Source organism: Panicum hallii, chromosome 9 (genome assembly GCF_002211085.1).
Source record: "Panicum hallii strain FIL2 chromosome 9, PHallii_v3.1, whole genome shotgun sequence".
Taxonomy (NCBI): domain Eukaryota; kingdom Viridiplantae; phylum Streptophyta; class Magnoliopsida; order Poales; family Poaceae; genus Panicum; species Panicum hallii.
In genome coordinates this window covers 11641694-11778567 of record NC_038050.1, presented here as the reverse complement: position 1 = coordinate 11778567, position 136874 = coordinate 11641694, and the positions used below count along the sequence as shown (strand labels likewise).

The following is a 136874-nucleotide window of genomic DNA, read 5'->3' as shown; positions in this document are numbered from 1 at the left end:
CAATCTTCAGAGATTCAAGGAAAAGCAAATTCGTAAATATACTTTTCAAGCAATGGAAGAATCACAACTTGTGTCGAGTAGTAGAGGTCAAAGTTGTAGCAACATTTTCCATCGGCTGCTTTCCAGAGATGTTTTTCCAGGCAATGGGATTATTTATAAGTTTAGTCCATTAGGGCTGCTTGACACAGATCAAAGAGCTTATCCATACATTCTGGACTGGTATTACATGTGTCGCTCTGAACACTTAGGCAGAGATGCGGAATCATCTAACCACCCCGATGAACCAGGGGAGGATATATGGCCACCTCTGAGCAAGCCATTAACTGAGATTGAAGAGGAGGAAACCTGGGATTCTAATGTATATGAAAGAGCTCTAAGCCACTTGGAGGCATCAACATCAAGCGCGTTCTTTCAGCGTGCCACCTTCAAGCACCAGGGCAGGGAACAAAATTCTAGACACTACACTTGGTGGGCCCAGGCCTCTGCACGCCAAACGTATCCACAAGACAGTTCTGCTGAGCCTCTTCACGACAGCTTTATTGAGCCTCCAGACTTTGCAAATCACTACACATCTGGCCATGGTTCCAGCCAGCACAGCGATGGGGCACTGAACATGGCACATCCTACTGGTCCAGAAGACAGTTTCCATGAGCCTCCGAACTTTGGAAATCATTATGGGTCTGGCTATCATTCAAGCTATCACAGCAGCGACGCGTCGGAGGGAACCAAAGAGCTAGATCAAAGAGATTACAGAACTAACAGTAGTTGGACAAGCCCCCAGGCCCTGTCCAAGACAAGGTACATGGATGATGACTCCGACCTAGAGCAGGGCCTGACCCATTTTGTTGATGTCCCACAGAACGATGATGGAAGCAAAAAAGAGGAAGCATCAGGCCATGACGTAGCCGGTATTTGTGGCTCTATGCCAGTCAGCCTCAATGTACGGATTATACCTCGAGGCAGTGACCCGATTTAGTTCGAAGAAAAACACGCAAAAATAATATATGTTAGGGTTGGATCAGTGATCTTAAATTACCTTAGAAACAAAGGATGTAGTATAAGTTAGTTTTGTGTGAGCCGGCAAGGCCAACAAATTCTTTTGTACAGATGAACTACATACCTAATATAGTCATGACCGCCCCTTTGGATGGAGAGGGTAAACATTCTTTTTGATAGAAAACCGAAGTGTTTCAATGGTTCAATCAGGTAATTTACTGCACATGGTACTGAAGATCCATGAATCTGGAGAACACTATATGGCATGCATGCTCTGTTCCTGAAACAAGCGATGATCAAGAGTCACTTTTCAAAAATTGAATCTTTATCTAGTGACACCCTCGGGAGGAGGATGTTTCATACAATAGTATCCTCGGAAGGAATATATGGCATATAAATAATACAAACCCTAAAATCCAACGCTTTTCGACATGACCTGCCATGTGCATGAGCATATATGTGCATGTTACTGCTGCTGCTGCAAGTTTGTTTTTGTATTCTTTCATTCGACGTGGTGGTGGAGCAAAGAGGCCCAGAGTTCAAAAAAAAAAAGCAAATAGGCCATGTGACTCGGCCCATATTTGATGCGCTGCCAGTTGAGGTCCCTGGGCCCACCGAGTCCACTCGGTAGTTAGTGGTGCCTCCTTCCTTTTCCCTTCCCCGCATTCACTTCGATACGACGGCGCCGGCGCCGCCCGGCCGCCGGCGATCGTCCCTTTCTCCCCCATTTCTGCATTCCCATCTTCCCTTCGTACGAATAGTTGCGCCCGCACCCTATCCTTCAGATGGCCGGTGCAGGCGACGCTGCCAAGGAATACGTCGCCGGATCCGTCGCCGGAATCGCCCAGGTCGTAGTAGGCCACCCGTTCGACACCGTCAAGGTGTATTTCTTTCTCTCATCTCATCGTTTCCGTTATTGCCTTCGTATGCGTCGTTCTTCGCAATTTTTGTCTTGCTCTTTGTCAGCCTGTCTCTTTCTTGCGATGCTATGCCCCTACAATAGCTGTTTGATGAAATGCTTGCAAGGTTTCATTCATCAGATAAGTATCCAACCGCGGCGTTACTGATTTTTTTTTCCTCCGATGGAGTAAGTTTGTTCTTCCAAAGTAGAGATTCTACATCAATTACTGCATCCGAATAGTTATCCTTTGCAATCTACTGAATACATTACTGCAAGATTCTGATCACGGTATATTACAGCAACTTTGCTGATATACTCTGACGCCAACTTCCACCCTGTAACGTCATCATTAAGCTCTTCTACATCCACCCATGTTTGCTGGTTAGCAAGTAGCAACAACGTGCTATTGGAATGGGGATAGCACGAGTTGCTTGCGGCTCACTTTTTGGCAGCTTTTCCACTGTTGTTTCTTCCATGAGGTGTCATGGCTTGTGGGAGGGGTGGGTTGCGATGACTTTATATATGGCCATCAAGGTTCTCCATAGTGCTGCATTCGCCCTTTATCAATTGTTTGATTAAGCTAACTTCAACTTACACAATCTGCATAATGTGCATGTTATGGTTTGTCAGTACTCAGTAGAACATCGTAGCAAATGTCTGCCGCTCATTAGGGCCCATGCAGATCATGCACAGAAGAGCAGTAGGAGCTAGGAGCACCTGCAATACTAGGGCCAGTCGACTATGCTTAGGGACTGTTTAGGTTTTTGGTTAGTAAGGCAATATCTTTACATCATAATGTTATCTCTAGGAGATTGTAAGCAGTGCTACGTTTAGATAGGAACTTAGATTGATATGTTAGGTATCATGCTTCTATGAACAGTGGTGCCTACCCACTTAAATGGTGCCAGAATATTGAATCTTTGTCTCTCAAAATTTCTATTTATTCTGGTCAATGGTCTCTGTCTGGCCTTATTTAGATGGTATTTACCCTTGATTAGGGATTTGCCACAAAACAAGGCACCAGCACCACTTCCCATAAAAAGCCCTATTTGACCTTGATGCTCCACATTTCGAGGCGTTTGTGGCATTGTGCTATGAGTTCATAAACACAAGTCTGTAGTACATTGGGAAAGTCAGCTGGCTGTGATACTGTGTGAGGTGATACTAACAAATTTAACATCTGATGATGGATTTTGTTTGTTAAGTCTGTGGCTGTTGAACAATTCCTTGTTATACTAGTGTAAAACAATGCACAAATAGCCTGTACAAACTACCAGCCAAAGCTCTTCAATCTGGATGAAATATACGATTATCATTAATATAAATTTGGTTCATGTCAATTCAAGATTTTCTTGTTAATCTGGTCCATGCCAGTTAAGATTTCTTTGTTCACTGATAGGTCAAACTTCAAGCTCACAATACTACAGCTTATGGAAAGGTGTACAAGAATGCGTTCCACTGCACTAGTAGAATACTGCTTGAGGAAGGAGTAAGCCCCCTTCTTCTTTAATATTGCTTGGTCTTGTGTCATCATCCTTCTACTTAAAGACAAGGGATCAAGTTTGCTGTGGCTGTTTTTCCTTGGAGTTCATGTTAGTCCCAGTATTAGAACCTGCAGTTGTTAAATTTAGGATTGATATACATTATCATAACATTCTGAAAGGACAGAATTTTATAAGGTTTATTCATCCACTAACTGTAGTTCTTTGCTGGCTATTTTCTGTTGCAGATTAGAGGGTTGTACAAAGGTGCATCATCTTCATTTATTGGTATAGCAGTTGAAAGCTCTCTTTTCTTCGGCACATATTCCCAAGCCAAACAATTATTACAGGTATTTAAATGATCTTTCCAACTAAAAGAATTAAGCATATAACTGTGAGCAAGCAGGAAGATTGCAAATCTTGAGTCAAGCCCTAGCATTAGTTTTAGTAAGCTTTCTTAAATTGTTTCTTTCAGGGAAACTATGAGGATGGTAGGCCACATCTACAGGTAATCATTCCTTCTGCTGCATGTAGTGGGGCCCTGATTAGCTGCATCCTCACTCCGACTGAGCTGACCAAGGTCAGTGATGCATCTAAATTCCATCTTTTCCCTAATTGATTAAGGACTTAGGATGGTTCAGGTGGCATTTAATGATGTGATGTCAAGACCTTCTTCAGTGCAGAATGCAAGTTCAAGGGAAGGATGTAATGCATGGTGCTAGGTACTCCAGCCCTCTAGATTGTGCTGTGAAAACATTGGAAAGTGAAGGGGTGAGATCAACTCGCCTCCTGCTTCTATTCGGTACCTTAAATGTTGCCAGACTAATTGTCTGTTGTTGTGTTGCAGCTTAGGGGTTTGTTCCGTGGTGGTCTGACAACATTGTTCAGAGAGGCAATTGGCAATGCTGTCTTTTTTTGCAGTTATGAGTACAGCCGATACTGGATGCACAAATATTTTGATTCTCCTCGGTTTTCCAGTAGCAGTCATTTTGTTCTGGCAAAAGATATTGGGATAGGGGTCATGAGTGGTGGCATTAGTGGAATGGCAGTAAGTATTTTGCAATTGTTTAAATTCTTTGTAATGCACCTTTTTACACCCTCATTGTGACGAGTATTTCTTATCTGTAGTTCTGGACAGCTACCCTACCTCTGGATGTTGCAAAAACTATCATACAGACCGATCCGGACCCTCATTTGAGCCGAAACCCCTTTCGAATTTTAAGCATGGTAGTGCTCTTATTATGCCTCACAATGTTGCGCTTTAATTAGCTAGTGTCTTGTCCTGATGGTGGCAGGCACAATCCACATGATTGAAATGTAACAGGTTTGTAAGAGAGCTGGGATGGGTGTCTGTTATGCTGGCCTTGGACCAACACTAGCAAGAGCTTTCCCTGCCAACGCAGCGGCAATTGTTGCCTGGGAGTACAGTGCTAAGATTCTTGGTATAAAGCGAGTATAGTATTAAGGTACTATTATATGAACATGAAATGCTTATCTCGAGATTTAACCTTCTTTCAGTTGCTTTGCTCTGTTTTGTTTCATTGTCTGTATTTGGTAGAAGATGTCATCTGCTGGGCCTTTGTCTCTGCCAGTAGACTAATAATATATATTCTGGGTTTTTCTTGCTATTCCAGGTACTCTGCACTTGTCCCGGAATTGGACTGGGAAATACACTGAATGCAACATTTCTTTTGGTTCATGGCGTGGATGTTTTTTCCCCACCACGATGAAAAAGAGGAAGGCTATATTAAGAACTCTGTAAACTTGGTGGCATCTCTACCGATTCTATCTTTGAGTTTCCATAAAAAAAAGCTGGAAATGTTGGTCCATGTAAATGAGGCAGGTTAAGGTTACCGCTGAGCTGTACCATGATAACAAACCTACTTGAGTTGGTATGGACTCGATTGTCACCAGAAAGTGGAAACGAGGATGGCAAGGTGCCTACGTGCTAAGGCTACTGTTTTCCTGTTCTGCATGAGCTATGTTTGTGGATTTAAGGAGAGAAGCTGATTCTACCATATTTTGTAAAAGCTATGGCTGTTTAGCATCATAATGTTTTTTTAATTATTTTACTGGATTTGATGTGTGGATCAAGCGTGTATTGTTTGTAATTCCATTAGTTTCTAAGTGTCTGGTATATCAGAAACTACACTGCGAAATCGCGGTATTTAATAAGTTGCGGAGGATGCAAAAGCAAAATACCTGAATCTGACTTGCAAGCGAAGTATTAGGTTAACCCCCTTCTTGGTGGGATTGTGAAATACCCCCTTGTCTGTGATTTCTCAACTTCACAGCTAATAAATGAAATCTAGGGGAAAAGGTACAAGATGTTAGCTTTGCACATTTGCATATCTCAATCTTTTTAAGCTGAAGTACAGGGAAACTGAATTAGAGAAGATGGTCAGTTGGCTCTAGCAGGTAGCGTATCCAGAGCATAGTTACCATTTGGAAGTCAATTAGTCAGCTCCGGCATTTGAGTGCACATCAGTTCACCTGCTAGATAGAGGAGCAGCGGACATGCAGGCATTCAGCTGATCATCGAGAAGTTTCCTGTTTTCAGCTTCAATTTACCTTTCTTTCTTTTTTTGAGGTCAGCTTCAATTTACCTAGAAACAACCATATGCGGCATTTGAATTGTTTTACTGTTGCTACGTTACGGCACGGTAGCAGCTGGAAAAATATACCTTTTCTGGCACGAGCGAGCAACACTCTACCGACGAAACGAAGCAAACCAGACGCCACGGCAATGTATACACACACACACGCTGCTCCAAACGACGATCGACTAGGCGATTGCCTCCTTGCCAAATGGCCGTGCGGTTTCATCCGTTGCCGGTTACCAGTTCTAAAATACTCGGGTGCGTGCACCGCGAAACCAGCCAACCTCCCCGCTAAAACTCGCTTGTCCCCAGCATCCAAACGCATCGTGAATGTGAAATCCAACTGCATCCATCGCTCCCCGCCCCCCCCCCCCCCCCCCCCCAATTTTCGCTCAACCAGGTGCAGCACGTACCTACGCCACCGGCGATCACGTTCCGATGGACTCGAACGCCGCCGCCACCATTCTTCCCACCCACGCCGCCGACGACAAGCTCCACCGCCGGCGCCGGCGCCGCCGCTGCTGCTGCGTCTGCCTCCTCGTGTCCCTGGGCGCGGCCGCGCTCCTGGGCGTCACGCTGCTGGTCCTCTTCCTCACGGTGCTCCGCGTGCGCGACCCCACCACGCGGCTCGTCTCGTCGCGGGTCATCGGCTTCGCGCCGGGCCCCGACCTCCAGTTCAACCTCACCATGCTGCTCACCGTGGACGTGCACAACCCCAACCGGGCGTCCTTCTCGTACGAGTCCGGGAGCGCCGACCTCTGGTACCGGGGCGTCCGGGTGGGCGTCGCCGGCATCGACCCCGGGCGCATCCCCAGCAGGGGCGACGGCACCATGGAGCTGGAGATGACGGTGCTCTCCAGCAGCTTCGGCGCCGAGCTGGCGCAGCTGGTCCGGGACATGGAGGCCGGCGCGGTGCCGCTGGACGCCAGCGCAAGGGTGCCCGGGAAGGTCGGGCTCTTGGGCGGGGTGCTCAAGCTGCGTGCCGTCGCCTACTCCGACTGCCACGTCATCTTCGGCGTCCCGGAGATGAAGGTCCGGAGCCAGGTGTGCCGCGACCACACCAAGCTCTGATCGGATCCGCCGGCCGGCTGCTTGGCTTGCCGTGTCTTCGACTGGCGGCGCGAGCCATGCACATAACACTTGTATGTTTTTTTTTTTCATTTTTGCGGGTCGTGGAAAAGGCGCAAGTACTGTCACTGCTAAAGAAACATATAAACCGCCTTCGTTTATAGATGAATACGGTGGTTTACAATTTGAGTGGTCAAATTTTCCTTTTGGATATTGTTCGATAATCTCCTTCCCAAACCTTGCTCGGTTAATCCTAAATTGGTGGGGATTGGAGGGGACGGAGGCTTTGTTTGGATAAACATATTTCCTCCCAATCCATGTGGATTGGAGTGGAAAATAAAATAAAATTCCACCTCAATCCCTCCCAACACGTATCAATTGGAGGGATTAGTGTGCATTCAAATAAAACATGGAGTCAAATCCCCAGCTAACACCTACGGATATAATCCCCTCCAATTCTTTTCACTCCCTAGTTTGCTAAGCAAGCCCGTAGTGGTAAAACACAATCAAGATGAGTCATAGAGGATACAACCTGCAATCCTAGGAAAAGCATGTTGATGGTAACTAAGGGGGTGTGCGTGTGATGGTATGCGCATATGTACAACATTTTGAGAGAAAAAATATATGGATGGCAAGGTTACGACGTTATTTAGGTGTATTTAAATAAAGCAGGCATGGAAAATGAAACAAAACGTGTATTGAAATCCTAATGGACCTATATTGTGTTGTTTGGGATCAGGATGGAATACTCTTTTAAAGTAGACGCGAGACCTAATTGATCAATTTTTGTATCTACATTTGTATCCGAAATGGTATCAAATTCATTCGAGCATATAAAAAATCAACGATTTGATTACTCTATTCGAATATGGCTCCACCGTTCCTTTTGATCGGTTCTCACGCATAGCCTTTAGTGGTTGATTAATTTTGGTGTGCATGCACCTTAGTACAATTACTCCCTTCATCCCAAAACAAGTATTGTTTTAGAAAATTTCAGACACATTACCCATCCTAAAAAATAACCTTGTTACCCCTAATTACTTCTAGCAATCGTAATTAAAAACCGTGTTATTTATTTAGTTTTCTAAATTCTTAATAAATATGTAAGCATTGGAGCTAGAAAAATAGCATCTACTAAGTATTTAGTTGGCTCTATGCAATAGTTTCTTAGTTTTGTATTGCTTTAATTAGATGGATCTTATTACAAGCTAAAACAACAATCTTTGTGGGATAAAATTTAAAAGCTAAAATAAAACTTATTACGAAATAGGAGGAGTACCTACGTAAGTACATATTGTACTAGTATACGACTGCGCCACCGGTTTGTTCGCCCGGTTGCCTGCCGCCACGTCGGACTGCCGCACCTCGACTGCCGGTCCGTACGTCGTCTTTCCCCTATTCTTGGCCATGGAGCAAAGACTCGAACTGCGGCAAAGATGACGGACGGGTTGCACAGGCCGATGGCGCAGCCGACGTCGGCGGCCGTGGACAACGGGTTCACCGGTGAGACGATGGCGCTGAGGGTCCACCGCCAGGCTAGTTGGCTCGTGCTCGGTATGCAAGCAAGATCCTACACCGAAATGTGTGTATGCTTAAGAATTCCGGTCCGTAACCATACCAAAAGGGCAGCAGGCCAGCAGCTACCAAAGCTTAGCGGATCCGAATTTCCGGCTCTTTCTGCACAAGTACAACCAAAGAACATGCACTCAAAGTACTCAACGAATGACTAGCAGAAGGGAACGTCAAAACTAGCAGCAGCTTAGTCAGCATCAACGTTTCGACGCATTGCAAATGAAGTGATCTGAACACCACATGCAAGTTTCAAACGACAAATTATGACATGCACTGAAGTTACAAATATTCACATGTTACACAGGATTACAAACGAATAATGTACATGGGCATACATTTCCGTGCCTAGCAGGCAGCAGTACTCATCTAGCAACTAGGCTACAGCTATAGCCAAAAACAGAACACCTAGCAATAGACCCAGCATTAGATGCCACCTTCACAACAGCGCCTCCCATGGTGGCTACAATTGGCCTATGCGATCCTGTTGGCAAATGGCAAAGACAAATTCACATCAACAGGCATCACAAATTTGAGAATCAACAGTGCGCATGCAAATAACCGATGACTGAATGCAGGTGCATTAAAACTTAAAAATTCCGAATTCAGACATTTCACACAGGTTTACCTGAAGCATTTGCATGAGTTTTGGGTTCTGCTCCAAAAGTTGGCAGAGCTTCTCTCGATCGCTAAGAAGACTCTGCGAAAAGTAAAAGTTACAACTTTCAGTCACCTTGAAATTAATTTCTCACCAAATGTAGCTTCGCAAAAAAAAACATACCTGAATGGCTTCTGGGGATGAAAAGAACTGGTTTAAGTTGATCCCTGAGTCTTGCTGCTGTTGGGAGAAACTATCACCTTGCACATTCTGGTTCTGAAGTTGTGATTGTTCCCCAGCTTGCCTCAGAGCTTGCACAGATTCCTGCTGGCTCTGATGATACAATTGTAGCTGAGGAATGGGTAGCTGGTTAGGAAACTGCAATGGAACTTGCGGCAAGATAGCACTCTGTGGATATGATAGAGGCTGATCTTGCTGTGGCAGTTGCATAGTGCCAAGTTGTTGGAGTGTCTGAGAAGGATGTGGCTGCTGAGGTGGTGGTGGGGGTGGAGGTGGCCGTGGTTGTACTGAGGAGACAGAAGGCTGAGAATTAGAAATATTTTGTGGAAGAGCAGATGAGAGTTGAACTTGTGGAAGAGGCGTGCCAAAAAATGAAGTAGGCATAGAAGGCCTACCCATCAGAAATTGTGATGCAAATGAAGGCAACATATTCGATGCAAGCATGCTGCCAGATGCAGAGTTCATGCCTAAATTTGAATCACTTATAATAGAAGCAGTTGGTGAAGGCTGGACAACACTGCCTTGGTTATACAGTGTTGCAGGAGAGCTAGAGCTCATCGTAACATGTTGAGTAGCCACAGCTGAATAAGGTTGAGGTGGCATCGGTCGAGCAGATAGACCAGAGCTGAAGGTCTCCAAAGGGATCCTATTTACTGGAAATGTGTTCCATAAAAGCTTGGCGTCTGCATTGGGTAAATCATTCGATGATGAACCACCAGCACCCGTAAGCATATATTGAGTTTGACCCTACAAAAGAAAGTTCACATCTTAGAAACTATGTAACAGATAAAAAATAAATAAGCAGCAGCATAACTAAAGATTTCTTATCTTCAATTACCTGAAGGCCTGTGAAAGCACTAGGCATACTAGTGTCAAACGATTGTGTAGGATAACCAGAAGCATTAGGTGTTTGTCGATCTCTAGAACTATAGGAAGATGACTGCCTATTAACTAAATCGGAATTTTGTGAGGGCATGGATGAAATTGGAGGCGGCATGGGTGGCAGAGGTGGATGGTTATTGGAATGTCTATGCTCGTGCCCATGGGATCCGCTTGACAGAGAAGTGTCAGAAAACTTCTGTGGACTTCTTTTCTCATATCTACTGCGGGATGATTGTTGACGAGCTGCTTGTGCAGACGATCTCCCAGATACACTAATAGGAGAAACATGATCACGGAAAGAATTCTTCTCTGGGCTAGGAACTGAATATTTTCGTTCCGAAGGATCATTAGCTTCTGAAAGCATTGCTGTCTGAGAAGAAATGTCAATACCAGGACTTTCATCATCCTTTAGGCGTGATGTGGCCCTCTGAGAAAAGGGAATTCTTTCATTCTCCTGATTTTCTGTCTCCTCAACAATGGGACCTGGAGAATTTTCCCCAATTATGACAGGTGGTGATTGGAGACTATCATCTGGTTGAGGGAAAGGAAGTTTATCATCTGAACCAGATTCCTCATCAAAGACAATTTCAATTTCCTGATCATCATCAAGATCAGCCTTGGGCTGATGTGGGTTCTCTGGCTTAGCACGGAGATTGTCATCTAAACTTGTCTGACTTTTTACTTGAGGTGCATCTCCAGTTGAGGCAGGCACAGGATTTTGACGTTCCCTCTGCCTTGCCATAAATTCATCAACATGAATGGATGGAGGCCTTCCACTAAGCGTTCCACGTGGAGTAGAGTTCACAATATTTGATGCGCTACTTGCACCGTCTATGTTTCTCTCTCTTGCAACATAGTCATCTACATGCATTGATGGTGGTCTGCTTGTGTTTGGTTTCCGCTGACGGAAAGTGTCTCTGCGTGTATGCCCTGAAGAAGCATTGTTTGTATTTAAACTTCGCGAGAACTGTCCAGTTGGTTCAGGTACTTGATTGTCCCTTGCACGCCTACTTCCATTCTCTCCCAATGTCAATTTCCTCCTGGCAGATTGGCCAGGCATTAGCTGTCTATCAGAAGAATCAGGCAACTCCCAAACCAGTCTCTTTGCAAATTCACCCTCTTGGCAGTCAACAGGCTCTTCTGAATCAACAATAACCTTCCAAGCATTGGAAAAGAGGAAAGGAGATTCATCATTTACTGGCACATCGACTAGAGATGGCATTAGATGAGCTGTCATCACAACAGAGCGAGCAATTTTGGACGGTGAGTCTGTGCCTTCTTCAAGAACCATCTGAACTGAATCTGTTGATAGCCCAGAATTCTCAAGAATTGAGCGTAGTAATTTGATCGAATTCAGTACCTGAGAAGTAACATCAATATTAGAAATAGGATGGCAAAGCAAAATACTCAACATAACAACATAGTAATATACCTGGGGTAAAAGGGACTTTCCAACAGAAGTCTTCGAATTTTCAAGGCCCTGGCATATCTTCTCTTCGAATGTCTTCAAGAATGATGCAATCTCATTCAGACTCTCACCAGATGATTCCAAGGAATCACTAGGATCAGAAGGGAGCCCAAATAGATACCTCAATATTAACAGACCCTCAAGACTAAAAACAACAGAACGATTATCAGCTAGTGCATCTATAGTTCCAGATATGGTAATGCATCGACATCATAATGTACAGATATAAATAAAACTAATCAACAGCCAGTAAGATTTGCTTTGGTATGAACCCTGACTATGTGTGTGTGTGTGTGTGGGAGGGGGGGGGGGGTTGGGGGGGATTCAACTAGCTAAACAAATAGCAAAATTTGAATTAGCATGGAGAATTAGCTAAATGTCCAATCATGTTTGAAGTAACATTGGAATCAACAAGGAAGTTGTTTAAAGATCTTAAATATGTATCACTGTATAGCAATTACATCTTCAGCCCACAAACCATAGGCAATTGAAACTAAAATAGGTGCTACTTCTTCCCTATCCTGTGCACAAATCAAAGGCAATTGAATGGATCTCTGAGAACCTTTCCAGTGAACATTGCAAATGCTGAAGCAAATAAAATCAAAGCAGAAAAAACTAAAACGAACATCATGCATCTTTCCACTAGCAGGACTCACAATGGATTCAGGACTGAGGGCATGACGATGGACCAGAAACAGTAACAAAACTAAGAAAATGAGTTTTACCTTTTGTGAGCTGGATAACTTCTACCAGCAGTGGGTAGAGAATTCACAAGAAATAAATGGAAGAATAAGAACTCAATAAAATGGAATGGAGAAGGTGAAAAAGAAACAGATCCAAAATGCCACGGGTATATCATACATGCACAACATGGCAGTGTGATACCCGGCAGATCATGATCCTAAGTGAACGGTCCTCTTACCCATATGTATTGATAATAGGACCATCCACAGTGGATTGTTAGTGTCTGGAGATCACGCTTATCTCCCCATACATGCATGGCCCAGTGCCACGGCACAAGGTCAACACCACATCCACACTTCTTTAGAAAGTATATGTTGACAACCATAACAGATAGCAAAAAGGCAAGTGCTTAAAAAATTGGCACATACATTGAGCATTGACTGCAAATAGTGCCTCTACACATTACTTATGCAGAGCAGATGCTATTGAAACATTCAAAAGCAAGAAAAGGGAGCAACGCTTACTTTTCACCATACTGGCTGAGGGCGATAGCACCAAGTGTCAAGGAATAAATTGTTTCTACCAAATAATCTGTTGGTTGATCAGAACCAATATTTTTTATGAGCTTCTTCCAGCACTTGAACAATGAGGAAAAGCAACTCCAATTATCCACAGTTGACGAGTTACGGTTAGCATCATTCTCATCTTTTTCAATAACATCTTGGTTGGAAGTATGGATTTGTGATAATATCAAAGTAACTGCACTTCTAAAGGTATAAGAAGAAGCCAATTCCTTGAATGCCAGGGAACATGCTAACATTTCCCGTCCAACAGGTAAAATCTGGGATATTATATCATTACATGATAAATATTATAATCATACACAGAAATATATAGAAATAAATATGAACAGAGATTTAAGAGTGATATCAAAAAATTTCAATAAATATACAACTCAATAATGGTTTATCAAATTTTGAGTGCCATATTATACAATTTATTTAAAAATTAGCATCTATGAAAACCAATGATGAAAACATTGGGAAACATGTCAGGTGGAAACAAGCTAACAAGTTTCAAATATACTAAAAAACATCTCTGCTATAGGGAAGAGCAAGTTCTACATCCACATAACACTTAAGAACAAACATAATCCCATCTGCAAGATACCCACAAAAAGAAAGACGAATCCCAAGTGTAGTAGTGCAAAGCTATTATTGTTCCATGTTTATATTGTCACACCTATTATTTATGTTTTTCCCTCATCTAGCCTAGCGCTGAGTTTTCTTTAGATTTTTTTCTTAACTTCAACATATATAATAGCAAACATGTGCAATTTCCAATTGTTAGCTTTTCCCCACCTATTATTTTCCCACAGGATTAAGGACAGCATGCTATAAAGTAAATAATTAAATAAGATATTATTAAGAGCGTTTCAATACGCATCAAAACCCATGTTACAAGAATAGACTAAGAATAAACAAATCAAAAGAAATGTACCTGGCAGAACGTCAAGAGGTGATGCATGATAGAAGAGCACTCGTGAACAGATTCCTCACTCAGGGGCCTATGTGAATGGAAAATCATTAATTTTAGTACATAAATAGATAAATGATTCTAGATAAATAATGGCGTAGTTGTGTGTTTACTCTTCAGCAATAGCCTTCTCGTTATTAGATGGGTCAATACTAAAGATATATGCAAGAGATTTAAATAAAGGAATCCTCCATTTGAGCATTAGATCATTCGTGGAGCTGGAGGACGCTCTCCCAAAAGTCATATCATCCAAAAAACATACACTGCTACAATTCTGTAATAACTTCCTAAGAATCCTTGCGACTCCCATCTTCCAAAGCAATGCCTGGATTAAGAGAAATGAGAATATGAGATAGGATGAAAGAGAAACAGCTTCCAAGAATCATATATGGCAGAGAACCTCTCACCTTGCCATTGGGATGCTCAGCTAATTTCACAATAAACTGAAGCAACTGATGCACCTGGAATGCATAAAGAACCTTCAGGTTTTGCCAATGCTGAATGCTGACATAATAAATGATAACAGGACTGAATTTGAGGAACCAAAAAAAGGCTTCAACCAACTATGATGCCAAGAAAGTAACTCAGCATTATGTGCTCCCTTGTTATACAGGTATGCAAATAGAACTGTTCTGAAGTTTGGTTCTTGACTTATTAGCAAAGACAATTCTAGGCACAACTAGAAATGTCCTATACGGTATAAAATCAGGAACTTCTCGAACAATGCAGACAGGAGGTTCCTGCAAGAATCTTGCAAGTTTTCAGGACACCACAGCATCACCAGTTTGTGTGTGGCAAGCATCAAGGTCTATTGGAGGCTAATCCAGTGGAACTGATTGTTAAACTTCCAAAAAAAAGGAAGGAAAAAAAAGAGAAACCAGAACAAGGCTTTGGATTTGACCCCTGTTCCAGGAACCAATTTCAGATGGAGCTCAGAAGATTCCAATCTCTCTTGTGGACGATACCTTTAAGTGTGCTGTATATAACAGAAACTGCTTCAACTTGCTAAAACAGACGGGGACAACAAAATCGGACCCAAAAAAATAACTGCCTTTTAAGAAGCTGGTCAGACAAGGGATTGCATTTCTCATGAGGTAAGTACTAATTTAACCCCAAGAGTTTGAACAGTAATGCATTTATAATCACCAAATTAAAGTGAGAGCATACATATTATGCAAGTATAATCGATGCACATTCCCATACCTTAAATATATCTCTCTCTGACAGGGAAGTTGCATCAACTTTATCATCTAACCATATAAATATCGGGCGAAGAAGAACCACTGCACACACAATCTTTTCTGAGGCAACACGAACAATGAAAATACGAAGCATGTCTTGTATCACCATCAAGGCCTATAAGATATAACAGTATATGTAAGAAGTGATCAAGAGAAAGGTAGTTAGCTTTGGAGTGATAACCAAAAGAAATAAAGCCAGTACGTACCGAAGTAGCAAAGTTATCAATGATATGAGCAAATCTATCAAGTTGTGGCGTCAGCCTCACAAGTAATATGTCTACATGTTCAGGATGCAGGTACCAGTTCACCTCTTTCTCCACCTGAGGCCCTAGAACTGTACTAGTACTCAAAGATCTAATAGCACTCAGTGAAGGAAGTTCATCTTTCCATAGCCATATGCCTTCATCTGGGAACAGATCACCCTTACAGTGCACAAAAGGTATTAGAACAGGAGAAAAAACTCTAAACATGACATCAATACTATTTGAGATATAAAACAGGACTTATAAAGTCATCTTAATGGCCATTTTCCCATTTGGTTTGAGGACATGTGACACATATTGGTTGAAGTTTACAGGGGATGACGTGGTGAAGGAGCAAACCAATTCATCCATAAACAAGTAGCTTTGGATCCTAGTTAGGATTCAGAGGTCCATTTGTTGTCCCATCCTCAAAGCATATACATTATACGAGTCCCAGAGGTACATAAGTAGCCAAAATGCTTACCAGAAGACAAAGCAGACTAAAAGCAGCCTTTGGACCTAATGGTACGGACGCATTAGTAGCCTCAACATTTTCAAGAAGGAAATGAAACAGACCAGGTGCCCAATTATACAACGGCCAGCAAGCAAGTGCTGATGTAATAAGATGGCAAACAACACCAAAACCAACAGCAAAAGTAGGAGACATGAAGGACAAATCTGCAGCACATGCTGCTAGTCTTGGGCTGCATGAACAAAGTTGCAGACATGTGTTAGAAAAAGGGGGTGATTGAGAGGGGAGTGTAGGGGGTATAAAATATATGTGGTATGCAACAACCTAACTTCTCGATGTAACTGCAGAAGAGAATTAAGAAGTTTTTTGTTGCGATATTGTTCTTTTGTTTCCTGCAAAGAAGAAATAACCCAAGCCCATAAGAATTAGAAGCTTTGACACAATTGATGTGCTCATAAACAGAGGACATATGCACATTGACCATGTCACAAAGAATAGGAAGTGCAGCTTACACGTAATATATGAAGTAGATTTATCAACAAGACAAGTGAGGGAATCATGAGGTCAACAATAGCTTGCTCATGAGTTCGATCTAGAAGTAATTCCGTAGTAGAACTTAGTTCAGCCCCTTCATCAACAAGGTAATCTGAAGGAAGAATAATTGTGAAGTTTTAGCACATGAAGATTCGTGAATAAAAGAATCTAAATTTATACCAATATCACAAATTCCATCTCACAACAGAAAAATATAAAGCATAAGGTGCTCACCATAACTATTTGATAAGCGCTCAAGCATAGACTTGCAGTTCATCAGGACTATGTATATAACAGTAAGGGCACCTTCTTCAAAAAGGGACGATGCCACGGCCTTCACAGGCAGCAAAAAGGTTGGCATGTCAAACTATTAAGTCATGAACAAACAGGTGTTCCATAAGCATTAATCTCTTACCTTATCATCCGAAATAAATGCCAAGATGCGGAAAGCTGTTGTTAATTGGACCACAGAAGTGCTGCACAGGGCAACTCCATCGAAATACTTGTCCGCAACAAGTTTACCAAGAAGATTATCAATGACCTGACCATCTGAGCTACTATTTGAATCTGCAACTACATTTTCGACATCCATTGAGTCTGACACAAGCACATTTCCAGAAGAAAGATGAGCATCTCCACCAGATGCGAGAATTGCAGAATAACGAAGAAGCCCACATGCACCATTTCTCTGATAAACAACACCAGCATCTATCCATTCAAGCAACCTTGTTGGTGCATCTTTCCTATTTGAACCTGGAGAAGATGAATGCAGAGCCTTGTGCAGATCAACAGCAAATCCAATCCATGACTTAAGTGATGAAGAAGTTGAGTCGGCAACCAAAACTTCAAGAATTTCTGCAGCTGAATGGAAGATTGCGAGACCCAAAGGCGATCCTCCTAAGATCAGACAGAAAGGCATGTAAGCTCACGAATACTTTACAAAATCTAAGAAATGGAAGGACTCAGAAGAACATAATGATCATATCAACCATTCTTAGCCATGACTGAATCAAGATCCTTGTATGAAGAGAGAGATCTCAATAGAACTGATATTGCCTGCAACAGGAATATTGACATCACTAAAAATTCAAATAATTTTCATAAGAGAATAGTAGAGGTAAACAAACATGTACCTCGGGAAAGTACCCAAGAGCTAACAATGCTTGCCGACCAGAATCAGACCTGCATCACAATGTAAACCTATGTGGTCATATGGTGTCATGGAAAGACCTTTTTTTTTTATCTTATGGTGTCATGGAAAGATCTACAAAAGAAGATACTCGAAACAAGAACCTATCCCTTTCTACAAGCGCAACCTTTCGTGCTGAGAATTTAACTAGGTATCTTCAATTTCAGATATAGGTATTATAGCTAAGATATATAAGTTACAGGCATTTGACTAGACCACTGAGAGGACATCATTGAATGACTGGACAAAGATCCAGATAATATTAGTGTTGTCTCTATTATTGATTACTAAGATAGAACAGATAATTTTGCCTGAAGAAAAAACATTTTAAGATCAGGGTACTGGACTTAAAAAATTGGAAAATAATCTCAATTTGCTGCTTCTCATCATTCTTTTACACAACTATTCATACGCACAGTAAATCTATCAATCAAACACTTTCATCAATACTGACCTTGAAATAGCACAAAGTTCCCAAAGAACCCACAAAAGTTCATCAGAATTCGGAGGAACTGAAAGTATCCTATTTGCAGCACTTCCCTACAGAGAGCAATTCGATTATCATTAGAAGCAAGAAAGTATATAGCTCAAACGTGATCAGTTATTTGCATGTAAATTATGTTCCTGTAGCAACAGAAGTTTGACATAATATAACTACAAGTAGATGTAACGGCATTCATAGTGTGGATGAAATGATACATAGTATGATGGACTGAATGATTTCACAAAAACATGTGAAAACACAACACAGTGCACAGGTACTGATGTCTAGGCCCAGGGCCTCATCAACACTAAGGCATGATGGTGGTAGGAGTGGGCAGATACCATGCACAAGAGTGGGTGCACAGGGAAGGATAGGGACATGTGAAGGTGACTATTAGAAATAGCTTATTTTGTACCCTTATTTCACAATGACATGAGGCATCCTATTTAGAAGAGTTCACTAATAACAAGACCATTAGAATACATACTCTTTAAACTGAACTGTTTAATATTATCTGTTTTCTTTGGAAAGTAATTTCATGGCAGCAAAAATGTCAAGTTGCCAGTCCTGACCTGTAGGGCATGCCCCACATGACACCTTTTCTAATTTGCAATCCATATAGTCAGTCTATTCAGTGTGTCAAGTATGCAGGTGAAAAAGCTCATAATAAAACATTACAAATTGAATAAGTGTGATGCAACTGCACAAACCACTTTAAGATGTAATTCCGTGATTATCCCAACTTCTTGTGGACGGCAGAAGAACCCTTTTGATAAAAGAACAAAAGCCTGTCTAAGAGTTATGCATTCTGCTTTATTCACATTTTCCACATCTTGAAGAGAAAGAACAATAACCTCAGTCGCTTCAGGTTGACTGAGCAAGAACGACAACCCTGGGAACAGAAAAGAGTAAGTTGTCATAATTTCAGGAAAATCAAGACTAAGATTATTCCAGTTCAAGAAACGTAAAATTGCGACCGAACCTGAACGAGAAAACAGGAGGGAGAGGATAATAGATTCAATCGATGATGCTATGCCCATCAAAATTTCGGCAGCAGGCCCACTTGCTAAATGCAATATAGGCGATGACAATAAGGCTGCTGACAGAGGGAAAAAACTTCTTTCCTGCTTAGTACAGAACGTATCTCAAGTCATAAATTTAGCTGTAAAGCTTCTGTGCAGACTGATAATCAACAGGTTGCAGAATGCATTGCCATTTTCATTTAAGCAGCTAAGTTAAATTATTGGGGAAATTGTCTACATGACACTACATAAATATCAACCTGTTGGTGAAAAAAAATTGTCCTACAGATTAAAAAAATGAGTGTCGAATAGACAAAAAAGGATTGTCCTACAGATCAAAAAATGTCCTACAGACAAAACCACAGAAATGAAGTGTGCCCTAAACAAATTTCCCTAAAATATTGCTCATCTTGTGATTTTACGTAGTTAAGAATGATAATCAACAGATGGCAGAAAAAAAAATTCTCATATTAAGATCAATTTGTATCCAATTGCCCGGTTCGGCCACGACAGATATAATGTATTCCCCCAAATCATATCCTACCTGACAAGCTTCCTATCTTAAATTCAATTTGACAAGACAGCTGGCAAAAGTTTACCTATTTTAAAGATAAAGAGTGATATAACTATCAGCTCCATCATAAATATTAAAATCAGAATGTAATTATAGAGGATGGGTCAAAGCCCATTCTTTTGAAAAATGAAATCCTAGTAAGGACCAATATAGGCCAACAAAAAACCCAAATAAGATACAATGAGTACAGCGGTATATAGTTCAGCACTAGTAAAAATGTAACAACAAAATAGAATAGTGCATACACAAGAGAGCTGCATATGATTGGCTTCAGAAAGAATAAATCTGGGTAAAACACCAAACCAGAGAAATAACAAAGTGCACCACAAACGGAAAAGAAAAATAACCACGACGAGTACTTCCATCACTCAAGCTGTGTATGAAATGTTGAGAGCTAGTAATAGAGGTTAGAGGATTGAGCTAGTAAGGTTTGGACTCTAATTCCTATAACAGACATGAAATGTTGAGAGCACACAGTGTTCATAGCCCATCAAAACAGCAGTAAGATGAGGGAGAACACCCTTATCCTTGGTCCTCAGCCCTATATTCAACTTAAAAACTGTCTAATGTAGGATAATGGATGAATTGAAAGACTGACATAAAACCATAGAAGATAATGCAAATTCATCACAAGCATTAACCCAACTTCGATCAAGATTACCAGAGAAAATAGGTACATAATGTGTAGAAAAACAACAATCCATGTTCAGAGTATTACCTGGATAAGAGATAACAAGTATGGATCAGTATCATACTGCAAAAAACTGTACTTAGAAGAAGTTATAAGATCAATTGTCGCTTTGTATGAAAGTAAGCCTTCCAAATGTTCAGACTTAAATATTCTTCTAGCAGTAGCCACTGGTGAGGGATCTTCGATAGGGCCACAGAAAATTATCAATTTCTGCATCAGCATTTGTCAACATAAAGTCATGGCTTAACCCACATCACTTTTAAGGAGAATGACAATGAGTATACAACTGCAATAAGTATTTGCCTGTAAAATGACAAACTGAATCTTACCGACATTTCAGTAAGTTCAACAATAGCAGAAATAAGAAATGGAACTCCATCTGTGGAAAGTTTATCAGCCGGAAGATCGGAAATCACTTTGACCACTGCAGACTGCCAAACAACCAAAAGCTTCTTATCATCTACATATAATACACTAAAATTGAATGTAAAGGTCAGTTGGTTGGGGGATTCGGGCGTAGGAATTCTTCGAACCTCGTATTTAGATAGTATCTCATAAAAACGCAAGCGTTGTAGAACATATGTTGCTAGAGAGGCGATATCATGCCTTTCCTTTTCCAGTAGAAGCTTCAACAAAGAGCAATACCCATCGCTGCTGCCACCAGGTATACTGTTGTGATCAGTTCGCGGCCACCATCCCAGGAAAGCTTCACATCCAAAAGCATGCCGAGTAGCATGCTCAACAATACCTAGGAGAAGCAATGTGGTAGCTGCAGATTTTGGTGTCTTCCAACATAGAAGATTAATGATTTGCCCCATCCCACCACTACTAACAAAATTAAAGCAACTCTCCTTTGAGGAGCATAGTAGGAGAACCAAACTCAAAGACAGGACCAACCATTTGTTCTGAAATTAAATTAGCATGAGGATAAATAAATGTTGAAAACACATTTAACGGATATGTAGAAAATCAAGGTAAACATGATATAAACTACCTGAGAAGGGCATTGCAGATCAAGTAAAGAAAAATTCTTGTAATATGGGAAACATTGGTTAAACAGCTCAACTAGAATCTTGGTCGTAGGCAATTCCTCATCTACTCCAAATGCAAAGCCATTATCATTGCTATCAGCAGCAGCATGGACATTTTTCCAAATTTCAGAGAGCTCATTGCAAGCTTCAGTAAGAATTTTGTTAATTTCCTGAGAATCAGAATCACTCTTGGTGAAGGCATTTGCCAAGTCTTGATTCCAAGTATGTAGGATATGGTTTGTACTAGCAGTCACATATTTGGAAATAGCTGAGATAACTGCACTTCTTAGGTTAGGAATAAGATTTTCCACAGCAGAAATTTGGTACATTTTCAGAGTCAAATGTAAAACTTTCTTCGCTTCAAATGATAGGTCAACATCGGTGGCTTGAAAACTCAATGGTTTCAATGAAGATAGTGATTCTTCAAATGACAATTTGGATGAATATAGTGCGGGTGGGAGGTCCTCAAGCTTTCCCTCTGATGGAGAGCTAACAATGTTTGCAAGAGAATGGTCCAAACCCAGTTCTATGTTGAATTGACCAAGATCTTCAGCGGTATTACCATAGATTACAAGAGTGAGGCTGCGATAAGTTCCACGCAGCACTAAATGGTTTGTCACAATAGCCTGCAAGATAAGGAAAACAAAGAAATTTATAAGCAGCTAAAGAAGAATCATGCCCCACATTATCAGGAAAGGAAATAACAGCACAAGCAGATGTGACAGATACTACCAAGCAAATGGCTGCCACACGATTTACATGACCAGCAGGAAATTTAAAACAGACAGTCTAAATTGTGTAAAGAACACCAGATATGTTTGGCTTATTTTTTATGTCCATTAACTTGTAAACTGTCACCGCAGATAACAAAACTTGTTTGTGACTGGAGGGCTCAATAAGCTAGAGAAGTTAAAGAACCAGGGACCCATAACTTAGTTTGGTCAAGTTGTTATTATCCATGATTACCAAGTAGAAAGCATCGAACTGTTGCTGAGTTAGACTGCTTGGATATTCATTTTTTTTAAAAAAAAACAGCGTATGTCAAAGAGTTTAAATAGCAACCATCAAATTTTCTTTATAAGGATCAGATCAGGATCCTGAAATCTGGTTTTTTAAACACAAAATGAGCTTCACCACATGTTTTTCACGAAAGAACATAAAAAATCAAAAGAACTAGTTCGTACAAAACAATGATTTGTATTAATAGGATCTCAAGTGGCAACTTAAAACCATTTAAACACACTCATTAAACAGTTTCTAAAGAATCTTTAAAATCCTTCATCTAAATAAACACCCATTCAGGGACATAATTTTGCAGCTTTCAGTTCAAGGACTCAAATGTCACACTCAGGAAAGCTCAGGGTCTTACAGTCACTTAGTGCAATTTACAAATCTCAAATAAACGACTATTACTTCACCCCTGCCCACTGTCCTATCCATCACAGACAAATAATTATCATTAAATCTAGAAATTGCAGTTGAAATTTACTTCTGATCATCAAACCACAAAGATTCATATGATATTAGTCTGATGAATAAAACATTGAACAGATAATCCAATCCTCAGCTGACAATGCTCAATGGCATACATGCATGCATGTGCAAATCAATCCACAAAAGTTCATGTAAGGTGAACCGCAGTAGAACCCACTAGCACCACCTAATGTCCTTCAAGCAGTATCGATAGAGTAGACTTCCGCTATGGTAAACTATTGATTCAGAATAGCATTAGGAACCATTGAACCAAAATGTAAGAAATTTCACTAACTTAATATGAAACATTGCTATGCTCTTAGGCCCAAAGTGAGGTATGAAGAAAACTCGTGGTAGTGTAGCGATGGTTGCGGTCAAGAGTAGAACGGCGTCATAACCTAAAGTGTGGTATACAGAATTGCTGCTTCTCTATAAGTGATTAATTAGTTTCTTAGCATAAGCTCAGTTACATTGTATCTTATCTTAACTGGCCACAATATTATTCCCATTAGTTGAAATTCAAAAAGACTAAATTAGGTTGCTTCAGTTCAGAGGTCTCTATCAATCATCTAAATTGTCTTGGAATACATAAATATAGAAATGTTCTTTAGGCTCAGATTTTTCTTCAACCTGGCCCCAGACTCTTGTCGGGCTGAATGGGAGAAGAGCTCCTGACCAGTCAACCAAGGGCACGTGTCCTACCCTACCATAACACCTTGGATCCTTACCCAGCCAAGGACTACGACAATCCTTAGACCTTACTAAGTTGAACCCTTAAACATTTTGTAGAGCAGAACAAATGCAGTAACAAGATATTGAAAGAAACAACAAAGAAATAACAAGCTCCAGTTGGGAGAACATGACAAAATAGAAACTAAGAATAATATATCATACCTCAACTTCTAGCACATTGGATGAAGAATGTGAATATAAGAAAGGCTGGCAAAGACGCCTAAACCGAGACTCCCCATCGCAGTGAACAAACACTTCTAAAGCAAATGAAGGTGGTGATGTAGCACTGGATATAATAACATTAACAGTAGTCAGGGAACCTGGCTCATCATCAACATAGGCAAAAGGCAGTGTGTATAAATTGTGTATGCATACTCCTTGCACAGGTGAACAATCAGTCAGTTATACTTGAAATTTCACACTGAAGAAAACTGGAATCTCACTCTTAATGACACTCTTAAGAAACAGAAGCATCAATCGCTAACAGCAAGCCATATCAGCAGAACAATCAAATCTTAAAAGAAAAAAAGAAGTGTATAAAGGAGATCGGCTCAGGCTTAATGAACTGAACAAGTAAGCAGATGCTGTAATTTACCATAACTACATCTAGAAACAACAAAATGAGAAGTTTGTATGGGGATAAGGTTAAGCTGTCCTTGGCATATAAAGTACCATCACATACTAAGTGTTCCTTAGGCTTATTCATATACCACCAAAATGACTACTATCAAGGATTATCATCGATACACATATTACTATAGGTTACCCTGCGAAATAAAAAAAAACTAACTGAAAACCTTTGCAAACTCTTTGAAAATCACATGAATTATTTTTAAAAAATCCTGAAAATTGTCAGCTAAGAAGCATGGACCATATACATGGAAAATCTCAAAAACATAATCTCATTTGCAAGATACAAAAAAGACAAATTGCTAGTGTGAAAGGAAAAGTCATAACATACATTTGGAACCGTTACATTTCAATATTTCCATATCTCATTTGTTCAATCCTAAACTAGGCAATCATTTGAGAACATTGTAACTTCTAAATTGGATCTTAAATAGTTTTCAAAATTCTGTGCTTTCCATAGAACCTATCCCCTGTTAATGTTAGTGCTAGGACTGTAGTTTTAACTATCTACCATTGTTACTATCAGAAGGCTTCAGAACTGTAAGACATTGTATAAAAGAACTTGTATTCGATTCAAGTGTAATGCAGCCATTGTTGCTGTCAGAAGGTTTCAGAACTGTAATAGATATATTTACTCATATAACTAAAAGCACTTGACAAATAGTTTACTGATTTTCATATATTTTCAGAACTGTATCATAGAACTGTCAGAAGGTTTCCATATATTTTCAGAACTGTATGATCTAACGAAAGAAAATCATTCCAACACTTGTATCTTTTTCAACTTTTACTCATATAACTAAAAGCACTTGACAAATAATTTACTGATTTTGTTGTAATCTTATCTTACAGTACAGAAGCAAACGGAACGCTATTATCGAACACCTAGATAGTTGGGAAAGAGTGATATTAAAGCTTCAAGGATAAAAATGGACACACAAAGGCATGTCAGTCCAACTTGTAAGTTGTAACTAACATATTATTTACAATGTGTAGAGTCATCCTCGAGCAAATGCAGTCACCAATACATAAAACTGTTCACACTTAACACATAAAGATTATCAGATGTTACAAAGTAATCCTTGATTTTGATAAACTACAACAGAAAAATAAATTAAACAGGGCACTCCTCTGCAGGACACATTCTATCACAAGTAACCTTTACATTGGAGATATATTTTTGTGCTGATTATAAGAAGGTAATAAATACAAGAATGCCGTAAGCACAAACACCAATATTCAAAAGAAATGCCTCTTACCCGACAAGGGAAATGTTTGACGTAGAAGGAGCTGCATTCTGCTCAAGAAACTCACAAGCAGTGATCACAACAGGTTCAGAAAACAGCACCTGCATGAAGTAACATTGTAAAGTGCACTCAGGATAAGAAATAAATACGAAGTTAAAAGAGTATCCCCCCCCCCCCCCATCTGAAGATTTGTTAGTTGCAATCCTTGACACCTCAATGTTCGATTCTTGACGCAGAGGAAAATGTCTCAAGGTGGGCACTTTTGGGTATTTGAATACCAACTGCCACTCCTTCATATCCTATCATTGCATTCCTAGCTTAGTAGAAAATGTCCCAAGGAAAGGTCCTAATAAGATGCAGACGATTGTATCAAACAGGGACAAGAAATAGTTGCTCCAGTGTTCAGGTTCTCATTTGTATTGAATCCACTTAAAGAATGGTCCGGTATGTCTAACTATGTTTCAATTAGGTGATACCAGCAACTTCACTGAGCTGCACACGCAAATGTGAAGCCATGGTGGTGCAGAGCTAATGTCATGACTCCTGAACTTCTGGAACCAAATAGGTTGGTTCTCCCCAGGGAATAACTACTAGCTGTATTCTGTGAGACCTAAACTTATCTAGCATGATTAGGTCAGAAAATCTCATGGGACCGCTTCACATAGTGAATAGAATTTGTCTATACAATTGCTGCATTGAACCAAATCTCTCCAATTACCTCTTACCCTCAGCCTCGCCCCCACTATATGCACGTGGTGCGCTAATGCACCAATGAAACCTAGCAGTCTGCAAACTAACAGAGCGCCTGCTCACCCAGCGGTAGCTTGGTCGCAGATTCCAGAGCAGATTAAACAAAAAGGGGAAGAAACGGGGTTGGGAACCGTACCTCGTCGACGTACTCATCCAGCTGGGAGTGGAGGATCGTCTGCGCGAACAGCACGACCGGCTCCGGTCGGCCCATCGCCGCGAATCAATTAATCCCGGATGCCCCGACTTGGAGTCGCCGTTAGCCACGCCTGCGCGGGCCAAAGCAGGGCAGAGGGCCTAAAACCCTAGCTCCCGCCGGAGCGTGAGAGGGGAGGAGAGGGGACGCAAGCGTCCGCGGGTGGAGTCCGCAGCGTAGCGAGCCCGCGCGGGGTACAGGCTCCGGTTAGCCCTCCTCAGTGACGAAGTCGGCCGCGGCGGCGGCCAGGAGGAGGGTTTGGTTCAGGGGCCAAGGAGCGTGGCAATGAAGGGGACGGTCCTTTTCCTTAGCTTCACCCTTTCTTTTCTCTGTTTTTCCCTCGTCGAGAGACGGTAACTTGTCGGTCGGCCTTTTTTCCTTCGCAAACAAAAACCCTCCGTGTCACTCTCCGTTACTCTACTCCTCCATTGTTTAGCTAGAGTGCGTATGCGGTTCAAAAAAGAAAGCTAGAGTGCGTATGAAAATCCGATGTTCTTCTGAATGGATATATAAAAAAAACTTTAACACTTTAATTATGTTAATTTATTTATCCTCACAATTTCTCTAACTACCTCTCTCGTTCATCATGCAATATGAACACAATATCGAAGATCGCATTACCCTTCATATATTTTATTGCTATCTTCGTCCATCTCTTCGACCACCTATAGTTTCAATAGCACCCTGCACGTTTATAAAAACGGCAATGGCTACAATAATCCTTCAGTGTCAGTGTTTTACCGGCTGCCCATCGAGAGATATATCCGAGGTGGTAAGTTTAGGTTGGGAGACACCAAGATCAGGAACTCGAAGGTGCAAGGAACACAAGGTTTAGATAGGTTCGGACCGCGATGTGCGTACTACCTACGTTCTGTATAGTGGTTTGTATTGCTTCGGGTGTTGATGTTATCTTTTGAGGAGGTCTTTGCCCCCCTGTATATCCGGAAGGATAAGATTACATGAATTCTAGTCCAATACTAGCTAAGGAATCGTACTCAAATACAACTCGAGTAGTTTCCTTCTGTACCGACTAGTCCTACTCTCATACAAGTAGAAAACAACACAGATAAGAGATAGGACAAGCCCTGTCTCCTAATTCTGTTTAAACTACGTTATGTACACAGTTCCATAGTTCCGGGTCCGACACACATATGCTTTAAATTTTTCTTAAAATATATCACCATCAAATAGAACACATAAATCAATATATGGCTCATTGAATTATCATCAAAGCGTTGATAAATAATCAAAGAAGCAAAACCTACATTATGTGAGAAGAAAGGAATATGTCGGTACATATATATAGGGGTACCTCCCGCTAGGGTGTTCAGGCCTTCGGCTTCCCATAATCCATACTCCTCCTCGCCTCTGGGCCACGTGGCATACGGCCTCCGGGCCTGACAGCTGGGACCGCGGTCTCCGGACCCTCCCCCGAGCTCCATGAGGTCCGGGGTCTCTGCACACCCAGGTGGGCGGGAGAGCTCGCGGGTAGCCCCTGCGGACCCGGCCTCCCCTGGGAGGTCCGGGGCCGCCACGTGTGATGACCGGACCATCACAGGCCAGCCCACTCCGACCGGCCTCGGGGGCCCCGGGCCCCCTTCCTCGGGAAGGGGTCCGGTGCCGCCATGTGTTGCCCAGCGGGAGGAGCGGGGCTGGCCCTGCCGCGTGCCTGCGGCCCGAGGCCCCCTTGCGGGTCGCCTCCCCACCTACCAGCATTTAATGCGGTAGCTGAGTCGGGCGCGCCAAAGTCAAAAGGTGCGGCCTGCCACTGACACACGGGGCAGGTAAGCTGACACCACGGTAAGCCCGCCTGTTCTGAAGGCGGCGCGTCATATCACCGTGCACAGTGCGCGGACTGTGTGCAGTCCCGTCACGGTGCTGCGCGCGTGATGATGGTCTGTATAATAGGCGTGCTAAGACTTGCGCTGTAACAGTGAGCATGTCACGAGCCAGCGCCGGCTCGCCCCGTGACAGGAGGTTCCATCCCAACAGTGACCGCACGGCTTCACAGTTGGGCAACGCTGCCACCGGACACTGTGCAAGACAAGGCTGTACACGGCCATATCCTGGCTGTGGATACGCACATCAACTTCTCGATCGAGAGGACTACGGAGAGGAGCTCGAGGAGAAGACCTCCTTATCTCTCGTAGAACGGCCCCTGTTGGCCGGGCCCACCTGTCGGGGTCCCGCACAGTGTAAGCACTCCCCTTGAACTATAAAAGGGAGAGTGCACTCGTTAGAAGACAGGGCTCAGCAATCAGAAACACACAAGCTTATGCTGCTTTCCATTCAGGCTCACGCAGCCAATACAACACCAAAGTGGACGTAGGGTATTACGCTCCGGCGGCCCGAACCACTCTAAATTTTCGTGTCCTTCCTGCGTTCATCTGTCCACCGATCGAGCGCTCCTAAGTCTCCTCCAAACCCATCCTTAACTAGAATTAGGCGGGTGCTTTCCGCCACCCGGCTGGAGAATTCCTCCGACAGAATAATTCGAAGATATTTAAATGTTTAAGGGGAAAGATAAGGACGGCTGTACTATGCTCATGTAATCATAAGTTCGATACCAATTAAAATTCTACATGAATAATGGTATGAATCTATATAACTTTATACATCATGTAAAAATACAACAGATTCTATTTATTCTTTTAGCAGACTTGTCTATAGCTGCCATATTTAATATTAAGAATTTATTGTAAAAGTACTTCTCGGTGATAGGTGTGAACGTAGAATTTTAACTACTCCGTATTAGATAATAGTCAATAGACCCGCAACATTATCGAATGGTTTAGATTTTTCTAATTAAAAAAAGTTCATGGAATCAGGTCACAAGTAACTCAACACGAAAGTTAATATGGTATGGCGTTACTTTTTCCAGAAGCGGACCAAATATATAATTTTGAGACGAAAAATCAAACCACGATATTTTTTTTAGGGAAGTCTGGTTCTTTAGGCAGGAGCAGCGTGTTGCGTGAGCAATAAAACGGTCCACGTGGAAAGAGCCAGTGAGCCACAGAGCTGTGACTCTACGACTACGAGGGAGAGGGAAGGACGGAGGACCGAAGAACGGGATAGGGGAGGACGGAGTACCGAAGAACTCGAAGGCTCGGCGAGCTCCGACGCCGTGGAGTGGAGGGCAAACCACAGGAGCTGGACTCGGCGCCCAGGAGCGACAGGATCGGCGTAGGATGTGGTGCGCGTCGTGCCTGGCGTCCGCCTGCGCGGGCTGCGCCTGCAACCTCTGCACGTCGGCGGCGTCGGCCGTGACCCGCCGCTCCGCGCGCATCGCCTACTGCGGCCTCTTCGCCGCCTCCCTCATCCTCTCCTTCCTGCTCCGCCAGTTCGCCGCGCCTCTCCTCCAGCACATCCCGTGTACGTGCCCCCCCGTCGCTACTCACTCCCAGCAAACCCCTCCCATCCTTCAGCCCTGATTCCTCTTCCCTTCAAGGCTCTGGCTGTTTTTTCCCCCTGATTGCTAGGGTAGATCGATCTGTTTGGAGTTCCTAGCTGCAATTTTTGTGGTACCACTAGGTAATTGCGATGTAGCGTGCAAGATTGACCTTTCTCTCTGTGTAGTTGGGAGCTAGTTGGGAAATTCGCCCCCGGATGCGTGCTAGTTAGTCCCTCTCTGGCTTATCCATTTTCTGTCTCTCCAACTCTACATACACGATGTCAATTTTAAGCTTGATTTAGGTGAATCCAGGCGCCCTTAACATGAATTTCCCCTGTCTGGGAAGTCGGATAATTTTATTCGCTTTGTGTGTAAATATTTGCTCTCTTGGATATTTAGAATTGGCTACATTTCTCCACATCCCTCGAGGCTCAAGAGGATATTAATGTATTATAGTGTCCATTTGGTAAACAAGATAAAAGACAGGTATGCAGAATAACATGAATCATGAAAAACTGAATAAGATAGAGGCTTTCTTTGAATTCTACTGGTGTTGTCACTCGCAGCAGTAGGTTGAGCCCATGTGTGCTGCCTAGGACATGCCTTTCATTGTGCCTGTGCATATTTTCTGGTATACTGGTAGCTGATACAGAGCATATTTGATGTGTGAAACTGCCAATTTTTAGTGAGCTATTATTTCAAACAGTACTCGTCTTTGTTTTGGACTTCTGATCCACTAAAATCTTTGAGATTATGATAAATCAAATGGACCATTGATTGATTTCATGACATATAGTAAGTCAGGAATTTACTGCACTGCAGGGATAAATGCATTTGACCAGACACCACCAGACGAATGGTTTCAAATGAATGCTGTTCTTCGTGTAAGCCTGGGGAACTTCTTGTTTTTTGCAATATTTGCCATCATGATGATTGGTATAAAAGACCAGAATGATCGGCGAGATGCATGGCACCATGGTGGCTGGATTGCAAAGATTGCTGTCTGGGCTGTTCTAATTGTTCTTATGTTCTGTGTTCCGAACATTGTAATTACCATTTACGGTAAGCTTGTTTCGCCAATCATTCATATTACACTGTCTTCAGAAATAACAATGTAAGATGACCATAGAGCACTCAGAAAAATTCAAGTGCACTGCAAGTGTGAATATCGTAACATGTTTGAGATACAAGTTGCACATGACAGTGTGTGCAGATCTTTAACATTATCTCTTGATAAATCTACTGTTTGTCGTATTTAGGCTTGAAAACATTGTATAATCATATATTACATTTGAGGGTTTGCTCTTCAGTTTCTTTTCCCTCTTTTGTTGATCTTATCTCCCAAGTTAGAGAACTTCAGATGGCTGCAGCTAATTTATATGTTGCACTAGATATGCCTCTAATTTCCATTGTTTGTTGAGTTTCACTAATTTTGAAATCGGTAATTGCAGAGGTACTGTCAAAGTTTGGATCTGGTTTGTTTCTTCTAGTACAGGTTGTGATGCTTTTAGATTTCACAAATAATTGGAATGACTCATGGGTTGAGAAAGATGAGCAGAAGTGGTAAGTGCGCTAAACACAAGATAGTGATGCTTGAACCCAGTTTACCATGTGATATTGATTATGGCATCTTATTTGATATTTCAGGGAAATAGCTTTACTGGTAGTGACTGTGGTTTGCTATCTCTCTACATTTGCCTTCTCTGGTGTGCTTTTCATGTGGTTTAATCCCTCCGGTCATGACTGTGGTCTCAACGTGTTCTTTATTGTCATGACTCTTATTCTTGCCTTTGCATTTGCAATAGTTGCTTTGCACCCCCAGGTAACATACCACCTCAAATTTCAAACTACTTCAAGTTATTAACAAATAGTCTGTTATGGCGGCGGTTAGGGTTGAGGGGAGAGAGAGGGGCTGGCCGGGGGCCTTGCCCACGGCCGGGCAAGAGGGAAGGGTTTTCCTTCTAGTTCTTGCTTGATTAGATTGATACATCTCCTCTCCATATATAGAGAGGTTTACTTGATTCCCAAGCAAAGCTTACTTGACCCCTAAGCAAGCGACCCTTATCTCTAATTAACCCTAACACTAACGGGCTATACCGCCAGCTCAGGCCCAATAGACCCATGACGTACTCTAACAAGTCTCTTGGGTGTTTTTTTGGGGGGCATTTGTGTTCTTGTCCCTGCTTTGAAGTGCAATTGCGGTTTTGCCCTCATTTTTTCAATTGTGTGATTTTGCCCTTTATTTTTCATAAGTCAATGCAATTTTAACCCTAGTCAATGGTCAAAACAGGGGCAAATACGCAAAAACCAAGGGCAAAATCGCAATGACTTGTGAAAAATAAAGGGCAAAATCACACAGTTGAAAAAATGAGGGCAAAATCACAATTGCACTTCAAAGCAGAGGCAAGAACACCAAAAAACCTTTTTTTTTCATCTTGAACTTTCCCTATGGATATGCAAAACAAATATAGCAAGAATATTTATGTGTGATTTTGAGATAACCATTGGTAGATCCTGGTTCCTTTGAGTATTTGAGCAAGGAAATCTGAATACATTTGATTGTCTTCATGATCCAAATTTCTAATGTAACAGTTTATACAGTTCTCTGCTATTACCTGATAAAATTTGCTGTTAGGTGTGATGGAATACTGATTCATTTTCCAGGTCAGTGGAAGCATTATGCCTGCTTCTGTCATTTCTGTCTACTGTGCATACCTGTGTTACACTAGTCTCTCAAGTGAACCAGATGACTACGCATGCAATGGACTTCACAGGCATTCTAAGCAGGTTTCAATGAGCGCTCTTATACTCGGGATGCTCACTACCGTGCTATCTGTTGTATACTCTGCTGTCCGTGCTGGATCTTCCACTACATTCCTCTCACCACCATCGTCTCCTAGATCTGGTAAGAATATGCCAATTACACTCCTGTGCAGCCTCATTCTTGGTTAACTACCATGGTAATTAAAAACGCATGCAGGAGCCAAAAATCCTTTACTCGGCGATGAGGAGACAGGCAAAGGCGATGACAAAGAAAGCGAACCGCGCCCTGTGAGCTACTCCTACACCTTCTTCCACCTCATCTTCGCCCTTGCAAGCATGTACTCAGCCATGCTTTTGACTGGCTGGACAAGCGCGGCATCGGAGAAGTCAGAGCTAATGGATGTTGGATGGACAACCGTCTGGGTGCGCATCTGCACGGAGTGGGTCACCGCCGCGTTGTACATTTGGACCCTCATCGCCCCGCTGCTCTTCCCGGACCGTGATTTCTCCTAGGCACCTGTGACCATGGCCATGAGCTGATCCGTATTTGTGAATTGGCTGTGATTGTGAATATAATAAGCAGAATTTGGGAATAGAACGAGTAGCATCTGATGTTATCTGGCATGCAAGCGGCAGCGTTTCGTACCTGTGTGTGGCCATATACAAAGCTTATATCTATGCCAAAATAGTTGGTTTGTGGATATTGAGTCATATATAGTTGTATGCCTAGTTGTGGCAATTCCTAGTGGTTAAGTGATTAACAATGGGGTAGCTTCTGGTGTATGTACGCCTGCTGCTTGTTTTGTGTTTACTGAGCTATGCATGGATGCTTTGTCATTTTGGGATGAATAGAAACTACCGTGGCAGTCCTTGCTCCAACCGGCAGCCCTGCTGCACCGCCGCCTCCTGTAGGCCAGCCCGGCTGCCCAGTTTGGGGTCGACGGTGCCATCTGCTCACCTGCGAGGCTGCGACCTCCCATTACGACTGCATGGTCGCTCATTCCAGCATATTGATGAGGAAAAAAAAGACAAGACACTTTCCAGTTTCCAGACATTACTTAAAAACAAATATGTCCATTGCTGTACACAAGTAAAAGCCTACAAGCATCTCCAGAAAAAACTATAAAAGACTACGCTATCCACATGATTCTATAGTACAGCTCGGTAACATTGCAAGCCACCTGCATGGTAAAATTTGCTATGGCTCAGGCAACAGAACCATGATGGGTTAGATTTCACCTGACTGAAAAGCGCCAGTGAAACCGAACAAAGTTTTCCTGATCCCAACTTGAACCATCAAGAAGGCCAAAACTAGTCAGCATCAAGAGCTGCTGCTGAAATCAGCTATTAATCAGTGCTACAATTTGACTCCCATCACCTATCATAACCGCTGGAACTAGCTACACAAGCTAACTATGTCATAGCTCTGCAGTAGATTCGGAGGTCTGCACCATCAGTTCTGATTGTGCTCACACTTCCTATTCCTTTTCCTCTTGTACTGCTGCAGCACTTCGGACCGCTGGACAGGTGAGGCAGCTAGCAACCACTTGCTAAATTCAAGGTCATCCATGCCCATGAAAGATGCAACACGGCTAAACTCTTTCCTTTTCTGCTCCAACGAATCATGTTTCACCACCTTTCTGTTCTCCAGAGAAGAAGATTTCACCTTAACAGTGTGCTTTGTTTCATGCTTACTTTGCAGCTCCTCTGAGGAGCTCTGAACAGTCTCCTCTGTTCCGTCCTCGTCTCCACCCTTTGTTCCCATGTTCACAACGTCCTCATTGCGGTGGGCATAAACTATCCCTGTTAAACAGGCCAAATTTGTTACTTCCGAAATACAAAATGGATAAGTGACAGGAGGGAGGGAAGATAGATTACAGCAGTCAGCCTATCAAGCAACTCTCAGTTACGTGAATTTTTAAAATCAACCAGAAACTTAATGTTCTGAAAATCATGAGCATGGTACATGATGTTCTAGATATCTACGGTGTACACAGGCAGTAGATGATCCACCAGGAAGTAGAAGGATGAAAATATTTTTTTGTAGGTTTTCACTTTTCAGCAAGAAAACGACAACTGATCGGCTTCAGGCTACAGAAGAATAGCCTAATAGTACAAAGACACCATCACCGGTATTCAAATGGTAAGCGTTTTATATTTTAGCATAGGAAATGCAAACTACCTGAATGTATGAAGGACTGTGACCGAACAAGCTCAAAATCTTCTAAGAGTAGAAAACGAGAGATTGAACAGCAGATGGTACACCAACCTAATATTGGTTACAGATAAACACCTTAAAGGAACAAAATGGTACACTATTTCAAAATCTTTAGAGAGTAAATGTTTAGATCGCATCTAAAATAAATGACTAGTTTTTCATATCAGCCTTTGTAGCTAACAGCAGGAGTAATGGCTACTCCCTCCGTTCTAAATTATAAGTCATTTTGGCTTTTCTAGATACATAGCATTTGCTATGCACCTACATATACGCTATGCCTAGATACATAGGAAAAATTATGTATCTAGAAAAGCCAAAACGATCTCTAATTTGAAACGGAGGGAGTATACCTTAGTCATTTGGTCCATAAATCTTTTATGCAGTATATTATACGGTAAAAATAAAGTAATATTAATCGGAGAAAGAGCATACCAAAATCAACCAATTTCTGATTGTCAGCATCTGTTGTTGCCGTGGAAGACTTTCTGTTCTCTTGTGAACCAAATAAATCAGTATCGACTATTTCTCTTATTCCTGTTGCTTCAGTTGCACTACCATTGCCATGTTCTCCATGCATCTCGATAATCTCACTAGTAAAAAGCTTATCTGACAAGTCATGGAACAGATTGCAGATTCCAAAGAGCTCACCTTGAAATTTCTTGTTATCCTATATCAGAATTATCCAAATTAGATATCCAAAAAAAGATACCAAGTATACAGTGAGTAATCTGTTATTCTTACAACTGCCAAAAGTCCAATTTGAAAGTAAACTATTGTGCACTCGTGAATACACCTAGTCTGTCATGCCTATGACAGCTAATACAGCTCAAACTGGAATTCTTAAGGAAAATATATGCTGATGTGTTTAAAAAAACACGCATAGGAAGATTGATGGGTTGTGACATGTTTTGAGTTTGCTCAAATGCCATATAACTACAATTATTTGTAATGCTATTCTATGGAGTACACAATGTCACTTCTTTGTAAAAATACATCCAGGTAATCTGCATCAACAATGAATTTTAAAGTTTTAACATCCTGCATTAGGTCTTGGACCTAAAAATGAGAAACTGTGTAACAGTAACAGGACTTTCAGTAAATTTGAAACATTGCTCAATTTATTAAGTTCTTTATCAAATGTCTCAATAGTACCGATCTCTGAAGATAAGAAAACAATGAAGGTAACACACAACTCTAGACTCTTTGTTTGGAAAGCATGGAAAATGCTAATGGAACTGAAACCAAATGAGTTAGGTAACTTGGGCAGGGTTTAGAGTTTAGGGTAACTTGGGCAAACACAGATGTAGCAGAAAACAAAAGGTGACAAGCTTCACGCGCTGTAAAATGGAATAAAATTCTAATTCATGATTACACCAACCCAAGAGAACAGAGCAAATAAACCCCATCATCATCTTTTGTTCGTAACCAGCTCAAAATTGTACCAGCACAATGCTTCATGTAAAACACTTCATGTTCTCCATTCAATCTTATAAAATACTTCAATGGTGAGTATTACCTGCACACCTTCAAAGTAACGTTTCTCTATTTTTCCTGAGACTGCAATGTTGGAAAGCTGCTGTTTATATATTTGTCGAGAATAAACAAGCTCTTCAAGTGAACCAGCACCAAGTAGGCGGAATACTGTAACATGACGTCTCTGTCCATACCGAAATGATCTGTCTTGTGCTTGCAAGTCTTGGGCAGGGTTCCAACTTGGATCAAATATCACCACACGGTTAGCACTGACAAGGTTTACACCTAAATTACCTGCCCGAGTAGATATAAGGAAAACCTGTATAAAAGAATTTACCACTTAATTGGACAATCCACTTCCAAAATTTGTTAGATAGAAGAACCAAAATTCACCTGTTTGCTAGGGCTTCTGTTGAACTCATCCACTAGCGACTGGCGTGCATTCATGGGAGTTGTTCCATCAAAGCGTGAAAAGCAATAACCCTTTCTTATGAGAAACTTCTCTAGTATGTCAAGCATCCTGTACGCAGATAGAAAGAAATGAAATCCATTAACTAAAAATGCAATGATGCTACAAGTAGGACATGTCTAATACAGCCCCTCCCCCTTCTCTCTTCCTCTTCTGCATGCGAAAACAAGTGGCACATCTAAAGCTTGTGTATTTAGAAGATAGTAGCAACAGTAATCAAGTTACTCCCACATTCACGAATAATTTTCACCATTGACTTAATGACTTCAGCTACGCATATTTTGATCACTACTAATTTTTAAATATCTTTTAGGTAACATGAAAAATGGTGGTCACAAGGTAGAAAAGTTTTACATCCAATCACACCCTAACATCATTGTTGAACGTACAAATCTAAACTACAGCTCTAATTGAGATAGTTTTGGCATAGATAGTCATAGAGAACCTAAATAAATAAGATTCTTATGCTCTAACCAAAGCACTCCTACTGTGGCAAATGAAGTGACACATTTTTATTGCAAAATTCAACACTAATAGGAAAGTATGGAAAAGTCCTTTACAACAGTGAAAGAAAGATATTTTTATGCATTATATCATTTTAACGATCGAGTATGGCTCAAATGTAAGAGATCTTCTGAAATATGTTTCTCCTACTTTATGTGGATCTGAAAAACAAGATTAAGTCAAAAGTCAAACAGAGATGAATTTTTCGAATGATGGAACATGACCCATGTACTAGATCAATTGGCAATATGTCTTTTTACTCCTAATTTGAGGAAGTAAGCAACATTTACTTGTGGCATAGAAGTAATAACTCAAGCATTTGGCAAATCAATGACTAAATATTGAAATATCTGAAAAATGATGGGAATAAGGTGTATGGCAATATAGCTTTGGCATTGTACCAGCTAAATAGTTAGCACATAAATGAACAACAACCTGACAGAATAACTGAAAAGAAGAATCTTGTCACCCTGCTGAGTCCACAATGACAGAAGCCTTTCTAGTGCACGCATCTTTCCGCAATGTTCTGAATCACTGAGACCCATGAAATTTTCACTTTTGGTGCTGCCACCAACTAAGTCAATATCTGTACCGAAGACAGTTGCCGCAAGCTCAGCATCTTTCTTCTGCTTTTCAACCTCATCCTTTGGATTAGGCTTTATCAGCTCCAGGTGATTGCTAATCTACAGTGCAGGAAGAGATATTAGAATTTTTTTTAAAAAATGTCAAAATTAATAAATAGGTTTTGTTCTTGTTGCTGCCGTCTCATAGGACATAACCTGCTGAAGCTTGACGAGGCAAGGAAGAACAAGACAGAAGGGGCATATAGAACAACCATCCGGGCTGTCTCTGTGGAGATAAGACCATATAATACCATTTGGCTCAGTTTTCTTGCAGCATTCAACCTGAGGCAAAGGACTTCCACAGCTACAGTGGAGATCCTTATTAATAAGGATCTGTATGTCAGGTTGTTGCAGCATTCTCCTGTAAACACGCTTTTGAACGTCACTCATTTTGCAGAAAACAATATTATCCTCCTTCCCAAGCATAAGATGCCCAATTGTCTCCTCCTTTGTCCTTCTCAACAAGAATTTCTTGAGAACGGAAACAAGGTGTTTCTTGCGCGCATCAGCAACTTGAACAAATCTCTCAGGAGCGCTTAGCCTCTGACCCTGTTTTAGAGGCTCATCATAGTAGGCTCGAAAGTGTTCTCGATCCCCTAGGCAGCCAGGCACAACCCAGTCAAACAGATTAAATAATTCCATGATTTTATTCTGCATTATGGTCCCTGTGAGACTAAACCGCTTTGGAGTTGTTATTCCCAAGCACGCTGTATATAACTTGGATTTTTCATTCTTTAGCCGGTGTGCCTCATCAACTACCACAAGCTCCCATGGGATACCACATAAAATCTTGTCATGAATTCTGAAAGTGTCAAAACTGGTAATTAGTACCTCCAGTCCTTGAGTTTCAACTTTTTCAAGAACCAACTCACGATTTGGACCATGATAGACAGCAACAGAGAATTCTGCCCACTCAGAAAATTCATTTTCCCAGTTCCGAATCACTGAAGTAGGGCAGAGGACGAGTACAGGACCAGTCTTCTTTCCTTTGTCTGTCGATTGCTCATGACCATTACCTTTGCCAATAACAGATGATAAAAAAGCAATAGTTTGAATGGTCTTTCCCAAACCCCTAAATCATAAGAGGAATAATGTTAAAAGAATGAACAAGAAGTGCAGTTATAGGAATAATGATTGTCACTACATCAACACTGTACATATATGCAGATCATAGCCATTTAATAAGCCGAGCTGCATTTCTACTTAGAATATTTTTTTTGAAGAATTATGCAACAGAACCAACAAACTACATTGAGAAGACTAGTTGCTTCGCTGAAATTTGGATCCCCACCATCTAATGTGGTTGAATAAGTGCTTATGTAAAAGAACACTCCTGGTCGATCTTCAGGGTTATTTAAGAACGAAAAGAGGATCATCTTTCTACTAAAAAAGGAGAACTTATGCAATTCCGAAGCCTCACATGTCATCTCCAAGCACACCACCATGATTGTTTCTATACAAATTGTATAAGAATCTCACACCGTCCCTCTGATGCGCAAGTAGCCTACAATTTATTGATGGGGGCACCTACAACAAGACAAAACAGAAGTACAGAAAGTAAATGTGATGAATAATGACAACAATCAGGGGCTCGGATAGAGAAAAAACACAAAAAACAGGGCTTTTTGGTTTAAATTTTATCAGAGACTAATCCTACAGTGGACAAAGAATCAAAGATGTAAAACCATTCACAGATAAATCCAAGAGAAACAAACCAGGTATAATGTTTTGCAAACAATATATTTAAGAACATAGTTTTCAATGCAATAAAAGCACAACGTGCACATGAGCAAATCGCATTTATGTTGCATGTTTGTAGCTAGTACTTTTGTATGGAGTATTGCACACGGTGCTATTGAACACCCTTGTTTTGCCAATGCCTTGGTCATCCCTGAGTTTTTCCCATGAGCAAATTTTTTAGCGGTTCGGGGCTAGCACAATGCAAAACCAAAGCTAGTCCAGAAAAATGGATTTTGCAAGTATTCACGATGTTTCTTGAAGCCAGGACAAAACTTATCAGCAAAAACAGACCTCAGCCTTAAAGAGGTAAACTAAAGGAGTATACGGAAGAAACAATAGCAGTGCAGAAGAACCATATAAATCAAAAGGAGACTACTATTTTTCAATCAAAGACAGCTTGTTAGCCCCTTCAATACAGAGTAAGCTTCTCTGTAATTAGTATTGATCAGAGGCCTTGAGATCTGGTTAATTGTAAACGTTAAATGATGAAAAATACAAGCAGCCCATCATCCACTTAATATAATCCTCGTGATAATAGCACCATGGAACAAGTAAACATTAAAGTATATACAAAAATGCATGCAAGTAGCTCATCATCAATTATTTTTCTTCTTGTCCATATATGTTATTTCTGCCAGAACTGTCTCTATTGCAATGTACATTCATTTGCCAATTTCTATTTGAATGAGATAAACCGAAGGGAATCACAGAAAGAATAATACCGTAGGAAATTCTTTTGTGACGTTTTCTCAGCTCTCTCTCTATCCCACGAAGCAGGGTTGCAACAACAACAACAACAACAACTTAGCCTTTTGTCCCAAACAACTTGGGGTAGGCTAGAGATGAAACCCACGAAAAACAAGAATAAGAAACATAAAGAGGGCACAAGCCAAAGGAAGCAGGGTTGCAACATTGTTAAAAAACATAAATTTTGTCCTCGCAACAAGGACCTAATGCCCATTTACACTATTGAAACTGGACTACTTCGCGTGTAATTCCTGCTTTCCAAACAGGCCCAACGAATCTATTGCCACCAAAGAGAGGCAAGCGCTACTGCGCTAGTACGGTACCTGGACGACAGGGCGCTCTCCGGGCGGCGAGAGCACAAGCGGCTCGTATGGTCCGCGGGACTCGAGGGCGGCCGCTGGTGGCGGAGGTGGGCGGGGGCGGCTAATGGGGCGAGTTCTTCTCTCGTCGTCCTCCGACGACGACGGCGGCGGTTCGTCGTCCTCCCGCGGTTTATCGATCAGGGGCCTGGGAGCGGGTGGAAGCTGTGCGATCCTGGACGAAAAGGAGGATGAGGCTGCGGTGGCCTCGAGGCGGAGGAGCTGCTGCGAAAGGGAGGTCTTCGGGGGCCTGCGCGGAAGGAGAGCGGGAGGAGGCGGCGAGCGGGGCTGGGATTGTGGTTGGGAGGAGGACGAGGAGCAGGCGTGGAGAGTCTCCTTGAGGCGGTGGAGCGACATGGGCGGAGGCAGTGGTTCTCCGGCGGGTTTCTGCGGTGGAAGGCCACCGGAGCGGAGGCGGCAATTGGGGAAGGGAGTTGGCCGCCGCCGCCTCCAAACGGTCAAACGGAGATAGGGTTATTGGAGGAAAGATTTTGAAATAATAGTTAGGTCGCAAGAGTTTTTCTAAAATTTACCTTCTAAATTATTATTTAGAAAATCATTCAAGTAAAAATTATTTTCTATTTTTTCAACATTTAACAGTTTTTCTATATCTTATGCGTAGTGTAGCAATTAATTTTCATTCTCCATCCTTGACCGAAGAGAAATCCGAAACAGAGGAGTTTTATATTTAGATATCCAATTGAAAAAACTGTTGCAGAGTAATTTCTGTTGCAGAGTAATTTTTAGTTAAAATCTCTATTCCTAATATAAAGAATCTTTTATAGATGCTCAATTTGTTAATAAAGCCAGCCGAGCCCGGATTGGAACAAAATGAGACTTTTACTCAAAACGAGGAAGGAAAGGACTTCTTTGATTTATGTACCACGTCGACGTTGGAAATATCATGCATCATGCCATCATTGTAAACGTTGGACAACTGGATGCTCTAAAAGATAATATGGCTAGGTAAATACTATCTGGATGGCGAATGTCGTTACGACGTTACACGTGGAACTTGAAGACGAGGGACTTGCCGGATATGACTAATATGAAATTTGATATAATTGGTTTTTAAGTGAATTTATGTTTATTATGATGCACTAAACAAAACTTACGGTAAACTTAAAACAATGCTATTGTTACCGGGGAGAATCTTTTAGAAAAAAATATTTGCAGCTAGTATTATGAATCAAAGATCAAGGGGCTGTCTAGATTCCAGATGCTTATTATATTATAATAATAAGTTCTGTCACATTGAATATTTCGATACCAATTAGAAACACTAAATATAAACTATTTATAAAACTAACTACATAAGCTAAGCTTAGAGCTTATTCACGAGACGAATCTATCAAACTTACTTAACCATGATTAGCATATATTTACTGTAGTATCATATGATTTATTTATGAACTAATTAGGCTTAATAGATTCGTCTCGAAAAACATGCAGAGGTTATGGAATTTTTTTATCAATAATCTATATTTAATATTTCTAATTAATAAATCAGTAACCAAACGGGGCCTAGGTACGGGTAACGAGAGTGAAAGATTAGTCGTTGCTTGCTTTGCTATACCCATATATATATGTCTAATTTTTTTTAGAAAAAAAGGAATGTGTGGTGTGGTTTGCTAGCGATAGTCCGATCGTGCATGTGGAAAACTGAAAATTATCAAATTTAAGCACAAATAAACCTAAGATGGGCCATAGAACCTGAAGATGGAAAAGTCGTTTACAAAAAGTTGCGTCACGTTATTTTTCGAGACAAAAAAAGTTGTGTCTCATAACATTGCTTTTTTCGCCAAAAGTTTAATTAAATTGTTGTGTCTCATTCTAATCGACGGGCTAGACTGTAGAGATCGTTGACGAGGAATCAAGGATCCCCGACGGCCGGTGGCGCTTGGCCGGCACGGGGACAAAGCACCAGCTCGTTTGGGCACCCCCAATCAGTTCCGGACACGAGGCGTACGCCGGATCCGAGACCGGGCGCGACCCGAGCTCGTAACCAACCCAACCTGACTTCCGCCACGCAGAGCGCCAGGAGCCGAAGAAAAGGCAACCCCAGTGAGGCCCCCGTGCCAACCATCCCCGCCCCCAGCGCACGCAGCAACGCCCGCAGGCGCAGGCCCCCGCACGCGAGCCCGCCCGCCCGCCCGGCCTCTCCACCTCGCCGCCGCTCCACGCGACCCCGCTCGCGCTCGCCGCCGCTCCAATGCCCGCCCAGAAGCGCCCGCCCGCACCCTCCCTCTCCGCGGCCCCTGGCGCCGGCTCGCCCCCTCCCGTGCCCTCTCCGCCGCCGCCTGCGGCCGAGCCCGCGGAGAAGAAGCCCAAGCTGGAGGAGAACGGCGCCGAGGCCAACGGAAACGTCAACGGTGAGCGCCCCGCCCTCCCTCCCTCCCTCCCGCCCGCCCGCCCTCCCTCTCCCCGCTCGCCGACGGCGTCCTTCCTCATCGATCTCGGCGCGCTGATGCTGGGTTTCCCTCTCGTCCCCGTGTTGTTGTTTTGGCTGTGCTCGCAGATTCCGGCGCGAAGGCGGCGGCGGCGGCGGCAGCGTCGGAGTCGGAGTCAGAGTCGGAGGACGCGGACGCCGTGAACCAGGAGTACGTGCTCGCCCGCCCGCCAGCCCGCCCGCCCACCACCCTCGTTGCTTGCCTTTTGCCGTTTTCCTTTCACTGCGGCCCGTCGTCGTCGTTTCCTTCCTGATGCGTGCTCCAGATGCGGCGCGGCGAAGCGGCGACTCGCGCCCGCGTTCGCCTCGTTGTCGCTGGCCCGTTCCCCTGCTCTCGAGCGCGAGCCCGCCGCTCTTTCTTTGCCTGGTCGACCATGGCTGGCCGCGGAGTTTCTGGTGCCTGGCTGGCCGAGGGGGAGGCACCGAACTCATAGTTTTCTGCCTGTGAGACTCGACGTCCTCACTCAGTGATTTCTGTTGGTGGCAACACAAACGCGCAGCAGTTGCAAGCGCCTAGCTGCAGTCATAATCTGATCGAAAGAGCCAGGCTAGGCTACCTGAGGGGCTACGAAGCAGTTGTTCTTCGTGAGCAGTGCTAGAGCTCTCAATCCGGCAGCCCAATGTGGGCTGGGACGGTACATTGTTAATCTTCCCATTATTGATATTTCTACAGTACAGAAATGAAGTGACTTAATTGGTGATTAGATATTGATTATGTTATTTTTCTTAAAAAAGGGGGATCTGGCCCACACTCTGTAGTGCCTTGCTTTTGTGGCAACAGTGAAGCCTGGAGTACCTCGAATACAGCACGATATATTTATCGCTTAATTGATGCTAGATGCAATAACTGAACTGCATCAGCTACTAATTTAATGAACTTGGAACCTAATCACAATGGGTAGCTTGAAGCTTTTGCCATAGTGATAGAAACCAGCACCCCTAATTTCCATAATTGCTTAGAGCTTTGAACTCACCACTCTTTACCAGTGTGGAATGGCACTGACATCATAGTTTTGATCTACCAATGAGATTTCTGAAACATTTGCGCTGTGGTACTAATTAGTACTATACTATTAGGAACTTGGTAGCCTGACCATGCCTAATTATAAAAAGTGGTAAATCTGAGCTCACTGGTGCTCCTTACAAGTGTGTAGTGACACCGACCAGTATATCACCAATTTGAAACATTTAAGTACTACAGGACAAACCTAGCATAAATCTAGCATATCTTTTTAATCGTCATGATGCATATATGCATGATACATGTGCTAGAACAACAACATGCTCTTACTGCCTGCCATTAGCCTGTTAATATTATACCTCTTGTCTTTTTTGCTAAGGCTTTCCAGTCAGACATAAGTCCTTTTTTTTCTATAGACCTTTTATTCATGTGAATGTCAATGGAACAAGAAAGTAGAACACAACATATGCGTTTATAGCTTTAGTGTTCTAATTATGGTTTAGTTATATGCCAAGCTTGCTTTTAAGTGCTTACTGTTGTAATTTAGTTGCTGATATGCATACTGCTGTGAAGTTGGTCATATGCATATAGGGTAGGTTGACATCTAATAACATCTGTTAATAAGATTATATAACTGGTATGTTCATTAGTCTGGCAAAAGCTAGCGATGGGGTAGGAAAATGTTTAGCCTTTTATTTTGCACTGATATACACATTGCTATGTTAGACTATTGCAGTAGATTTATCTTGTTCTTGCCTTATTTTCATATCACACAGCCAGATTCTGAGGATAAAAACAAATGAAACCATTTCTGATTGGTAGGTTTGTTACATTATTGTTCATCCTTGTGTGGGTTGGTCGTTGACTCGTTTTGCAGCCAGGAAAGGATAATCCCTAGTTGCACTGCATATGCCTGTTTTTTCTTGTCAGCAATATCATAGTGCAAGTTTTTGACTTACGCATGGGTGTTGAGATTGACCAATGTTGTTTGCCTCAGGACTTCAGCTGGTAAATGCTATGATATGTTTGTCTAATGCTTCTCACAATTTCTAGCAACGTTGCTAACTATTTGTTTGTACAGCTGTTTATATTTACTTTTACACCCACGAACGTAATGATAGGAACATGTTTCACGCTCTCAGTTATGAATATAATATGTCAGGATACATTCTTAGTCCTGAACATACAGCTCATTTGTCCGATCTGCCTATTTTGCAAATTGCAACATTAGCACCAGATCCTTGTGTATTTTGCTTGGTATGTACGAGAGTAATCTAGTGTGTACCTTAAGCTTTGCTGCTTTATATAATTTTATTACAGGATATCATTTATTTTCTCTTGATATCCCACCCTTTTTTTTGAAGAAATATTTCCCACCCATTTAGAGAGTTGACATCGTGCCCTGACACCCTGCAGGTTTATTCCAGTGAAATTGGCGGACATACGCAAAGAAGTGCAGTGTCCCATATGCTTAGGTAATTACAAGCATGCAGACAAACTTGTAACCTTTTGTATCACACAAAGCGGCCATTTCATATGGCTAGAATTTTAAGATTGTACAATGTAAAATTTGCAATATTGATATTTCAGTATTTTGAAATCCACCTGCACTTTCAGTTGGAGAGAATTCCTTGTGTTGTAAAGTATAAGAATTCTCTTAATGGACATGCCATATGTTAGGAGCTAGAGCTGAAACATGCTGCTATTTTAGTCATGCTTAATTAAAACTAACATTCATCTTCATTCCTACAATAATGAATGATCTGAGTGAAGAGCTTTAGGTCGCCTTTTTGATTTTTCTTGCTTTCTTAGCCCATGTCTATGTTTTTAAAAGAAATATGCTGCTTTTATATATGAGTTATTGAGATATCCTGTTTTGTCAATTGCATTTGTATTGCCATCCACACATGTTGGCCTGAACATTAGATTTAATTTACTGGTTGTGGAACCTTCTGTGCTGCTAGGCATTATCCGGAAGACTAGAACAGTTATGGAGTGTCTGCACCGGTTCTGCAGGGAATGCATTGACAAATCCATGCGACTTGGGTAAGATATGATACATTATGTATGATTGTTGTTGCATTGTTTTGGCTTTTGAGCCAGACTGACCACTGTTGTCTGTTGTTCTGTATTGATCTATGTTATATCCAATGCATGACTGCATGTTTGTTTGCATGTACATCACATATGTTGTCAGCCCATGCTTAGTAGCACAATATTGTTATTAATTTTTCCCTCTGCTATATAGGAATAACGAGTGCCCAGCATGCCGCACACATTGTGCAAGTCGGCGTTCTTTGAGAGATGATCCCAACTATGATGCCCTGATTGCAGCTCTGTACCCAGATATTGACAAATATGAAGAAGAGGTATTGAAATACTTGTTATTTGCTTATTCATATTAGAGATTGATCCTAGTATTTATGCATTGTCCCATGTGTAGGAACTAGCCTTCAACGAAGAGGAGAATGATCGCAATAAACAGGTTCTCTTTTCCATCTAATTTTCTTATACAGATTTATATCCATGGTCACGTGAATTTGTTATGGTGTTTCACATAAATTATTCCCCATAAATTTTGGTCTGCAGTCTGTGAACCCACGTACTACAGATATGTTGTGATGAGATTGACTTGCTACTTCTCATAAGATACTTCTGCCCCATGTGGGCCTTCTACATTAGCATTTTCTGGTGGGTATTAGGAAAAATCCCAGTGAAATACAAGTTCAATGCTAAGGATAGTAAGCTAGTGGCAGATAACTTCAGAAAAAAAAAGCGGACAAAATTAAAATAGAACAACTTTCCAACTTCATGGTAGTATTTGGAACTGTACATCATGTGCTCCGTTCCAATGAATAGAAACTCAAGTACACCAGTAGTGGGGTAATGGAATCACAAATGCATACTGCTGTGACCACAAAGTGCATATAAAAAAATATTAAGAAGCCTCGGTTCTTCAAGAACTGAGGAACCTTATTTTGATGCAAATTCTGTCAAGAGCAACTGCATCATGTATTGAAGTCTGACATCTATAAATATCTGAACAAACAGAATACATATTGCGTACAGTTTATTTCCAAGTTAACATTAGCTAACAATTGATTGATTAATGTACATGTGAAGATTCAAGCATCCATTGCCGAGGCTTTTCGGAAACAATCAGAAGTTATTGGGCGGAAGTCTACTGCCAAAGCTACTGCTGCCGCATTTGTAAGAAGATCACGCCGCAACATTCGGGCCAATGGGCATAGTACCTATTTTCGTGGTAGAGGAAGAGCCAGTTCCGATGATGTTGCACTGGCCTGTTCTGATGATGAAGAGGATGGAAACGGTCAAAACTTGGGTAAAGAGGAGTCCTCTGCTGAGGAGAGTTCCCCAGAGAAAAAGCAGAAACGACCGCCGAAATGGCCAACACCACGTTCTTCACCTGCCCGAGCAGCATGCAGTGAAGAGGCTGCTTCTGATGATAAGGACGATGTAGGAATCTCTAGAGAAAATTTTAGCACATCTCCGCTGCGAGCATGGGGAAAGAATGGTACTCGCAGTCAGACTCGATACAGTAGCTTTAGTGGTTCAAATGGCAGGGTGGTCAAGGGTGGGCGCATGATCAAGTTGGTTGAGTGTCTGCGAAATTCTGATGACAATGATAGCGAGGTGAACATAAAACATGCTCTTGATATATATTCTTACCCATCTGAGCATCTCATTAGTTACTGATTTATTTGACAGCGTGACATACATCTTTGTTTGCTTCCACTGGATGGACAAACTACACCAAATCTAGAGAAGCCATATCTGTGTTGTGGCCCAACTCTCTCCATCAAACAGCTTTGTCAGGTCAGTCCTTAATGAAGCGTATTGTCAGTGATCCATTATCAGAACTATTCCAAAACTTACAAATAGCTGTTTATGCTTACATGTAGTTTGTCGCCAGTCAGACATCTCACAAGGATGAAGAAGTTGAGATCTACGCACGGAAGCCTTCCTACAACGACCTTGTCAGCACTAACACATCCGGTTTTGATAAGGCAAGGCTTGTAGGGGAGGAGCGCCTTTCAGACTTGCGATCCTCATTCACATTTCCCAATGGGGTTCTGGTGAGATCAGACGCTCAACTATCTTATTAACCTTTTTTTCATGAGGGACAATTATCTCATCAACCTTGATGTACATATATATCATGTTTGAGCTTTTGTATTTCGTTTTGCTAATTGTTTTACTCTTTGAACATTGTGATTCAGGAGCTGGTCTATGCCATCAAAGTCGCAAACTAGGCATTGAATAAAGTGGGCCAGTTGGTTCAAATTGAAGGATTTTGTTTATAGATATCAGGATATGACCCTTTTGGTGACTCAGGGCTTTTGTATACGATTAAGGACTCAAAAAACCTTGTGAGGATAGTTGGGGTATAATTACCTTGTGAGATGTGAGATAAATGTGTGCAGGTTGTTGTCAATTAGTAGTTTTCAGATGAGTCAGGTTCACTTACATAGTTGATTTGTTTCAACTTGTGGGGTTAATATTATTTTGTGCAGACGGCAGCCCGTCCGTGCTGCGAACGGCTCCCTGAGATGTAACAGAAATTAGTTTTTGCGCTCCTTGTATGACACATGGTCAAGTTGTGTTGTATTTATAACCTCGAACTCCTTGTTACTCCCTCCGATCATTTTAGCTTTTTATTAGTCCCTCGGGTCGTTTTAGCTTTTTCTAGATGTATAGTTTCTTCCGATGTATCCAAACATATTGTATGTCTAATACATAGCTTTTGCTATGTATCTATAAAAAGTCAAAATGACATATAATTTGGACGGAGAGAGTACCAGACTATCACTGTACAATGTGTTCTGTGTTGATGTGTGACAGTGTGAGGTGGAAATGTCTCTCCTTAACGTTAATGGACCCAATTCATGGCTGACGCAGAGGACACTGGTTGGCTGGAGGGAGTGTTAACAAGCGTAACACTTATTACAAAAAAGGCGTAACACTAAGATGGTAACCAACAGTCTCAGATGTAATAAACATACTACCATGGTGAATCTCCCCAGCAACCATGTATCCAACGACTAAACTTTCCAAGTACAATGAGACCATAATTATCCATCGACATTTGCGAGAACATATGAAAATACTGAATAAACACCTGACGAAGTTCAGGGCACCACCTAGAAACAAATGAAATAACCTGTAATGCAAGCCTGGTGGTGAGCTGAACACCACTGTGCTGCGTTCACTGCAGCTGATCAAAGACAAAACTACTGCTGCTCATGGCGTAACCACTGGCTGATCTCATCAACGTTTATTCCAACAGGGTATAATCCTTCATCCACCAGGAGAACAGAAAATCCAGGTTGTTGACAAATGACAATGTTAACTCATCATTCTCCCTTGTCGGTGGGGGGCATAGACCTCCAGATCCCAGCTACAATGCTGCCGTAGACCGAGTGGCAGATGCTCGAAACAGCACATGGAACTGCCGTGAGGGGATTGCCGAAATGCTTGGTTGCAAGGACTACGCCCAGCACAGAGTTCTGAATTGATAGGAAATTCAGTGAGAGATATGTAAATAACACGGATGTGGTAGGAAATTGGAACGGCATAACGTTGGTGACATATATATCCTTGGTTAGGTGCTTGGTTAGCCAGGCAAGAGATGAAGAGTTGCTTCTATAGAATGAAATAAAAACTTTCAAATCATCTGTATGCAAAATAAGATAATGATATGATACTTCTACATCAATTACCTGCATCCCAACCTCTATAGAGATTGTTCTTGCCGAAGAGATATCAATGCCAAGTATTCTGGAAAGAACATAGCCAAAGAAAAAGCCACATGCATGCAAGCAACCAACAGATAAAACTACTTGCACCCCAGATGATAGGATAGCTGAAGCATTCTGTGCAATAGCATTGCCACAGAGAACGGCTACTGTTGCTACAGCAATGAAGGGCATCAAGGGGGACACTAATTGAACCAAACCATTGCAGTACTGATTAAGTAGAGCACCCAACAGGACAGGTGCGAGGACAACCTGTATAATACGTATCAACATAAATCAGGGGTCAAAGAAAATGTAAAACAGATGAGATTTAAAATTTACAGTACCTGAGATGTGGACACAAACAGTCCCATTGGATCTACTGCAACATATTGTCCAGCAAGTTTGGATGTCAGAAGAGGAGTCATGAACTGCATCAGGGAGCAGGATGTGAAGAAAAGGAAAAGATTAGCAGCCAAGTCGAAGGATACAGATGTGAGAGTGGCACATTACAGCTGCAGCGAAAGTGCTTGTTGCCGTCATCAGCACCGAAAGAGCAACATTTGCCCTGCAATATGGACATTAATTTATCTAAGTTTTACTTTCCATTGATTACTGAAGATAAAATAAATTCCCTGGAAATGCTTCTCCTGAATTTTGACTATTTGCTTCCTAGTTGGTTATGTACACTAAATAAATCGAGATATTCACCATATTGACATTCATTATTCACTTGAAATATATCGTTCTGCCAACATTTCTGAATCACTGGGTATTACACATATAGTATAATTCCAATCAGATAGATTGGATACTATGGCTAACCTATATCATAAGGCACTGGATGTACCACTCAATTAGACCTTGCAGGTTCATAATGCACCTTTATGGGCGACGAGCAATCTTAAAGTTGATATTTACATGATTTGAACATATCAAAGATAGTCTTGTTGCCCAACCACAGATATACAGCATCTGGCCACCATTCGACTTTATCATCATTATTCTAAACAAAAAACAGTCAGTAACTATAAAGCCATAATAATTTATTTTAAACTGGTCAGAACTGTCAATAATGTTCTAATGGCTAGACTATGATACCATGATCGAGATGAGATAGTAAAGCACAAGGAAATGCTTTAACTTGTTCTGGTTCTAGCTGATTTTGGCCACTTATTAGCAGAACAAGCTGGTTAACTATGTTCAAAAGATGCCTCTGTGAATCCAATAAAATAGAACTTGAGTCATGTTCAAATAATTCGAAAGACGAACTTTCATCTCCATTAGGTGTTAGCAGTTAACAATGGGCCAGGTAAGAGAAAGACTGGCTCCAGAAAAACTGGAGATCACAAAGATTGTTAAGAGTGCTAACTGAAGATGTTGAACTAGCAACAGTTTTTCCAAGATACTTGACTCCGAATATACTAGAAAGAGGGATATAAATACAGATGTAACTAGAGTAACTAGAAAACATATTGGAATGTGAGCTCAAATGGGTAAAGGATTCACTAAACCCAAACCAGGCATCAGAGATTCAGAGGTCACTAAGATTCCAGATCCTGAAACCCTCAAAGATTCTTTTTGTCTTCTACTCAAGTCCATGTCCATGTATCCCTTTACTGCCTGTGAATTTGTTTATTCCTATCCTCAGTTGAAACAAAATTTCTACAATATTTCATATATCTGAACATATTTAAATGAACAAGCTCGGAAATCAGAATGAATGTCACCAACCAGATGACTAGTGTTTTAAGTTGTAAAAAAACTCATGATGGCATGTATTATCGACATGACAATTTATTTATTTTTTCATTACCTTGCTAAATAGGTCACAATGTTACTTGCTGTACCTGCAGATATAATTATCTTCTCAGTTTAAGAGCTGGTATCAAATCTATAGACAGAAAAAAGGAGTGCAGCACACACACACCTCCAGGGCAACATGACACTAAAATCAGTCCAGCAGCATAATGGGCAGGCAATTTCAACAGCTTGCTCACCAAAAATCCTGACAGTGGCATCACCTGTACATAAATCACTTACTCTGGATTTTTGTTGCACATGGAGTGGCAAAACATATAATACAGAAAAAAAAATCCTTGTGATCACCAATTATAAGGACTAATGAATAGAAGATGCACCAGCTTTTACAAGGCGAGATTTATAATGTCATTGTAACTTGTAAGGAGAACAATCTACTCATAGACAACATAGATGAAAACAGGATTGTTTTATTATTGTTATGGTTCTTAATCCACTTAAAACCACAATAACCCACTAAATAAAGTGGGGTACTGACCGTGTATTGCAATATAAATCCAGCAGCTAACTCCCTTGGCATCAATAGTGCGGTTTTGAGGTCATCCAGAGTCAATGTCATTCCCATCCCTGCAGATACAGATTAAATCATGTATTAATTATCCAATCATAAATACCATGGCCAGCAAATGAAACCAAGGGTAAATAACATGTTCAGACACATGAAAATCAACACAGTTCACCGTTCAGTATCTACATGTACAAGTGACAAAAAAAGTGAGGAGAAGGTCCAGCTAATCATAGCAGCACCAATTCAATCCATGGACTGAAGGAATGAATGAGCCGTTCCAGAATTCAGGATTTGCTGCCTCCACAGTAATTTCACAGTAAAAGATCAGCTTATGGAAAGCCAGGGCCCGTTCCAAAGTGAGAATATGAATCGCGAGAAGCCTGATCGTGCCAGTGTACTCAGGATTGTACAGTTGTCCGTGTTTTTCATTTCGGTGCTATAGTTTCCTTGTATCAGGTTACAAATTTATTTCAGTGATCACACCGCCTAAGCACTGCGGCATGTGGAACGCAGTGTCCCAGAACGCCAGCTAGTCCCATCAGTAGCAGCTGTTTACAGCGTCAAATAGAGAACATCAACAGCGACAGCAACTCCACATGGGAGCTAGAGTTTGAATCCACTTCAGCAAGTGACACGAGACAGCAACATGGGGGTGGGCAGGGACAGGAAACGTACTACTAGCAGGGGGAAGGGAAGGGAACTAGGGACGGACCGAGCATCGTGAAGGAGATGCCAAGCATCTGCGCGGTGGGGCCGACCCAGAGGAAGGCCGGCGGCCGCCACAGCGCGATCGCGCAGGCCGACGCCACCCACACCGGGAACCCCAGCGACAGCGCCTCCCCGAGGCGCACCAGCGCGCCCCGCGCGCCGCCGTCGCCTCCTGGACCCTGGGAGGGCGCCGCATCGGCATCGGCATCGGCATTGGCGGCGGCCGCGCGGCACCCGGTCCTCGGCGGGATGCCGCGGAGTGGGGCGGCGGGGCGAAGGCGGAGGCAGGCGAGGGGCGGAGGGGCGGAGGGGGAATCGAGGCGGCTGCGGGCAGTAAGGAGGCAGCGGCGGGGGAGGGTTACCGCGGCGGCGGGAGCCGGCGGCGCGGGGCGGAGGAGAGGCATGCCGCAGGAGTGGCAGGACGGAAGGAGGGAGGAGTAACTGACCGTCCGTTGACTTTTTCTTTGACTGGGTAGAGTGAGAACTGAGAAGTGTGTGCCCAGAGATTAGGGCCCAGCCTTCTTTTTTTTTTGACAATTTTTTGTCAAAAAATTTGAGATCAGGGGCCAACTAATTTCCCAAACAACTCCGTGGTCCGTGGAGTACTTAGAATAATAAAATGTGGCAAAAACTGTTTTACTTCATATCATATTCATATCACTCCAGAATTTTTTTTGAAAATAATGTCACTCCAGAATCTCCTGTTGCTCTTTTGCTTCTTCCACCAACGGGTTCTGGCGCTCACCCTCACCGTACCTTCCTATCCAGCTTGTGCATGACCGCATCTACGGTGCAACGCCGACCGTTGATGGATTTCTCATGAGTGGAAGATAGATGCTGCTGTATGCGTCCGTTTCTGTAGATGGTTGTAAACTGGAATGGCAGATTAGCGGAGAGCCCCGGAAGCCGGTTTGGCGTCTCGCCGCGACACGACGGGAGCTTTGGGCATCTCGCCGCAGCGCCGCCGTGCTGGCGGTGGCAGAGCCCCGGCGCCCGGTGGCGCCGGCGACACGTACTCCCGCGGAACGATTCAGAGCTCATCTAGCAAGGTCTGATCGCTGGGCTTCGTGGACCAATACTCGAGCGCCATTCGCCTCGTCCTGTACCGTCACCCAACAGTTGATCTGCAGCCGCGCGAGCCGGATCAGAACGAGTCCCCTCGCACCAGTTGCAAGCTTGCAACTAGTGCTCGCGTTGGCCTCTTCCTCGCCCGGAGAAATCTGTCCCGGTCCCCGGCTGCTGTCACGAGTCACGGTCACCAAGCCCGGCACGGCAGCCTCCCTCCCTGGCGACGACGTGGCGACCTTTTTAATTTACCGAACGGATCGATGGGCTGACGTGGCGGCCTTCGCTGGAGGCCAAGCCGGGGCCGGCTCCACCACCAGAGCACCCTTAAATTATCTAGCCTAGATTTTAAAATCTTTACCACGTTAAGACTATCTCCAACCGTCGTTCTATGTATCCTTCTCTATATCCTTCATTTACATCCTTCTCTAAATCCTTCATTTACAGAATTCTCTACAAGATTCTCTCCTCTATATCTCATTTCTCTCCAACAACATTCCTATATTAGAAACATACTTTGTTCCAAATTTTTTACGTATATATTTATCATACCTCAAATACTATGGATATATTTTATTTTTATTTAATTCAGTGTTTAAAACGTAAAGAAAAAATAGAGAAGAGGAGAGAAAATCTCCATATATAGAGAAAACCTGTAGCGTTCTCTATTTTAGAGGACCATTTAAAGAACGCTGCTGGAGCAATAGAGAACGGAATCTTCTCTATGGAAGAAGCAGTACAATTCACACGTCCCATTGCACTGAAGCAAATATTTACAGATGGAGAAAACTCAGAAAAGCTAGTACACACCAAGCGGGTTCCAGCCACTGGCCCGCTGGTCGCTACCGCTTGGTAGCGGCCAAGCTGAGTTAGCGTAACTGGCCACTGCTACTAGTATAAGCATTACTCACTCCATAGCATAGGAAGAAAACAAACGGTAAATCAAAGTCTTTTAGCCTCGGACAGCAACGTGTAGTACAGTGCGTGCCCCTTTTAGATAACCACAAGGACCAGCAAACATGGCGCCCGACAGGGACCGTTCGTCTCCGATCTAGCGGTGGTTGCTCCTGGTCTCGTCGCTGTAGAGCCTGAAATTCGTGATAACAATTTTCCAGTCATGATAATGACACAGCGAATTCTTTTCAAAGAAGATAATGCTAGCTAGAGCTACTTGTGCAAACTCAACAGTGTGGCCTTATCCGTTCCAGCTAAACCAAACGGTGCGGCATGCCACGTGAGCAAACCACGGCGCGCGAAGTGGATCCATGCTTTTTTATTAAAGTACTAACTTCACTGGCTAGTTCATAGTTTCAAAAAATTTCATATGAGTAAAATACACCCTGCGTTCCTAAATTTATCTCGATCTCGATGTCTTAACTAGAACCCTAAACTTTTAAAATGCACGTGAACCGATTAGCAAATTCAGGATCCAGATATACCTTCTAGAAATTTGGGGACCTAGGTGTATTTACTCTTCATCTTATTGGGTGCCTATAGTGGTGAATTGGTTAAGGATCAGAGCATGAAGCATTATCATGACTCTGAGCCTGAGCAGAGAGCATCATGCTTAGAGGATATTTGATTTTCTAGAGCTTATTTTAGGCTGTATCACGTCGAAAATTAAAAAAACTAAATATAAACTAATTATAAAACTAACTGCATAATCTTATAGCTTATTTAGCCTAATTAACACATGAGCTAATCACTGACTAATTAGATTTAATAGATTCGTCTCACGAATAAATCTAGAGGTTATGAAATTTATTTTATCATTAGTTTATATTTAATACTTCTAAAATATTTAAACATGGCTTAAAATAAACACCGTAGAACCACTCACCTCCTTAGTATTAAAATAAACATCAGTCCTTAGTATTAAAATAAACCCCAGAGGCCAAACACACCCCCTTATTACTACTGCTGTACTAGTAGTAGTGATACGGGCGCTTACCAGTCGTAGACGGTGGGGGAGTTGGGCTGCGGGCGGTCGAAGAGGTTGGCGCCCATGCTCTTGGTGGCCAGGTTGCTCCCCGGGTGGAACACGCTGCGCCACACGTTGCTGTTGCTGCTGCCGCCGCGGGGCGTCGTCGACGACGGCGTCCCCGGCGTCGTCGGGGTCGTCGGCATCGACTGCGCACGCTTGTAGCTCCCGCCGGCGGCGCCCCCGGCGTCCGCACCTTGACAACAAATTCTTTTGTTAGTTCTTAACGCAAGACCATCATATGCGTACACCTTATTAATATGCCTAGGATGCTTTGTTAGTTCGCTTTTAACAATTTTTGTTCCTCATCAAGAACGTATATCTGTCGTTGTCTTACGCATCAGATCGGTTGCATGGTTCATCTCGGTTAGTTTGTTCCAAACTGCATGCTACTACTAGCTAGCGTAGGAAAATTGAACCAGCACCGGCGGCAGCTACCTTTGTCGATGACGAGCGGGCGGGAGATGGTGGCCTTGCGGAGCTTCTCGAGCCCCGTCTCCGGGTGCGGCCCGGCCACCACGTCGTCCCACAGCTTCTCCAGCATCTTCGCCTTCCTCCTTCCCTCTTGGCTCTGGCAGAAGGTTACCTACCCACTGATCACTGGCTCACTAACGGAAAAGGAGCACTGTCCGGGTACAGGAGAGAAGAGCTGATGAGGCCTCTCTTTAAATCATGGTGGGAGAAGTGTCCGGACACCGGCAGGGTGAAGATACCGTGAGGTGTCAGTACGTGGTAACCTCAGTAGTCGCTAGAAGCTAGGAGAAGCCGGAGCCCCCTTTTCTTTTTTTGCGTTTTAGCCATTTCTTCGTAAGTTTTTACATTACAACCCCTGGCGGAAAGATTTTCAAAAATAAACCCTCAACACGGCACCAAAAGTCATAGCGTCCTTGTATAACAGCACGGAACTGTAACCTTTAGCGCCGTGCTTTTTTAACCCTCGCCACCGTGTTTTGCCATGTTGGCATCCACGTGGAAAAACACAGTGGCGAAAGTCAAAAGCACAGAGCCAAAGATCATGTCGCCATGATGCTGAGGTTGAGAAACGGCGCCTGTGCCCATGGCGCCGTATTGTGTTAGCACGGCGCTAACTTCTGCGGCGCCGTGCATAGGACATAACTTCCATGCACCTTACCCTTCCCTCTTCCGTAGCTCGGCGCCAAAGGCTCTGGCTCCGCCATGTTGTGGTAGTACAACGCCAAATCGTTTGGCGCCGTGCTGCAGACCTTTCCAAAAGTTGCTAAGCAGCATCTTCACTCACAAACAGCATTGAAAATTCAGAAATTCCGAACAGAAACAGCACATCACTATTTTCAGAACATGGTCTCAACTAAGTTCAGATTGAGAACTAAGGTTCCGGAATAAGCACACATAAGTTCAGAAAAACGTATGAACAACTACTGAAAAGCACAAATCAGTTCCTCTTGGACCGTCTGCTACCCCTGCAAGTGCATTAGTGCCTAGCATGTGACGAGCAGGAGGGCGGCATCGACGAGGTGTAGGCTGAGTAGCGCAAGGAGCATCTTGGAGCTGCGAAGTTCCAATCTCATCATAGTCCTGCGGCTGATCGGCATCATCATCCTCGGTCTCATCCTCATTGCCCTCGTCCTCATCGTCCTGGTGGTTGCTGAAATTGGCTGTACGTGAGGAGCTGGGCATGACCGACTAATGTGCGCTTCTGTGAGACGATGGTGTTGCTGTAGCTGAGGCTGTGGAGGCCCTCGATCGGTGAGACAAGGAAGGCACTGCCACATCGGTGGACACTGCGCAACAGCATCCGCAGCGAGCCGCAGTTCTACGGAGGCGCCTCTGCAACTTCTGCAAGAAAGGCACCAACGAATCTGAAATTTAGCGAGTGTTTGTATTTGCAACAAAAAGAATCATAAATGAAATTACGTCATCGAACCTCCAACATCTCCCTCATGCGCCCCCCGTTCCCCGGACTGCCAATTGGGTAGCGTAGAGTGTTATCAATATTGTGCACGGACCGCATAACTGAAGAACCCTGCATAGTACAAAATAGTGAGCTCGTGTAGCAAGGGGACACATTATATCAAAGTACACTCAATTAGAAGTTAATGCTTACCACTCTATCAAGGATGGGTGTGATCTCCACTACAGTGCACTCTCTAGTTCGGATGTCGTAACTGGTGTCCTCATCCTTGGAGGAAGCTATATCTGCGTAGTCATCTCCCATCCACTTCTGACGTAGCTTGTACCGTGTAGCACTGTGGTACCATGCCAAGTATTGCCGGAAGTTAGCTCTGCTATGAGAGGGACCACCTAGTCTAGGGCTATCCTCTATGCGCCTCCACCAGTCAACCATGTCATGGTGGTGATGAGCAAAGTCTGTCACTTTTCTTTGGCGCACCCGATCAAACCTATAACAAAATTGTTGCGATTGTCAGCAAGGTCCCGATCAAACCTATAACAAAATTGTTGCGATTGTCAGCAAGGTCCAAAGTAGTCGATACAAAAGTTTAGACGAATGATACTTACTTGTCACAGTCGATGTTGATCGAAAGCTCCTCATGCGGGCAAATTTGCTTGAACCCAAACTGACAGGCCACTCTGTGAGGCAGGTGAATCTCCACGGCGTAGAAACAAATCAAAGGGCACCTAATGGTGAACAACTCTTGATCTTGCGTGCACATTGGGTTGAGAGGCATCCCAAGTACTTCAGGGTCCAAGTACGGCTCCCAGACGACCTGTCACAAAATTGTAAAGAAGTTAGTAATGGACATATGTAAAACGATGATAGCAAAAGAAGGATGGCACCCAATCGATGCTTACTGTAGAAGGGTTGAGGGCGTCCAACTCGTTGTTGTACTCCACGTACGTGTGTTGAGTCGTCGCGTACGGAGACGCCACGTTATCCCAAAGGTACACCACTGTAGGGCCCAACTCGTCCACACCAAGAGGGTGCCACGGACGAGGCTAAAGCACCCTGGGTCTACCAACTGGTAGTCGGGACCACATCCACAACTGAAGGAGGAACATGCATCCCGACTATGTAGAATTCGGCGTGTGGCGTCTGCATGCCTCACAAAGCTGTCTGTACAAGAAGCTTAGGACCGCCGAGCCCCAACTATACCCTCCAGCCTCGTCCCAGTCATGAAGACAGTGGATGTACATCCACGAAGCCGAGTCACCCATACCGTCAGGAAACAGGACTGACCCAAACATATGCAGCACCACCCAAGCCCTGCCGTGGAACGTCACTGTCGCTTCATCGGCGTCGTCCGGACAACTTCCAAAGATGGCCCTCAACCAGAGCAAGCGAACTCCAGATACGCGGCCGTGTCTGCCCTCCTCACGTACTTCCAATTGTGTCCCCAAGAACTGCTCAACTCGTTCACGCCAACCGTCAGACACTGCAGGACCAATCACAAGATTGCCTTGGATCGGCAAACCTAAGAGCATGGCCACATCTTGCAATGTGATCGTCATCTCCCCACACGGTAGGTGGAAACCGTGAGTCTCTGGCCGCCACCTGAAAAGTTGCATAAAAAGGTTAGAATCATTGTGAAAGTGCAAAAAGAGTTCCATATGGCATGCAAGGCATATTGAATAGGTCATTTACCTATCGATGAGAGCAGTAAGAGCAGCGGGGTTGAATGTAGGCATGCCACGCCGAACAAGGTTGGCGATGACATGCAGTCCGGCACGCTGAAGGAGTGGTGTGTATCGGTGGTCGTACACCATAACCTGCGACCAATCATGGGTTCGCGGTCGAAGGATAGGAAGGACCTGTAGAAAAACTATTACATATGTGAAGCAATATTAGCGTTAAATGTAGTCCGAGAACAAAGGAATATACCTGATCATGCTTGATCAGCCTAGCCCTATGGTCCTTCTCGTAGAACTGATTCAACAATCGGTATTCCGCCATCCTGCATTTCAAAAAACAAGCATGTCAAGAGGTATTGTATGTCATGGTGAATATCAGATAATTGTGCCACCGTGGAAATAAAGGACAAGAAGAAGTACTTTTGACCAGATGCCAATAAAGAGATTTTCAGAACAAGCATGTCAATAACGACTCTTGATTCTTCAAGCTATATGTCAAAAATGTCATCTTGCTGATACACAAGTGCGCACAGTGAGCATAGCAACTGCAGCGCATATGTGTGATCTGTGGGGTAATGGTGCTATCCTTACATAAGCACAAAATTATAAATGACCTAGATCAATTACCTTTTATAAACCAGTGCTGCCTATTTTTTCTTTGGTTTTCTTGTAATCTGAAACCACAGTTTTGTCTAGTGGATGAAACAAACAACCTCAGCTCTGGTTTATGCTACAAAAGTATTAGGCTATCGCATCTAATGAATTAACTAAAGTATAAGTCTTCAGAGAATCATTAATGACAAAGATAAAGATCTCTAATTTCATACTTCTATTTAAAAGCTAGCGATGGGTTCATGCAGTTTGCAATAGAGACCAAATATTCATGTAAACACCAAACAGGCTGGGAGAAAATATAGGACTTAAATCATGATCATGACAGGATCAAATAATGGAAACTAAAGAAAATGGACCCGTACCTCCAGAGTATTAATACCCCCACCAAACATATGCATTTTTCATTGAATAATCATAGAAACTACCAACAAAAACTAAAGATATATCATCTACAATCACTAGCAATAGCATGTACATAACCAATTCCAAACAAATACTAACCAATATCAAATCCTTAGCACTTAGCCCCAATTTAGGGTTGCTCAAAATGTGGGCAATACGATCAATTCCGTCGGACAAAAACGAGGGAGGGGAGGGAGTTCACCTTGTTGAACGCAGATCCGAAGCTTCCCCGCTTCGATTCGGCCAGATTTGGTCGGATTGGAGGAGGGGGTGCCGTGGAGGAGAGCGGTCCCTCTGTCTGGAGGAGAAGAACAGAGAAAGGGTTAAAATGTAAAAAATACAGACCACGAGCTGTAGCGACAAGAGAGGTGGAGGGAGTGTGAGTGGGGTGACTCGATCTAGAACGGGCGGGTAATTTTGAGCCCAGGCACCGAACCTTCCTTGACCTAGTGGTGAGCGCACCCAAGCGCTAGGAGGGGTGACGCAGCGAAGTGGATAAGAATGGAGGGAGCGGACTGCGGACCGGCGCCGGGGGCCCGCATGCTCGAGAGGGCGTTGGATACTTCCTCTCTTGGATGGAGCGCGGCCAAAATATCCCCCGACCCGACCTGATGGGCGCGTGCGTCAGACGTGGCGGGCGGGCGAGGCGGCCAGGCAGGGAAGACCGAATTGGCTCGCCTCCTCATCTAGCTCGATGCCCGCCCGGCGCCCGCCACGGGTCCCCTACCCTCACCTGCCTGCGACGGCGAGGTGCCGGGCCGCGAGGCGACACGCAGATTCCTCCCGCCGAATGGGCTGGCGAGATTCAACTCGATTGTTCCGCAGGTGGCCCGAAATGGAGAGAAACGGAGCAGCGAAGACCAAACCAAACAAACAGGTGGCCGCGACGGACGGGCCAGAACGCCCTCCCCCCCACCCCCCCCCCCAACCCCACGCCCTGCTCCTGCCTACCTTGTGTTCCACTCCACACTTTTAGGCCCAGCGCTCTCACGAATCAAACCGGTAGAACCGATGCTCAATTTTTTTTAAAAAAAACGATGCTTAATTTTTTAATTACACAGTACAACTTAGACATTCACACACTCACCTTTATGAACACATATACACAAACTCTATTTCTATGAGCATCTTCAGAACTGAGCCGGCAAATCTTCGAGACTGATGAAGTTACCACAAACGTCTCGTTATCGATGAGAATACCGCCTACCACTAAAAACACAACCCCATTAAATCTTAGAAAATTCGTTTTTATCGGAAGTCCAACCCAGAATCTGAGATGTTACTGGGAATTCTTGTAACCACTGGGTTATATACCCTTTCGCTGACCCATGCCCAATTGCTCATACAGGCCACGGAGTATCAAACTATCTCCTTCTCTTACGGCAGTGGTACGTATGAACCTTTCCACAGACATAAATCCCATCGTCGCTAATCTCATATACTACCTTATCGCCTGCCGATTAAAAAATATAGTCATGTAATGTGAAAGTGATTAGAATAGAAAAGGCCGCGTAACGACCGCTTTTCTGCATCTTTTGAAAGAGCGGTCAGTGCTCTGACGACTGAAGAAATCTCAAATGTATCTTAGCAGCTGTTCCTTTTCTTGCAATGTTCGATGTTCCTGGTACAGTTCCAAGCGCGTTTGTGCATTTTGGGTTTCTTCAAGTTGTAGATGACGAGACATGTACTCTCACAGCCACAGCTTTAAAACTCGGTCAGGTTTAACGAACAGAAGCCAAATCTGAACACGCACGATGAATGCCAGCGAAAAACTGTTGGATAAACTGGTGCCAGTTTGTTGGTCTTCTTCTTTGCAAATGTACCTTTTTTAACAGAATGAGGAATCTGGGCTTACCATATCAGAAACAGTAACATCGGTCATCAGAAGGAGCAATATCGTGCCCTATCAAAGGAGACAAATGGTGCGGAATGCAAAATATCTCAAAGCATGCTACGTAAAGACATACATAACTACTACTGCTCAGATAGATCGAGATATTGTATCATGATAAATACTTTTCTAATCGATTAACAGCAACAAGGTTAAAGATATTACGTGCAGTGAGACTGACATCATGCTGATTCACTCTGTAGCCTCCTCGACACAGTTAATATCCACTCCGAATTGCCTGTGTCCTGACCCAAGTCATGCATGTTTTCACTTCAATGTTCCCCGTTCCTGAAACTATGAGGTGGGTTAGGGAATGGTTGACATTTTTCTACTGATTCTAGTCATTACCACCTCTACTTTTTCCAGACCTGCAACCTTGGATGTAAAGATGTGCAATGTTCCGCAAAATGGATGCCTGTACACGATATGCCAATGCAGATAGCTATCCTGGTGCTAACAAATATAATTAATTGAAAGCAAGCAGACTTAACTTTATAAGTAATTTCTGGACAGTTATGTTAAAGGAGTAAGGGATCATCATGGTTGATAGCACTTCTTCGAAATTGTACTTCAAGGTTCATGCTTCACAACTAGTAGTTCCCTTCTACTTTTTTTAGATAAAGGATTAAACAGGCCTTCTATATCCCCATGGTGAAAAGATACAACCAATCAGTTCCTTTCTGCTAATTGAATAAGCAACAATTTGGTTGTTAACAAATTTTTTGATAGATTTCAAGCAAGGGTGGAACTTAATCTTTTTTTAAGCAAGCATAAGCACGCTTCGAAATATGCATCAGATAGCTCATATCCCGTACGACAGGAAATGGATGCCTGTAGGCAAACTATGGCATGGCAGGAAATATAGTTAAAAATAAATAATAATTAGGATTGACATCTTTTCCTTGAAAACAAGAGGAGGCATATGTCAAACAATAAACAGTTAAAACAAACTAGGAAAAGAAAATGAAATACATAACCTAAGATGCATCTCCATTGTTTAATTTGGTAACAACTGAAGGTCAAGCACATGAGCAGACATATATATATCAATTTAGGGCAACAATTCTTGACCTTCAACTTGGGCATTATGCTTCTAGTCTTGATCAGCCAGTCCATGATAAAAAGGAATATATGGGAGATAGGGAAGAAATGCCCTATACATATTCTCTGTGAGACTACATATAACACAAACTTTCCCACGATCCATGTCATATGACATTAAAAGATCCTCACATTTCCAAACAAAGAAAATCACATTGGCTTCTGGATGGATTGCGATCAAAGCATAATCTAGCTCCATCATGAGATCCACCTCTCCAAAAATTTGGGAAGTGCTGATGTTGTACTTAAAGATCCATCGACCAGCACTGTAGTCTTCAAGAATCCAGACTGATATCTTAGAAGCGATATGTTTCCTAGTATTCATATAGCACAAGCGCCCTTGTGATTGACCAAGAAAAGCAACGGGACCCTTACAGAAATTTTCAAAACCCATACTTTCCAGCAAAGGAATGGTCCTCCATGTCTTCCCTTCTGTGTCCACTGTCAGTATCGTGACATCATAGGAGATCAAATGGAGCATTTCATTCATAAAGACACCTCTTGAATCGACCGGCACAACCTCATCGCTCCAACCATTTTCCTTGTGACTCCACACACCAGTTTCCGACGAGTAAATATTCAGGCCAGTGATATATCCGTATTGATCTTCCTCTAGGAGCTGGAACACATGGAAGTGAGAGGAAATGGCTGGGTCAAAACCCAAACGGATTGTGGATACGGAGCTAAGATCGTCAGGGGCCTCAGGCAGGACTACCCATTTATCAGTGGCGGGGTTGCACACCACGTAATTGAACTCATCTCTGGGGTTCTCCTTCCAGCAGTTGCAGAGGAGAAGGCCACCGCTGGAGTCCTCGGGACGGATCCACCTGTAGCCGGGCAAGAAGGGCAACGACGGGTCAAGAAATGGCAGCTCTTCGCCCCTCGAGATGCCAACGAAATCGGGAATTTCTGTTATAGCGTCCTCGTGGTTGAGCAGGTTGCGAGGGTAGAAGAAACCGGAGAGTGTCTGAGGGAGCGTCTTGCGGTGCTCCGGGTGGGAGATGAGACCGTGCCAGTGGCGGGAGACGCACTTGAATCGGCAGATCGATTTGACCGGCAGCCGCGACAGGATCTCGACGATGAGGTCGTCGGTGAGGTCGGCGGCGGCGCTGGCCCTCTTCTTGGAGCCGGATGGATCCATCCGCGGGCGCAAGTCAATCAATTCTGACCCGAATCAGACAGTCACCACCAACCTGCAGATCTGCTCATTTGTTCAGTAAATATAATCCAACAAATCAAATCGAAAGTCACCGGAAACAATACTCGAATGAGGACAGACATATGACGATCTGAATGCGCCGCCGCTCACAGAATCAAACGTGGGCAGCCGACTACGCCGTCCAGTCCAGACGTTGCCCCTCCCCGCACCTCCCGCGACGAAGGCGAGCGGGCGAGGAGCCGGGGCGGACGACGCTCTCTCGACGACGAGTACAACTGTACAAGGCTACTCGACTGGTAGCTCGAGGATCTCTCCTATGGCGACTCTGAGCAACGGACCTGGTTCCTGTGCGGTCGCTTCGACCACAGCACAGAATCGGAAAGGGAACAACGGGCCGGGTCTATTCGAATTAAAATACTGGCTGCACTGGATTCGTGCGTGGTACCGTTTGGTTGGGCGCTGTTCCCGGTCGCAAGTGCGACTGTGCGACTGGGATGCGACAGAAGGCCCACGAGGCCATGACGAGTTTGCCCCGCCGCCGGCCACCTCCTTCGTCTCCGACGGCTTCCGTCCGCCTAACACCTCCAGTTTTCGACGCTACGGCCTTTTTCTTGTCCCGCGCCGTCGGCCACCGGAGGTTCAGTCCCGTCCAGCAGGCGGCGCTTCGCCTACGCCACCGGCCAAACCATTGGACCGCTGCTGCCCCTGACCTCCCCTCTATAACCACCGGCTATGGAATCATCTCTACCTTCAAAAATCCAAAACCTTAAAACCGCCACATGGATCACCACCCCCGCGGCCGGCGATCTCGTCATCAGCCGCTCCCCTACCTCCTACCTTCCACCTCCCACCTCTCACCGATCGACGTCGCGAGGAGGAAGAAAGATCACGAACGCTTCTGCGACAGATCTGCTCGCACCCGCATGCGTGACCTTAACATTTGCGTTTTGATTTTTCAATGGTGTGCGATCAGATTACGAGGCACGACGGTCAAACCGCTCATTTTTTTTAGCAAAGTCAAACCGCTCAAATGGCTTTACTTTTCTTAAGGGCCTGTTTGGTACTGCTCTGCTTCACAAATCACAGCTCAGCTTTATGAACTTCACTGCAGAGCAGCTCTGCTTTGAAGTTGTAGAGTTTCTGAAAGTGTTTGGCTAGCAGGACAACTTTAACTTCAGAAAATTGTGAATTTGTATGGAAAAGTCCCTTATACCCTCGAATGTTGCATGAGATGAGTTCGTTGACATACTTTCACTTAAACACTTTAATTAAAAAATAATACAATACCATAAATAATTAAAATACTCGTAGGAAGTGCTAATAATTAGTGAGTACGAATTAAAATATTCATAAATATTCCAAAATAAAAGCATTACATATCAAGCCACAATGATCCACTACCACTCTACATTACATCCAACTTTGAGTAATAGCCGTTGCTAATTCGTCACGAAAAGCATCCATAATAGGCACATTAGGTAAAGGAGACGATCCATCCGATGGTACTACATACTTGTTATACCTTTCCGATATTGTAGGCTCATAATTTTCATCACGCTCCACCCTATCGAAATCTAGATCCCCACTATTATGCTCACGAATGAAATTGTGAACCACCATGAGCCCAACGGGTATCTTCTTTTGCTTCTCTAATGGATATATTGGCATTTTATAGAGAATTTGCCACTTCATCTTATATACTCCAAATGACCTCTCAATATAACTACGAACCCGTGCATGAATATGATTGAACTTTTCTTTAGGAGATTTTGATTCCACACCTCTGTGCCATTCGGGTAAGTGATACCTCTCACCTTTGTACGGTGCTAGGTATCCCTCTCTGTTAGGATATCCCGCATCAACAAGATAATACTTACCTATAATAACAAATACATGATAAGGTTAGATAATACGGATTAGAGCTCAATAATTGAAAAAGTAGTAATAGTCATAAAATTACCTACCCTTGGGAGGGTGTGGGAAGAAGTTTTTATCCAATTTCATGGCATTGTACAACACAGTTGTGTCATGCACGGCTCCCGATTGCCCCACAGAAACATAGGTGAACCTCATATCAAAGTCGCAAATTGCTAAGATATTTTGAGTAGGTATCCCTGTTTTTCCATGTACCTCACTTGTTCACTAGGAGGTAAAGATATTCTAATGTGCGTCCCATCTAGAGCACCGATACAATCTTTGAAATGTGGGAATGCCCTCCTATCATCTGCAATATTTTTGTGGACGGTACGAAAGTTTGCATCTTTTGGCTTAATGAAATCGACTGCCATCTGCATCAAAGAGTCTAGAACCTCTGAAAATTTCCTACTAATAGTTTCACCTGAATGATTGAATCGATTCTGACATTTTCTATTGGACTCATTCCCAGAACATATGAACAAAAAAATTGCAAGAGCCTCATAAGTGTTCATATGCATAGATGGTTCCAGTCCATACCTTGATACCAACAAATTATGCAAATCCAAGAATATTTCCATACTCATAGGCAATTGAGTATGACATTCACCTGGAGTTCTCAAACAATAAAGTACCCAGCTCATACCAATTTGTTCCGCTATTCTTGGTGGATTTTTATCAAGGTAAAGCTCAACATATCTCTCTGCCACCTTAGCACCACCCAAAACCAAATTCCAAAACTTATGAACAACACTAAACTTACCATTTTCATCTTTTTCCACCACTCGTTGTCCATATTAATCACTCCTCTTGCATTATCCCAACCCGTTCCGGTTTGATTCCGCACTAACTTGTTCCAAATGGACCAATCATTCTTCAACCTATCCCACTTGTTCTTGATTTGTGTCTTCGATAGCTCGATGCCGGTCATTTGGAAAAATCTTGCCGACACTTCATTGTAACCTAAAGTGTTCAGATGTGTATTTGGCCTATTCCCTTTCCTTACTTGTTCGGCCATTAACTCACAAACAATTCGATTATAATTATCCGTCCATTCCATAGAATCACCCTACTTGTTCATCCATTCGAAGCAAACATAACAACACAAATCATCTAATTACTACGGGACATAAACGTACGCAAACACAAATTGTAATGAACAATGTTGGAGCACGACCATACGACATATCACGAAATCAAAAAGTTGTTATACCTTCGTTGGACCACGAGGAGCAGGATTGGACCGCGCGTACGGCTGCGTTCCGGCGTCCGTGGCCGCTCCGAAGCCGGCCGCGCCCTCCCCGCCGGCAGCCAGGCCGGCCGCGCCCTCCTCCCTGCCAGCGGCCAGGCCGGCCGCGCCCTGGGACCACTGGCCCGAGCCAGCCCCGGCGCCCGCCCAGGCCGCGTCGCGCGCGCCCGCCGAGCCCCGCGCGCCTCGCGCGCCCGCCGCGCCACGCGAGCCGCGCCCGCCCGCCGCGCCCGCGCTCGAGGCCGCGGCGCCCGCGCCGGGGCTCGCACCGCCCGCGCCGCCCGTGGACATGGAGGCGGTGGCGGCTAGGGTTTGAGAGGAACAGTGAGGGAACAGAGAAGAGGGGACAGATGGAGGAAGAGGGGCGCAGGTAGGGGAGAATAGACAGGAAAACGTTTCATCCCATGTGTGTAATCAGTGGCATTGGTGGGTAATTTTCCCCCAACTTCATGAGGGAGTTCAAAACAACTATTCGTGAAGTACCATTTTGCCTGCTTCATGGATTTCGTGAAGTTGGGGCCAACTTCATGTTTTTTGGTGAAGCTGAGCTGGTGAAGCTATGGGTGTTTGGCTACAATTTTCTAAAGCGAAGTCGAATTTGATGAAGTGAAGCAGTCCCAAACAGACCCTAAATACCCATCCTTGACTCTCCAACTTCTTCTCTCTTCTTTTTTTTGGCACGGGCGCACGGGCCGATCCGTAGCCAAACATGACTAGTCCGGCCCAGGTGGCCCAACCCCGACCAACAAGGTTGCCTGTCGGAACACCGGATAACGAAGGGATAAGCTGGGCAACGGCCGCTCCCATCCCCCCGCACTTCACCCGCCTGCGCCTCCTCCCTCCTCCCCCCTCCCTCGCCGGGGCGCCCCCTAACTCCGAAATGGCGGCCACCGCCAGCACCGCCGCCGCCATGGCCATGGCCACCATCTCCCCCACCACCCCCATCCCAACCGCACCCTTCCCATCCCTCCCTCTGGGCTTCCGCCTCCGCCCCCAACCGCTCCTCCTCTCCGCCTCCCGGCGCCTCCTCCTCCTCCCCGTCCCCAGGGCCTCCTCCTGGGACGAATCCGCCCCCGAGGAGGAAGGCGATGCGGAGGAGTCCGAGGAATCCGCCGCCGCCGGGGACGAGGAGGACGAGGACGAGAAGCCGCGGCCGGAGCCGGTGTCCTCGGCCGAGTTCCAGTTCGCGGCGCCCCCCGAGGGGTACGTGGAGCCCGCGGCGTTCGACGAGCTCCCGCCGGAGTCCCCCGAGGACGTGGCCGCGGCGTACGAGTCGCTCTACGGGCCGGCATTCAGCGGCGAGACCGTGCTGGGGAACAACGTCTTCGAGGTCAAGGTGGTCGACCCCATCGACATGGACCGGGAGCAGCGCCCCAACGACGACTTCAGCGAGCGCGTCGTGCAGGTCAACCGCGTCACCAAGGTCGTCAAGGGAGGGAGGCAGCTCTCCTACCGCGCCATCGTCGTCGTGGGCGACATGAAGGGGCACGTCGGCGTCGGCGTGGGCAAGGCCAAGGAGGTCACCGAGGCCATCACCAAGGCTGCCATGAACGGTCGCCGCAATCTTGTCACAGTGCCGCTCACCAAGTACTGCACCTTCCCGCACAGGTCAGTCACATTGCTCTCGCCGTCCAGCATTACTTAAGCAGTTAAGCTTCATTTGTCCCTGAATTTCCAACGGCCTCCTCAACTGTGTATCGATCGAAAGGCAGGGCGGCTTCCTGTCACTGGTAGTTTAAACATTCTATACTCGATGATAACTGTGCTTACTAATTTATAGAATCAAGCTGGTTTCACACTTGCATTTGACCCTGATTAAGGCCTATATAAACATATGTTCTAATTTGCACAAGAACTGGAGACGATAAGCTGCTCCTAATTATTGTAGTCATATTCTCAAATCAATGCAGTTATTTGGAGTCTAATTGAATTAGGGAAATTGTTCTGATGTTCATATTTTTGTTAATATATGCAATGATTTGCCATTGTGATGTATCTGTTGTTTCATCAGGTTGGATGGTAAATTTGCTTGTAAATTTCCCTTCATATATTTGTATTTATTTAGTTGCCGAAAACTCCATGTCAACTCATAGTGCAGTTGTATCTACATTCCCGTGGTTTGAATGTTCTTCTTGTGTGGATAAGCCATATAGAAAAGTCTTCTTTAATCCACTTATTTCGGATTAGATGCTCTGTCATATTATGTGGTGTCATGAAGGTTACTTGCAGAGTTGCAGTTGGTGGAGTTAATTTTATATTGCTAGCTTTTTGTAGGTGATCATGGAAAAGATGGCTGAAGAAAAATTAATTAGCACTTAAAAGGCAACCATTTTGATGTTGTCTAACTGTACTTACAGCTTGTGAAAAATGAAGCCACATATTGTTTTTAAAATAGTGTTAACCTTTAACCTCCTTGCCAAGATAGGTGTCTATAGACTACTTAGAGGGTTGTTTTGATCTTCTGTGCTGGTAATATTAATTTGGTCAGTTGTAAGTTTTTTTATGGCAATTCTCCCAAGAAGTTTCCTGAGGTGTCAAAATTTTGTAAACACTGGCTGTTTTTTTTGGATGGTAGCACAGCATTATATCCATTGTAGCTAATTTTAAGCATTTTCTGCGATGTGCTAATCCTTTTGGTACGTCTATTAATTTTTGAAATCTCAACATGAATATTCTGCCCCTCCCCCTCCCCCTTGTTAGTATGGCATTTTGTGTCTTTATTTTGGAAAAGTTGATCTGGATCTCATGTAGACGATAAAACAATAATGCTGCAAGGGTGCCGAATATGTTTCAACATGCTCCATGTCATTTCCCGTGACATTTAATGTTGATTTAGAATAAGTTTGTGGTTTCTGCCTGGCCTTATTTCTCAAAGTGGTTGCTCAAAAATATTCATGAATAGTCTAGAACCTATCTGGCAAATCAAATGAAGGCAAATAGCTTCTTCTTTTTTTTTTAATGTTTGTGACTTTGTTTAGAAAGACACAGATACCCAAACATACATGTGGTCTACCGGATGAGATTCTCATAATCCATATGCCACGTGGACCCTTAGAAGCTTGTACATAGATCAGTTGGTTTTTGCAGTTCCATCTAGAAAAAAGAGTTGGTATTTGCAATTTATAGGCTCCATCTCTAAGATAGTGTATTCTAGTTAGGGGTAGTGGCATAAACCATCTGTATGTCCGGAAGTACTGCTTTACTGCTCATTTCTATTGTGCATATTAATAGAATAATAGGCTCTGTCAATGGATTGCTCCCCAATGGACTGAGGTTTCCCTTTCAGTCACATTCCCCCAGAGACCAGAGTAATCAGCTCGGCCTTGTGCATTTATCTGCTATGTGGATACTTCATGTAGTTGTATGCTGAATCCATAGGATTGAGCATCTTTCACGTTCCTTTCTATGTTAGCTAGGTTTATATAGCTGCAACTATCATGATTCTCCAATTCTGAACATTTGTCATCTCATGTTTCGTGCTGCAACATGACCAGAGCTGATGCGGACTTTGGAGCAGCCAGAGTTATGCTGAGGCCTGCTTGCCCTGGATCTGGTGTCATTGCTGGTGGAGCTGTGAGGGTCGTGCTGGAGATGGCTGGGGTTGAAAATGCTCTGGGGAAGCAGCTGCGGAGCAAGAACCCCCTGAACAATGCGAGAGCTACCATCAAGGCGACGCAGATGATGAGGCAGTTCAAAGACGTCTCAGAGGAGCGGGGGATCCCAATGGAGGAGCTATGGAAATGATAGAAACATTTTCAAACTGAAACCCCCTTTTGTAGCATTCTCTCTCTTTTTTGCTGTATTTTTCTTGAGTTCATTTTCTGATGTATCTATCTATGGGATAGGGATAATCCCGCCTCACGATTTCGCTTCGCAAATCTCTTCAGGAATCTGTGAGTAGTACCAACATTTACACGCAAGCTTCAGAGATGAAATCTGATCTATATATGCAGATTTTTTCCATCTGTACACCGAGGACTGGAAGAGATTCAAACCAAGGAATGAACTGATTCAGCAGCACAAATGCGTGCGTCTGTACGTGCAAATGCGATTCATCATCTATCTAGCTTCGCACGCCACGCCGACCATCTGCTGGAACCGGCCGGCGCCGCCGGGGATCCTGAGCACGCCTCGCTGGCCGTACCCGAACTGCTGCGCGGCCATCTCCAGAACGGCCGCCATGCACGGCTCCTTGAGCATCTCGACGCGCACCATGATCCGCCGCTCCTCGCCGTCTCCCACGTCGTCGCCGACGAGCACCATGGGGACGTAGCCTCTCGGGACCCTCCCGTCGTCGCCGGGCAACAAGGCGCGGACCTGCCGCGACGGACTCGGGCTCCCCTTCACCGATCCCCGAACCGCCGCCATTGCTGGTGCCCGTGGATCGGAGCTTTGCAGGGTAGGGTACGATCGATGATTTGATCGCTTGGGCACTTGCTGCCGATGCTTTGGTTTTCCGATGAGTGAGGCACAAGTGCGGACGCTGCGTGGAGACGGGGGTTAGTTATATGCACCTTGGTCGTACGCGCTACGCGAACGGGGAGGTCTTGGAGGAACTCAGGGTTTGGTCCAAGAGAACGTGGATCATGCGGTGATGCCTGGTGCGATGTGAACACGTGCGGAAAGGGTCACCGGAAGTGGTCTGCTTCGGTTGGACTTAGCTGTGGGCCCTGGGCCCGCCTCAGTCAGTCGGTCAGTCGGCTTGTCGCTCGGTCAAAGTACTGTCGGGTAACTCGACTGGCAATCCAATGAATTTCATTTGTTCTCAAACTGTCAGTTTGAACTGTCGCTCGGTCAAAGTACTATCGGGAAGACAGGAATACAAAAGCAATCTTGGACGTCAACAGTTCTCAAACTGTCAGTTTGAACTGAAAGCTTTTACCCTTTCCTAGCCGTTGCTTTCATTTGAATAATGCAGTCCGCATAAATTTTCGTAAAAATTGCTTGAGGCTGCGTTTGGTTTAGCTTTCTGAACAAAAGCTGAAGCTGAACTAAAGGGTTCAGCTTTTTTGCAGCTGCTTTGAAAAAACTATTTTTCTGTAATACAAATTTGAAAGCATATTGTACCCTACTTTTGCAGTTTTTCCGAATTTATGAAAAGTACACGTCTACTATTGGTCACATATATACCCTTTCAATTCTTTTTTATATATAAGAAAATAAAGAGTTTCATATATAGAAAAATAAAAATAAAAAATAATAAAAAAGTTAACTCCAAATATTTTTATATATATAAAAATAAAGATTTAAAGGAAAAAATTGGTCATAAAAAAATATTGTATACCGTCAATTTACATAAAGACAATATATACTCACAGCAGTTTGAACCAAACGATTTTTGAGTTTTTTTATAGTAGATATTTCACAGGAGCTTTTTTTTTTTTCAGTACAGTAGATTTTTCGCACCTTACGCTGAACCAAGCCCACCCTAACTTCGCGCACGCGGCCTCGGCCTCGGCCTCGCAGTCGCAGGCAGCCTCTCCTCGTCAACCCATCCCGTTCCTCCAGGAGCGGGAGAACCCCTCCGCCCAGTCGCCCCGAAAAAATGCTCCGTGGGTCTGGGGCCGCGGCTCCGGTCGCCGTTCAGCTCGTTTGGTGGCGTATTTGCCGGCGGGATGGAGGAGAGAAGGGTAGGCGGAGGGCCGTGGCGCCGCCGCCAAGGCTAGGCGAACCGGCGAGGTAAATTCCCCTCAGCCTTATGCTCGATCTCTTTTGTTTAACGGTCGATCCCTACGTGGGCGACATACATGTATTCCAAATCGGACGTTCGCTCGGTTCTATTGGCTAGTGCGGTCAGATCATGCTGTAGATTTCATTACCAAGGGTATAACATGTGTAGCTGAAGAAATAATCGCTCGATTTTTGCATCTAGAGTTTCATCAAATTCGTGCGCGATTTCTCCTATTTTTATCTGGGTAATGTATGTACCTCCTGATTTTGCAGCACATAGTCGAGGGAATAGCAATATCTATACAATGAAGATTCAGTGCTTTGCTTTTGATTTCGAGGAAGATAGCCATATAGTTCGAGGAAACTTGGAGCGCAGTGGATACGATTGCTGCTTTAGTGCAGGTGGATGGACCTAGAGTAATAATCCCTAAATATTATCAAAATAACAAATAGGTGTAAATTATTCTTTTATCAGTTGCATGACTGTTACACAAGTTCCGTTCTTTTTCATACGCATACAATTCAAATGTGTACCGGAACATGTTTACCTCTTTTGGAAGTTCAATTTTTCAACTGACAGAGAGTAAAGGATAATCAATACAATAGGGAAAGCAGTGATAACAACAGCTACTATGCTCAACCTGTCTTGATGAAACCCAAAATAGTCATTCAAGAAAACAGCAACAGTTTTGGCTTCTCCAAATACTTTGACTTCTTTGTCTATGTTTCCGTACTGGGAGGTCAATAGCGAATTGAGTATCCAAGATGTAGGGGTAAGGTAATAGAGCCAGATCCACCACTTTGGGAATTGCTGAAAAGAATTATTTAAATGAATGTTAATGCTTTCCTCATAGAGAACATAAAGGAACACCTGTCTGAGAAAAAAAATGTTTTCATCTATAAATTCAAGTAGTTATTTTCATATTTGGGTTATAATCTTACCTGAAATGAACTAGATAAATGAGTTTACAAAGGATAATATTTGTCTTCTGCTGGGGATATATTTGAGCGTTGCAAAGATTATCACTCAGATATACCTTACGTTCTTTCTGATTTTTTTAGTGTATATTAGTTGCTGCTAAATTATTACTGAATCTGTTGATGTTTCCCTGACTCTAATATTATTGGTAGGTTGGAACTTTCAAAGTTACTACAACTCCTTAGTAAATTAGGAAGCATGTGTCTAAGAGGTTTAGCAATCACTGACTTTGCAGCACTCAATCAGAATATTCACAAGACATGATTAACTTTTAACATTGTGAATATCTGCTCAGAGCAATAGTTATAGAATGATATCATACGTGTTTCTTGTTGGGACTAATTTGAATTCAAAATTGATGTTTACATGTCAAATATTGAAGAATTGGGACCATGAATATCGTATTTTATTATAATGATAAACCACTATGGATTCAAAGTGCTGCTAATTCTGTGATTAGGTTGGCAAATGCATTTCCTATAATTTGCCATAGCATGATCGTGGAGTATAACTTCTTCAGTAGGCTTCCTCGCTCGATTAACATAGTTAAGCTTAAATAATTTTTGTAACTAATTTGTCATAGTTATCTAGATTAGCAACATAAAGATGATGCCAATAGGTTTACAATAAAAATATTGTTATGTACTATCTTTGGGCACAAAAACATTTTGTTTCGGACATCAACGGTATCTCTAAAATTCAAGTTTCTGATGAACAGTGATTTCCACATAGCAAACCCTAAACAGGGTATATTAGTTATATACATGGGCCTCTATGGGCCTCTATACACATGGGCTCAATATACTCCAACACCCCCCCGCAGTCTGAACAACCGGCGCAGCGGTGTTCAAGACTGGACAAGAAGAGAGTACAAATAGTGTACAAAGGGCAAATACCCCCCCGCAGCCACAACTAGCCACCGGCTATGTTGAGGCTGGATCGAAACTCCGAGAAGGTCGAGGAGTATTTGCCTCTATGGGCCTCTATAGAGGCCTCTATGGGCCTCTATACACATGGGCTCAATATACTCCAACAGTTTCACTATTGTAATATATTTATATTAATATGAATGCACTTTTCTAGACAAATGTGCGCATAAGATTTGACATGTACGGATTGGAGGTAGTAATTGCTCTATATAAAACTACAAGACCATGTGAGTTAGAAATAGGGTTTGCATGTCTAGACGATTTCTCCTAGGATCATCAGCATCACAACAAATGCATATTCCAGTTGATATGTAGCATTTCCATTCTAACTTTCTGTGAGAACATAGTTGTCAAACTTGCACTTTTATGATCATATTTCCCTAAATGACTAAATTTAAAAATGTAAGCTATATTATCACATTTGTAACATGGAGAGATCCAAACTTACAGGTGCTGGTAAAATGAATCCCGAGAATAGTGTCTGGAATGTGTTGAAAAATGATCCAAATATGGTGGCTACTTGAACATTTGGGGTTACTGAAACAAGCAGCAATCCAACATAAAGATAGGAAAGAACTGAGCAAAAGGTGGTGTAGAAGAACCATAGGAGTTTGTATGCTGTCCAATAATAGCCAATTGTTGGGTAGACGATGACTGTATAGAGTAACGCTTGGATAAATACATAAGGAATCTCTATTGCAGCCTGTAGAAGGTGAAGAAATTTAATTAGTTCTTCTATGTTAGATTTTTCTATGCTTACAAACCTGTGGTCATTATCCGACTTCTGACCTGTGCAAATGAATATGCCCAGGAGGAGTACATTCCTGCAAATTTCTCACGGTACATTACAATGCGCCCCACTGTACTGAATGATATAATTGACTGATCATTGTAAACGCCAAGTTGTATAACCCCCAGATACATTGCACCAAGAACATTGAATAGATCCTGCTCATTGTTTCTTGAACGGAACAAGAAGACATTAACAGTTAGCCTATTGAATCTGTAACATACCTTTATGATCTAGTAATCATACTCAAAACTGCTCAATAGCAGAGGACCATGGTCGTATCCCCTGTTATGTAAAAAGTAAAACAACAGAGTGGAGTGTGGACTTACAATATCTTTGCATGCCTCCAGTACAATACTACGAAGATCAAGGCTATCACTATTGTCATCACCATACGATTTAGATTATATTGAGGGCTTCTCCAGTAGGTTATATTCTGTTTCCATAAGCAAGCTTTAAATTGCCCCCATTGATTTTGCGGGAAACGACAAGAGAAACATAGCTTTTCTGAATTTGGTAGCGGGTTGCTTAGTTGCTCAACAAGCTCTTGCCTATCCCTGTATGGAAAAAATATTATTCTTTTTGTAAGTTCCCTGGAGATATTTTGTTGACATAATCTTTTCCAGGATCTAGCTTATTTAGGCATATATTTATTCCTTGTTGATCATCAAATGCGATCATACCTGTGCAGTGGCGATTCTTGGTAGGCACTTGCAAAGTCTATGTTGAGTTGAAACTCCATCGACACCGATGTTACATCCATTATCCATGTAGCAGGGTTGCAATTTCTCTCTATTTTTGGGACACCAGAAATTTTCTATTTGACACAAGGAAGCAGATCACTCTATTAATTCCTTCTCTTACCAGGAGTTGAGCCTCGTTCAGTTGGTGGTATGTGTGTATGTTTAATTTGCACACCCCCACCATCCAATTTAAGATCTCTTCAAATTTGGGTGTGTATTTCCATAATAATTAGTTTTTACCAAATTTCTCATAATGATATGATGTACAAGGACACATTTGGATATGACATGTGTTGTCATGACTCACGGTTTGTGTCAAAATACTAGCACGAACTATGATCCATAGATGCATATTTCCCATAAAAATTATCATGCTATTAATTTCTTATCACTATATCCCAATGCCATACTGATATAAACCATTTAGTTATCAATTTTTACATGCAAAATGCAGAGCTGGAAGCACAAAAACTGCTATACTTCTATTTTTCTTGTGAGCTGTGAGCGAAGTTACATAGTGAATACAAACGACTTCAAATATGCCAAATTATGTAAGATTACTGTTAAGTGAAATGAAAAGGCACTGGAAACTGGTGTTGTTGTCTAGGTACCAGCCTTTTGTCCCTTGCTGGAACAAGACATATCTTAAACCACTTAGAAAAGTTTTTTTCTATGCAATTGCATATAATCAAGAATCCAGAAGTCACTTTACAAATTTGATATTTGTTTGAATGAAAAAATATAAAAATGAAGAACAATTAAGAATCGATACACCATCAGGAATCATTAGGAGGAATACTAACCTCAAAGTACTCAATCACTTTGCAAGATTGCTCTCCTATTGGCCCACTGTAGATTATTTTCCCGCCATTTTTCATTAATATAAGCTGCACAAAAATATTTACTCAATTCGATGAGGAAAATCTTTTCTAGCAGCCACATAAAGAAAAATCTTCTAGTAGTGGTGGAACAAACTGTTTCTAATTGAAAACAGAAATTGCAAATAAGCACTACCGAGCATCTCTCTTTACGTGCATTGTGATGCTTTACAAAATGAGGAAATAAGATTGACAAGTTGACATATTATTTTATCTATAACATTATATTTTTTATGACTGTTGGTTTGTTGACCATTTTCATTTGAGTGTTGCTTTAAGCATTTTCAGGGCACGTGTGAGTTGCTTTAGCTGCCTGTTGGCTTATACAGTCAAATTGAACTAGTCCAGGAGTTAATTGTATGCTATATAATTTCTTATGGAGCTAGAAGTTTTCATTTTCCTACGCATGTGGCGTATTCACCACACACTGTATGCATTACCTTTCATGATGTAAGGTTGAGCTTATGAAAAGAAGTATTGCAAGATAATCAGTGTAGTTTATTAAACAAGACCATTTGGGATTTGGCAATATGGAATGGTGCAAATGATAAGTGCAGGATGATATACGATTTGTAAGACTTTGTTTGTATAAAATAAATCAACTCAGAAAATATAATTTAGTCTACAACATTGTAATGAAACTTTATTTTTGTTTAATTGCATAAACCTCTTCAGGAGCTGCATACAGCTTAAGCATTGACCAGTAGGGTGCGCATAGCCACCGCTAAATTGACCGTGGTGCACGGCTCAAGTAACTAACATAGTTTCTCATACGGTAAATTTTAGCTTATTTAGTATCAAAAAATAAATTTATCCTGGTGCCAGTGCACTAGGGAAACTAAACGTGGCATCGCCCCTGCAGACATTATATGCAATATGAAAGGTGAAGTGTTTCTTTGACAAACTAGATATCGATATCTTGAGGACTCATTTTTTTCTTTACGAATTATTTGCTTTACACTGGATTGATGTAGATCATTTGAAATTCACAATATTTTGCAAAAAATAAAATACCTCATCAAATGCCTCGAAAATTTCAGTGCTAGGCTGATGGATTGTACATACAACTGTCCTTCCTGTTTCAGAAATATTTTTCACCGCACGTATGACAATTGCAGCTGATCTAGCATCTAATCCTGTTGTTGGTTCATCCATTAATATGACTGATGGGTTTGAAACCAGTTCGACTGCAACTGTTAATCTTTTCCTCTGCTCCAAGGATAATCCATTTATTCCTGGCCTCCCGACTAAAGCATCTTTTATGTCATCTAACTCAACAGTTTTGAGTACTTCATCCACAAATTCCTGCATGGTACATGCAAAATGAAAAGAATGTCAATTACTCATGGAGCCTTCTATTATTTTCCACTCTGATATTTATGTCCATATCAAATTGCATCATATATCAAAAGTTTCAGCATGTCTTGTGATGTTCCAGGGGACGTACAGATCTTGTTTTTTCATCAACCTGTGAAGGCAGGCGAAGCCAAGCTGAATAAGCTACAGATTCTTCAACTGTAAGCTGTGGAGAATGTATGTCAACTTGCTCACAATAACCTAATATTCTGACAAATGTTTCTTGCACCTTGGTATGTCCACCTATTCTTATGTCTCCTTCAGTATACCCTCCAGTTTTCCTTCCTGCCAATACATCTAGGAGAGTTGTCTTCCCAGCTCCACTAACACCCATTAGTGCAGAAAGAACACCAGGACGGAATGCACCGGTGACGCTGTTTAATAGTTGAATTCTTCTAGCCGAGTAGCCTTGTTTCAGCATTCCCTGCAACAAGGTTACAATTATTATACACCTACTTCGAATAAAAAGCAGGCAAGCACTTAAGAAACAATGGAACATTTGAAGCTGAGGCTTTCCAAATTTACCGGTGGTGTGTCTACATAGTAGTTGAGATTGCGGAACGTAAGTGCAAGTTGCATAGTAGGCATAGCCATCTTTGCTGCAAGAATATGAAGTTGTAGGAGATTACATACTAGAATGGATTCTGGTTTTGAGACAAAACTCTACTAGCCTCATATTTTTGTTGAGAAGCTTTTGCAGATTTTATTGTGCTACGGTATCTTAGTAATATCAACAGTCATTTCAGTAGACTCTTGCCTACTATGCTAGTGAGGAGGGAGGAGAAGCAGGATGGTGGTTGATGGGACTACCTTCTTGGGTCATGTTTGCATGATCATTAGATTCTTTTTGGATATCGATCTCTTCTTCCTGTACTTTAGCAAAGAACTTCCTAGGAATGCTTCCATGATATGCTTTTATAGCTGAAACAGGTAGAAGCATGATTTCTTTTTAAAACAAATAAAAAATTATGGTGGTATCCTTTGCACTTTCAGTAGTGAACTTACGCCTTCTATAAGCCAGTGCTAGTCCAAAAGCTATGTAAAACAAAATGATGAATCCAATAAGGGCTCCAACAGATATCCAATAAAAATACCAACTGTAGTAGAGGCCATGGTTAATCAAGATTTGGTTTCCTATTGTTTTATTTTGCATAATTTCCTGAAAAAATATAATGAGAATGTTGAATGCTTTATAGTAGCAAATTCGTCATATTTTTCTATCTGAGAAGATATTTCACCTTTTGCCATCTTGGTTCAAGGAATTCATTTATGGCTGTGCTGATTTCTGCATAGGTCAATGGAGATATCCAAAATCCCCAGCTTAACCATCCTGGCATAGAGGCTGGGACACAACGGTAGCATATAAACAAGCGCTAACTGATATAGATTCTCAGTAAATGTGCTTTCTATGATGATATTTTTCTTACATTTGGGAAGAATGAAGCCTCCAAACACTAGGAAGAATGCTAGGGATACAAATGAGTAGAAGAAACTCAAAATATGTGTTTGAGCATGAGCAGCAATAAATCGATACATTGATGTTACTGATTGATGGAGAAGAGAAAATATCAGAAACTGGCAGAAGAACCTGTCAGTGGCTTGAAAGAAAGACTTTTGCAGTTAGTCAAATTCCAAATTGGTTCACATAAATGCAAATTTGAGAGTTTTTTTCATAAAGATTTACCTGGAAGCTGTAGCTGTGTAACCAATACCATAATAAGTGATGCATATCCATATGAGTGAGTCTAGTAAGGAGATAGGGACCTTCATGATCGACGCAGGTATTGCATATGCCCACGAAGGATAAAAATGATAGCTTTTTTGCTTATAGAAACTTGGCAGTCTAGCAATTTGCATGCTTATCTCTGGTATGCCATTTAGAATAATGATGAAGATGGAATAATATAATGCTCCCATGTAGTAATGAGCATGTGTTAAATCTGTTGTCATATGACTTCGAAAGAATACAAACATTGTAATGATTGCAATAGTGGAGAGCTGCATAAATGAGTAAAATTAGTTTATATTCATGTACTTTAACAAAGAGACTGCGGCTATTGTATTTTGTACTAATAATTTTTATGATTAGTATAACCTGCACAGTTTTGAATGCATAAACAGACATACTCCTTTTGATCAAGAGTGCCTCCCTTGCGCCACACGCTTTGAACAATTCCAGTTTTGGTAGTGAATATTTATTAAATGATAAAGATTTCTTGCCCGATGTGCTTCTCTGAGGTACAGAGGGCTCTTCTAATTTTCTCTGTTTCTGATATCTTCTAAACATGCTCGATAGTTGATGAGAAGAAATGTATCTGTAAGATTCATCTGTACCATACCAGTACTGCCTTTGGTCCTTTCTGGACAATACCTAATGATTCCCAAATTAGGAAAGATATGTCATGAACCTTTGAACATGTTGTTTTGCCTTTTCAGTTGTTTTTTCGTGATTTATAATTCATTACCTCTTGGAGAAAGTCCGCCATCCCTTTTCTCTCTGGGCATCTGAAGCCACATCCCTCAAAAAAATTGTGAGCTTCGTTTCGAGGCCCATGATAGATAATCTTTCCTTCTGCCATTAGGATTAGGTCATCAAATAGATCAAATACCTCAGGTGTTGGTTGAAGAAGTGAAATAAGCATGGTGCATTCATTGATCTTTGCCAGTTGTTGAAAGCACTTGATTATTTGGAAAGTAGTGGAGCTATCCAAACCATTGGATATTTCATCCATGAAAAAAGCTTTTGCTGGTCCAACGATCATTTCCGCTGGTTTAGGCAAGTGAAATAATATTAAGTGAATGTTTTTGCGAACACACAAAATCTTTGCATGTCAATCTTATAGAAGAAGAGAAAAGAATATTAAGTTATTATTACTAGAATATATTGGCTAACCATATTTGCTTTAACTACCTGTTGTTAGTCTTTTCTTCTGACCCCCTGATATTCCTCTTCTCATTGCATCCCCAACCATAGTGTCTGCACACATGTCTAGCCCCATGATCTATCAAAAATAATCAGTATTATGAGTTTTTTAAGGCTTAAGCATGCAATTATTTTTTCTTGAGCGCTGTTTCAGCAATTCGTACCTTCAAAATGTAGTCTGTTTGTAGGCTTTTCTCTGAAGCTGCAACTGCGGTCGCCTGCATGATGCAAATTAGTTTTTGAATTTTTTTGAGACAACTTTCAAAACTGAAGAATAGAACAGGAATATATAAGAACAAAGATTTTTGCTTTTCACCAATACTGGCACTGTTCTGTTTCTTTCATGACACGCTTATGTGTTCTCGGTAAAACAAATAAGATAATGTTGTTCACCAGTTTCTAAAAGGATATTCATATGTTACCTTCATGTATAGATTGATGTCATGATCGGGTATTATCCCAGCCACCTTCTCCCTTTTGCTCACTTCCTCGAGTATTTCTTTGGACAAACAAAAACACAATAATGTTTTTACTTTGGAACTTATTTTGTATAATGATAAATATTTGTGAACAAGGAATTACCAGCTCTACTTCCAACACCTTGGCACTGGGCAGAGAAATCTAAAGTTTCCCTTACTGTTATATCAGGTATGTGCAAATCATATTGGCTAATATAAGCAGCTGTTTTCTCAGGCACAAATTCCTCAAGTCGGTAACCATTGTAAGAAATATCCCCTGTAACCTAGAGACAATTTCCATCTAATCATTCAGATTGACTTTGCATGAAATTTTCAGTTCTTGACCTCTGTTTTGTAAATATTAAGGCAAGATTTTGCGAAATACTTTATCATTGAAGAACGACATCTTGTGAAATAAAACATTTCTAGCTATGGCACATTTGTTTTATGTATATGACATGCTATGTAAATTCTTTCATCTTATACTTGATATTTGTTTTATTAGCTTCACAATGAACTAAAGATATATACAAAGTATCATTGTTAAAATAAAAAAAAATCACTAAGTAATCTATTATATTTGTATGCCCAACAAATTCTGACTTTGGTTGTTTTAAGGACATGATGAACTCCAAAATTATGCAAAATGTCTCGTATAATCATAAATGGCAATACTTAAGCTGATTAGTATATTGTACGAGACATTTTGCATAAAGGCCCTATTTGTTTTAGCTTGTATACTGTGGAAAGCTGCTTGTAGATTATAACAATATGAGGAGAGTCGATTTGGATTGTAATAATTTGGCCTAGGGATTTTGACAACCTGGAGTGAGAGACTAGTTTGTTTGCAATTGTGAAAGCTAAATCCGCAATCCTAAGCTGAACCAAACAGGGCCCACAAAGTTTGGGGTTTTGCTTTGGTATGCTTGCTTTATGTAATTATGATGACATCAGCAATTTTTCTGACCACTTAGTCTGCTTGATACTCATCATGTTTCTGGATTCTGGACTAAATACAGGAGTATGTTCTTGTGCTGGACATCGTCTGTCACAGGTTTGTTCAATTGAAGGTATTTCATACCGCGGTTTCATCATCATTGTATCGTTAGGATTTTGGATGCTAGATAAATTATCGACCTCTATTGTAATTCCTAAATATATTTGTTCTGTAATTATTATTTTAACTTCCTTAATCATGAAATATTTCAGGAGGAGCATAAAGAATTGAAAAAAAAAGACACATTTTCATGTTGAATTAGAAGCACTTTTTGTACCTTCAAAGATTTATCGAGTTGACCAGCAAGAGCTCGCAACAGTGTGCTTTTTCCACATCCTGGAGGTCCCAGTAGAAGAGTCAATCTGCAAGCATATTAAAGTGACACTGCAAGCTTCATATCTATCATGATAGGCATTCTGAATATTCTACTTTCCAATACCTAGTCTGGCGCTAAGATAATATTTGTACATCAAACAGTTTACAAAAAGACGGAATTCTTGGTGTTGACATACCTGCAGGGTTTTATGACTCCGCTCACACCTTCTAGAATATTTATCTTTATTTTATCTGACTTTACCCCGAACAACATGATGAGACCCTGTGAATTATAATCAAGTCTGGTAAGCATAATTGTTATCTTCTAAATAGGGGCCCAAATAGTTCATGTAAATGGGATTAGTTTCAAAATCTTACTGTGTACAAAGTTATCAATATTTTTCACTTGCAACTTAGCAAATCTTAAGACTAGATGATCCATATACGTAATCATAGGGTTTACAAACTGATGAAAATCAAATTAAGTTAATTGGATGAGTCTTGATTTACAGAACCTTGTGATGAAAGGGTTAATTTCTGCCACATGATTTCTACCATTATCTTGAAAAGTATTATGACCATAAAGATAGAAACAAAAAAGGGGGAAATCACAATACATAAACCCCACAACATCTCAAGTTGTTATGGTTGAACACCTGCAACCTTTATAAATTATAAGCTCTCATATTCCCTCCTGTCAAAGTTGCCCATCCGATACTGCTCTTGACTAGGCTTCGATGTGTCTCCAGGTGCTCCAACATCATTCGAGTACGCTGTAATTCGCGTGGACAATAGCAGTGTCGAAATGATCTTCTCTTCTCTATGCCACACATGGCAAATGGCATTAGCATTGCATCACTGTCAAAAATCTTCATCCTGATACCTGAACTGGAATTGTATTGGCTTGGGTTGAATTAAAGGGTGCCCGATCCATAGTGGAGCACCTAGGGTCATAGTGGAGGCTAGATGAGAGCCATGTTGGATGGTCAGTTTTATCAGGTGATATGAGGGCGCATTTAGGTTGCACGTTAAAATATGCTTAAGAGTGGGGGGGGGGGGGGGGGGGGGTTAGGTTACAGTGTGGTTTTACTATTTCCCCCAACTAAAAAAAATATGTCGCAAGCTTACCATGTTAAATTGTTGTCTACAAATTCCAAACTCCATCTTATTCTAGTCCATATATAGAGTACATCATCTAACCTCGTTGATCTATTTGGAGTATCAGAAGGTTTGAAAAGGCGCATGTGTGAAGATGTTACATTTCAAACTGGCGAGGTGATACAATATACTCATGAAGACTTTGTGCTTACTAATACATAGAATTTTGCTTGGACAATATCTCAACATCGTTTTCGTCACATTACATTGTTTGGTCATTACTCCTTGGTCCAAGTGTTCTGCAGAAGGCGTAAGAAAAATACTATTTTCTTAAAACACAGAAAGTGTTTGCTGAGTTTTTTGTTGATACTGAGACAAATTTTTATTGCTCGAAGCCATCAGTTGCTACCCTTCTACCCATCACGAATTTTCCCTGCGCTCGCATCAAGTCAAAAATACAGAAGTTGACTTACTGAGAGGAAAGCCTTGATGCTGTTCCATAGGGTTGGCAGGTGACTCCCGCCGGAGTATCTGCTCTCTGCTTCCACACACAGATTTTCATAGGTCACCTCTATTGCTGGCAGCTTCACACCAACCCTGTCAACATGAATTATAATGCAAAAACCATTACGTAGAGCACCACACTCGCTAATACAGCTAAATTTATGCTACCACTAACAGCAAAGAGAACTTGCCTGTCAATTCTTTGCTTCTGTCGCTGCAGGAAACGGAGGTTGTCGTCCTCGACGCGCTTGAGAAGATTGTCGAAGAACTCTCGCCTCCTGAGAGCGCCCAGCTTGCCGCCATCGAGCAACATGTCCTCGCCTGCTTCTTGGCCATCTGGAGCTCCGTTCCTGTAACCTCCTGCCGCCATTTCCAGCTCCATCTCCTTGGGGTTGGGGGCGTGTTCATTGGCAGCCAGAGCTGAACTTGATGCTGGGAGGGATTGACTCGCCTCTCTTCCAGGAAACTCCATCTCGAGGTCGATCACTTTCTCACTCTTTTCTATCGCCTCGAGGCCCTGGATCCTAGTGGAAGCATGTGGTTTCTTCTTCAAAGAGAGGCTGGGACTAGCTTTGCATCACGTCCCTGTATATGGCTTGCATTGTCATACCCAAGTAAAACTAGGATCGATAGAGTGGGTTTTAAATGCTAGTGCAGGTTACCCGTTGAGATGTGCGCGGCACAACTCACGACGTGAACAATATGGTCGCCTTCTGCATAGTATCTTACATATATAAATATATAATTAAATACGTGCAAGCTGATCATCAAGTGTCAACTCTAGGGTGCATCACGTTCCTAGCTGACTAAGAGGGTGTGCGTCGGTGTCTGACTCTGTTCGCTCCGTTACTAGTCGCTATGTTTCTTGTCATGGTGAGATCAGCGTGAATGTTCATGCTGATCTCACCGTGCTAAAATAACCTTAATTATTTTAAGCGCGAGATCAAAAGAGTGCAAGTGATTGTCAGTATCAGAAGCAACTCTCTCCGATCATGGGATATTTGTTTAGTTCTTCGAATCCTTTCGGGCAGGCTGCCTTTCCTACTTTATTCCAGGACGAAATCGCCAAAGATTTTACTCCTATTTTTTTATTACAGAGTGCTGCTGGTGTAATCTTGCTTTAGAAAAAAAAATCCTTAAGGTGTTTGTCAGGGTTTTCCCTCGTCGTCCTTTGTCCTTGCAATCAGTTAACTTTGAGATGCATATACTTTCATCAAGTAATATACATATTTTATTCCTGTCATATAAACTAACATTATTGACACATGCCCGGAAATAAGCCTCCATTTATACGGTCTAATAAGTAATAAGTATAAGACCAATTTTAGTGGGGATTTTATAAAAATTTTAGAGGCATTAAATATCAGCAAATTTGTTGATATGGTAGGGCCATTATGAGTAGAGAGAAGAAGTTTCATGAGATGAGAGAGTGGCTTTTCTCATGAAACTCCTCCGGTCGGTTATTAAGCTCTCAATTTTAATAACTATATGATAAAATCATGCACTGAAACTAGCCTAACCTTCCCTCTCGATCCATATTAGTAATTCTAAGTCTCTATTGTTCAAACCATTATTGAGAGAAGGTTGTTATTGGAAGGAATCGTGCTATCTGACTGTATAATCGGTTGTTATTGGAAGGAATCATGCTATCTGACTGTATTGTAGCGGTGGGGGCATGGAGATAAGCTTAACTAGCATTATTTTACTCCTGGTTCAGTCCTCAACACTATTGATGATAAGGTGGTTAAAGCTGTGCCCCTTGTGCGTAGGCTTGCAATTAGGCCACTCAACGGTGTGTCTGATTCACTAGAATGCTTTAAGTTAATTAAAAAGAAAACAACTTCCTCCAAGGCTCCAATGAATAGTGCTTTTAATGCGCGATGTGCGAGTCTTTATCGTGAGATGAAATGGTACTTTTGCCCCTAATGCCTAAGTGGAACGGTTTAGCGTCCCCAATATGCTAGCGACTTAGCTAGTTGAGGTGGAACCGTGAGAAGAAAACAACTAATTTACTCTCTCTCCTTTACCATGTATTGATGCTACAGGTCTCATCTTCTCTCTCACTGTCAGCACTCTTTTTCTCGGTCTCTGTGAAGTAGCTTGGCGAGTTGTTTGTAGCTAGCATATGCTCTCTCTTCTCCTTTTCACCACTCCACGTAGGATAGTACGGGCGGCGTCACCGATTGTTGGAGGCGCTCTAAGTATTAGGAGTGTACATCTAGTTCCATCTAGGTGAAACATCTTTTATATTTCTCTTCATAATTCTAGTGCCGTTTATATTTACTTACCTTAAGTGGTACCTAATTTTATGAGAATTAAACCCTCATTTTAACCTTTTAGGAGGAGGGAAGATTAAGGGAGAGCTTAATTAATTGAACCGGCGATGCCAATGACTTTACTCTGCCGTTCACTTCAATCGGGTCATTCGAATTTTATTCATTTCAACGCAAATTAACTTACAGTGGTTTTGAACTTCCGATCCAACAATAATAACAACAGTAATAAACAATTATTGCTTTTTACCAAGAAATGCCGAACTGGAACGATTTTACACGATCGACCATATCATAGCGTTCATGTCCAAAATCAAAACCATATCAGTCGAGGTTGATGAGGTTGAGGTCCCCCTGACGCACGGCGCCGGCGCGCGGAGGCGGCGGCGGGCTAGCGCCCGGCACGGTGGCGTAGACGTCGAGCTCCAGCACCATGTGGTCCCTGGACTCCATCCTGGCCGTCCGCCACAGCACGTGCCCCGTGGCCCTCCGGAACGCGCCGGTGCCGCCGACCACCGCGAGCTCCCTGACGGTCGCCGAGACGTCGTCCCGGCCAACCACGGCGATGGTGCTGCCGTTGTAGGCCCCGCCCGTGAGCGCCACGGTCATGGACACCGACAGCACGGGCTCCCTGAGGGACGCCAGCGTGTACGTCCCCTGCGCGCGCCCGAGCGACCGCGACGTCGCGCTGGCGCTCTCCGTCAGGGCGTCGTCTATCACCGTGGTGTCGCCGAAGTAGGAGCCCGGCATCACGGGGTGCGCCGGCCCCGGGCCCTTGACGACCTGCACCGCCGTCTGGCCGGGACCGCCCGTAATGTCGTGCATGTAGAAGCGCAGGTGGATGAGGCGGCCGCCGCGCGCCGCCGCCGCCGCCGCCGCCGGGCCGGCGGCCATGGCGAGGGCCGCCACCAGAGAGGCGATGACTACGACGCGAGGCATCGATGCGGCCATGGAGACCAAAGCCATTACGCGATTAATGATCGAATCGGTGGTCGTGGCGATCGGGTAGCTCGATCATCATCAGCTTGTACGAGCGCCATTACTTATAGACACCACACCATGCGCGCATGGCTGTGTGTTGTGCCACCATGGCGCGCCGTCGTGTCCTTGCTTGGCAGCTACCCGATCTGCCATTGCCAGCCAGAGCATGAACGGCCTGCTGGTACGAGACAGCTACGCTACGCTAGCTGCACGACCACCATGCAGCCTCGCCGCCCGTCTAGAACGTCCCTCGGTCAGAAAAGGCTGGTCTCTCTACCAACACGTTGTGAAAATTAAATTGGCAATACGTGCATATATATGTAAATAATGCTCGCGCATGTTTAGCGTGAAAATTAAGCGATTGTTTGCTCGCGGTGAAGCCACTCAAAACCACAAATATTATATAACTAGCATGGTGGTCCGCGCAGGTAGCTACTTATTTTCTATTTTGACATCAGGCTCTTTTTTACTTCACAATAAATTTATCCAAATATTTTTGGTTTTATTGTTTTCCTTTTTAAAAATGGCACGGACCAAGGTGTCACATTTTTCATCATCATATTTGTGGTGGAAGATGAACTCTCAGTAAAAATAATACTTCATATATAGAAATATATCTTTTGTGCTTATTGAAAGTATTGTAGTTTTGGTCTTGTAATAGTGTGAATTCCTGTTAGAGAGTTTAGATATGGTGGTAAACTTTTCTTAAGGTTAGAAGATGTGGGTGCGTTAGTAGTTTTGTTTAGTCCGTATTTAATAAAAGCTGGTTAATGTAATCCGGCCTCACTCAACCAAATTATTATATCTAGGTAGGCCAGTTATATTTGACTTTTCTGTCCAATCTTGTATCGGTGGTACGTAATAGCCATAGCAGCGTTGTGTCTTCAATTCTTGCGTAGGTGGTGTGGCGTCAAGAGATGGACTTTGCTGAAGGATGCTTTTTCCATGGCTAGAGGTCGCATCCCTGATGCCTCTTCCCACGATGGCCAACGATGTGGGTGACGACATCATAGAAATCGATGCCTTTCCCGATGCAGCTCCTTCTCATGTAACCATGTGATCGTGATGATAGATAGATCACATCAATTTATGCCTATCATTTTTTTCTATATAGAATCTGAATCATAGTAATCCATATACGACTACAACAAACCTAATCTTTTTTCATTTTTTCATTTTTTATATATTCTTCTATATATCCATCAGTTATAACTTGCATCTATGCTTATCAACAATAAAGATATTTCCCCCATTTCCACGGATTAGACCTGAGAACTTTTTAAGTCTGGCCGAAAAAAATACCCGACTAATTTTGGGTCTAAACTTTGCACCAAGTTTCGTCCTATGACCAACTTTTGGACTGAGCTTAGGCTTTCCACTATTTTTTGGTTGAAAAAGATTGAATTATAATGTCGAGCCATGCTCCAGTGACACTCAATTTTCTTAAGCCTAGTTTCTCTGACCAATCCTGATCCTACAAAAGTGTGGGCGGGGCAAGACTCAATGTGCTCAGGTAGAATCTAAAATGCTTAGGTTTATGCCGATTAATGTGATAGTTTCTTGTCCCTCAACATTAACATGGTGGTTTAATGTTTTTATGTTAAAATTTATGTACTAAGTAGATAGATATGGGTATCGAGATGTTTAATATTTATCTATTGACTAATAATATTCTACATGATTTTTTATTTAAGTAATTTGCTTGGAAATACAACTTTTCACTATTTTCCTTCCAATTTGGTTATTTAATACATGTATTTGATATATAATTTTTTACTTTTACTATTTAATTTCAAATTTACTTGAAATACTACGATCTTTCCTATTATTTTAATTTTTAATTTAGCTATTTATTAGTACATGAACTCTTAGAACTAATATAGACAGTGCATCATAAAAAGTCCATGGTGTAAATGATTTGTTTCTAAATTAGCATGATAACTTCAAGTCATATTTCAAAATTTAGCTATTAACGAATTTTATTACATAAGCTCTATATGTAAGTAATTTACTTTTCAATATTATTTTCTTATTTTATTAATTCTTAATTTAGCTATTTATTAACCGCATTCAACATGAGCTCTTAAGCCAACCACCTATTTCTTCATTTTCTAAAAATATTTAAATTTATTTGTTTATTAATCTTATTTGACACAAGCTCTTTAGTTAACTACTAAGTTTCCAAATTTATCCATTTACTCATATTTGAGATGAATTGATTGGTCAATTACTAATTCACTTTTTATTAAAAATTTATCTTTTTATTTTTATTATTTGTATATTTGAGATTAGCTATTTTGTAAACTGCTAATTGTTTTACTTTTTAACTATGAATTTATCTATTTATTAGTTATATTAGACATGGACTCTTTAAGTTACTGTAGATGGTTAGATTATAATAAAATCCAACTATGTGTATTCTTTTCTTTTTCTAGATTAATATTTTAATCTCCGAATCCATGTCATTAAAAATCCAACCTTTAGAAAAATACCACCGAAAGATTATATTGTAGATTTTTTACCATAAAAAGTTTGCTCCGTTGTTTGCATCTACCTTTCCACATTAACTTCGAAAAAAGAGAAAAGCTCACGCACGTACCTCGTCACTGGTCCTATAAGCGTTTCATCCATGCTCCCTGTGCTCCGGTGCCATGTACAACTACGTCCGCCGGCTTCCCCACCGCTGTTGACGTTGGCTTGTTTCTCAACCCCACTGCTACCGTCTCTGCGCTCACTTTCTTCTCCTAGGTCTGTGCCATGGAACTTTCTTGCCACCTGCGACAGCGGCTCCTCGACGACGCTGATGGATCCGCTCTCCTCGTCATGCTCCCGCGCCATGAGGCCGCGAAGGGGCCATCCTGTGCACCCGCCGGACCAGGTCGCGCTCGCCTTCGGCCGTGCCGGGGCGCTCGCGATGGTCAAACCCAGGTGCTCGCGATGGTCAAGCCCAGCGATACAGCTTTGCGTGCCAACTGAAGCACCCTGTATGCATCCGGGGCCGCGTGTGCAGAACAGGGATGGCGAGGGTAGCTTTGTCATGGGCTCATGACCGCTGAGGATTATTAATGAGATGGATCGCGGCTGGGGCAAGGGGGTGCTCGCCTTTGTGCCTTGCTCCATGTGTTTTGGCCTGGGATGCCTGCTTGTGTTTGAGTTAGACTTGTGTTCGATAGTTAACGTCGAATTGTAGAAGGAAATAACGGAGCAACGTTTCTATATTATCTACCTTTCCTTTCTCCGATTAACATGACAATTTCTTACTTCTTTTTTCGAACGTGGACTCTCTAGGTTAGCTAACATACGACATAAAATCCAACAGTATAATTGTTTCTCTTTTCAATTTCTTACTTCTTTTGTCGAAAGTGAACTCTCTAGATTAGCCTGTTAGGTTAGCTTGTCACATATTCACAAAATCGAACGGTGTAAATTCTTCTTTTTTTTAAATTAATGTAGAAATTTTTAGACCTCCTCGGCAAGCATGATGGCTTTTTATAACACTTACATAACTACCGAGCAAATGCATCCCACGTATCCAGGCCCAGTGATTCTCTTCCTCTACCCAGCAGCCGTTCTAAAAAGTCCCTGAACGGCTACGCCTCCCACCATCACCCCAATCTTAAGTCATGGTGGTGAGCTAATTTTACTGGATATCTGGATCAGTCACTTTCATCACTGACCGCAATGAGATTGATAACAGATAAGGCATTGAGGCACAAATCCAAGTCTAACAAAGTGAAATGTGGACATAACTCTTTCAGCCAAGCAAAATCCACAGGATCAGTGAAGCAATGGATATCAGCATGTCAAGCATAGGTATATTTACATAGCATACGGGTGCCTCCTTAGCAAATCTGGACAAAATCGGGGGCACCTGGATGATCGTATGTCTACAATTGTGAATAAGCATCCACCAGAATCACCGTGATGCTTCCATGGGACATGATATGCTACTACCTAACACCTATTTACAAAAGAGGGTCATACACTAGACAGTAGTTTCGTTACCAAAATCACATCTCTTCAGACTGAGCTGATAGTCAGAACAAGCCCGAAGTGGTCGCTGGGCAAGACAGGTAGCACCAGTTGGCGGATCTCCTGTCGGACTTTCTTCTCCTTAATGTACGTGATACCCGGTATCGCCTCCTTCCCAATCATCTCAATGCTGTCGACCTTGAAATCAGACAGCTTGCACACAAACCGGTCAAGCCTCTTCTGCAGCTTGCGGTTACCTGATAGCATGGCGTTTGCTTTCGTGTCGTAAGTCCAGCCATTTTCGCCTGGCTTCAACTCAGCCCAAGCGTCGATCCACCCATCTGGTAGCGGGAAAGGTCCATCTCCTTTATCATCCCAGTTCATGTCTCCACAGAATATTACATTGCGGAAAGCTCCCAGAATTCTCAAAGATTCATTTGCCTGAGCTACCCTTTCCTTGCTGAACATCTGATCCCAGGTAGGAGGGCCAGGGCATGGGCTCTCAAGGTGGCTTGTAGCCAACACCAACTTGATCAAACCTCCAACAATGACATCAGCTGTGCACAACTCCCGTCCCATATGTGAGTTAGAGAATGGTTTGCAGTTAAATGACTCCACAGGCAATTTGCTCATCTGAATTTATTTGCAACAAAGTAACATTATGAAATAAAGGAGTAAATGACAGAAAGCAGGATATACTGTTTTCAACCTCAAACAGTTGGGAGTAACAACATGCAGAAACATTAGCATTTCTAAATGTGCAAAGTTCAGCCACCAAAGACTGAATGAAAATGAATCGTAAAACCCAAAGTCAAATGCCTCAGCATGTCAAAAACAACGTATGTGGGTATGTTAGTGATATGGGCAGGAAGCCAATCAGTGTCTGGGTAGCCATGTGTATTTCTGTTGTGTGCCTAAACAGTCATAATAAGCTAATGCTGAGTACAGATGGACATGAGTGTATTACAGTAACAGGGCTAATGCCTAATGCTTTCTAACATCCTGAAGGGATAGTAATTTAGCTCACATTTTATTAAAACCCAGCTACATCTAATGTTCTTAATATCCTGAACTATGGAATAGAGATTTTAGCTCAGATTACGGAAAAACCTTGAGGTAGCAACCAAGCATTTTAAATAGCAACTAAATCCAGTATTAAAAACATGACATGAATATTGAATTCTATGTTTCCACAGAAGCATAACCCTAGCCCTCATGTTATAAATAGAGTGCAGCCATACAACACGGTATTTTAAAAGTACATAAATGCGCTGGCTCTGAGAAATTGTAATAGACTACTACTAAGTTTGAGAAACGGTTTTTACCTGCATGCAGTAATATGGTCTTTCCATGGCCTCTTCATGTGACAATGAGCATTTGTATGCTTGCCACCAATCAGATTTTTCAAAAAGCAGATATATGTCTGGAGTAACTTCCTGCAGTTCCAAATATGAATATCTGATGCCCATGTCGAAGAGGAAACTAAATAATGAATAGTTCAAATTAAGGACCTGGAAGCCTATAAGGTCTGGGCTGTGATGCTGAATAAGAGCTCCAATAGCATTCATCCTTCTAATCAGTTCCAAATCCTCATGGAACCAGACATTGTATGTCATTACTTTGACAGTCTTCTTATCCAAATGACTATTTGAATTTCCTATGGAAGAGTCATTTAGTTATCAGTGTCATACAATTAGGATAACACATATGAAAGATGAACTCAGCTTCTAGCATCCATTAATTTGTTTGCTATCTTTAATTTTTTTAATCACAAAGATGTGATATTATATAAAAAGATCAGTTCACGCAATGATGCAAAAATTAAAAACAGTGAAATCACTTCAAACTAATCATAAAATATGTATAGCCCTGACAGAAAAAAATTTCAGTCAGTAGATCATGGTGCCATGATTTCTCATCAGAAAACATTTGTACCATTGTCACCAACATTAAGTGGATAAGAAAAGGTAATGACCTAAAGGACCAACTAAAGCTATATAAGCTCTGAATGGCAACTTCTGAAAGAAAACAGATACATATAAGTTCCGATTTTGCAAGTATCAGGTCAATAGTTACCTATAATATAGGTGAGCTAAATAATGAATGCACAATGCCCTCAATAATACAGTGTATGTCTTTTGCTGCTAATTAGCAGAAGATGGGGACGGAATCGGCATGTGCATCACTGTTGTAGTTTTGTAAAAAAAAAAGAATAGGACATGATAAAATACATATGTCCAAATATATGCAAACAACTTGTGACCAAGTAAAAATGCAGCACATTAACAAAAGATAGATCATATATGTGTGTGTTCATGCTGATATCAAGCTGTGGAGCATAAAAGGAAGGAGATTCAGTAAGTGGCATGAAAATGGTTATAGAACTGGAGACCGAGTTAACAACTCAGCAAATCAACAGAACCCTGAATTAGAGCTAACCATGTTGATCCCTCATACACCCATATTCAACATCTTGGCCACACCGGATGCAAAAAATTATAGTGACAATTCAATCTATCACTAATATATCTGCACTTCCCTAGATACTCTCGAATTATTAGATTATGGTGACAAGTTTATTAGATTGATCGGCGAAACCTTGAGTATAACTAGGATTCAGGAACATTACCATATCACATTGCATACTTCTCACTGATTGTAGCACACGGACCAATGTGAAGTATCCATGCCCTCCAAAAATCTAATCTTGCAGTGTGATACTCAATGGTAATTAAACAAAGGCTAGTAAAAGAATCAAGAAATACAGCAATACTAGCCCAAGGAATAATCCCCCTGGAATTGGAAGCGACATGGGGAAGCAATTCGTCCGCGCATCCATAGGGGAAAAATCAAATCTTGTAATGCGCAAAAAGAAAAGGGGAACCCCTAAACAAACCTTTCTTGGCGGCGCGCGCCTTCTCCTCTCCCTCCGCCGCACCAACGGCCCGCTTGTCCGCGGCGGCAGGCACCTCGACGACCTCCGGCGACAGCGAGCGCTTCCGCCTCATCCCCTCCACCGCGCCGCTGACCCGCCTGTCCGCGTCGGCCGGCACCTCGACGATATCCGGCGACGGCGCGCGCTTCCGCTTCGCCCCCTCCGCCGCACCGCCGGCCCGCTTGCCCGCGGCGGCGCGCACCTCGACGAACTCCGGCGACGGCGCGCGATTCCGCTTCGCCGCGCGCCGCCGGAGCGGGAAGAACACGGCGCCGGCGACCGCGCTGAAATCCAGCGGGTCGTCGGCGCTGTCCCACGACGACAGACGGAGGCTGGGAACGGAGGACATGGCCCGATGGGGCGAGGGGGCGGCTCTTCCCATCTGGGGGAGGAGGAGGTGGAGGCGGAGGAGGGAGGGTTTGGGGTTGAGGCGGTGGAGGCGGAGCAGAGGAGCGAGACGAGCCGCCGGAGGCGAGGAGAGTGTGGCCATCCAAATTTTGAATTGGGGGGGATTGGTGATGTGGTGTTGCTGGCTCGGTCAGTTTGGTCTCCGGCCGAGTCGCGCAAGATTTTGCGGGAATTCTTGCTTCTTCCGGCACTTTCCCTCCTTGTGCTACTGCTGCTACTTTCCGACGGGAAAAGGGCACGGTGAGGTCATACGAATTACTGCTACATGTGAAAATTGAGGTTTCCAGAAAAAAAATTCTAGCTACGCTGAAAGTACGAAGGGTTAAACATTTTCTAGACAAATTGGATTGTTACTGTGGGCCTCAAACCGCGCAGACACTTCTTTAAAGTGTCGATATATATTTAGTGAGGAGACCTTTACCTTCTCCTTTTTTTCTTATCAAATTCCTTTATCACTTGTCACTTCCCATTTTCAAAGCCGTGAAACATCTTAATATTATACTCACTAGAGCATTTACAGTGGTCGGAAGGTACCAGTGATGTATTCCAGTACTATTTTTGTTGATTATCGTAGAATGTTGATTTGATATGTGAATTAAAAAATAATTTTAGAAGGCAAGGGTATTTTCATAATCTGAATAGATTAAAAAATATCAATTAATATTAGTACCGGACTCACATATTTTGGTACTGGTCCTATATATTTGGTAGTTCTAGGTACATTTATCTCGACCATTGATTTTATCGGTGGTGAACGGTTCTTATTTATTTCAATTACTAGTGTCTGTATATTGCTATGGGTAATATAAATTTACCCGGACCTACATGAAACTACCAACTTTGCTCTTTCACTCTATGTACATGGTGTGCCGTGACCGTGTGATGCATTGATTATTGTTTGAGTTCCGATTGATTTATCCGGATTCCGATTAGGATTCGATTGATGGACCAATAAATTATTACTTGCTTTAGAAATAAGTAGAGATAGAGATTAAAATAAGCAGATATTAGATTTCTTGGTCTGTCAATCAGAGTCCTAATCGGAACCCAAGTAATCACCGCACATTTTAGTTCTAATCGAGTCCTAATTGAAGCTTGTCTTATAGTTGCACTTCGTCTAATCGAGTTTCATCCAAGCACATATCCCTCACGCGCCAGCTTCATATAAGTGGACACAACCACCCGAGATCCTACCAACCAAGCTTCGCGTACCTACCTACGGAACCGATGAGATGAGAATGTGCTTCAAAACTGTCATGCGAGCAGTGGATGGCAACCAATGTTTAGTAATGCACGAGAACTTTAAGAAAGGATACCTCATGCTTGCAAGGGGGTGATCGCGCCTTGTGTGATAATATATATTGTTCTACGGCCTAGCAAAGCATGTGCATATTTGCTAGTTTATTTCAATCATAGTAATTTTTTTCTCCATATTAATTATCGTGAGACATGCTAAAAAACTTTAGAAATTCTTTGTGAAAATAGAAATACCAAGGCATCAAACGGCGTACTTGATTTGATCTCTACTATTAAGTAAAAATAGTCTAAAATAACTCTATAACACTATCTAAATTGGAGGAACGCCATTGTGATTGGCATCTAAAATCCTAGATTAACACATGTGCCATTAATAAAAAATAGGATAAAATAGTCCCATAAATTTGCAAAATAACCACCCACAAATGTTGGAAGTCAGAACAGGTCAAGAGGTTATTAACAATACAAATAAGTCAACACGGGTTAATTAGCTAAGAAATCGATAGACCACTTCAACATAATAATGGGGGCGCGCACTTAGCTTTTCTCGGAGAGACACGGACTGAAACCTGTTAAAAACAGTTGGCTCCAAGTGTGTCAACCTGGAGGCATCCAAAGGTGCTTAGCTTAACATGGATCTTCCAGCCGAACAGATTCGATCGGGAGTTGTCACATCTGCAAAGCAACTGGAACAGAAAGCAAATGTGGAAGCAGGAAATTTGAGCTGCAAAAGCATGGGAAAACTTTGCATTCTGAACGATCAAAGTACGTGTGAACGGTCGCATCCCTGTTTTCTAAAGATCAAAGCAAACATATTCCCTATTCCTTTCCTCGAATACGACGGGCAGTGAAATTGTCTGGTATACACCCATGCTGGGATTTCTGTCTATACGCAAGTGCGTGTATCGTAGCTAGCCAAGTGCACATAAGTTGTAACAAATCTCAAATAAACAATGCCATCACTACAGAAGTTGTAAATTCTACTATGTTCAGTCTTGTGCGTGGAAATCAATCCACAAATTCAACACAATCATTTCAGGTTTCAAAAGTTTCTTGTGGCGCATACATAACTACAATAGCAAATCGACTTAAATTTCCTATCGCATGTAGTCCATGAAAATTTGTATTTTTGAAACCAAGTTTTGCTTTGGATAAGTGATCTGAACTGAAGGTGTAACAACATACTGTTTACTTTCAAAGATGCAGAGAACTGAAAGCTTGAAAACTTTTAATCCCCAAAGCGAAGCTGATTAAACATGAATTTTGGCGGCCCAAATTAATAAATTTAGATTCATACAAGGCTAAACAAGTACGCCTAGCAATTCTCATAGCCATGTGCTCCACTTCACCTCTCAACGTGGCCTAGTGTGCTTCCCAGCTCACTACGATCACCTTTTGAGATTACTTCGTGCAGAATCACTCAGCAGAACTGGTAGCTCTATATAAAGCTAACCCTGCGTGCGTAGTGCAGCAAACTGAAGCTGCAGCATCCTTCCATGCACACTCCAATGGCGAGCTCCACCTGCTGCCTGGCCATTTCAGTTTTGCTAGCGTGCTCCTTCCTTCTCCCTCCTACCCATGCTAGGCTTCTCCTCGCCGACGACACCAGCAACACCGTCAACGACAGCAAATCCTTTTCCATCAGAGCCGGCAGCGGGGAGGGTGGCGGCCGCGGTTTCGGCGTGAGCATCGGCCACGGCGGGCACGACACATCGATCGGCATCGGCGGCGGCTTCGGAGGCGGAGCCGGCACTGCCCGTGGCGGCGGCGCGAGCGTGGGAGGCGGAGCGGGCGCTGGCGTCGGCATCGACGTAGGACACGGCGGGGTCGATGTTGGGATCGGCGGGGGCGGAGGCGGTGCGGTCAGCGCCGGCAGCGTGCAAGGCGGAGGCGGCGGCGGCGGCGGTGTTGGTGTGCACATAGGCCGTGGTGGAGTGAGTGTTGGCACGGGCGGGGGCGGCGGCGGCGGTGTGGGTGGCGGAAACGATGGCGGTGGTTCCGGTGGGGGTAGTGGTGTTGGACGTTCCGGCAACGCGGTCGGGAGCGGCGGAGGGTACGGAAACGCGAATGGTAGTAGCGGGGGTGGAGCTGGCAGTGGAGTTGGGTCAGCCGGCGGAGCTGTTGGCGGCGGCTCTGGAGGTGGCGGTGGCCAAGGTTGAAGAAGTTTCTCTATCTTATTAACCCTACAGGTATAAGTCATGAGTGCAACTGGTCACTGATTCTAATGAACTAGAATCCCCAAAAGGATATAGATATACTACATCTAAAGATCGACATGTATATTGAGATATGAAAGTAATACTCTGTGTTGGTAAGCTTGGCATCTTCTGCAAAGTGCTTAGTGACAATTGTAATATATCTGCACGGTATATTGTTGAATGAATGAAGTGAAACATGTACGATGTATTATTGGTATCTTATTGTGTTGGTAAAAGTCACACGCAAGGTAGCCTAGAAATTATGGAGATTAAGAATAGGAATGTCGCTTTCGATACCATGCTTTTCATCATAAACTACTACAAGAAAGTAGGCATTATTTCAGCCATGAACATTCTTATTAGGAGCCCCTTTGAGAGGGCTCCGCGTGAGGTTGGAGCCGGAGCCAGAGCAGGCGGAGCTGGTCTTTTTTCTGGCTCCGCTGCCTCCGCCCGTTTGCCATGCGAAACGGCTTCGGCTCTCCCAACCTCCCCGGCAGAAGCGCTCCACCGGCGCGGGCGTTTGGTGCGGCTTCCGCGCAGGAGCTGCCGGCGGAGCCGTTGCGGAAGCCCTCCTAAAGAGGCTCTAGGTATCGATGGTTAAAGATTTAACGTAGGAATCCATGACACTCTAGGGTTGGCCTATGGACAACGGGTCCCACATGTAAGAGTAGGGAATCCATATAAGTCGATAGCCAGTATAGTGAAAGAACACCATGATTGAAATATTTAGACATATAACCATGAGCCAACAGCCAGAGAATCATGAGGATCCAAATATTTAGACATTTTTCTTGTTTTTTGAGAGGAAAGCAATTAAGCATGGACCCAACACAGGCTTAGCCCAGCTGGGCGGGCCAGCTAAGCCAGCTGGACATGGAGAAGTTTCAGAAGCCACTGATCTGCGTCGATACGAGCGCAAGAGTGCATGTAGATCTACGAGTCATGAGAAAATTACAATTATAGCATTCCAAACAATGCGCTTCATAATTTTACCACTTGTAACATTGATATTGTAAAATTAGGACTCCAAACACTAACAATTTGATTGTACTGCCATTTGTTGTATTTTTCCCTCTTTTCTTTTCAGGTATTTGGCAGGATGAAATGACCTTCTTACCCCTCTATATTGCATGGATTAGACATGCTGGATGCATCGTCTTCTCATCCTATCACCTATCGGTCGTCTCCTAGGGCACCGCTACCTCCCGCGCCCCACCGCTCGCCGCCGCAACGTCGCCGCCGCCCCACCACCGCCGCCGCGCTATGGAGAAGCCCCACCCGACGAGCCAGCACCGCCCCCAACCGCCGCTTGCGCCGCGCTCCTAGCCGCCGCCTGACGAGCCAGCCCCTTGCCGCCGTCAGCTTTGGCCCACGGCCGAGTGTGCCCCTGGCGAGGCAGCACTCAGCCCTAGCCGAAGCCGCCCCTCAGCCCAGGCGCCGGCCAGCCAGCCAGCCAGCCCAGGTAGCGGCGGCCAGCCGGCAGCCAGCCAACTGGCTAGCCTGCCTGCCCGCGACGACGTGGTCAAAGAAAAAGGCCAAAGGTCAGCCTGCCTGGTTGTGAGAGACCGAAACGAGACGTGGTGCCAAAAAAAAAAGGGTAAGAAGGTCATTTCACCTTGCCAAATATCTGAAAAGAAAAAAAGAAAAGAGAAAAATACACCAAATAGCAGTACAATCAAATAGTTGATGTTTGGAATCCTAATTCTACGATGTAAATTACAAATGGTAAAATTGCGAAGCGCATGGTTGAAATCCTATGATTGCAATTTTCTCACGAGTCACCACGGTGAAAGAGCGTACGCCATCGCCTACAACAAGCTTAGTTTAATTCGAGGAGACGGCGTGTCGTCAGAAGTCCAATGATTGCCTCATCGAGGTGACAGCCGACAGCAACTCCGCAAGCCACTGGGGAACGACGACTCCAAAGATCGCTGAAGAAACCTCTTGCGTTTGACCAGAGTGGCAGATTGAGTTGAGTGTGCCCATCACGGAGCTCGCCCGCCAGCGACGGCGGCGCCTGCTAAAAATCCGTGGCTAATTAGTTTTACCAGCTGGTGTGGCCGCCGGAATCGTTAGCCGCCGCCTTGTCCCTTCCTCGCCTCCACTCTGCCGGCCCCGGCACAACAGCGCGGCGGGGCGCGCGGCGACAGCGACGCCGGCGACGACGCTACTACGTCTATAAAACGGCACGGGATGTCAGGATCCCTCGCGAGTCCACCGGCCGGCTGCCGCGTCCTTCGTTCCTGGTTCTGGGGGATACCGGCTCTGGCTGTGCCCGGAGGCAGGCGGCGCGATGGGAGCTCCGGCGGCGGCGGCGGCGGGCGCCGGGCAGGGGCAGGGGGAGGGCAAGGAGTACCCCGGCAGGCTCACCCTCTACGTCTTCCTCACCTGCACCGTCGCCGCCACCGGCGGCCTCATCGTCGGCTACGACATCGGCATATCCGGTAACCGTCCGTTCCATCCCTCCAAGTCTTCTTGGGTGTCTTGGGTACTTGTAGCATCTGCTCGGCAATGGTTTTGCTGTATGTGGACTTGTAGACTGTAGAGTAGTAGAAACGGGCGGACTGCGGCCACAAGCGGAGTAGTGCCAGATGAACACTGCCCCGGTCAGAGGGTCAATGTAAAGCCATCAAATGACCTGGGGCACTTTTCAGTCTGAAGTAGTGAAATCACGCTTGCAAGATCACCAAAATTATCCACCTGCAACGAATTCTGATACTAGTCTCGCACCACAAACGAATCCTCTGTCCGTCCAGCGACATGACTCTGCGCGCCACGCGTACGCAGGCGGCGTGACATCCATGGACGCGTTCCTCCAGGAGTTCTTCCCGTCCGTGTACCGCGAGGAGCGGACGGCGCGGGGCGGCGGCAGCGGCCAGTACTGCAAGTTCGACAGCCAGCTGCTGACCGCGTTCACGTCGTCGCTCTACCTGGCCGCGCTCGTCGCCTCCTTCTTCGTGGCGTCCGTCGCGCGCTCGCTCGGCCGGAGATGGTCCATGTTCGGCGGCGGCGTCTCCTTCCTCGCCGGCGCCGCCCTCAATGCCGCCGCGCGGGACGTCGCCATGCTCATCGTCGGCCGCATCCTCCTCGGCGTCGGCGTCGGCTTCGCCGGTCTGGTAAGTTCAGAAATCAGAAGCAGAGCTGCCTCCATTGAAGAAATGAACAACAGAGCAAGTAACGCTAACGCGTTCTCTGTTCCGATCTTCAATGCGTGTGTGTAGTCGATCCCGATCTACCTGTCGGAGATGGCGCCTCACCGCCTCCGCGGCACGCTGAACATCGGCCTCCAGCTGATGATCACCGTCGGCATCTTCTCCGCCAACCTCGTCAACTATGGCGCGGCCAGGATCCGGGGCGGCTGGGGCTGGCGCCTCAGCCTCGGCCTCGCCGCCGTCCCGGCGGGCATAATCACCGCGGGCTCGCTGTTCCTCCCGGACACGCCGAGCTCCCTCATCAGCCGCGGCTACCACGAGCAGGCGCGGCGGGTCCTGCGCCGCATCCGCGGCACGCATGACGTGGAGGACGAGTACGGCGACCTCGTGGCGGCCAGCGAGGCGCCCGGCGCCGTCCGGCGGCCGTGGCTGGACATCCTCCGGCGCAGGTACCGGCCGCAGCTCGCCATGGCGGTGCTCGTCCCCTTCTTCCAGCAGCTCACCGGCATCAACGCCATCATGTTCTACGCGCCCGTGCTGTTCAAGACGATCGGGCTCGGGGGGGACGCGTCGCTCATGTCGGCGGTGATCACGGGGCTGGTGAACATCGCCGCCACGTTCGTGTCCATCGCCACCGTCGACCGGCTCGGCCGGCGCAAGCTCTTCTTCCAGGGCGGGTGCCAGATGCTCCTTTGCCAGGTACACGCCAATCGCCATGGCCATTTACCTTACTCACCCTCTGTCCCTCTCACGATCTGGGCACAAATGCTGACACGATCTTACGACGCGCGCAGATCATCATCGGAACGCTGATCGGCGTGGAGTTTGGAGCGAGCGGGGACGGCACCATCCCGAAGGCGTTCGCGGCGGCCGTCGTGGCGCCCATCTGCGTCTACGTCGCCGGCTTCGCGTGGTCGTGGGGCCCGCTGGGCATCCTGGTGCCGAGCGAGATCTTCCCGCTGGAGATCCGGCCGGCGGCGCAGGGCGTCAGCGTGGCCGTGAGCATGCTGTGCACCTTCGCCGTCGCGCAGGCCTTCCTCCCGATGCTCTGCCGCATGCAGTTCGGGCTCTTCTACTTCTTCGGCGGGTGGGTGCTCGCGATGACGCTCTTCGTCGCGGCCTTCCTGCCGGAGACGAAGGGCGTGCCGATCGAGAAGATGGGGGTCGTGTGGCGGACGCACTGGTTCTGGCGGAGGTTCGTCGCCGACGAGGACGGCCGTGCCGGAAACCGCGACGTCGAGATGGACTACCGGAAGGCCGAGGGCATTGCTGTTAGATAGTCGTAGTCTTGTAGTCAGGAAACCGGAAGGAGCACGTATTAGTTCACGTGAAGCACGATAGATGGGTCAAACCAAAACAAAACGTTGGTGAGCAACTAGTACAGTTTTGGATCTTCTATATATGTTGGTAATGTTTATCGTGTGATCATGCTGTTTTGGATCTTCTATACATGATACAAAAGTGTGTGAAATTTTAAATCTATTTCATCATTTTAAGATACATTGACAAGAATTTGCAACGCAGCATGATCAACTTCAAATAAAAGCCTTCAAAGGCATTTGAAAAACAAAGGAAATTTGCAATAGTTCATTTCACAGTATGAAAGTATAATCAAGTAGGACTGGCTATCAAACCAGAGCTATGAAAGAAAAATTTAAACCTTTTAGTTCCAGAATCTCAAACTCTGTAAAAGAGCATGATAGCTTCAAAATGTAAGTGAGGCTCTGAAATTTCTTTTTTTTAAAAAAAAGACTTGCAAATACAGTGGCTTTGAATTCAGTGGCACTGACGATGGTACACCTTTGCCTAGAAAAAAAAAAAGATGCACCGATCAAGCCATGGTTTTGGAGAAGATAAATTATTACTTTCGAGAGAAGACTGACAACATAAAGGATGGCCAATGGTCAATGGACTAGCTGATCCGTCAGAGGTAGGCCGCCGTACCTGATCCGCCAAAACCTAGTCTAGTACTGACGAGCGAGACCACCTGGTTTGTCGGATGGAGTCCATCTTGGCCTCTAGGCCTTTACGATCTGGTCGAATGGTTCTTCATAATTACGGAAAGAGCGAGCATATGGTAAAAGAAGATATATAACAAGCAAATTGCCCAGCAAATTACAATATACTCACTCCGTTCCAAATTGTAAATGGTTTTAGTAAATTTAGATACGTAATTTTTGCTATATATCTAGACATAACATTTATCTAGATGCATAGCAAAATCTATATATCTAGATTTATTAAAATAGTTTACAATTTGGAACGGAGGAAGCAGTCTATAGACACATTATGGCTAACGTCACCTCATGCTGCAAAATTACCATCATGTTTACATTTCTTAACCCACAACGGTAATACTAGAGCTAGGACTTGGGCATTCCAGACTGGCACGGCACGGCCCCTTCATAACTAGTACTGCTTTAGATCTTCTATATGTGGTGGAAAAGAAGTAGCATAATTGAAACAAAAGTGTATAAAATTTTAAATCTATCTCTGAATTTTCAGATGAGAGAAAAGAGTTTTCGATACAGCACGATCAGCTTCAAAGGAATTCAAAGACACATTGGAAAAGAAAGAAAACTCTGTAAATAGTTCATTTCATTTCATAATATGGAAGTGTAACCAAGTAGGACAGGCTATCAAACTAGAGCTATGGAAGAAATTTTAAAGCTTTCAGTTACAGATATTAAAAAAGCATGGTACTAGTAGCTTCAAAAATTAAGTGAGGCTCTAAAATTTATGTTTTTTTTAAAAAAAAGGACTTGCAAATGATATGCAGTGGCCCTGACGATGATACACCTTGGCCAAAGAAAAGGATGCATCTGATAAATTACTTTCAAGAGAATTTCATGGTTTTGAAGGAGCTAAATTAGTTTGAGGAGAAGACCATAACAACATAAAGGATGCCCAACCGACTAGCTGATCCGTCAGAGGTAGGCCACCTGATCCGCCAAAACCTGGTCTATTGAGAGACCGCCTCTTATCCTCCGCGACATGGTCCGTCGGTGCGAGTAGACCACATGGTTCGTCGATCGGATGGACTACACGATGCCGTTGTGGAAGGAATGGGTTACCCGCACCCATGCCCGTATATTACCCAGCTCCAATTTATCCATCCCCAAATGATTGGGTAATTACCCAACGGGCATGGATAATTCATATCTGCCCAGAGGCAGCACTCATACGTACGGCTAAATGCAGCTGATCATGTAACTAGTGCTTCTGCTTCCCCTACGCCGTGTTGACTCGTCGCTGGAAGCGCAAAGGCTTGTGCTGTGCGGGCAGCCAAGACTCGAGTTCGGCGTCGAAGTCGTCAGGGCGTCCACCCTAGACCCGCCGCAAAGGTCTAGAGTTCGCTGAGGAGCTAGCACTGAGCACGGGGACCTCCATTCGCGAACTCCAGCGCCGCCGTCCGCGATTGCCGCCGCCGTCGCCACCGGACGAGGAAAGGTGCATGAAGACGGCCAGCACGGTGATGGCGCACGTGCTCAACCTCCCGCCAGTCATGCAGTCATGCACTTAGTTGACGCCGGCGGCGACAATGCCACGGAGAACAGCACTCGTTGCGACGGCAGCTACGTATAAACTGATGTCATGGATAAAATGGGTATTACCCACGTATACCCTACCCATACCCAAGTTTATATGGGTAACCCCGTACCCTGCCCAAATACAATGGTTATGAGTTTCGGTATGGATGCTGGATACCCAACGGCATCATGAGATTCATGGAGGCCATCTTGCCCTTACGATCTGACCATTGTCTGATTCTTCATAACCTGGTCCAAGAGTAGTGAAGCTGCTAGTAAGTTTGACGCCCGGAAAGTAAATGGCTGATCCTCAAAAAAAAAAGAAAAAAAACTTAGTCTCTTGAAGACCAGGCCATTCACAATCTACTCCATTTGGTCATTTAGGGTCCGTTCGTTTCACCCCTCTAAAGCCCGAAACATCTAAACTTTAGAGGCCCGGCACCGAACAGCCCTCTAATCCGGCCTCTAATAAGACCGCGATTCTTTAGAGGGAGCGAGCACTCTAAAGTTTTTAGAACCCTCTAATGGGAAACGAACACACCCTTAGTGAAGCGACTTATTGGAGCTCCAAAAGCTTGCTCGTCCAATGGCGGGACGCAAGGTCTTCCAAGTCTTGGTGGGTGTTAAGCTAGCCACTATGCCAGATACCCCTAATCTGAGACGCGCTCTAGGCAAAATGCGAGACGAGCAGGGGTCGCGTCCCCATTATCGCGTCTTTTGTAGTCTGAGACGTCTCAGATAAGCAAATGCGAGACGCGTGTCAGACCCGGGGCCACCGGGCTGGGCATGTCACGAAGTTTAAGAGATTAAGCCCGTCTTATCTCTTATTCATTTTGTTTGTCTCTTGTTTATCCCGTTTAAATAGGAGATAGAGCTAACCAACGCGAAGAGGATCTACTCGAGATCAATTCTGGTGTGATCCCGCGGAGGGGGTTGGTTAGCGTCTTTGTAACTCTGACCTCTCGGATATATAAGAGAGGTCAGGGACCCCCCTCAAAAGAGGGAGATCATTAGGTCATTCTACACCAAAGAGAATACAAACCACCATACAGGACGTAGGGTGTTACGCACCGCGCGGCCCGAACCTGTCTAAAGTCTTGTGTTCTTTGCACCTTCGAGTTCCTGATCTCGGCGTTCCCTCACCCGAAACTTACCACCTTGGATATATCCCTCGGTGGGCAGCCGGTTAAACACCGACAGCTGGCGTGCCAGGTAGGGGAGCGCGTCGAAGATTCGCCGGCGAGCTCGATGGCATCTTTCAAATTCATCAGGTCAGTTCCCTCTGAGGGTACGACGTTTGTTTTTGGCTCGTGGGTTTGCGTTGCAGATGGTGCGGGCAACTTTCGGCGATTCCTCGTTGACATGACGCCGAAAACCGTCGCTGCGGATCCTCGCAGCGGCCTCGACAAGTTCGTCGACGAGCTCGACAACTTGCCGCTCCACGCTTCCGCGGCACAGGTCGAGATGGAATCTGTTCCAAGCTCGACTTCTTCTGGTGCCGCGACAACTTTCCCTGGTTTGGACTCGTTCCAATTCAGGGATTCGCTGGGTCGGACTCAACCCGGCTTGCGCGAATCGGCCACTGATCTTCAGGAGGCCAATGCGCTTGGATCCCTCTTCATGTTAGAGAAGGATCTAGATCTGCTGCTCCGGGACGGAAACCCTGAAGCCACCGCGTGTCGGGAGGCTTCGGGCTGTTTTGGCCCCGGTGATTTGATGATGGCCTCCTCGCCAAAGGGACACATCGTGCATTGGAAGGGCATGAAGCTCTCCAATCTACTCGAGGCAGAGAGTCGGCTCGTGGCTCACCTCGAGCCATTGCCTTTCCAGGAGGGCAGGCCGTTGGCCACCGCGGCGGAGGAGTCGACGGAGCTAGTCGACGAAAGTTCTCATGAGCTTTCCTCCCGCCAGGTGCTGATGGCCGAAGAAGGCGAGGACGGTGGGAATCTCCTCATCGACAACTTTGATGAGATATCCGACGATGAGATCACAGCCAACGCCGGTAACGAGAACGACGCCGATCGTGTGGCGCGGAGGGCCAGGAACAGGGCCCGAACAATCCGGCGGAGGAGAGCTAACGAGCGAAGGCGATCTATGCATCGCGAGCTCGACCCCGAGTTTGCTGCCGTAAGCGAGCGGGGCTTCAGGACCCTGGTGGCCAACATTGCCAGGGTCACGGCCATCCTCGAGCGCAGCCATGACCCGGAGGTACGTCAAGCACTCCTCTTTGCACAGAGGGCTTGGATCCAGTTGGATCAGCATAATCCGGCGTCCATCATCCGGGAGGAGCGCGTGGACGAGAGCCGGAGCCAGGCCCGCAGTCGAACGACTAGTGGTCGTCCTCAAAATCAGATCAGCAACGACAACGCACGCACGAGCCAGGCCCCTGGCGGGAGGCAACAGCCACCGCAAGGGGGTCGTCCGCGACAGGCCAGTCGACGACCTCTTCAGGAGGACCTGCGCCAACACATTAACGACGGTCGCGACGCGCGCACCGTGATCTCCTCCAGGCGCAAGACTCGCGAAGAGGTCGAAGCTGAAGGTACTGATTGTAGTGATCGATTCCCTACTTTCTCTGCTCGTTTCAGCAGCTACAAGTACCCGGAGGGCTTCAAGCCGATCGGCATCACCAAGTACGACGGCAAGCAGGCTCCCCAGCAGTGGCTCCGTTGCTACTCCACGGCCATTGATGTCGCGGGGGCTCAAATATCACCAAAGTCGTCTACTTCCCGATGGCTTTGGACCCTGCGCCGCTCACTTGGCTGGAGAGCCTCGGCAGCAACTCCATCGACTCCTGGGAACGACTTAAGAAGGTCTTCATCGACAATTTCCAGGGAGCAATTACCCGTGCAGGTACTCGGCACGATCTTGCCCAGTGCAAGCAAGAACGTAACGAGCTCCTACGGTCCTACACGCGTCGCTTCTTCGACGTCCGTGCCACCATCGCGAACATCTCGGAAGAAGACATCATCGACTGCTTCTACAACGGCATCACCGATCCAAGCATATACAGAGATTTCGGGCGGAACAGGCCGAAAACTATTGCGGGCCTTCGTGATATGATGCACGATTGGTCCGAGCAGGAGGAGAAGATGCGGGAGCGGTTCCCGCGGCGCCATGATAGCAATCTGCGGCGTCCAAACGACAACCGCAGCGACAAAGGCCAGCGGGACTTTTCCGGGCCACCCCGGAAACGAAAGCCAGATGATCTCATCGCGGCTATCGATCGTCCTTCGCAGGGCAAGAAGTCGACAACTCAGGAGGAGTTCGAGAAGCTCCTACAAAAGAAGTGCTCGTGGCATCCAGGCGCCAGCCACGCTGCCATCGACTGCTACCACCTTCGGTGGACGTTCAGCAACTCCGGTGGCGGCAGGAAGAACAAGAAGCCTGTTGACAAAGAACCCGAGGACGATGATCAGGAGGATCACGGGCGCAACCCAAAGTTTCAGGATGCGTCGAAGGTGGTCAACGTCATCTTCGGGGGGGACGAGGATTTCTGTTCCAGGCGGGATCAGAAGCTGCTCCTCCGAGAGATTATGTCCATCGAGCCGGCGGTACCACGACCACTCCGTTGGTCGGAGGTCCCCATCTCATTCTCTCGTGATGACCAGTGGACGAGTTTTTCCGAACCCGGTAAGTTTCCCCTGGTTCTGGATTCTGTGGTGGCGGAGGTCAAGCTTACCAAGGTCTTGATCGATGGCGGGAGCGGGCTCAATCTCATCTTCGTCAGCACTTTGAAGAAGATGGGTCTGGATTTCAAGGATATGCTGGTACCCAGCAAGTCCCCTTTCTACGGCATTGTCCCAGGTAACGCGGCACATCTGCTCGGTATGGTGGTCCTCCCGGTAACCTTCGGTACGCGGGAGAATTATCGTACTGAATTCATCAAGTTCGAAGTGGCTACTTTTGACTCTTCTTACCACGCAATACTGGGTCGACCGGCACTCGCCAAGTTCATGGCAGTGCCGCATTATGTCTATCTGCTTCTTAAGATGCCAGGACTCGGTGGCGTGCTCATCCTCCGCGGCGACTTGAAGAAGTCGTACGACTGCAATCAGGAGGTGATCCAGTACGCCTCGACTACTCGCGTGCCAGATGCTTCGGGAGAAGTACTCGCGGCCGCGCAGCAGCTCTCCCAGACCGGGCTGGAGATTCCATCCAAGAAAGCCCACAAGTCGAGCATCCAGTAGACTGATGATGTGGCCCTCAAGACGATCCAGCTCCAGGAGGGAGATTCATCCAAGACCGCCATCATCGGTGCAGGTTTGGGTGACAAATAGGAACTCGCGCTCGTCAGCTTTCTTCGGGCTAACCGAGACATATTCGCGTGGAAACCAGCGGATATGCCAGGGGTGCCCAGGGAGTTGATCGAGCATGCCTTGAATGTACACCCGAAGGCTACGCCTAAGAAGCAACGCCTGCGGAGGTTTGCCCACGATAAGCGTGAGGCCATTAAACGGGAGATCGCTAAACTTCTCGGGGCTGGATTCATTAAAGAGGTAATCCATCCAGAGTGGGTAGTGAATCCCGTCCTTGTAAAGAAAAAGAATAATGAATGGAGAATGTGTGTCGACTATACCGATCTCAACAAGCACTGCCCAAAAGATCATTTTGGGCTGCCACGCATTGACCAAGTCGTCGATTCGACGGCTGGGTGTGTCCTTCTTTGTTTTCTTGATTGTTACTCAGGGTATCATCAGATTGCGCTCAAAGAGGAGGACGAAATCAAGACTGCATTCATCACCCCGTACGGAACCTACGCCTACAAAACAATGTCCTTCGGGTTGAAAAATGCAGGTGCGACTTATCAGCGTGCAATCCAGATGTGTTTCGCGGATCAGCTGCATCGAAATGTCGAGGCTTATGTGGATGACGTAGTCATCAAGACCAGGGATTCCGATAACTTGATCGCGGATTTGGAGGAAACATTCAGCAGTCTGCGCAGATTCCGGTGGAAACTCAATCCCACCAAATGCGTCTTCGGCGTACCTTCAGGGAAGTTGTTCGGGTTCATCGTCAGCAACCGGGGCATTGAAGCCAACCCTGTGAAGATCACGGCCATCACTGATATGGCGGCTCCGGCCACAGTCAAGGATGTGCAAAAGTTAACAGGTTGTATGGCGGCCCTGAACAGGTTCATCTCCCGGCTCAGGGAGAGAGGACTACCCTTCTTCAAGCTCCTGAAACGACAGGATAAGTTTCAATGGACGGAGGAGGCTGAGCGGGCTTTGCAAGATCTGAAACATCATCTGCAGTCACCTCCAATCCTTACAGCACCGTTGCCAGGGGAGGATCTACTACTCTACATTGCGGCAACAACTCATGTCGTCAGCAGTGCTATTGTAGTCGAGCGAGGCGAAGAAGGCCATGCGTTTGGAGTGCAGAGGCCTGTCTACTTCGTCAGCGAAGTCCTCTCCGAATCCAAGGTACGGTATCCCGCTGTTCAAAAGCTTTTGTACGCTATCTTGATCACATCCAGAAAGCTGCGCCATTACTTCGACGAGTACAAGATCACTGTGATCACGGACTTCCCGCTGGCGGATATTCTGCATAATCAAGATGCCACGGGGCGCATATCCAAGTGGGCAGTGGAACTGGGGGCTTTGTCAATAGACTTCAAGCCACGCACTGCAATCAAATCACAGGCTCTAGTCGACTTCATGGCTGAATGGAGAGAGAATCAGGTCCCAACTCCAGTGGACAAGCCAGAGCATTGGACCATGTATTTCGACGGGTCCCTCAAGCTCGACGGCGGCGGCGCTGGGGTTCTACTTATTTCCCCACAAGGTGAGCAGTTGAAATACGTCCTTCAGATCCTGTGGGCGGTATCCAACAATGAAGCCGAGTACGAAGCTTTGCTTCACGGGCTTCGTTTGGCGATATCACTAGGGATCAAGCGACTACTTGTATATGGCGACTCTCTTCTTGTTGTTCAGCAGGTCAACAAGGAATGGGATTGCAACAAGAAAACAATGGACGCTTATATGCAGGAAGTGCGCAAGTTGGAAAGCAAGTTCTCCGGCCTGGAAGTTCATCATGTATTGCGGGAGCACAACGTCGGCGCGGACACCCTATCTAAACTGGGGTCCACGCGCACCCAGGTCCCGCCAGGAGTCTTCGTCCAGGAGCTCAACCAGCCATCGATCAAGTCTTCCCCGCAGGTAGCCATCGACGCGGGTCCACAACAACCCGATCGAGAGGTTATGGTGCTGGAGGAAGACTGGCGAGGGGCTTTTATCGACTTCATACGAGATCAACGGCTGCCAGCGGGAGTCGACGCCAGGAGTGCTGACGCGGCTCGCATCTTGCGAAGAAGCAAAGGATTTGTCCTGGTCAACGGCAATCTCTATCGGCGAGGCGCCCGGTCAGGGGTCCTCATGAAGTGCGTCACAAAGGAAGATGGTTACGCCATACTGCAGGAGATCCACGACGGCGTCTGCGGTAATCACGCGGCTTCAAGAACGCTGGTGGGGAAGGCCTACCGAGCCGGCTTCTGGTGGCCCACCGCGGTGACCGACGCGGAGGATCTCGTGCGCAGGTGCCAAAACTGTCAATTCTTCGGCAAACAGACGCACGTTCCAGCTCACAGCCTCATCTCCATACCGCCGTCCTGGCCTTTCGCCTGTTGGAGTCTTGACATGATCGGGCCCTTCACGACAGCACCAGGCGGTTTCACCCATGTTCTGATAGCTGTCGACAAGTTTACTAAGTGGATCGAGTACAAGCCGATAGCCAAGCTTACACCAGATCGGGTCGTCGACTTCATCTCAGATATTCTGCATCGTTTCGGTTTCCCCAACTCCATCATCACGGACTTGGGATCAAACTTCACAGCGAACCAGTTCTGGGAGTTCTGCGAGAATGCCTGCATCGAAGTCAAATATGTCTCGGTTGCACACCCCAGAGCTAACGGACAAGTCGAACGGGCGAACGGTTTGATCATTGACGGCCTCAAGAAGAGACTGTATGATGAGCATAGTAAGAAGGGAGGAAAATGGGTGCATGAGCTACCACATGTCGTCTGGGGGCTTCGGACTCAGCCGTCCAAAGCCACAGGACAAACACCTTTCTTCCTCGTGTATGGATCTGAAGCTATCCTACCGGCCGATATCATGTGGAAGTCCCCAAGGGTCGAAACGTACAACGAAGGCGAGGCGGACGAGGCGCAGCGATTAGAGCTCGATTCCGTGGAAGAAGCTTGCTGTACCGCCCTTGTTCAGTCAGCCCGGTACCTGCAGGGGATCCGGCGGCACCATGATCGCAACATCAGGGAGCGGTCATTCAGCGTCGGCGATTTGGTCTTGCGTCGCATTCAGGACGAGTCCGGCCTACATAAGCTCAATTCAAGGTGGGAGGGCCCGTTCATCGTCAAGCAGGTCACAAGGCCAGGGTCTTATCGACTACAATTCCCCGATGGTCGCGAGGTCCCGAACTCCTGGAACGTTCAACACCTGCGCAAGTTCTACCCTTAACTCGAGACCCGGTGATCGCTAATTCCCCGGGGGCTCCGAAGATTTTCTTTCCCCGAACATATTTGAAGGCCGCGAGCCACATCACTCGAGTTGTACATGCTGGCAGGTGTCGCGTGCAAACACGTATACAACCAAATCGACTTCTTGTCGCCCATGACGCGGGGGCCACGGCCACGGTCATCTCCTTTCGGGTTCCGCCGCGACTTTCGATGGTCGCACGCGACAGCAGTCGCACCTTTTCCAACACAGTCGATCCGTTCGACTGGCCTACACCTAGTACGTTGGAACGGCTCGCATACAGAGCTACATCGACTACAGTCTGGGTGGCTGCACTCAGAACAGTCTTGTTTTTGCCAAAAGAATGGCAAACTCGCGGCGCTGTCCGCACCTGCTCCTCGCAAGCTTGATCCGTCTGTCCGGGTCCTACCTAGCCTGCGGAGCACGCTCACAGAAAGAGCGCTTCTCGACTACACTCCGAGGCCTCGAACTCGGGGTAGTCCCCTTTCCGCCCTACGCACAGCAACCCCGCGACGATGCTCGCGTGCTTCCCTAACAAGTCTATACCCGCTCGATCGAGTTGTGGCTACTCTGTTAGACGAATTCTAGCCGCCCTTCGGGTCGTCGCACCCAAGGACACGTTCCCTACTTGAGTCTCGTAAGCCTGGATCTCAATTCAGCTAAGACATGAAAACAAGTAGAGACGTCAAGGGAAGCATTTACACAAAAGAATAATTAAGTGGTTCATACACCCTAATCCTGCAGTACATTGTGTACAATCTGTTCTGCTACGGGTTGAGCCTCTTGCAGGTACTCTTCGAACCGCTCGTCTGGGCAGTCCGCCGCCATCCCTTGCGCGAAGATGCTCAGCTGCGCGGTCGGCACGAAGGACTTAACGTACGCGAGCGCATTGCTCACACACACGACCGGAGCCTCTGACAGGAACTTGAGCACCTTCTTCGGGGCTTCGCGGAGACGCTCCAGCAGGGGCCGCGGACTTACATCGCCTTCTTCCGGCGGATCCACCATGTCCACCAGCTCCTGGGCGGCTCCCCGGAGCTCCTCCAGCTCCTTGCGTTGCTGCTCGTCCTTCTCGCCCAGAGTTTTGACTTGCTGAAGGCAATCGACGAACTGGCGTTCGGTGTCGCCGATCACCTTCTGCAGCTTTTCGACTTCATCTGTACGTCGATACAGAATATTCTTCACGTCAGTAAGCAACTCCTCTTTGTGTTTCGTTATTCTCCTAAGCTCTGTGATAAGCGTACTTCAGCATCTAATGGGGAGCTACTGAGGGAAAGTACTCGAGGGGAGCGAGGGTCTACCTTGGTGCGCCTTCTTCTCCGCCTTGAGCTGCTCTTGGTATTCTGCTTGTTGCTCCTTGAGCTGTTGTCGGAGCTCGGAGTTGGCCTTCTCCATGTTTTTCAGGTCATTCTTGAGCAGCCAGGTCTCTCGAGTCCTTTCCTGCTTCAGCATATCAAGCTCTCGCTGCAGATAGCAATTTTTCGTCTTCTCCTCGGAGATTAGCTTGTCCAGAGCAGCTAGCTCCCGCGCGTCACTCACGACCGCGCGGAGTTTCTCCGACTTCTTCTGAGATTTGGTGATTACATGCTGCACAAAAGGAGGAGAGTGAGTCATAAACAACTCGCCAAGGCGCACATCGGGTTCATCGCCCGAGTCTTACCATGGAGAAGTCGTACAGCTCCTTGAAAGTACTCCTGAAGGTCTTCAGGTTCTCCGCCGACAGCAGAAGGTCATCCACCAGGTAGGTAGTGATGACGTTCCGGTGCCCGGGCCCGGCCCTCAACACCTCACGGGGACTCCTCGAGGGCCCGGCGGCATCCCCTGGCGGCGGTGGCTGGACACCTGCAGGCATACGAAATGGTAAAAACACTACGCCCAGACCCCGGCAGCCAGACGCGGGCGGATAAGTGCCTACCTGCGCCATCAGTATGAGCGGCGTCAGGGGCCTCGACTTGTCCCTCGCCACTGGGTCTGGCTTCCTCTAGTCGAGGCTCGGGAGGCGGCAAGTCAGGGAGCGCCACATCCGCTTCAGGGGCCACCTCCGCGGATACTGGCTCCTCAGGCGCCGGGGGCTCGGGGGCTGCAGCGGCCGAGGCAGGTGCCGCAGCCGTGCCTGGTTCGATCTGGAGTTTGACAGCGCTCGCAGCCCTGGTGACATCGACAACATTGTTACCCGAGCGGGCACGAGTAGGATTTTCAAGCGTTCGAAAGGAAACTTACAGTGTCGACTTCTTCTTGGTAGCCTTCTTAACCCGCCAGGCCCGACGGGGGACGCCCGCTGCGGATGGCGGGGCCTGATCGGCCGATGGAGGGGTCCCCGCTGTGACAGTTCGTGTACTTGTAATACTAGATATACTTTGTTAGTGTGAAATATGTGTTTGTTAAGTGTAAAGCTTGTGTATGTTTGTGTGAAGCTTTTGAAAATTAAAAGTACAAGTTAAAAGGGTATTTTTGTAATTACAGGAAAACCCAGGGTTGTTTTTGCAAAATGTATTTGGAGAAGGATAATTTCAAAATAAGTGAAAGGTGGTTTTGGTAAATATGTTTTTCTTACTTTATGTTTTGTAAATATATATATATATTTACTCAAAAGTTGCATTGGAAATGCGCGTGTTGAAATATGTAAAAATTTTGGGTAAAGTGGTAAAAATAAGGGTATTTATGTGATTTTATAAAATTACAATTCCTTTTATGCAAATGTTCGATTTACAAAAGTAACTTTCAAATTTACTTAGGACTAAAGTGTAAAAGTGCAAGTCATCATGACATGTCTATCCAACCATTATGACGAGTCTATCCCGTCATTATGACGTGTCATAAATGCTTGCATTTAGGTCCTGAAATTTTATAAATTACACTTTTAGGATAAAAGCAATTCAAATCCGACTTTTGTTCAAAGATTCACGTGTAAAAATATAAATTTTGAGTTTTTGAATTTGAGCCCTAATGCAATGTTGTAGAGTTTGAAAAACTCTCCAACTTTCGTTTTGGGCATTTCTTCATTTGGATTTTAAATCAACGGGAAATTTTGTTTTACAATCAGGCCCTCGCAGTTTTCTGTATTTACGCATAGGTCCTTGGGGAAAACCAATCCTTCTTCTCCTCTGTTCCCTTATCCTGACGCTTCCCTTGTGTTCTTATCCCCACCGGCGGCAGCACTCTCCAAACTCGTTTTCCCCTCCCCACTCCCTCTCTCCTCCTCCACTCGGTACGGCTCAGGGAGCAGGAAGCGCGGCTCGGATCCAGCGCTGAGCGGGCAGGTCAAGCAGCGCGCGCTGGTGGGCGGCCCCACGCGGGGCGCTCCTGCCCCGGGCTGGCGGCGCGTGGGAGCCGGGCGGAGCGGGCCCGGGTGAGCGAGCGCTCGGGCGAGCGGCCGTGCGGCCCAGGCACGCGCGCGCGCGAAGCGGAGCGGGCCGGCGCTCGGCGGCTGGCAGCGGCGGGCCCGGGCAAGCGCAGCAGCAGGCGCTGGGGCGCGCGCGGACGCGCGGGCTGGCGGGCGCTCGGGGCCAGCGCAGCGGCCGAGCGGCGCGGCTCGGCTCTGGGCGAGCGGCCCCCAGGCGGCGCGTTGGCGCGGGAGCAGCGCGCGGCGCGTAGGAGGAGCGCTGGCGCAGCGCAGAGGCAGGCGGGCTGGCGACCAGACGCGCGGACGACGCGTGAGCGAGAGCTAGAGCACAAGAGATGGTGCGGCGCTGAGCTGGGCAAGTGGCAGGCAGCTCTGGTGGCGGGCACTGGCCGTGAGAGCGCGCACGGTGCGACATGGCTCGGGTGGCGCAGAGCGGCAGTGATGCGGGCAAGCGACGCGCAGGCAGGCCGGTGAGCGGAGCGCGGAGCGCAAGCGGAGCTCTGAAGCGCGTGGAGGCTGAGCAGACGTGCGCGCGGGCGCAAGCTGGCGTGCGGGGCTGGGCAGGTGTGTGCACGGAGAGCCCAAGAGCAGAACGTCGCAGACGGCGCTGGCTCGGCCGGAGTGACGCAAGCGCAAATGTGGAGCGCGCAAATGTGGGCGCGCGGGGGTGCGTGCACGACGGTGTACGCAGGAGTTAGCAGCGCAGGGCGGTGGCGTACAGGAGCTGGGCGAGCGCGAGCGTGCGCAGGATGGCGGTAGGCCGGCGTTGGTGCGCGGCTCGGGAGTAGACGAGACGTGAGCGGGAGCAGGTGATGTGGCTAGGGCGTGCACGACAGCAGGAGGCATGGAGGTGCACGGGAGCGAGTGCGTGCGCGCGGGCGAGTGAAGGCGCATGTCGCGTAGGAAGTGGACGCAAACTCGTGAGCAGTATGGCTGGCAGTGCAAGAGTGAATGTGAGCGACGCCAAGCGGGTGGCGCGAACATACGCGCGATGACGCGCGGAAGCTGGCGGCGTATGTAGGTGTTGGGCGACTAGAGCAAAGTGGGCCCACGGGCATGAGCAGGTGATGTTGGAGTACGACGTGCCGAGTAACGGCACGCGCAGGAGGAGTTACGGTGGAGAGTTTCTGCGTGAGATGCACGAGAGGCAGCAAGCTGGAAGGAGAGGAGGCAAATCGAAGATGATAATTATGGCGAGGCGAGTCGGAAGGAGGAGTTGTGGAGCGAAGGTGGCAGTTAGGCGTAACGAGCTCGGAGGAGCCTCAATGCAACCGAGTACGGCAACCCTGCCGGCAAACTTCTTCGTCAACCACGGAATCTCATTATCGTCGAGCTTTTCTCTTCACCGATCCTATTCACCGCGGGAATTTACTTTCCGCGTATTCTCCTTCATAACCAAGACTATCCCAAGGTTTGTCTTGATTCTTTGAATCTTTCTAATACCGGCGATTCCTTTACCGGAATATCGCCGTTAACTTCCTGTTATCTGTTTTCCCGGACCAGTGACTTGATTGCTATGTTTAGAAAGTTCTAGGGTGTTTTCTGTAAAATTTCCAAACTTTCTTTATTTCAAATCCGTGAACTTCTACAGTTCATAATTTTTCATAAGAAGTTCATAAAAACACAAAATCAGTTCTGTTTGAACCTTTAGGTCAAAATCTATAAGTTTGATGTTGTGATCTTGAGTGAAAGTCTTTGATGTGTGGTGTAGGTCAAGTATTAGGAAATGAATGTTTTGTTGAATGCTTGTGCCATAACTAAAAAGTAAGCCATAGAATATATGTCTTAAATAGAAAGGTATGATATCTGGTTAATCCTATCACCCTGGTGCTTATATCCTTGCCGTCAAGATGTTATCCTTGTCTTGATTGCCGTTTCCTTAAGATCCTTTTCGTAAAAGAATCCCTGTTAGTTTATGTGTTTCTGCTGCTTAGCCAAAGCATCTCTACGGTTATGCCTCAGCATCAGCTTTTGGTTCAGCCGCTAAGCATCCGTTTCCCTTGAGTCTAGGATGTTTCTGTGTAACGGCTGTCAGTCGGTACTTCTACCATCGGCTGATTAATTGATACGGTTGTTACCTTTCTAGTATCGGCTACTGTCGATACAATCCGTTTGTTCTGTCCTACATCGATTGCACATAGTCGATGCATCGAAGATGCACCCACAATCTTAGGGTTCTTGCTATCGACCGACCCAAGCCGTTTTTGATTGCTTTTCCATATCGATCAAATACGGCCGATCAATCTTTAGTTTCCCCATCCATATCCACACACTTCTATCAGTCGATTTATCGACTGAGAGGTCGGTTTTATACCTATCGATCATATACCCTTAACCACACTCCATTCGGTTATCTAGAATAACCCTTAAGCACATCTCAGTTAGGACACGACCGCTTTAGGAATCATTCCTCTACTGAAGTAATCAATGTTTTCATCAATCGTCTAGAAACCCGATGTATCTTTCCATCAGCTAAACCCCCGTTGTTTCCAATCGGCTCCGTTGTGATCTTCAACGAGCAGCCGATTCTGGTTAGTTGTCCCCCTAAAGCTCTATCTAGGTTTAGTTCAGATCTTTTTGGTTAATATGTGAATAGTATGTTGTATGAATGCTGGATTGCAATTGAATTGTGAAGTAAGGTAGTTTTATGTGCACACTTTGAATGAAATGTTGCATTGCATGTAGATACGATTACTTCAGCAACGGTACCTACGAGATCTCCCCGGAGTCTACGGAAGATGTTCCTGAAGACCCAATAAACATCACCAAAGGATTAACTGAAGCCCCGAACCAAAGTTCGGAAGATATTGACATTTCTAACTTCAGACCCACCAGTAAAGGCAAGCCCCGGACATAACCCACTATTTTAATTATACTGCAATCTATATCTATTTACGTATTCTATGCACTAAGTTCTTAGGAATTGCTTGAAAACCCTAGTTGCATCTTCCCTAGGAACCAATGTGATGAATACTAGCACTTGAGTCCGACGAGCTGCTATGCTAATAGGACCGGTAGAAGTCGGGTGATTTCCTGTCACTCGCGCGATATAGGAATTGTAATGTTTACTTTCCTGTTATCACTATAAGGATGACGGACGGGAGTTTGTGAGGTATCATGGTTGAGGTGATACCCCGTCTGTGTTGTTGAATCTGATAAGGTCGCGGTGTGTGCCGATCGGGGTTAAGCGTTTGAAAGTACTAACCACATGCCGTGAGTTATGGGTAAGCGGTAAGCCTAGTAGCCAATCGGCCCGAGGAGTGGACATACCTCCCACCACTCGATTGCTTCTTCTGGTTACTTACGTTCGACTGAGGAAATACGTGTTGCAAGGGCAACCAGGAATACGGGTTTTGTAGTCGCGCTACAGACGTATGTCCTGCACGAGTGATGTGCGTATGTTCCTGCAGTCGCTTGTGGTGGACCTATCCACGAGTCGGAATGAAAGGCAAACGGTTGCTTCGGAACGACCCGTTGGTGTTCCAAGCGTGTGAGTTAGGTTTACCTTGCAAGGTTAAATTCGATTCGAATCGTCCGCCTCTCACGATGATTGAGACTACTTAATCCCTTTATCACACAGAGTAACAAGAGCAACTATAAGATGGGTAATACTGATGGTTGAGATTAAGAGCTCTACCTTGCTTGCTTAGTTATAGGTGCTTATCTAGAATGGATAATCACATAGAACTTGAAAGCTAAAAATTGAAAATAAGGATCTACTCTTAGTTGCTTTTCAGCTGAAACTAAACCTAGAGCTGTTATAAGCCTTCATGAGTCTAGTTATGGGCTAAGTATACCCATTTCCGGGTAAGCCTTGCTGAGTAATAGTATACTCAGCCTTGCTAGTTAAATGTTTTGTAGGTGATGTCTTGAAGACCCTACTCTTCCCTTGCCTTGGCCCTGTGCTCTTTCAGAAGGTTAGTCCGTGGAATGGGATCCGTCCCCGGCCAATACTGATGATCTCGAGTGATGTCGTGTCTGGGCTTAGCATGACATCCACCTTGACGACGTGTTGTAATTCTTCGCGTATGTTTTCCGCTACTTTTAACCCTAGCTTTACAGTTTGTAATCTTTTCTCTAAATTTGAAACTTCATACTTCTTTTTGGAAACCCTTGTTATGTAATTCTCTATGATGTAAAATGTGATGGTGAATGTATCTCTGGACTCACCGTCGTGTGAGGTAACCTTATTTGATCCTGTGTATCGGTGGTTTATCGGGACGTTACCCGACAGGCCAAGGGATTATACCGTTTGAAGCACGTTGGAGCCCTAGGAAGTGGACTCGCGTACTTGAGCCGGTATAATTCAGGTTGGTTCTGCCACAGCTGGTATCAGAGCTATAAGGTTACTCTGGAGATACATTTTACCTTAAAAATGCTTTCAGTATAAAAGTTTGACCAACAAAATGTTTGGCAAAGTCGCGTTGGATCCGTTAAGGATTATGCTTAGTACGTAAAGCCCTAGGGTAATGCTTATGAGGGAAATAGAGGTGTCTATACATATATATATAACCCTAACTACCAGCATTACTTTTCTGTTAAAACTTAAATTCATGCACAACCCAACTTTACTTTCTGTAACGACATCTTCGACGGTGAGGTAAGAAGGTAAGGATCCTCAGCCAACTGAGTGAGCTTGGCCTTCCCGTCGGTGATGCGAACCGAACGCTGTTTCTCAAGCAGTGGCCTACTTGAGATGCTGCCAATGTACCAACTTCGGTTGACTATATTGGGAGTATATAGTTAGGTAAGGGGGTATGAACAGCAACATCCCCGCATTTTGCGGTAACCCCCGTGAATACGTTATCTCGATAACGTATGCTAACGTTGTCTGTACGGCGGTAATTGTACAGATACTGTTTCTATAAGTGAACAGTAATGTTTGGGAACGCTTTCATGACATGCTGGCATGAAAGGTTCAATATATACATTTTGTGGTTTTCTGCAGGTATGCTAACCTCGTTGCGTAAGCTTGAACGTAAGAACGACTAGTATATATATAGGGAGAGACGTATGTATATTGTGCCACCGTAATTAACCACGTAAGACCAAGATTACTTGGCAGTTATTTTTGTTTGTGAGGACGTGTAGAGCGTGCATACATCATGTTATCTTGGATTAACCTGATTGATTTGTTTGTTACGTTGATGTACTGAAATATGTGCTTGTATCTGAATGCTTGCCTAGACTTTGTGTTGTAGGAGTTAACGTAATATGCTAAGCTAGCTTAGAGTTAAGACAGTCTTTTGTGAATTAAGTGAATTGGGTTATGTTTGAACCCTATCACCGATCTTAGCTGGACAGCCAAATCAAATCCTTGATCTTGCCTTGAATCTGTTTCGGCAGAATCATTAAACTTCTCCTTTGATGGTTAAACCTTGATGAATACCATCAAACCCTTCAATCCATCATCTAGTGATCTATCTATCCTCCCTTGGTGTTGTATCTTATATCGTTGACTATTCTGGATACGACATCTGAGAACTACACTTCCAATTTTTGCTCAGATGATCTTAAATAAAATAAAAAGACTTATGGCAATAGTCATGCATCATAACCCATACCATCTTTGGTCAGTGCATGATGTTGCATCATCATCAGAATCCGTAGACTAACTAACGGGTGTGCCTCTAGTATAACTTCGGGTTGTCTTCGGGTTCCTAAGTCTATCTTGTTGTTGTTGGCACTACAAGGTTGCTATTCTTCTTTTGTAGTGGTGTTTAATCACATGACCATGATGCCGTGTCGGAACCTAAGGCCTCATGTGCGCTACAGCCACATGATTGAGCCATTAGGAGCGCACTGGTGACTAGGTCTATGTGACGTAACCCCACTGCAATCTCTTTTTGTGCAACCTTACTAGTGTCCTAACTTTTGAACCTCGCTTAAGGATATAGAACTACCCAGATGTTAGTTACGAAAGAACGGTTGTAGGATGCGAGTTATATGCATCATCAACTCATGAGGGTATGCATCATATTTCATGCGTGCATACATTGCAAGTATCATTATCCTTGCATCATAGTGTATGCATCATTCGGTCAGCATCATGGTAATTGCATTGTGTCTTACGCACCATCTCGATCGTGCATGGAATTCTCCCTCTTCATGTTGCATCATCATTGCAATCATACATCTCAACAGTGCATCACGATCAGGGTTAGAGCATTTTGTCATTATCCCTTAATTGCATAAGTATAAATAGGTATATTTTGCAATTAACCTCATCAAAAATTATTCAGATAATAAACTCTGAGCAGAAATGTTCCAACCATCATTTATCCATCTTTTGTACTATCCTCAATTGCTATCCACTAGTTTTGTAAAGAATGTCACCGACATTTATCATCCTCATGATTGTGATCTCAATTCTATGAGAACTTGATCACCTTTTTCTCTCTTCTCTTGTCAAACTCATCCGTATACGATCTATCCATGCTCTCGTTACACTTATCTCATCATACTCCAACGACTTTTACTTCTCTGGTGTGTTTGTTTCCTGTCGCATTTAATGGGTGATTTGCTTCTCTTCCCTTAGAGCCTTTCGTCCGAATCTCGGGACGAGATTCTTTTTAGGGGGGAAGGCTGTGACAGTTCGTGTACTTGTAATACTAGATATACTTTGTTAGTGTGAAATATGTGTTTGTTAAGTGTAAAGCTTGTGTATGTTTGTGTGAAGCTTTTGAAAATTAAAAGTACAAGTTAAAAAGGGTATTTTTGTAATTACAGGAAAACCCAGGGTTGTTTTTGCAAAATGTATTTGGAGAAGGATAATTTCAAAATAAGTGAAAGGTGGTTTTGGTAAATATGTTTTTCTTACTTTATGTTTTGTAAATATATATATATATTTACTCAAAAGTTGCATTGGAAATGCGCGTGTTGAAATATGTAAAAATTTTGGGTAAAGTGGTAAAAATAAGGTTATTTATGTGATTTTATAAAATTACAATTCCTTTTATGCAAATGTTCGATTTACAAAAGTAACTTTCAAATTTACTTAGGACTAAAGTGTAAAAGTGCAAGTCATCATGATATGTCTATCCAACCATTATGACGAGTCTATCCCGTCATTATGACGTGTCATAAATGCTTGCATTTAGGTCCTGAAATTTTATAAATTACACTTTTAGGATAAAAGCAATTCAAATCCGACTTTTGTTCAAAGATTCACGTGTAAAAATATAAATTTTGAGTTTTTGAATTTGAGCCCTAATGCAATGTTGTAGAGTTTGAAAAACTCTCCAACTTTCGTTTTGGGCATTTCTTCATTTGGATTTTAAATCAACGGGAAATTTTGTTTTACAATCAGGCCCTCGCAGTTTTCTGTATTTACGCATAGGTCCTTGGGGAAAACCAATCCTTCTTCTCCTCTGTTCCCTTATCCTGACGCTTCCCTTGTGTTCTTATCCCCACCGGCGGCAGCACTCTCCAAACTCGTTTTCCCCTCCCCACTCCCTCTCTCCTCCTCCACTCGGTACGGCTCAGGGAGCAGGAAGCGCGGCTCGGATCCAGCGCTGAGCGGGCAGGTCAAGCAGCGCGCGCTGGTGGGCGGCCCCACGCGGGGCGCTCCTGCCCCGGGCTGGCGGCGCGTGGGAGCCGGGCGGAGCGGGCCCGGGTGAGCGAGCGCTCGGGCGAGCGGCCGTGCGGCCCAGGCACGCGCGCGCGCGAAGCGGAGCGGGCCGGCGCTCGGCGGCTGGCAGCGGCGGGCCCGGGCAAGCGCAGCAGCAGGCGCTGGGGCGCGCGCGGACGCGCGGGCTGGCGGGCGCTCGGGGCCAGCGCAGCGGCCGAGCGGCGCGGCTCGGCTCTGGGCGAGCGGCTCCCAGGCGGCGCGTTGGCGCGGGAGCAGCGCGCGGCGCGTAGGAGGAGCGCTGGCGCAGCGCAGAGGCAGGCGGGCTGGCGACCAGACGCGCGGACGACGCGTGAGCGAGAGCTAGAGCACAAGAGATGGTGCGGCGCTGAGCTGGGCAAGTGGCAGGCAGCTCTGGTGGCGGGCACTGGCCGTGAGAGCGCGCACGGTGCGACATGGCTCGGGTGGCGCAGAGCGGCAGTGATGCGGGCAAGCGACGCGCAGGCAGGCCGGTGAGCGGAGCGCGGAGCGCAAGCGGAGCTCTGAAGCGCGTGGAGGCTGAGCAGACGTGCGCGCGGGCGCAAGCTGGCGTGCGGGGCTGGGCAGGTGTGTGCACGGAGAGCCCAAGAGCAGAACGTCGCAGACGGCGCTGGCTCGGCCGGAGTGACGCAAGCGCAAATGTGGAGCGCGCAAATGTGGGCGCGCGGGGGTGCGTGCACGACGGTGTACGCAGGAGTTAGCAGCGCAGGGCGGTGGCGTACAGGAGTTGGGCGAGCGCGAGCGTGCGCAGGATGGCGGTAGGCCGGCGTTGGTGCGCGGCTCGGGAGTAGACGAGACGTGAGCGGGAGCAGGTGATGTGGCTAGGGCGTGCACGACAGCAGGAGGCATGGAGGTGCACGGGAGCGAGTGCGTGCGCGCGGGCGAGTGAAGGCGCATGTCGCGTAGGAAGTGGACGCAAACTCGTGAGCAGTATGGCTGGCAGTGCAAGAGTGAATGTGAGCGACGCCAAGCGGGTGGCGCGAACATACGCGCGATGACGCGCGGAAGCTGGCGGCGTATGTAGGTGTTGGGCGACTAGAGCAAAGTGGGCCCACGGGCATGAGCAGGTGATGTTGGAGTACGACGTGCCGAGTAACGGCACGCGCAGGAGGAGTTACGGTGGAGAGTTTCTGCGTGAGATGCACGAGAGGCAGCAAGCTGGAAGGAGAGGAGGCAAATCGAAGATGATAATTACGGCGAGGCGAGTCGGAAGGAGGAGTTGTGGAGCGAAGGTGGCAGTTAGGCGTAACGAGCTCAGAGGAGCCTCAATGCAACCGAGTACGGCAACCCTGCCGGCAAACTTCTTCGTCAACCACGGAATCTCATTATCGTCGAGCTTTTCTCTTCACCGATCCTATTCACCGCGGGAATTTACTTTCCGCGTATTCTCCTTCATAACCAAGACTATCCCAAGGTTTGTCTTGATTCTTTGAATCTTTCTAATACCGGCGATTCCTTTACCGGAATATCGCCGTTAACTTCCTGTTATCTGTTTTCCCGGACCAGTGACTTGATTGCTATGTTTAGAAAGTTCTAGGGTGTTTTCTGTAAAATTTCCAAACTTTCTTTATTTCAAATCCGTGAACTTCTACAGTTCATAATTTTTCATAAGAAGTTCATAAAAACACAAAATCAGTTCTGTTTGAACCTTTAGGTCAAAATCTATAAGTTTGATGTTGTGATCTTGAGTGAAAGTCTTTGATGTGTGGTGTAGGTCAAGTATTAGGAAATGAATGTTTTGTTGAATGCTTGTGCCATAACTAAAAAGTAAGCCATAGAATATATGTCTTAAATAGAAAGGTATGATATCTGGTTAATCCTATCACCCTGGTGCTTATATCCTTGCCGTCAAGATGTTATCCTTGTCTTGATTGCCGTTTCCTTAAGATCCTTTTCGTAAAAGAATCCCTGTTAGTTTATGTGTTTCTGCTGCTTAGCCAAAGCATCTCTACGGTTATGCCTCAGCATCAGCTTTTGGTTCAGCCGCTAAGCATCCGTTTCCCTTGAGTCTAGGATGTTTCTGTGTAACGGCTGTCAGTCGGTACTTCTACCATCGGCTGATTAATTGATACGGTTGTTACCTTTCTAGTATCGGCTACTGTCGATACAATCCGTTTGTTCTGTCCTACATCGACTGCACATAGTCGATGCATCGAAGATGCACCCACAATCTTAGGGTTCTTGCTATCGACCGACCCAAGCCGTTTTTGATTGCTTTTCCATATCGATCAAATACGGCCGATCAATCTTTAGTTTCCCCATCCATATCCACACACTTCTATCAGTCGATTTATCGACTGAGAGGTCGGTTTTATACCTATCGATCATATACCCTTAACCACACTCCATTCGGTTATCTAGAATAACCCTTAAGCACATCTCAGTTAGGACACGACCGCTTTAGGAATCATTCCTCTACTGAAGTAATCAATGTTTTCATCAATCGTCTAGAAACCCGATGTATCTTTCCATCAGCTAAACCCCCGTTGTTTCCAATCGGCTCCGTTGTGATCTTCAACGAGCAGCCGATTCTGGTTAGTTGTCCCCCTAAAGCTCTATCTAGGTTTAGTTCAGATCTTTTTGGTTAATATGTGAATAGTATGTTGTATGAATGCTGGATTGCAATTGAATTGTGAAGTAAGGTAGTTTTATGTGCACACTTTGAATGAAATGTTGCATTGCATGTAGATACGATTACTTCAGCAACGGTACCTACGAGATCTCCTCGGAGTCTACGGAAGATGTTCCTGAAGACCCAATAAACATCACCAAAGGATTAACTGAAGCCCCGAACCAAAGTTCGGAAGATATTGACATTTCTAACTTCAGACCCACCAGTAAAGGCAAGCCCCGGACATAACCCACTATTTTAATTATACTGCAATCTATATCTATTTACGTATTCTATGCACTAAGTTCTTAGGAATTGCTTGAAAACCCTAGTTGCATCTTCCCTAGGAACCAATGTGATGAATACTAGCACTTGAGTCCGACGAGCTGCTATGCTAATAGGACCGGTAGAAGTCGGGTGATTTCCTGTCACTCGCGCGATATAGGAATTGTAATGTTTACTTTCCTGTTATCACTATAAGGATGACGGACGGGAGTTTGTGAGGTATCATGGTTGAGGTGATACCCCGTCTGTGTTGTTGAATCTGATAAGGTCGCGGTGTGTGCCGATCGGGGTTAAGCGTTTGAAAGTACTAACCACATGCCGTGAGTTATGGGTAAGCGGTAAGCCTAGTAGCCAATCGGCCCGAGGAGTGGACATACCTCCCACCACTCGATTGCTTCTTCTGGTTACTTACGTTCGACTGAGGAAATACGTGTTGCAAGGGCAACCAGGAATACGGGTTTTGTAGTCGCGCTACAGACGTATGTCCTGCACGAGTGATGTGCGTATGTTCCTGCAGTCGCTTGTGGTGGACCTATCCACGAGTCGGAATGAAAGGCAAACGGTTGCTTCGGAACGACCCGTTGGTGTTCCAAGCGTGTGAGTTAGGTTTACCTTGCAAGGTTAAATTCGATTCGAATCGTCCGCCTCTCACGATGATTGAGACTACTTAATCCCTTTATCACACAGAGTAACAAGAGCAACTATAAGATGGGTAATACTGATGGTTGAGATTAAGAGCTCTACCTTGCTTGCTTAGTTATAGGTGCTTATCTAGAATGGATAATCACATAGAACTTGAAAGCTAAAAATTGAAAATAAGGATCTACTCTTAGTTGCTTTTCAGCTGAAACTAAACCTAGAGCTGTTATAAGCCTTCATGAGTCTAGTTATGGGCTAAGTATACCCATTTCCGGGTAAGCCTTGCTGAGTAATAGTATACTCAGCCTTGCTAGTTAAATGTTTTGTAGGTGATGTCTTGAAGACCCTACTCTTCCCTTGCCTTGGCCCTGTGCTCTTTCAGAAGGTTAGTCCGTGGAATGGGATCCGTCCCCGGCCAATACTGATGATCTCGAGTGATGTCGTGTCTGGGCTTAGCATGACATCCACCTTGACGACGTGTTGTAATTCTTCGCGTATGTTTTCCGCTACTTTTAACCCTAGCTTTACAGTTTGTAATCTTTTCTCTAAATTTGAAACTTCATACTTCTTTTTGGAAACCCTTGTTATGTAATTCTCTATGATGTAAAATGTGATGGTGAATGTATCTCTGGACTCACCGTCGTGTGAGGTAACCTTATTTGATCCTGTGTATCGGTGGTTTATCGGGACGTTACCCGACAGGCCAAGGGATTATACCGTTTGAAGCACGTTGGAGCCCTAGGAAGTGGACTCGCGTACTTGAGCCGGTATAATTCAGGTTGGTTCTGCCACACCCGCCACGGCGATTGTCACCGTCGCGGCGTCAGAGGGGCCTGCCTCCACCCCTTCGGGTTCAGTCCCGGGCGGCGGAGCAGGGAGACTGCAAGGGGATGTTGTCAGTACTCAGCACCATGGAAACTTTGAAACTGGCCAAAACAGCAATTCCGTACCTGGAGGACTCGACTTCTTGAGCCTTGCGTTTGCGCACCTGGCGCTGGCCCTTCGGCACCGGTGGCAGAGCGCCGGCCAACTCCACGCTCTGATCGGAGAAGTTGTCCCCGCGCGGCTCACCCACGGTCCCTTCGCTCGCCTGTGAGCCCACGCACTCAGTGGACTCGCTGCTGCCTTGAACCGCAGCATGGCGAGCCGCCTTGGCGGCAACGGCGGCAACAGGGCGCGGACCTCCCTCGGCTTCTTCCCCCGCCGACAAGTCCGCGCTTTCGGCGGACTCGTTGCGGCTTTGGGTCGCATCAAGGCGAGCCTTCTTGGCCGCCGTGACTGCAGAAGGAAGGAGGTGATACGCCCGGGGGAGGTCCGGCTGCGGTGGGTAGCTGCAGTACAGTTCCGAATGCCCCTGCAGAAAGTCCCTCAGTTCAGTACCGGCGCAGTAGTCGATTTCTTCAGCAAAAGAAGTTGAGTACTTACCGGCGGGGGCGGATGTTGCGCGGAGTACAAGGTGGGCATGTACGGCACGGTGTTCACGTCCAGCAGCACCCGCTGAACCCGCTGGAGCGCGACTTCATCTGGCACCTCCTCTGTGCACATGCGAGAAGGGTCAGCAGGGCCGGTGTACTCGAAGCCCAGGCAACATCTCTGTTGGATGGGTTGGATGCGGCGCTTGTAAAAGGAGAACATGACGGAGGCGCCGGTCACCCCCTCCATCTTCAGTGCATCGATGGCCTCCAGCAGCTCCTTGACTTGAATCATTTCCATGCCGGAGGGTTCAAGGTTCCATTCCCCCCTCACCACGGGCGGTTTGCTCGACTTCGTTGGCAGGGAGGGAGCATGGTTTTCGATGTAAAACCAGAGGTTTTTCCACCCAGGAAGGTTGGAGGGGAATCTATATGACAGGTATCTTTCGCCGGCCTGCTGTCGCAGTTGGATGCCGGCGCCCCCTACCACAGCGAGTTTTTTCATGGTTGGCTGGGGCTTCACGAGGAAAAGGAAGCGGAATAGATCCCAGTGGGGTTCAATTCCGAGAAATGCTTCACAAAAGTGGATGAAAATGGAGATGTGGCTGATGGAATTCGGGTTGAGGTGATGGAGCTCAAGCCCGTAGTAGTAAAGAAGGCCGCGGAAGAAAGAACAAGTGGGGAGGGCCAATCCCCGTTCGGCAAAATGGTAGAATGTGACGATTTCGTCGACATTCTCCATGGGGAAAGGTTCACGGAAAGAGGGGCGCCAGTTGATGAGATTTTTCTCTTGCAGCAACCCCTCGGAAACAAGTTTTTTCAGATTGTTGAGGGAGCACTTACTGTGTGTCCACTCCGCAGTTGTTGGTTTCGCATCCTTATTCATTCCCTCGATCTTTGACTTCTTGGACGTCATCTCCGATGCGCCGGCCACGAGATGCTCGGGGGCTGCGGGGAGAGGGGCGGGGAGGTCGGGGTGGGAGTTTTTCTTGGGGGAAGGCGGCGGCGTTTGGCTCGGATTGGGGAATTTGGTGGCTCTTGATGGAATGCAGATTGAAAGCGTGGTTTTTTCCTACAGTTATCACGTCTTAAGGCGCGTCTCGCATTAGTCTACCCCCAACAGGGACCTTTTTTCTTCCCGGCTGCATCCTGGAACTAGCCAGGATTTGGCAGCCGCAATCAAATACCTGCAAAAATTTCAATTCACAGAATTCACCACAATCATCGCACGCATCCATACAATTCACGCAGTGCGAGACACACAAGCAAAGATAGTATTATATAACACATGTACAATCATCCACAGCAATTAGCCTCGGCCAAAACTCAAAATAAGGCTCAACCTAACTCAAAACAACAATCATCGACAAGAACAATAGAAGAAAAGCAAAGCAAGTCTCAATCTAGCTCAATTTCGCCTGCCGTGTTGTGAGAAATGGAACTCCCCCTTTGGGTTGATCACCTCGATCGTGAGGAACCCCGCTAGACTCTCTCGGATATCCTTCACGTTATCAATCGTCGTATGATTGAAATAATCATCTTCGTCCTTCAAAAAATAATTACAAGCAGTTAGAATACAAGATGAAGACAAATATACTTAATTAGAACACGTGAGAATTCTTACCGTGAAATCCGGTACCGCTGCAACTAGAAGCATGTTGTTGCAAACATAGAACCCACATGCGTTACCCGAGGGTTGCTGTGTGCACTACATGTAAAAGATAGATAGAAATTAGTATTTTGCGACACTTAGAACCAAGAAAACATTATAATAGTTAAGCGATTTAGTTATATTAGTTACCGTCCACGCGGTGTGAAGTGTAAACGCAACTCGACGTTGCTCTTTGTATCCTTCTGCGGCCCTAAGATGCCTGTCAAGAGACCTAAACACAGACATCCAGATGTTATATTAAAAATAATTGTGAAATGGGCAAACGATAAAAAACTAAAGCAAACAACAAACTTACTTGTCAAGGATTGAGATGACCAGAGAATAATCACGTTTCTTTAGCTTTTCCCACTCATCTGATGGAATTCTCGAGTCAAGGTAAAAGACTTGCTTGCTCTTGACATTGATGACGAGTGTAAGCCAATGGTTGCCTGGGTTGTACGGTACCACAATGTGCTCCTTGTCAGCATGTTCTCACATGCACTTCACCATGTACTTGACCAAGTTGAAATGAAAACAAGCGGTTACATGTGTTAAATGGAAACAAGTGACTACATGTGGCTACAAGTTGAAATAAAAACAAGTTTAACTGTTGCATATGTGTACCTAACCAAGCCATCTCTATCTAAAGTCATTAGTGTCACCGTCATCATCTGTGGGTCAATGTACCCACACTTCTTTCCGGTTCGACGCCTTGTCTCTTGTTGCATGTGCCTACACGATCCATATGCATTGAAATAGAAACGAGTTAAATTGTTGAACGTATATCAAATGCATTGAAATGGAAACAAGTCTTAATCGACTTACAATGCAAAGCACCGAATAAGAGAAAGATCTAAAGCGTCGAGGTTGAAAAGGTCAAACAATTCGGAGAAGGCAACAGTAAAGATGCCTTCAGTGCCCTCAAGCTGCAGAAAGTGCCGCTCTTTGTATGCCACTATGATATCCTGGAGTTTATCGGTATTGTATATGTAGTAGTTGTGCAGGTCCATACAATATTGACCTGCTCTCCGAAGCTCAAAGGAACTAAGCAAGGCCTTTCCAACCCTGTACTTTGAATTCTCAGAAGTGTAATCCCTTGGAACCGGGTTTTTTTTATCTCCTCCACCTTTTTCTTACCCTCTGAGATCTCCTGCTTCCTCTGCATCAGCCTACTCTGCTTCTTCCTCACAGGATTAGCCTTGCTTGGCTTCTTGGGAGCGGTAGCTAGCTCTGTTGGAACAGGTGATTGGGGGGGGGGTAATATGAGGCTGAGCAGGGATAGGAGGATGCCGATCCGGAAACACTTCCCATGGATCCGGCAGTTGTGGCCGTGGCTCAGAAAATGTCGGTGGCAACGGAGGACTCTATGGCCGAGGTTCAGTGGTCTGTATTGAATTTGCATCTGCTGGATCAATATCAATATCAGCTCTCCGCCACTGAACCCTTCTCGCAACTGCATCCCGCAAAGTGGTAGTCATGTCATCTGATGGCATATCCAGCTTGACATCCTTAGCAAACTCATGCAGTAAGTCAATCTTGACCACAGCACAATCAGCACTGACCTGCAACAACAATAACAACAACAAAGCCTTTAATCTCAAGCAAGTTGGACAAACCAAAAGAAAAAAAACAAAGAAACAGGAGAAAAGAAAAGAGAGGCAAAGACCAATGCACTGACCTGGACATCGTCAAGCTGGGACACACCGGGATACACAAGCCCTTTCCCGACCTCCAATCGAGATGATCCTCCGACCTGCATGAGAAGACTGCATCAGGTCGGACGAGCCATGCCATCTATCGTATGTGGCTCCACTGATGTAGGCACTGACGGCCTCTCTGTCCCTCTACTCTGAGAAGCACCCGCTGCAGTAGAAGTGAAGCTGCTCCTTCGCTCTTCACTCATCCTCATCCCTAGCAAATCAGGGAATGACAAACCCTGAGACTCGAAGATGGGCTTCAGCTCTCCAAACATCTCCATCTTCAGCTCCCTTTTGATCTCCTCTATGTCAACCTTTGATGAGGAGACTCGAGTCCGCTTCCGATAGCTGCCTTTGTGCTCAGAGAACCTCTCCTTCCAGGTCAACTTACTGGAAACACCACGGACACAACCCCGTTGCTCACGGGTTCCCAAAGCCCTGGTGAGGGCATCAAACTCCCTCTCTCCTTCATTTGAACCTTGGCTGCTCTCCATCAAAGCCCTTTGAGCAACTTCCTCAGCGCTCGTGCTGTAGAAACTGATACCGCCATCCTCCGTGAGCCTTGACCTAGCACGCATAAATGGTGCCACCCGTCCCTCAAACGAGTCATAGGGATTCTCAATGCCCCTCTCTGCCAGCATCTCATCCTCCTGCTCCCACTTGCGTTGCTTTCCAGCATATCTCATTGAGCCAAGGTGGTGGTCAAGCTCATTCTGCGCTCGGAGCCACCGATAATACTCACTTGACTATTGGAACTCGTGAGTATTCCACTTTTGAACAAGCTCCTCCCAGGCTTCTGCTGTCAAATCCCCATACTTGTTGATAGGGTTCTCGTTCTGCTTCCAACACTTTAAAAGCCTGCACAACAAAATAATAAATCTGCATAAGTGACAGTAGATAATGAAAAAATAACAGTAAATGACAATAGTAAGTGACAACACTTTACTTGTTCTTGTAGCTCCTCCAGGCTTTAGAGATGATCTTCATAGCATGCTTCGTAGGCTTATCGTGCAACTCTCTCGGATATTCAACATCATTTTGTCGTCCCAAGATAAGTCATCGAAATGTTCCAAGGTGAGTGGCACCCTTTGCCGGGCAGCGAGGCCACAAACCCGTCCTAATCTCACTTTGACTGACGGGTCTTCAGGTGCTACCTTAGAATTGACCCGGCCACAACTTTTCACATCTGATGGCCACGTTGTCTGTGACCTTTTCTTTCTGCCAGCACGAGACGTGCTAGCTCCTGACTGCGACCATGACGGCCGTTCTGCAGCTGCTCTGTTGTCTGTAGGTTGCTGCACACGGTCCTCACCGCTTGCAGCTTGCTGCACACGGCCCTCACCACTGGACATCGTGCTACACGAGAAAGAAAAAAGAAAATCAGATACAACCATAAAGAAAACTCTTTCCATTGATCACATCGTACTAGGAAAAGGAAAACTGAAATCATAGCATCTACAGCTTTTCCATCGGGAACAGCAGCGTGCACAAATTCTGCTGAAAGAATGCTACAAGGATGACTATTACCAAGTTAAACAGTAATGAACTGATAATATTAACAATGGTAAGTCTATTTAATGGTCCAACATATAAAAATTCGCTCAAATAAATCACAACAATAGGAAAGGATGGAATCCATTTTTTTCACATTAGAATAAATAAAATGAGAAAAAGATACACTTCTTAGCTCTTTCTAAAACAAGTCAGTTTATCTACATAGCTTAGAGATTAATCTTAACTTCCAAGTCAGAATTCACAATGTATGTTAAAGGCTCAAAGCGCGCAAAGCGCACAAATACGTACGTTTGCATGTTAGCAATAGCCTGCAAATATTCATACAATCTAAAGGTCTCTATGTTAAACATATGCATCCTGTTGAGTATCTGAATATATGATATTTTATTAGAACATACCTGTTCAGTGAATCTAGTGACATCCCGAGCTAATCTTGAATATGGCGAAAGCACAATCTGCTGCTGCAACAAGCTGCAAATGTGCAACAAGATTAATGAATGAAAGCAGAGCAAAAGGCAGTACCAAAATGTAAATTTTGGAATAGGGTTATTGTAGTAGTTGCAAGATTTAGTACAACTTTCCTTGCTGTCACCCTAAGTCTAAACAATTGTGGCCACTGACCAGAAATGCTGGGACTACCAATTCAGAAAATATATATAATACCTCATTCAAATATAGGTGATCTAGCTGACATGGATGAAAAGGAAAAGAAAAACTCTCATTACAGCGCTAGGGCAAGGACGGCGGCAGTGGACGGCGCCGTGGGGCCGAGGAGATCAGGGAAGGGCTCGGGACGGCGCTGCGGGGTTGGGGACGACGGCGCGACGGCTCGGGGAAGGCTCGATGGTGGCAGCACTCGCGGGCGGCGCGAGAGGATGATGGCAGCAGGGAGCAGAGCACGGGGGATGGTGCGGGTGTGAAAATTGGACTAAAGTCCCAAGAAGGCAGAGGGGCGGTGCCAAATGTGAGACGCGCGTTAACCCGAGCTGGTCCAAGATAAAATTTTCGAGCTAGTCGAAGCTGTTTAGCTGCTTCGGCGGCTGCCTCCCCTGCAGCAACTATTCAACCAACGTAAGCTGCTGTGGCACGAGCACTACGATAACCAACAATTACGGGGGGCAGGAATCAGAAAGCCAAGCTAGCACTAGCAAGCAAGCTGCATTGCCTGATTTAATATCCATGTAATAATTAATATTGATGTAATAATAATTGCTGGATTTAGCTAGACCAATTGCATCTGTGAGATGATTTGTATTGTGAGATATGAGATGTAATGTATTGTTACTCTTGGAGCCGGGAACTAATGTAATGTAGGGCAAGCACGACAAATACGAGACGCGCCTTAATAAGACATGTCTCGCATTACTTTCCCCAGGGGGGCTTGTCTCGGAGGTGGGAACTAATGCGAGACGCGCCACCCAAAGGCGCGTCTCAGATCTCAACATGATCTGAGACGTGCCATCCAAAGGCGCGTCTCGCATTTGTCTTACCATTTGGACGTGTCTTAGAATAGTAAAGTAAAGCGAGACGCGCAACATCGCGCTCGCATTTTTAGCGCGTCTCTCTTTCTGTAATCTGAGACGAGTCTCTAGACACTCGTCTCGGATTGCTTGCTACTATTTGCTGTTTTGGCGTAGCGAGCCTTTAACAATTTATTAAACCCTCCCCCACCCCGCGCAGCATCGCGCCCGCATTTTTAGCGCGTCTCTCTTTCTGTAATCTGAGACGAGACTCTAGAGACTCGTCTCAGATTGCTTGCTACTATTTGCTGTTTTGGCGTAGTGAGCCTTTAACAATTTATTAAACCCCTCTGTACCTATACAGGGTTAACCGCTAAATTCTTCTTCGAAATGGGGTCACCCGTGTTTCATTGTTGGTAAACGGAATCTATGTTTAGTGTCATGAGGAATTGTCTCCAGCAAAAGGATAAAGACGAGGAGGGTTAAAGGAGATTCGACCATGAAAAGATCCACACATTGAACCTAGGGGATAAAGATGATTCGAAACAAAGCGCCAAGGTGCTTTTCCCCAGCGTGTTCGTGGTACGGTTGCACCAAAATTAAAGAGGATACAATGCAACATTCCTATATTTGTTTCTGTATAATCGCTCTCGTTCTCCAGGAAGCAAACATGTTTGCACCGGCGAGCGTGTGTGCGGGTGGGTCAGCGTGGCAGGCTGCCAGCGGGCCGGGACAGATGACGAGAGCGGTCGCTGATCGCGGGGCCTCGGACGCGCAGCGCCCACCCAAGCGCGCGCTTTTTCTCTCCGTGGGCCACGACGGCGGCGCGAGCGGCGCCGGGCATCGCTCGCGCA

General features: G+C 44.8%; 18 protein-coding genes and 2 long non-coding RNA genes across 25 annotated transcripts in view; 10 read left to right on the top strand and 10 right to left on the bottom strand.

The window, feature by feature from the left end:
* Positions 1-1180, top strand: part of LOC112875979 (autophagy-related protein 9-like) — a 6298-nt gene extending 5118 nt beyond the window's left edge. Inside the window, exon 10 of the mRNA XM_025939997.1 lies at positions 1-1180. This exon is cut by the window's left edge and continues 57 nt beyond it. Within this exon, the coding sequence (XP_025795782.1) occupies positions 1-976 (976 nt within the window). The 3' untranslated portion in view covers positions 977-1180.
* Positions 1181-1628: 448 nt separating this feature from the next.
* On the top strand, positions 1629-5577 carry LOC112873604 (mitochondrial arginine transporter BAC1). Its single transcript, XM_025936615.1, has 9 exons — positions 1629-1877; positions 3297-3386; positions 3627-3728; positions 3854-3958; positions 4057-4149; positions 4226-4426; positions 4507-4605; positions 4703-4844; positions 5013-5577. Exons 1-8 carry the CDS (start codon positions 1782-1784, stop codon positions 4835-4837), a joined length of 921 nt encoding a protein of 306 aa, XP_025792400.1. The 5' UTR covers positions 1629-1781; the 3' UTR covers positions 4838-4844; positions 5013-5577.
* An 839-nt stretch (positions 5578-6416) lies between these two features.
* On the top strand, positions 6417-7167 carry LOC112877852. The gene has a single exon (XM_025942227.1). The coding sequence runs from the start codon at positions 6417-6419 to the stop codon at positions 7047-7049; it is 633 nt and encodes a 210-aa protein (XP_025798012.1). The 3' UTR covers positions 7050-7167.
* Positions 7168-8838: 1671 nt separating this feature from the next.
* On the bottom strand, positions 8839-26841 carry LOC112877926. 3 transcript variants are annotated; one of them, XM_025942301.1, is made up of 28 exons: positions 26472-26841; positions 25598-25686; positions 23871-24085; positions 21467-22129; positions 21006-21377; positions 20802-20903; positions 20500-20682; positions 19168-19309; positions 18896-19077; positions 18156-18241; positions 17646-17694; positions 17502-17568; positions 16928-17409; positions 16747-16846; positions 16491-16624; positions 16303-16370; positions 15991-16210; positions 15471-15686; positions 15227-15379; positions 14431-14484; positions 14137-14348; positions 13988-14054; positions 13012-13328; positions 11768-11948; positions 10292-11695; positions 9397-10200; positions 9244-9315; positions 8839-9099 (listed from the first exon to the last, which is right to left on the bottom strand). In XM_025942301.1, the coding sequence occupies exons 2-28, from the start codon at positions 25632-25634 to the stop codon at positions 9079-9081; spliced, it is 6603 nt and encodes a 2200-aa protein (XP_025798086.1). In that variant the 5' UTR covers positions 25635-25686; positions 26472-26841; the 3' UTR covers positions 8839-9078. The 3 variants fall into 3 exon arrangements, with proteins under 3 accessions (XP_025798086.1, XP_025798085.1, XP_025798084.1); XM_025942300.1 differs by having other exon boundaries at positions 23871-23994; XM_025942299.1 differs by lacking the exon at positions 26472-26841 and adding an exon at positions 25798-25896 and having other exon boundaries at positions 23871-23994.
* Positions 26842-29719: 2878 nt separating this feature from the next.
* On the top strand, positions 29720-33522 carry LOC112875851 (probable serine incorporator). Its single transcript, XM_025939852.1, has 6 exons — positions 29720-29903; positions 30745-30984; positions 31374-31485; positions 31570-31744; positions 32587-32827; positions 32903-33522. The coding sequence occupies exons 1-6, from the start codon at positions 29720-29722 to the stop codon at positions 33196-33198; spliced, it is 1248 nt and encodes a 415-aa protein (XP_025795637.1). The 3' UTR covers positions 33199-33522.
* A 187-nt stretch (positions 33523-33709) lies between these two features.
* On the bottom strand, positions 33710-41281 carry LOC112877258 (switch 2). Its single transcript, XM_025941500.1, has 8 exons — positions 40783-41281; positions 39393-39499; positions 38129-39044; positions 37785-38032; positions 36770-36896; positions 36420-36695; positions 35336-35570; positions 33710-34488 (listed from the first exon to the last, which is right to left on the bottom strand). Exons 1-8 carry the CDS (start codon positions 41173-41175, stop codon positions 34139-34141), a joined length of 2652 nt encoding a protein of 883 aa, XP_025797285.1. The 5' UTR covers positions 41176-41281; the 3' UTR covers positions 33710-34138.
* A 1711-nt stretch (positions 41282-42992) lies between these two features.
* LOC112877744 (putative E3 ubiquitin-protein ligase RING1a) lies at positions 42993-48861 on the top strand. The gene is made up of 10 exons (XM_025942101.1): positions 42993-43190; positions 43337-43418; positions 45645-45703; positions 46193-46274; positions 46477-46597; positions 46672-46713; positions 47352-47882; positions 47958-48065; positions 48152-48325; positions 48470-48861. Exons 1-10 carry the CDS (start codon positions 43031-43033, stop codon positions 48500-48502), a joined length of 1392 nt encoding a protein of 463 aa, XP_025797886.1. The 5' UTR covers positions 42993-43030; the 3' UTR covers positions 48503-48861.
* A 377-nt stretch (positions 48862-49238) lies between these two features.
* Positions 49239-54552, bottom strand: LOC112877070 (probable sodium/metabolite cotransporter BASS1, chloroplastic). Its single transcript, XM_025941272.1, has 8 exons — positions 53026-54552; positions 52284-52372; positions 51915-52008; positions 51801-51834; positions 50498-50552; positions 50332-50415; positions 49970-50257; positions 49239-49756 (listed from the first exon to the last, which is right to left on the bottom strand). The coding sequence occupies exons 1-8, from the start codon at positions 53423-53425 to the stop codon at positions 49604-49606; spliced, it is 1197 nt and encodes a 398-aa protein (XP_025797057.1). The 5' UTR covers positions 53426-54552; the 3' UTR covers positions 49239-49603.
* Positions 54553-54782: 230 nt separating this feature from the next.
* Positions 54783-56721, bottom strand: LOC112876215 (dormancy-associated protein 1). The gene is made up of 3 exons (XM_025940272.1): positions 56506-56721; positions 56038-56263; positions 54783-55174 (listed from the first exon to the last, which is right to left on the bottom strand). Exons 1-3 carry the CDS (start codon positions 56609-56611, stop codon positions 55138-55140), a joined length of 369 nt encoding a protein of 122 aa, XP_025796057.1. The 5' UTR covers positions 56612-56721; the 3' UTR covers positions 54783-55137.
* A 612-nt stretch (positions 56722-57333) lies between these two features.
* Positions 57334-61170, bottom strand: LOC112877984 (protein MAIN-LIKE 1-like). The gene is made up of 8 exons (XM_025942359.1): positions 60854-61170; positions 59885-59957; positions 59648-59814; positions 58858-59557; positions 58564-58772; positions 58151-58445; positions 57971-58069; positions 57334-57882 (listed from the first exon to the last, which is right to left on the bottom strand). Exons 2-4 carry the CDS (start codon positions 59954-59956, stop codon positions 59074-59076), a joined length of 723 nt encoding a protein of 240 aa, XP_025798144.1. The 5' UTR covers position 59957; positions 60854-61170; the 3' UTR covers positions 57334-57882; positions 57971-58069; positions 58151-58445; positions 58564-58772; positions 58858-59073.
* A 1539-nt stretch (positions 61171-62709) lies between these two features.
* On the bottom strand, positions 62710-65264 carry LOC112875848 (F-box protein At5g07610-like). 4 transcript variants are annotated; one of them, XM_025939848.1, is made up of 2 exons: positions 63776-65264; positions 62710-62836 (listed from the first exon to the last, which is right to left on the bottom strand). In XM_025939848.1, the coding sequence occupies exons 1-2, from the start codon at positions 64782-64784 to the stop codon at positions 62760-62762; spliced, it is 1086 nt and encodes a 361-aa protein (XP_025795633.1). In that variant the 5' UTR covers positions 64785-65264; the 3' UTR covers positions 62710-62759. The 4 variants fall into 4 exon arrangements, with proteins under 4 accessions (XP_025795633.1, XP_025795630.1, XP_025795631.1 ...); XM_025939845.1 differs by lacking the exon at positions 62710-62836 and having other exon boundaries at positions 63498-64844; positions 64923-65258; XM_025939846.1 differs by lacking the exon at positions 62710-62836 and having other exon boundaries at positions 63498-64836; positions 64923-65258.
* A 3525-nt stretch (positions 65265-68789) lies between these two features.
* On the top strand, positions 68790-71900 carry LOC112876204 (30S ribosomal protein S5). The gene is made up of 2 exons (XM_025940259.1): positions 68790-69573; positions 71460-71900. Exons 1-2 carry the CDS (start codon positions 68846-68848, stop codon positions 71707-71709), a joined length of 978 nt encoding a protein of 325 aa, XP_025796044.1. The 5' UTR covers positions 68790-68845; the 3' UTR covers positions 71710-71900.
* Positions 71901-71994: 94 nt separating this feature from the next.
* On the bottom strand, positions 71995-72428 carry LOC112876205 (auxin-responsive protein SAUR40-like). The gene has a single exon (XM_025940260.1). The coding sequence runs from the start codon at positions 72331-72333 to the stop codon at positions 72025-72027; it is 309 nt and encodes a 102-aa protein (XP_025796045.1). The 5' UTR covers positions 72334-72428; the 3' UTR covers positions 71995-72024.
* Positions 72429-73412: 984 nt separating this feature from the next.
* Positions 73413-79544, top strand: LOC112873705. Its single transcript, XR_003224810.1, has 2 exons — positions 73413-73644; positions 79393-79544. It is a non-coding gene; the product is annotated as an uncharacterized LOC112873705 (long non-coding RNA).
* Positions 74079-86294, bottom strand: LOC112873703 (ABC transporter G family member 50-like). Its single transcript, XM_025936727.1, has 24 exons — positions 85797-86294; positions 85575-85698; positions 84201-84286; positions 83966-84050; positions 82816-82975; positions 82656-82732; positions 82398-82451; positions 82222-82312; positions 81776-82077; positions 81406-81681; positions 80995-81308; positions 80738-80898; positions 80549-80652; positions 80316-80469; positions 80121-80231; positions 79836-79909; positions 79402-79734; positions 78969-79259; positions 77880-77963; positions 77017-77150; positions 76663-76890; positions 76333-76504; positions 75992-76246; positions 74079-74446 (listed from the first exon to the last, which is right to left on the bottom strand). Exons 1-24 carry the CDS (start codon positions 86075-86077, stop codon positions 74180-74182), a joined length of 4218 nt encoding a protein of 1405 aa, XP_025792512.1. The 5' UTR covers positions 86078-86294; the 3' UTR covers positions 74079-74179.
* On the top strand, positions 82944-84237 carry LOC112873704. Its single transcript, XR_003224808.1, has 2 exons — positions 82944-83761; positions 83901-84237. It is a non-coding gene; the product is annotated as an uncharacterized LOC112873704 (long non-coding RNA).
* Positions 86295-88011: 1717 nt separating the features above from the next.
* LOC112877405 (dirigent protein 1-like) lies at positions 88012-88829 on the bottom strand. The gene has a single exon (XM_025941704.1). It carries the CDS (start codon positions 88827-88829, stop codon positions 88203-88205), a length of 627 nt encoding a protein of 208 aa, XP_025797489.1. The 3' UTR covers positions 88012-88202.
* A 3782-nt stretch (positions 88830-92611) lies between these two features.
* Positions 92612-96336, bottom strand: LOC112873550. The gene is made up of 4 exons (XM_025936543.1): positions 95728-96336; positions 94343-94488; positions 94157-94267; positions 92612-93464 (listed from the first exon to the last, which is right to left on the bottom strand). Exons 1-4 carry the CDS (start codon positions 96254-96256, stop codon positions 92880-92882), a joined length of 1371 nt encoding a protein of 456 aa, XP_025792328.1. The 5' UTR covers positions 96257-96336; the 3' UTR covers positions 92612-92879.
* Positions 96337-98916: 2580 nt separating this feature from the next.
* On the top strand, positions 98917-99837 carry LOC112873022 (glycine-rich cell wall structural protein 1-like). The gene has a single exon (XM_025936055.1). The coding sequence runs from the start codon at positions 98928-98930 to the stop codon at positions 99588-99590; it is 663 nt and encodes a 220-aa protein (XP_025791840.1). The 5' UTR covers positions 98917-98927; the 3' UTR covers positions 99591-99837.
* Positions 99838-101569: 1732 nt separating this feature from the next.
* On the top strand, positions 101570-104174 carry LOC112873021 (sugar transport protein MST2-like). The gene is made up of 4 exons (XM_025936054.1): positions 101570-102073; positions 102417-102745; positions 102851-103480; positions 103576-104174. Exons 1-4 carry the CDS (start codon positions 101923-101925, stop codon positions 104059-104061), a joined length of 1596 nt encoding a protein of 531 aa, XP_025791839.1. The 5' UTR covers positions 101570-101922; the 3' UTR covers positions 104062-104174.
* The last annotated feature ends 32700 nt before the right edge of the window (positions 104175-136874 follow it).

What these genes read in the sequence shown, in the direction of transcription:
- LOC112873021 (XM_025936054.1), top strand. Translation starts at nt 101,923, where the DNA reads ATGGGAGCTCCGGCGGCGGCGGCGGCGGGCGCCGGGCAGGGGCAGGGG. An exon ending in CTACGACATCGGCATATCCG is followed by an intron (nt 102,074 to 102,416) that starts GTAACCGTCCGT and finishes ACGCGTACGCAG; the next exon opens with GCGGCGTGACATCCATGGAC. An exon ending in GCCAGATGCTCCTTTGCCAG is followed by an intron (nt 103,481 to 103,575) that starts GTACACGCCAAT and finishes CGACGCGCGCAG; the next exon opens with ATCATCATCGGAACGCTGAT.
- LOC112876215 (XM_025940272.1), bottom strand. Translation starts at nt 56,611, where the DNA reads ATGCTGGAGAAGCTGTGGGACGACGTGGTGGCCGGGCCGCACCCGGAG. An exon ending in CCCGCTCGTCATCGACAAAG is followed by an intron (nt 56,264 to 56,505) that starts GTAGCTGCCGCC and finishes TTTGTTGTCAAG; the next exon opens with GTGCGGACGCCGGGGGCGCC. An exon ending in TCCCCCACCGTCTACGACTG is followed by an intron (nt 55,175 to 56,037) that starts GTAAGCGCCCGT and finishes CACGAATTTCAG; the next exon opens with GCTCTACAGCGACGAGACCA.
- LOC112877744 (XM_025942101.1), top strand. Translation starts at nt 43,031, where the DNA reads ATGCCCGCCCAGAAGCGCCCGCCCGCACCCTCCCTCTCCGCGGCCCCT. An exon ending in AGAATGATCGCAATAAACAG is followed by an intron (nt 46,714 to 47,351) that starts GTTCTCTTTTCC and finishes GTACATGTGAAG; the next exon opens with ATTCAAGCATCCATTGCCGA. An exon ending in CATTTCCCAATGGGGTTCTG is followed by an intron (nt 48,326 to 48,469) that starts GTGAGATCAGAC and finishes ATTGTGATTCAG; the next exon opens with GAGCTGGTCTATGCCATCAA.
- LOC112875848 (XM_025939845.1), bottom strand. Translation starts at nt 64,784, where the DNA reads ATGGATCCATCCGGCTCCAAGAAGAGGGCCAGCGCCGCCGCCGACCTC.
- LOC112873022 (XM_025936055.1), top strand. Translation starts at nt 98,928, where the DNA reads ATGCACACTCCAATGGCGAGCTCCACCTGCTGCCTGGCCATTTCAGTT.
- LOC112876204 (XM_025940259.1), top strand. Translation starts at nt 68,846, where the DNA reads ATGGCGGCCACCGCCAGCACCGCCGCCGCCATGGCCATGGCCACCATC. An exon ending in TACTGCACCTTCCCGCACAG is followed by an intron (nt 69,574 to 71,459) that starts GTCAGTCACATT and finishes CAACATGACCAG; the next exon opens with AGCTGATGCGGACTTTGGAG.
- LOC112877070 (XM_025941272.1), bottom strand. Translation starts at nt 53,425, where the DNA reads ATGCCTCTCCTCCGCCCCGCGCCGCCGGCTCCCGCCGCCGCGGTAACC. An exon ending in GATTTATATTGCAATACACG is followed by an intron (nt 52,009 to 52,283) that starts GTCAGTACCCCA and finishes ATTTATGTACAG; the next exon opens with GTGATGCCACTGTCAGGATT. An exon ending in CAAGCACTTTCGCTGCAGCT is followed by an intron (nt 50,416 to 50,497) that starts GTAATGTGCCAC and finishes TCCCTGATGCAG; the next exon opens with TTCATGACTCCTCTTCTGAC.
- LOC112873703 (XM_025936727.1), bottom strand. Translation starts at nt 86,077, where the DNA reads ATGGAGTTTCCTGGAAGAGAGGCGAGTCAATCCCTCCCAGCATCAAGT. An exon ending in ACATCAATCTATACATGAAG is followed by an intron (nt 82,452 to 82,655) that starts GTAACATATGAA and finishes TGCATCATGCAG; the next exon opens with GCGACCGCAGTTGCAGCTTC. An exon ending in TACACAGCTACAGCTTCCAG is followed by an intron (nt 80,899 to 80,994) that starts GTAAATCTTTAT and finishes AGCCACTGACAG; the next exon opens with GTTCTTCTGCCAGTTTCTGA.
- LOC112873604 (XM_025936615.1), top strand. Translation starts at nt 1,782, where the DNA reads ATGGCCGGTGCAGGCGACGCTGCCAAGGAATACGTCGCCGGATCCGTC. An exon ending in GAATACTGCTTGAGGAAGGA is followed by an intron (nt 3,387 to 3,626) that starts GTAAGCCCCCTT and finishes TTTCTGTTGCAG; the next exon opens with ATTAGAGGGTTGTACAAAGG. An exon ending in GTGGCATTAGTGGAATGGCA is followed by an intron (nt 4,427 to 4,506) that starts GTAAGTATTTTG and finishes TCTTATCTGTAG; the next exon opens with TTCTGGACAGCTACCCTACC.
- LOC112877852 (XM_025942227.1), top strand. Translation starts at nt 6,417, where the DNA reads ATGGACTCGAACGCCGCCGCCACCATTCTTCCCACCCACGCCGCCGAC.
- LOC112877984 (XM_025942359.1), bottom strand. Translation starts at nt 59,956, where the DNA reads ATGGCGGAATACCGATTGTTGAATCAGTTCTACGAGAAGGACCATAGG. An exon ending in GGCTGATCAAGCATGATCAG is followed by an intron (nt 59,815 to 59,884) that starts GTATATTCCTTT and finishes GTTTTTCTACAG; the next exon opens with GTCCTTCCTATCCTTCGACC. An exon ending in CTTACTGCTCTCATCGATAG is followed by an intron (nt 59,558 to 59,647) that starts GTAAATGACCTA and finishes GCAACTTTTCAG; the next exon opens with GTGGCGGCCAGAGACTCACG.
- LOC112873550 (XM_025936543.1), bottom strand. Translation starts at nt 96,256, where the DNA reads ATGGCCACACTCTCCTCGCCTCCGGCGGCTCGTCTCGCTCCTCTGCTC. An exon ending in CAGACCTTATAGGCTTCCAG is followed by an intron (nt 94,268 to 94,342) that starts GTCCTTAATTTG and finishes TTGGAACTGCAG; the next exon opens with GAAGTTACTCCAGACATATA. An exon ending in GACCATATTACTGCATGCAG is followed by an intron (nt 93,465 to 94,156) that starts GTAAAAACCGTT and finishes AAATAAATTCAG; the next exon opens with ATGAGCAAATTGCCTGTGGA.
- LOC112877258 (XM_025941500.1), bottom strand. Translation starts at nt 41,175, where the DNA reads ATGTCGCTCCACCGCCTCAAGGAGACTCTCCACGCCTGCTCCTCGTCC. An exon ending in GCCTCGTCAAGCTTCAGCAG is followed by an intron (nt 38,033 to 38,128) that starts GTTATGTCCTAT and finishes CCTGCACTGTAG; the next exon opens with ATTAGCAATCACCTGGAGCT. An exon ending in GTTACTTTGAAGGTGTGCAG is followed by an intron (nt 35,571 to 36,419) that starts GTAATACTCACC and finishes ATTCTGATATAG; the next exon opens with GATAACAAGAAATTTCAAGG.
- LOC112876205 (XM_025940260.1), bottom strand. Translation starts at nt 72,333, where the DNA reads ATGGCGGCGGTTCGGGGATCGGTGAAGGGGAGCCCGAGTCCGTCGCGG.
- LOC112875851 (XM_025939852.1), top strand. Translation starts at nt 29,720, where the DNA reads ATGTGGTGCGCGTCGTGCCTGGCGTCCGCCTGCGCGGGCTGCGCCTGC. An exon ending in GAGAAAGATGAGCAGAAGTG is followed by an intron (nt 31,486 to 31,569) that starts GTAAGTGCGCTA and finishes TTGATATTTCAG; the next exon opens with GGAAATAGCTTTACTGGTAG. An exon ending in TAGTTGCTTTGCACCCCCAG is followed by an intron (nt 31,745 to 32,586) that starts GTAACATACCAC and finishes TTCATTTTCCAG; the next exon opens with GTCAGTGGAAGCATTATGCC.
- LOC112877926 (XM_025942299.1), bottom strand. Translation starts at nt 25,881, where the DNA reads ATGAAGGAGTGGCAGTTGGTATTCAAATACCCAAAAGTGCCCACCTTG. An exon ending in CGGAATTACATCTTAAAGTG is followed by an intron (nt 18,242 to 18,895) that starts GTTTGTGCAGTT and finishes TGCTCTCTGTAG; the next exon opens with GGAAGTGCTGCAAATAGGAT. An exon ending in CATCCCCAGAAGCCATTCAG is followed by an intron (nt 9,316 to 9,396) that starts GTATGTTTTTTT and finishes TACTTTTCGCAG; the next exon opens with AGTCTTCTTAGCGATCGAGA.
- LOC112877405 (XM_025941704.1), bottom strand. Translation starts at nt 88,829, where the DNA reads ATGGCCGCATCGATGCCTCGCGTCGTAGTCATCGCCTCTCTGGTGGCG.